Below are 121,896 nucleotides of genomic sequence, written 5' to 3' on the forward strand. Positions count from 1 at the left end.
TACAATAAGTAACAGTACTTATGGCAGAATTTATAAACACTAGTTAAGAATTATTAAACATTGCATTATTATTTAACTAATGCATCAATTCATTATTATTCACAAAATTACTGATCTTTACTAATGTCAATTAATAATCAGTTGAGACATTACTGAATCATTTAACAATGTTTATTTCTGTTGTAAGTACTGTTATTTTTTACTTTTAGTGTAAAGTGTTCACGGAAAGCTAAGATCTCCCCTCTTTTTAAAAAGTTACTATTGCAGAGACAATGGAGATCTGATGTTAATCTCCTTCGCGTCTCCTAGCCATAGATAAGATATGTAAAAAATTAGTCTGATATTTTAGCTACTTTTTCCTATTCCTCCTATTAAGTTGACTTCTGATAATAAACTCATACATTAAAAATCCAACTTTATTAAAAACGTTAAGAGCTTGAATTTAAAGTTTTAGTTAAATAAATTTTACCTCAGGTTTGTCTCATGCAAAACGTGACAAATATTAGATCTAAAATCAAACTTAATCTCACTCACTTAATACAATAAATACATGCCTCACATCATCCAACAGTTTTGTCGGTATATCTAACATTTCTCATTCTCACATTGTTGGAAATTAAATATATTATTTTTATACATTTTCCATATTCTGTAAGCGAACAACATCTGCATCATGTCTTGGAACAAGAAAAAAATGACCCTGTAAATAATTTAAAACCAGTTAAATTCTCTGGAAATAAATTATAGTCTACTTTTCAACAATTTCTTTCGAGATAAGTTATATTCTGTCATAGGATCAATTTATATTATGATTAGATATGTCTAGATTTGATATATATTAATGGATACAATTTAAACTTAGACTGCACTTGACCTTTTTTGCAGAAACCCATGTGTGACACAGATCTCAAAAGCATACAAGCTTTTCAAGACCATGTAACTAATATATACACTTTAAAACATTTTACGCAGCACTAAACATCCATTGCTCATTAGCTTCTGTATATTATCCTCCTAGCTGTGCAACACTAAAGAACCATTACTCTGATTCACCACATTATGAGTAAGAATTATGATTTTACTTTTTTTATTTTTAAAAGCATATATGATATCTCCTGTGTCCTGTGGTTCAGCGGTCAGGCGCTGTATGCGCTGGTTAATTGGTCTTTTGGTGGACGACAGTGCAGCATATGCCATCACTCTGTAATGCGGGCTCAGGCAGCTCTAATGTGATTAAAGTTTGTTCACTCCAGCTGGCTAGGTGTGAGGAGAAGATGAATGAGGCCTAAAGCGAGGCTGGCCTGCCAGTGCGTATATCACACACTTGCTGTGCGTCCGTTTCCAGCCCACACCTTGTATGTTTGTCACTCTGATTACCCTCATAAACATCCCCCTGCCACCGCTGCAGCCATACCACCGCCATTTATTCAGAGCGAACAAGCCTGTGGGACATAAACGCTGTTGTCAACTACTCACATTTCAGCTTTAATCAGGGACAAACATTTGGACTGATCCCAAATATAGCTGGAGAACATTATGTCTGAATCCCTTCCAAACCACAGCATCAGGTTTATAATCCAGTTCTGAAAGCAGGCTGATGAAATTCTGTTTAAACATGAATTCTGCTGAAATTTGTTTGTAGCCCAACAAAGTGATGTTAAAATATATAAAAATAATAAAATATTTGTGGAAAAACAAACTGTCATTTAGCAAAGCTGTAGCACAATATCATTTCTATATGCTAGATGTATATTAGAGTGCTTCCTTTAACAATAAACATAACAATAAACTGTAACATTATAAACAGAAAAATCAAAATTAAATGGCAACTCAGATTTAATTAAAAAAAGACAAATGAACAGGCTAAAATTTAAAGCAATTAAATAAAGAAATAAATAATTTAAATATACAAAAAAAATTGAAATAGCTCAAAGTGTCACGTCTGGTGCTGTTAGCTCCTCTGTCCTTTCCACACTCAGCTCTAACGGAGGTTCTCAGGTTAACAACTACACTACCCAGAATGCACCACCCGCTGACATCACGCACTCACCTGGTCATGTGACAACTCACCTGCTTCCTCCAGGAAGTCCCGAATACTGATTACTGGCACTATAAAAGAGCACTCCACACACACCCCCACTCCGCGTATTGTAGGTTCTCCTCTTTACAAAGCGTTCTATATCTCTTGTCTCAGTTTATCTTGTGTATGACCTTGCTTTTGTTTTCTCGACGCCGATTATTGCCTTTGCCTCTGATACTGGATTGCTTGTGTATTACCTGGACTGTGTTTTCACTACTGCCTCTTGGATGAACTCTGGACTGTCTCTCGTTTATGGTATGGTTTTGTCTACATTGCTCTGGTTTCTGGTGATTACCCATTTTCTGTATCAACCACGTCTTACATCTGTTTATTTTTATAATAAACGTATTGTTTTATCAGTATCTGCACGTGTCTGCAATTCTGTGCTCACCATGACACAAAGATTATAAAGAAACAAAACAAAAGAAATGAAAACAAAAAGGTAAAACAGGAAATATAATAGATAAAAGAAAAATTTAAATAGAAAATTAACAGGCAGAACAATAGACAATAAAGCAACAGATCTAATGAAGGTAGTTTGAATTATTTGGAATAAATGGATTTTAAAGTAGCATGGCCAGTGTCACTTGGTCCTTTTCTAGCATACAATAAATACGTCAGCAAATATTGGTTTAAAATATCAGCCAAACCGACCAATGCCGATCATTTAAAAAAAAAGGAATTAACTGCAAATACAATATAATTTCTAATGAAAAGTGTTTTTTTCAGTTACATAGACCATAATAATTCCTTACAAGGTGACAATGACCAAACCTTCTGATTAATACTTTACAATAAGGTTCACAATATCAGCTGGCTAAATACACTTACCACTAACATTAATTTAACATCTGAAACTAATTCTAAGCATAACACTGTTGAGGGTCAACTAGATAAGATATGTACCACCAAATAGTCTGTTTACATTAATCTTCTTTAGATCATTTGTTGTGGGTCTAATCTGTGCGATTCAAATAAAATATAATTATTTATAAAACAGTATTAAGGGACATTTATTCAAATAAGAAAAGTTAATAAAGATAAAAGATAAGAAATGAAAGAAATGTGGACTAAGTGCAGTCAAAACTAATACTGAGGTAAGAGATGAGCATTGAGAAACTGACAAAAGAGAAAATGATGTTCAAATTTGACGTTCAAAACCGGTGTACAAATTCTCCAGAATAGCTACTGAAAGGAGCTCTTGAGTGACAAATCACCAGATGAAAAATGATTTCTCCTGGCCCTCATCTCCTCCTCTGCAATGAATTATTTACATCATATTGATTAGTGCATTATTGATGAGGGGGATCCAAGGAGAAAATGGGGCTGAACCAGTGTGTATTTTCTGAAAGGTCTTTGAAGAGCAGCGCTGAGTGGAGATGGAGATGAAACACTCATTCACAAATGGAACCTGAGTTCCTCTCACTGCGTGTTATTCACAGAAAGCCGTAAATAACTCTGCCCTCCTTCCTCACAACCATCTACTCTCACAGGCCCTGTTTCTCCATGCTTATTTATTAAAGCTATAATCAGCATTATGCTTAGATACAGGTGTGTTATTCTGTGACAGATATTCAGATCGCCATGGGCATGATGTGTTCTGTATTTCACTGTGAAATCAGTTTATATTTCATACATCAGTTTGAACATATCACTCATCAGGTCCTCTAGATTGCGTAAGCATTCAGAGCAAACAAAATGATAAAAAATGTGACAGTTAACTCAAATTAATTACAAATTAACTACAAATTAATATTAATTAACAAGCTAATTAATATTATTGTAGGGTATAAGATTTTATTTTTATTATTATTTTAACATTGACAGTACGTTTGTATTAAAACAAAATGTGAGGAGCTGCATCTATAAATGAATACGCTAAATTCAAAACATGCACACAAACATCCTTATACAGCTCTGTGAAAAAAATAAGAGACCACTTAAAAAGGATGAGTTTCTTTGATTTTACCAAATTAAAAACTGGATGGATCACAAAAATGGATGACCACAAGCCATCAAACCAGGCTGAACTGCTTGAATTTCTGCACCAGGAGCGACATAAAGTTATCCAAAAGCAGTGTGTAAGACTGGTGGAGGAGAACATGCCGAGAAGCATGAAAACTGTAATTAAAAACCAGGGATATTCCACTAAATATTGATTTCTGAACTCTTAAAACTTTATGAATATGAACGTGTTCTCTTTTTTTTTTGACATTTCTCATTTTCTGAAAATAAATACTCTAAATAACAATATTGGGAGAAATGTTGTCTGTAGTTTATAAAATAAAACAACAATTTGTTTTTGCTCAGACATATACCTATAAATAGCAAAATCAGAGAAACTGATTTAGGAACGGAAGTGGTCTCTTAATTTTGTCCAGAGCTGTCTGTCTCCTATTACATTTTTTTGGAGTGAAAAACCAATGCCAGTACAGTCTTACCCAGAGGAAGAGTTTGATTATGATGTTTTGGTGAAGTGAACTTGTTGGGTGTTTATGAGGCTGTCAGTAAGACATTTGCCCAGGGCTAGAGATATCTTTGCTGTTTGACAGTGAGATTATTTACCAAACTGGATGCTTTGTAAAAGTAACTTTTCACATACTTGTGAACTATGCTAAGTGTGTTGCTGGAGGCTTCCACTAGAGGACACATCATACAGATGCAAAAAATGGAGTGCCTGCTCTGCTGCCAATCTAAAACAAACAAAAAAAAACATTTTTGTAGCTTTCCCTTAGTTACAGAAATGGGTGTATCGAGCCATCTCTCAGTTGTGAGTCGATGAATCTCTACCAGGAGTGGCCTATAATGTTATAGTGCTATGCAGTGATATGAAAAAGTTTGGGCACCCCTGATAATTTTCATGATATCCCTTTATAAATCATTGGTTGTTCAGATCAGCAATTTCAGTTAAATATGTCATATCAGATGAACACAGTTATATTTGAAAAGTGAAATGAAGTTTATAGGATTTACAGAAAGTGTGCAATAATTCTATAAACAAAATTAGGCAGGTGCATAAATTTGGGAACCTCAAAAGAAAAATTGCATCAATATTTAGTAGATCCTCCTTTTGCAGAAATACCAGCCTCTAAAAAGCTTCCTACAGCTTCCAATGAGTCTGGCTTCTGGTTAAATTATTTTGAACCATTCTTCTTTACAAAACATCTCCAGTTCAGTCAGGTTTGATGGTTTCTGATCATGAACAGCCCACTTTAAATCACACCACAGATTTTCAATAATATTCAGGACTGGGGACTGAGATGATCATTCCAGGACGTTGCACTTGTTCCTCTGCATGAATGCTTTAGTAGATTTTGAGCAGTGTTAAGGGTCGTTGTCTTGTTGAAGTATCCAGCCCCGGTGCAACTTCAACTTTCTCAATGATTCTTAAACATTGTTCTCAAGAATCTGCTGATATTGACTGAAATCCATGCAACCCTCAACTTTAACAAGATTTCCAGTACCTGCACTGATCACACAGCATGATGGAACCACCAATTTCACTGTGGGGAGCAAGTGATTGTGTTCTTTTTCCCACATGCATACCTCCATCTAAGTAACTATTTAATTTAACTAATATTTTTAACTAATTTTAGTTTAATCAGAAAATCATGACAATTATCAGGGGTCCTCAAACTTTTTCATAATACTGTAGTGGCCAGGATGAATTTGTAAAGATTTATTTTTAGATACAGCTGCATTGATAGGCATTTTCAACTTTTCTAAAACAATTACACACATTAAATTAATCCTTTTTAAAGAAATGGTGGCTATACGTTTTATAAACCTGTTTTTTTTATTTACCATACTTTGCATACTGCATCAATGCTGTCTGCATGGCCATTGTCCCAAAGGGAAGCCGCTTCTGAAGCTGATACACAAAAAAGCCTACAAACGATTTGCTAAAGACAAGTAGTCCAAGAGCATAAAATACTGGTGGTGCTGGTGGAGGTAGCATCATGGTCTGGGGCTGCATGAGTGCTGCAGTCCCTGGGGAGCTGAATTCCAACATGTATATGACATTTTAAAGAATAACATGATCCCCTTCATTCGGAAAATGGGCTGCATTGCAGTTTTTCAACACAATAACGACTCGAATACACACCTTCAAGATGACAACTGCTGTGCTGAGAAGACTAAAGGTAAAGGTGATGGACTGGCCAAGAATGTCATTACACCTAAACCCAATTGAGCACCTGTGGGGCATCCTCAAACACAAGGTGGAGGAGCGCAAGGTGTCTAACATCCACCAGCTCGGTGATGTCATGATGGAGGAGAGGTGGAGGATTCCTAAAGCAACTTGTGCTGTTCTGGTGAATTGCAAGCCTACGAGGTTTAAGGCAGTACTGGAAAATAATGGTGGAACTCCATAATGGAGTTGGGAACCCCAGTGAACCCCAGTCAAGCCACTCATTCTCGCCGCACCTTTTTGGAAGGGGTGACCAGTAACAGAGGGCATAAAAAAGGAAAGAAAAGAAAAGAAAGCGGTACCACTTTAAAATAAGACTACCTTTATAAAGCATTGATAAATGGTTTACAATTAGTTTATTAATGGTTACTAATTAGGTTGTAAATGCCTTAAAATAATTAATAATCAGTTATAACTCATACGTTGAAATGGCAACAATATAGATGGCTGTGGGTTCACTATTTGGCAAACAACAGGTCATTGTTGCCCTTTCTACATATGTGTTATAACTGATTATGAATGATTTTAAGGCATTTACAACCCAATTAGTAACCATTAATAAACTAATTGTAAACCATTTATAAACCCTTTATAAAGGTAGTCTTATTTTAAAGTGGTACCAAGAAAGCCACAAAAAAAGAAAAGATCTCAAAAGAAGCAAAAGGCTCACAAAAAGAAGCAAAGAGATCTGAAAAAAGCCAGAGATATAAAAGATTTTAAAAGGAAGCAAAAGGTAGTTTGATTGTGTTTTAGTTTGGTTTATTTGAAGCTGAAAGCTGTCTTTTGTTAGTACATGCTATTTTGTGGCATTTCCTTTGTTCTGTTTCCCGCCTTTTTTGGTACATCTTCAGGGTTTTTTTTTCACCCATTTTCCAGTCTCCTCTGCGAAGGAGTTCCACAAGCACACTCTTTTCAATAGGAACATTATCAAAACATATTTATAAGTAATTAATCAAATATACAAATTATTATAAATATACCTGAGTAAACATATATAATTAAAAATAAATAAATATATAAATTATTAACAAAAATAAACAAATAAATACAAAAATAAACGTCCATTTTGCTCTGCACTTGGATCCAACACCTCCCTCCCCCTTAACACAGTATTGACACTTTAGGCACAGTTTGAACATTGAACATTGTTCACTGTGAGGTGTACTCACTTGTGTAAATCTAAACTGCTATATAGACTGTACATTGACAATTGTAATTACATATATCCATGTTTCATTCCTTTAGTGTTGTTCCATAAAAAGATATAATAAAATATTTGCAGAAATTTTCATAAGATTCATTTTTCATAGAGTTTTGATGCAACTGACTGCCTTTTATATAAAGCTGTCATCTTAATGTCTTTCAGAAGATCACAGTTGAAACAAGCTTCGGGACTTCATTGTGTTTTTATCTTTGAACATTAAAAATGTGGGGTGTCAAATAAGTCTATCTTACACCGAGATAAGAAACTGTCTGTTCCTTAACGTTCCTCTTTTTAACTTTTTAAAGGATGTGATGATGGCTGTCATTTTCCCGTCTCTAACTGTGTTAAAGGTGAATCTCTCACTATGTCTCTGCTGTGGAATATTCTTGGAAATTTGCTAGACATGGCAGTAGAGTGAAGAGGCAGGGAAGCGAGCCAGTTCATCCTTATATCATTACCTCTCTCCTCCTGTATGTTTGTCTTGTCCCCAGTGAGCTGCAGTGGGCTGGGCTGCGCATCACATTTGCAGGTTAGAATATCCTCTTGCACGATACACGTCTGGGCTTTCTGCCATGCTGGAATTACCTATTTATACACACCGATGGAGGTCATCAATTGTCTGCTTGTACGTATCCATCATTTCAGAGAGCTGTTTACGCTTTACTGAATGGAATGAGCAATAGAGCCAGTTCATCATTGGCTCTTGTGGTTGGAAGCTCTTGTACAGTTTGTTTGGCAGTGGGTTAATGCTGGCGAGATTATTTGTCAGGACTGAGCTGAAAATGAAAAAATAAACCTTAATATGTGTCTTTCCACTGTATGAAAACAGTGCATTCTTTGTTTTATATTGGCTTCCTTTGCCACTCGGTTAATTAATTAAACAGATAAGCTTTCAGTGGGAAAACTGGAGGCTAGATTCATTTTCTGGCCAAGTGACATCTATGTGGTAATTAAGAACATTAAAAAGGCCTACACTTACTTGTGTTACTTTTGGATTTTCCCTGAAGTCCGTTTAAGAGCAGTATAGCCTGAAACATATTAATTATATAAGTAAAAGTGGCCAACTCTATTGTAGGTGGGATTTTGATTTTCATATTTCAAAAAGAGAGTTGATATTTTTTACTAGTAAACTAACTAATAAAAAAAAAACATTTGCTCTGGCTAGCTGTATTGTATTGTATTTTGCCTCATTCCATAAGAGAGAAAAAATAGTCCTGAGACCTTTATTATGAGTGGGCGTGGCTAAACTGTGTTAAGAAGGGTGTGAAATATACAGTGATAGTTGGGGGTCAAGATTTTCTTCAAGGTGTTAAAAGAGAAACAAGTACAGTGCAGGTTTACTGTACTGAACAGTACACTACTAAAAGTGTTTTGCTTGCTTACTGTAATGTCTTCAGTACATAAATGATACATCCATTACACCAGCTAATGTGAAACATACCATTACTAGATCCTGCAAAAACACACTCTATGATATTGCTTACTACCATACACAACATAGGCCGGTACCAGATACATTAAAGGCATAGAGCACCCAATTTAAGGGGGAATGGTAAATTAATAGAATTTAAGTTTGAATTGTAAGTCAGCAGCATGTAAGGTGGAATGGCACATTTGAACAATCTAACTTTATTTAAGTGATTTACTGACGGCAGTAAAGTGTACTTAAGAAAGCTAAATAGCAGCTACTCACATAGTGCAATGGCTTGTGCTACTGTAACGAAGATGCAAGCAACGTGACTAATGATATGAGTGAGGCAAGCAGACAAGAGAAAAAAAGAATGAGGGACATTCCAGGATTTTGGTACATTTCCTGTCCCACCACTTAAATTTCAAATGTACGTATCCAAAATATCTAAATGATATTTTGATCTAAATGAATATTTTTTGTGAAAAATGTACTTGTTATAAGACAAACTGTAAAATATGGTGGAAAAATAAGCTCCTTAGATATTATTCAAAAGACCGAATACCTTTGGACCACCTCAAAAAATGGCCATTTTCTCTTGTGGCCTCCTTTGGCAAATTTAACAATTAAAATAAGCTCTAAATAAATGACTTCCTCTTGTATATTGTTGATATGCATCTCCTTTACTTATGAAAGCAACTTCTTTGGTCTACATTGTATTGCATGTTACAGTTTTTATGCTCTTAATTTGTGTCCCACAACATGTGCTCAACCCTGTTACCATAAGGAATTTTACCTGGCAGAGAAAGAGTTAAAAATATTTGTCTACTGGCACAAAGGAAGTTACATCACAAGGACATTTTCTGCCCACATGGCAAGACCAAGAGTAAGTGCTCTAACTATTTTCAAGTTTTTTTTTTCAAATATGTTTGTCCAAGTTGTGTGTGTCACTCAGTGAACGCAACCCTGTTACTCATATTGTAAGACTAATAATGAGTCAAAATTTACTTTATATACTTTTCATTTTACAGTTAGCATCTGTTCCTTAACCCAGATTTGCAACCCTGTTACTCGCAACCCTGTTACTGTAAGTTACCAAATATATTGCATGATCTAATTTTAAAAAACTGCTTTGATACCTGAGCTTGATGAATCAAACTTTTTGATAGTCTATTACCTGTATTTAATAAATATATGACTAAAATGATCAAATTGAAGATCAAATTTTCAGAAGTGACCACCCCTGAAATGTACCAAAATCCTGGATGTCATATTACAGGATTATTTCAGGCATAGATACTGTACATTTATCGTAATATTTAACATCACGCATAAATGTTTTGACCCCCCCCCCCCCCAAACTGTTGCTTTTACCCCTTTTTTTCTAGGTTCAACCTAGGTTCTAGGGTGGATGTTAATTCTTAATTAGGGGGGTCAGACACTAATTCTCCCCACCCATAATGCATGCCTTGGTGTTAATGCCGTTTAAACAGTGGCCTCAAAACAAAGTATTGAAGTATTTGTTGATGGTGAAGATAAAGTAATGCAAAGTAAGCTAACATCATTTTAAAGAGTCTACATTATTTATTATCTAATAAGCTTGGTTCATAGATCAGCTTCTCCTCATCCATCACCCACAAGAGAGTTTCTTGAAAGCAAAATGTGAGGTTGCACAGAGCTGTAGAGAAACAGCCCTATCCCTTGTTAAAAACCTTCTTTGAAATGATCACATTTCTTGCAGTTTTTGTGGAAATGTTTTAATATCAATGTAATGAAATAATAAAAATATTGAGTGCCATTCTGTTTTATATTATACGTTTTAGCAGCGTTACTTTCCACACTTATAAGGCCTACACATATTACCTATGGATATGTAAAGGGATTTTATATAAAAACAGAAAAGTCTAAAGTTATGTATACCTTTTAGAGCTCTTGCTTTATTAATATGAATATTATAGCATTATGGGAAAGTTTACTTGTAACTTGTTAAAACATATAATAATAATAAAACATATGATAACATAGAATTGCATGCATGGCACATCTGTGGTCTTGGGCATACGTAAATGATTTTTAAAATTATCACAAAATTAGTCAATTGAAAATAAATGAACTGTATTTGCTGCTCAGTTATAATATATGCACTGTATCAAATAGGAAGTGAACATGATTAATCAAATCTCTATGATATCTCTAACTCCTTTATTTAAAAAAAATAGAAGGGAAATGGTTTTTCCTGATTCTGGGCTTTAACGGCCCATTTTGAATGCAGGGAGCTGTATCATTTCCCTTCCCAACTGCTGGCCATTTCAGGGGCTTATATTAAATTACACTGTCGGTGGTCTGCAAAGGTGGTACTTACACTGCTCCCATATCAGGGGCTGAATTAGACTCAATTTATTCGGGCACCCTGCCCCAGTAAAGTGTGGCTGACCTCACTAAAACCACGGCGGTTAAACGTCAATTTAATCCTGGATTGCTGAGCAGTGGTACGACGTGCATGCAGAGATCTGCGAGTTGCAAAGTTTTCTGCCACCATTTGTAAATCATTTCACAAAGAAATCAAAGAAATGAAATTTTAGAGCTCAGTTATGCAGAGTTTTGCTCATAATCAGTCACTAATCAGTCATTTAACTTTACCTGTGCACCACACAACACAAGCAGACACACAGTTAATATCTAAATATAAGCTGTAATTAGTTAAAATTATCTAAGGACTATAAGGCCTTTGAGACCTTTGAGAGAACAAAAATTATAAATTTGTTGCCACAGTTCAAGCTAATGGTGTAATAAATGTCAAACGTCATGTAGAACGTTTGATAGTATTTGTTTATACCCATTGCAGAACTATTTTATTTATCCATTATTATTATTTAATAAATAATACATTTATCTTCATTAAATTCATTTTGAGCATCCTTTTTTGTGAATTGCGCTTCCTGCTAAATCTGTGAACTGCAAAGTAAAATGGTCGCAAATTGCTTTTGTGAAACAGGCCCCAGAGCAACAGGACACACAAATTTGTAGTGCAAATTCACTACATGTATTACATTTCCCAGGACACCACAGCATCTTTCCAAAGCTTGAGTAAAATGCTTTTAGTCAGGGCAGTTTTTTTGTGGAGTAATGCATGTTCATAAATACTTAAAGTCAGCTACTTAACAGACAAGGTAATGATGACTCATCTCTTTATGTTTTAAACCCTGTCTCATTTCAAACCCTGTGTTATATAAAATAACTAACTAGTATGAATTGATAATGCAAACACTAAATCTCAATGTCACATGCAGTTTTACGTCTCAAAGGAAATATTTCATGCAAAAAAAATAGTTGCAGCGTTGGTATACTTCAACACAAATAATTGAATTTTATTTAAACAATAATAAAAATGTTAGTGTTAATTTGGACTAAAAGATGTTCTTATAGTTAGGTACTGACCTATATTCCTTAATATGCCTTGAAGTGTTAAGGGGTAACTGTAGCTAATTTTTAAGACATTTGCCTCTTTGAATGTAGCCAACTGAGGCTCCTGTACTATTATTTGTAGGTGGGAGTTGTCAAATAATCTCAAACAGACTTGCGTATTCATTTACTCTACCTCAATTTTTAGAACAACCATATTCTTTAGTTGTGCAGTAGCAGTGCTGTATGGCCCAGGAAAGTTGTTTTTATTTTCTCATCTTAGCAATGACTTTTATTTCTGCACTTCACCTGTCAAACCTCTGATACTTCTTTTCACTGCTAAAACTGAGAGTCCAATATTAATATTAATATTGAGCTAAGGGCGTTGCCATGTGGTTCAGCTACACCTCTTCCTGTACCAGTTTTCAAGTTCCTTCAGTTGTTCACCAGCTGGCTGAAACTCCACCCTCTTTGACTAGGTCTGCCTAACAACAGAGCGATCTATATTCTGATTGGCTCAACGAGAGTACATTATAATATACAGCCGATGGATTGGCAAGCCTGAGAAATACCATGTGTGGCGTGTGAACTCGCTGAGGTGCGTGTGTCACACGCTCAAAGCGTGAGACTTGAGAACACTGATTATGGCTTACAGCTAATGAAAACACAATCAGTATCTCAGAAAATTTGAGTATATTTTAAGATGAATTGGTACTTTTGGCAGTGTGGGCAGTGTGCCAAGTCCTGCTGGAAAATGAAATCTGCATCTCCATAAAAGTTTTCAGCAGAGGGAAGCATGAAGTGCTGTAAGATTTTCTGGGAAAAACATTGCACTGACTTTGGACTTGATAATAAAACACAGTGGACCAACACCAGCAGATGACATCTCTCCAAACCATCACTGACCATCAGTAAATGTAGCCTTTAATTTGTTAATAAAGGGAGCAGAGTCTGGAGGAAGAGTAGACAGACACACAGTCCAAACTGCTCGAGGTCTAGTGTGAAGTTTCTACAATCAGTGATGGTTTTGAGATATTTGTACATATTTTTACATTTATAGAGTAAAACTAGTCTACCTTCAGGTTCACAGTAAATGAGAGGGAAAGGCTTTAGGCTGCTGACCTGCAGGTCTCAGCAGGAGGTGAAAATCAGGTCAGGGTGTGGTAGAAAGTTCTAGTATCTTCCAAACTCGTCCAGCTGTGTCTAATGCCTTCAGAAAGCCTTCAGTCCAGCCCTCACCTCAAACCCCCCCTCCTGCTCTCCTCCATTCAGACCTTCAGAGATGTCACTCATACGCCCAGTAATTGAATTCCATCAGAGGACGATGCCAAAGAGACACGAGTCAATCTGTGTCATTTCAGAAACTGGCACATCTCCTCTCTGAGTGTGTGTGTGCATGAGTGTGTGTGTGTCTGTCTGACAGAAAGAATGACAAGTGACTGAGATTTTCAGTGTTTACAGAGCCAAGTTTCACACACACTTCCTCTGAGGTACAGGTTTTGTGTATACTCCCCCTGGTGGCGGTTTTTATTAAAAACAGTTTAAAACCAAATCTTCCATCCTCATTAGTTAGTGAGGATTAGAGGTGAATAAGTCAGGTTGATAATTAGCTCAGCTGCATGTAGAATGACTTCATTATCTGGGTGGTACATAATAATCTCCTTTGCTGTTTCAGTGCATGTGCATTTATTGTAAGATTTAGGATATGCAATCCAACAGTATAGCCACTGTTTCTCTTTCTTGGCATTGAATTTACACTTTTTGCATTTAAATAAGTGCCATTAAAAGTGATTCGGATGTAGAGTAGCATTGTCCTATTTACTAATAGGTCCTAATTAACTATCACTGCTTGGTTCTTAACAGTACTGGACCAGTTCTAGATAAACAGCCAGCTGACATTACCAAGCAACAGTTAGCTATAGCCTACCATTATATTACCATGACCATAATGATATTTTAAACTTATATAATAGAATAAAAGATATCAAATGTCAAACGTTATATAAATAAATACTGAAGTCAAGTCACCCAGACAACAAAGGAACATATAAGGAATCATGTAGTAACTTTAAAGTGTTAAACTAAAATACTCTGTGAAGCATTTATGTGGCTCTTATCTGGGCTTCTGTTTACTTGTGGTGTCTGAGGCTGATAACTCTGAGGAACTTATCCTAGGCAATAAAGATCCTGATGAGAGCCAGTTTCATCATAATGTTTTTGATGGTCTTTGCAACTACATTTTGTGACTGAACAGCTGTTAACTGAAAGATATTCCAGGTGGCTACCTCATAAAGCTCAATTCAAAAGTCAAATTTACTTATTTTTCCTTCATTTCTTACTTTTGCTGTCCTTTATACATGCAAAAACATTTTCACATAAATTATTTTATATCATGCATAGCCATTATATTTAGTCTTTTAGTAGTTTGTAATATTTTATTTTATACAATGTGCATTTATTATGTTTGAGAAGATTACGTCTGGGTGGTCTGAACAAGCCAGTGAGCTAATATATGCTTGAATTATTTTTAGATTAAATCAAAATATACTATTTAATGACTTATACTCATCAAAATATAGAAGGCTAAACATTTTCATGGGATGGGGTTTTATTATCTCTTAAATGACTGTCTATGTGGCTTGTTAAAAGGAAGACAACTAATATGGATATATATTAGCAGAACTTGCACATGTTTTTGTCAGTTTTCAGTGTTACTTCAGATATGTATAGGTACACATATAGTTTTTGGTCTTGCCAAAACCTTATTTCTTGCCATAGTTTGTACCCTAGAATTACAGTATAGCTTTAATGCAGCATTTTATTTACCTGTAACATCACACGTCTGAGCTGGAATGACATGTTTCAGTAAAATCATTAGATATTTGTACACTATTACAAAACATTCTCAAATAACAGTTAACCTGTTTTACAGCTTTTTTTGGGCTGTACTGGATTTTTTTTGTTTGTTCGTTTTTTCCTTCTAATTTGCCCAACCGTGAAGACCATTACCCAGCCTCTGTTCAGCGCATTAGTCTGCTAGACCACTCAGAGCTCCTGTTTTGTTTTTTTCTAAGGTGTTTGAGTGTTTCATTTTATATCAGTTCAACATAGCAAACCTTTAGTATTAAACTAGGCCTAGATAAATACAGTTTGGCTTAAACTGCAATGGAATAAAGGTAGTTTAAAAAGGTCTACAGGGAGAGGACACACAGGTTGGTATTGTATATATTTTTTTTACTAGTTAATGAATGTAACAGTAATCACAGTACAAGCCATTATCCACACTGAGAGAGGGTGAAGTGGTCATTCATGTAATGGATTATCAATAAAGAATCTGTGTGATGGTCCAGTGGCATACTGACTGTGTTAGTCCCATTAGCCTCCTCCTTTGTCTCTCAGCTGTGCGTGTGCGTGTGTGTCTGTGTGTTTGTGTGTGTGTGTGTTTGTGTCATTAACACACACTCTTGTTCCATTACTGCTAACAAGCAGCATTTGTTTCAGTGGATCTGCTACACTTGGGCCTCAGACCGTGGCCCATCTTTCCGTCATGAACCAACACTTCTTTCCCTTTCTGGCTCACACACACTCACACACACACACATACAAACACTGTCAGGTTCAAATGCAATCGTAGGTCCACGTGTTACCATGGGAACAGCAGAAATAAATGGATGTAATTGTTATGGTATTTCTCTCCTTTTGCTCAGAGACAATAGGAGGGGGATGGGGGAAAGAGAGAGAGAGATAAAAATTGAAGAGGAGGAGGAGGAGAAGGAGGAGGAAGAGAAGCAGAGATGGAGAGGTAAAGACAGAAGGCCAAGGGTTGAGCATGGTCTCCTCCCCTGACAGTAAAAAAAAACACTGCATCTATGTCATGAACCTGCTGCTTGCTCTCTCTCTATTTCCACCTCTCTTTCTCTCTCTATTTCCATCTCTCTTTCTCTCTCTATTTTCATCTCTCTTTCTCTCTCTATTTCCATCTCTCTTTCTCTCTCTATTTCCATCTCTCTTTCTCTCTCTATTTTCATCTCTCTTTCTCTCTCTATTTCCATCTCTCTTCCTCTCTCTATTTCCATCTCTCTCTATTTCCACCTCTCTTTCTCTCTCTGTTTCCATCTCTCTTCCTCTCTCTATTTCCATCTCTCTTTCTCTCTCTATTTCCACCTCTCTTTCTCTCTCTATTTCCACCTCTCTTTCTCTCTCTATTTCCATCTCTCTTTCTCTCTCTGTTTCCATCTCTCTTTCTCTCTCTCTCTCGCTGTCCTTGCAGGCTGAGCAGGGTGCTGGCCGCTGGGCATTAAAACCCATTCCAAGTGCTGTCTCAGTCTAGCTCCTCAGCTCAACAGCCCACACACACCCATCAGGCGCGCACACACACACACACACACACACACACACACAGAGCACGGGTCTCTAAAATTGTAGCACACCAGATTTTTAAGCAAATCACCAGAATCACAAGAAAACTCATTTTCCTAACTTATGTTACATGTAACTGATAAAGTGAAATGTAGCTTCCACTGATATAATACCTCAGGACATATTTTGTCCGATTTGATTTGGAGATCTTCATCACTACACTGCCGTCTAACTGAGATAGTTTGGGAAGCAAGGCAGTAAGTCAGCATTTCTTAACTTTCTGACACACCAATAGAAGAAAAACTGCAAAAAAGCCTGTTTTGTGAACACATATAAAGCTCTAGAAAAAAAGAGACCACTTAAAATGATGAGATTTTACCAAATTGAAAACCCCTGGAATATAATCAAGAGCAAGATGGATGATCACAAGCCATCAAAACTTCTTGAATTTTTGCACCAGGAGTGGCATAAAGTTATCCAAAAGCAGTGTGTAAGACTGGTGAAGGAGAACATGCCAACTGTGATTAAAAAACAGGATTATTTCACAAAAAAATGATTTCTGAACTCTTAAAACTTGGTGAATATTAGCTTATTTTTATTTTTTATTTTTGCATTATTTGAAGTCTTTTTTTGTTATTTCATTTCTCATTTTCTGCAAATAAATGCTCTAAATGACAATATTTTTATTTGAAATTTGTGAGAAATGTCTGTAGTTTATAGAATAAAACAACAATGTTCATTTTACTCAAACATATACCAATAAATAGCAAAATCAGAGAAACTGATTCAGAAACTGAAGTGGTCTCTTATTTTCCAAAGCTGTATATAACTATATGTCTGTCTAATGTTTACAGTTGTTTTTTAAATATTTAACACAAATAAACTGAAGGAACAAATGAAAAAAGAACAAAAATAATATTATCCCAGTTTTCAACTGTAGTTTCAGCGTAGCCAATTCTTACATAATTGATTGGTATACCCATCTCTTAATGCTTTTGTTGCTGGTAGACCTTCCTCCAGATGTTATTCACCACTTCTTTTCGATCTGCCATTAATGATTAATCAGTACAACACCCCTTACATAATGTTCTGTTGTTTGCTGTAATGAAAAACTTAATGTGTTCATAATGCTGTGAGCATGTGAAGGGAAGTCAGAATTTTGCAGAGAGTCAGAATTCAGCACAGCACTGGTGCTGGCTGATGATGACAGCACTATGCACATGTGTGCAACAAAAAAGACAGATGAAGTCCCTTTTTTTAGTGCTCTGGTCTGAAGTGATATTGTTGAGTATTGACTCTGCAGACAGATTGTTGCAGAGTTACTGGTGTAGAAGATGCTGAGGAAACAAGTCAAGGTTGGGCTGTTGGGAAGGAACTGTTTCATTGTGACTATAATAAGCATCCAGACATAAAAAAATATATATTTTTATTTATATTGATCTGAGTATTTCAGTCAGAACATGTTGTTTCATACATTTCAGGTTAAACTGCTTTTAAACCCGATTCCTGAGGGATCAGCCAGTCAGAGTACAGAGGATAGCTGTCATATACAGTTGCAAGAAAAAGTATGTGAACCCTTTGGGATGACTTGGATTTCTGCATAAATTGGTCATTAAATGTGTTCTGATCTTCATCTAAGTCACAACAATAGACAAATACATTCTGCTTAAACTAATACCACACAAAAAATTATAGGTTTGCATATTTTTTTTAACACAACATGTTAACATTCACAGTTAGGGGGGAAAAAGTATATGAACCTGTGGGTTTAATAACTGGTTGATCCTCCTTTGGCAGCAAAAACCTCAACCAAACGTTTCCTGTAGTTGTAGATCAGACCTGATCAACAGTGAGGAAGAATTTTGGACTAAACTGTTTCAGTTCAGCAATATTCTTGGGATATCTGGTGTGAATCGCTCTCTTAAGGTCATGCCACAGCATCAAAACATCAGCTCTCTTTAGAAGGCGTATTTTCTTCTGTTGAAGCCATTTGGTTGTTGATTTACTTCTATGTTTTGGGTCGTTGTCCTGTTGCATTATCCCTCCTCTGTTGAGCTTCAGTTGGTGGACAGATTTTGCTCCTGCAAAATGTCTTTGTAAACTTGGGAATTCCTTGTTCCGTTGATGACGGCAATCTGTCCAGGCCCTAAGGCAGCAAAGCAGCCCCAAACCATGATTCCCCCTCCACCATATTTCACAGTTGGGATGAGGTATTGATGATGGTGTGCTGTGCGCTGTGCTCTTGCAGTCATCTTTACAGGATGACCATGCCTACAGAGAGTAGCAACAGTGCTAAACTTTATCCATTTGTAGACCGTCTGTCTTACCGTGGACACATGAACATCAAGACTTTTATAGATTCTTTTGTAACCCTTTCCAGCTTCATGTGAGTCGACAGTTCTTGGACATAGGTCTTCTGAGAGCTTCTTAAGAAAAGCAAACTCAAAACTCAACACACTGTGTGTTTTTTATAGGCAGGGCAGCTTTAACCAACACATCCAATCTCATCAACTCCTGGCTCCAATTAGCTCTTAGAAAAGTCATTAGCCCCCCCCCCTCTTCCCTCACTGTGAATGTTAACATGTAGTGTTTAATAAAACCATGCAAACATATATAATTGTTTGTGTGGTATTAGTTTAAGCAGACTGTGTTTGTCTATTGTTGTGATTTAGATGAAGATCAGAACACATATAATGACCAATTCATGTAGAAAACCAAGTCATCCCAAAGGGTTCACATACTTTTTCTTTCAACTGTATGTTTGGTGAAATAAGATTCATTTATGGCTGGTTTTGGTACATAAACTTGTGCTAAAGGTTGACTTCATGGACACATACATATGAGGTATTGAAGTGTACTTCAGATGCCCCTATTTGTTGCAAGGTTTTCTTTTAAATCTTCTCCTCCACATTTTCAGGAGCTTTTTTTGGCGGTGAACCTGCTATGCGTGTGCGAGCAGTTTGGAAATCTCATTCACACGCAGGCAGGAGTGTTGAGTCTGAAGTCTATTTTCAGCAGGCTGGTGCTATTTTTCATGCACCCCATTTCCTGCTGCGCTATATTAGGCTGACCTCATACATTCAACCTGATCGTTCACGTGCAGCAGATAAGGAAATCACACCGTGACACTGGCAGCACACACACACGCGCATGCAAGTCTCACGCACATGCAGAAACACCATGACACTTTTATGTGGAAAAAAAACAACAACCTGAAGACAGTTTTAATTCACAGCAGTTTGGTTTAGAAAGTGAAAAAAAAAACATTATTCACAACAAATTTTCTCATTGACACAAAAATAACTCAACAAAAAGAACTTTAAATGTATGAATGTAATAATGATTAGATTAAGATATTAGGTACAAAATTGCACAATTAAATAGAGGCTCTAGCACCCTGTTGGGTTGCTCTATCCTAGATAAAAGCTGAGATACAGTTAGGCATGTAGGCACATTTAACCACAGATGTTGCAGCTGGCCCTGTAGCTCCTGCACACTCATTGGTTGTTGATGCTAGCATTTATTTCATCAGCTGATCCCAATAAATGATCCACAGATGATAAATCTGGTGACTGGACTAAGGAAGTCTAAGGAAGTGTGCTTGAAGACCTACACCAATAAGATGTAGACCTTCCTGTGAAACCCTTAGTGTGTGTGGGCGAGCATTATCCTGCTGAAAAATGCCAGTTGGATGTCCTGCACATATCATAGGGCAGTTAGTGTCTCTTGTATTTCTACTAGGGGTGGCAGACTGTTAAATACGATAGCTCCCTGGATAATCCGCTGGATGATAAATTTCCATTCCATTTTCATTCCGTTTCTTATGCATGACGTCATTGCAAACCAAGGTGGTAATAGACAGCACAGATGGCAGCCAATCAAATTATTCTACTCAGTTTTCTACTCATCTTTCTTTTCTTAGTTTTATGTTGTGTCAACTGAGCAAAATGTCTTTGAATGTGATGTCTTTATAAAGGCATGTCTAGCAGTCAGCGATCTCTTAGGAAAAGCTAAACTACGCAAAGGTAGCCCTTGAGTGTATTTTCATAGGCCAGCAGGGGAGGCACTTTTACACCCTCTTGTGGCAAGACCCAGTGTCTAATCAGAGCACACCTGTGTATGTTTCTGCCTGAGGCATAACTGCACGCTCTGTTTTGCAGCAGTATGGGGTGTATTGTCTTTGTGTATTGTCAGTGGTTGTACTTAAAAACTACAGCTCTGAAAAAAAGTAAGAGACCACTTTCAAAATGATGAGTTTCTTTGATTTTGCCAAATTGAAAACCTCTGGAATATAATCAAGAGGAATATGGATGATTAGAAGCCATCAAACCAAGCTGAACTGCTTGAATGTTTGCACCAGGAGTGGCATAAAGTTATCCAAAAGCAGTGAGTAAGACTGGTGAAGGAGAATATGCCAAGATGCTTTAAAATTGATTTCTGAACTCTTAAAACATCTTTTTTTTGTTATTTCAGCCATTTCTCATTCAATAAATGCTCTAAATGACAATTTCTTTTTTGGGGGGAATTTGGGAGAAATGTTGTCTGTATTTTTTAACTAAGTATGTTACATCCTGTGAGCAAAGGTGAAGAACAAAGTGTAGTTCCAGATTTCTCCTGGATGCTCCTCAGCCAGCATGTGTATATGTTCAGTTCCATCAGCAGCTCACCTGATTTACCAAATTTACCAATTTACCAAAACAGGTGTTGATATGATGAGAATTAGAAATAACTCTATTAAACTCAGATAAAGAGAGATTAGAAGATGTTTTAAGGAAAACGATGCTGTAAAAGCTCCGCTTTTTGTAAAATTGCTGTTTGTATTTATTGTAACGCTAGTGTTTTACTGAGCTAATAAACACTTACTTCACAGATAACACTTTTTTTCTAAAAAGGCAACTCAAATTGCATTCAAATAAGACAAACAGGACAACATGATGAACAAGAATGTTTTACTATATTACAGTCAGTACACGCAAAAGATACAGTGCTTCCATACTTAAAGAATAACATTTTTTCAACAAATTTACATCACATTTAAAATTGCCTTGATTTTGGATTTCAAAAAAGGCTAAAAAATATCTCTTATTCTGATACTCAAACAATGCTATCCTAACCGCAATTGTACAAGCAGTAATGGACCCCATACAGACTTCCATTAGAGAAACGGGGGAGGTACTAAATTGTCATAGAAGTCATTTATTTAGAGTGATGTAAAGCGAGGAAGTGATGTCCCTCTCATTTACACTGTATTGTTGTGTTTTGAAAAATATAAAAACCAAACCAAATCTGGCTGCGGATCATTCGGGGTAAAAGCAAGTACCCGCAACTGTGGTTTGAGCCTTCTGAAAGCTGAAGGCCAGACAGCAACAAGAGAGCAAATGGTCAGTGGACTGACGCTCGCAGCGTGTGTTAGTGAGTTCAAGCTGTGAGGGTGTCTAATCAGTGTTCCAGTTGAAGAGGACCGCAGGCACGGCGGTCCGGGATGGGATGGGTGGGCAGTGTCAGTAAGTGCCGTCCCCGAGGTCGAATGAGGTGACCCGGGATGAGGCTTGAGGTTTGGACCATGTTCATGAAGTTCTCCAGTCTCCAGCACTACCACACCCGGCAGGACCCCGCCCCCCTGTTCATGATGGACGTCTCGGGGCAGCTGAAGGCTTTGCGGAACTCCTCGTAGTTACTCATCGCCCCAATAACCCTTTCACCATGGCAACAAGAGCAGAGTGAGTGACGGGCATGGTGCGGGTGGTGACAGTGATGAATAGAAGAAGAAGGAGGTGGATGCAAATGAGCTGTGTCTGTAGGAGACTCACCTGTACTTTGGAGGGCTGTGAGCCCCGTTCAGAACCTGGTCTCTGGCCGCCTCTGGTCTGTAGGAATTACAGCGCACCTGAAAAACATACACACGAGTACGATGCCTTTAATATAATATAAAATAAATATACACTGATCAAGCATAGCATTATGAACACCTCATTGTTTCTAAACCCATTATCCATGTTGAGGCTCCACAGGTAATTTGGGGGAGCACTTTGTAGTTCTATAATTACAGATTGTAGTTCTTTGCATTCTTCATTATCCTCATTTCACGCTGCTCTTCAATGTTTAGGACCAGGGCCAGTTCTATAAGGGGACTGAGGACCCCCAGGATCACCACAGTGCAGGTATATTTTGGGTTATGGGTCATTTTCAGCACTGCAGTGACACTGGTATGGTGATGGTATGCTAGTGTGTGCTCTTCTGGCACGATTACAACAGATACAGCAGTGCTGTCACAGTTTTTAAACATCTCAGTGTCACTGCGTGTGCTGTGCGCAGCATCCTTTGGATTCTATCCTGTGAGCACTGATGAAGGACTAGAGGATTACTAACAGTACAGCAACAGATGAACTTTTGTCTACATCTATAAGGTAGAGCAGCTTGGAAAGAGTCCCTACTAAAGTGGACAGTGAGTAAACACAGTGTTTAAAAACTCCAGCAGCACTGCTGTGTCTGATACACTTATGCCACACCTATATTGCAGTGGCGTGCAGTGAATATAGTGGGTATCCCTTCTGCAAATCAAATCCCCCCCCCCTGCACCCAGCACCACCTCCCCGGCTGCCCATCAAGCGACATGTAGATAAACAATACAATAACTACATATTCTCTGTCTTGACTGAGTTATATGAACTTAATACACATAAACAGCCCACATATACAGCTACAAACCACAAAATGTTGTAAAACAAAAAAATGACAACAGTACGCCAGAGCAGCCAAAACATTAAGTACACACAAAAACTCACCAGTCAGGCAGCCTATTATTGTGGATCAGTTTCACATTGAAGAACAGCCTCTAAAAAGGCTATTTAATATGATGTGACACCATATCTGTCTGATTTGCAGTCACAATTCCGTGATAGTTAGCTAACTACTGAAATAATCCAGCATGCACGCTGTTTTACGACTAATCAGCGCGAACCCCTGATTGGTTAGATTGTCATTTGACTCATTACTACACCCTTTCTCAAAATCAGGAGAAGGGTCCGCGCCATTTTAAAAAGCTTTGATTGGTCAGTACCGCTGTCAGTCATATAAGAGTCCTATAGCAACTGAAAAACACAGACTAATGCTTTGAATTAGTTGCAGTTTTTTTGTAGTTAATTTAAAAAAAGTCCATACACTTACAATAACTATAATATATATTTCCTGATTAAAAATTATGTAATTATTTACATGCACTTATTGTCACCCCTCTGAAGGGTTAGAAGGGCCTCACTGCACACCACTGCTATATTGGTGTGCCTCTGTGCATGCTGACTTGGCAGCAGCAGCGAATGCTAATGATAATAATATTAATGCACTGGACTGGGTTGCAAGGGTGAGCTGTGTATGTTTAAATAAATGCATGTGTGACGTAATGGCTAACATTAATTCTGCTATTTGATAATTGATTAAAGGTGGAATGAGCAGTGAGTGACTCACGTGAGCATAGCTAATGAAGAACAGTTGATTGTTGGTGAGACTGATTCCTGGCAATGATGGCTCCTCTACCCCCGACCTTTCCTTCTCAATCCACCTCCTGTAGGCCTGAGAATCATCCAGAACAGTTACATCTCAAACATCACTACTGTCCAAGTATTTCCTCAAAACAGTACAGAATAAATCAGTTGTTTGGACTCAGAAAGGTACCCTGAATGCTTCTCGCATGCCACCATTGTCAGCTATGTTCTCGGCCAAGGTCCTGTTCCCCCTGACCTGTGAATAAACATGGAGAGAACGTTTGAGAGGATGTTAACAGTATGAAGGCTGCAGCTACCCTGCTATTCCCACAGACCAGTGTTTCTCTACTAGTGAAAGTGGGTAGGTTAATAGGAGTGTTGTGGGCGGTGACAACTGTACGTTTAGTCCCGCCTCTTTCCAGTGGTAGTTGTTGTATTGATTAATCATGCACTGCGTCTTGTCAGTGAAGGAAGTGACTGATGCGTTGCTCCACCACTGGCCCAGATTCCCATCTTTGTCATATTTCCGGCCTGAGAAAGCACCCAAACAGCAGCGTGTCAATGGAGCTTTTTTTTTACATGGGACAACTTTTTACACATAGGACATTTAGCACAAGTTCAACGCAAAATTAACAAAACATGAACATGAATACTTAGAATACAGCCAGTCAGCTATTAATACACATTTTATTGATAACATTTCAGATTTCTAATGATCTGAAGTTTGCTATACTTTTAAATTAGAATGAGCTAAACTAGGCTAACAGTGCTAACAAACATAATGCCACTGAATCTGCTTAAAATAACTTACTTTAAAAAGTTATTTATAAAAAAGAAAACTTCTCCACAGAGATAAATTAGTAAGACTCTCATTTTAATTAAACATGGTATGATTACATGCTAATCTTCACTTATGTAGCTAGCACTTCAAATGTGGACTAGACTACAAAAAAGGATACTATATGTGAAAAAAAATCTTTTTTTTATGTTTAATTAAATATGAAAAAAAGCGTCTTTTCACATTAATTTAGGAATATTTTCTTGTGTTAACATTTTGAAGCATATAAAATAAGATATTGTCCTGAATTTGTCCAGTTGTTGTTAGCAATCTAAGCCTGGCCTCTCCTGTTGTGAACTGAAGAAGAAAACTGTTATTAAATGTGTTGCCTGATCATAAACTGAACCTGAATGCAAGCAAATAATAAACTAATTAATTTAAAAAATGTTAGATCCCATTTAATAAACTTATATAACTAGTCAAATATATACAAAACACATAATGTCTTACCATTGTTGTCAAAACCATGAGTGAGCTCATGTCCAACAATTACACCGATTGCCCCATAACTTAATGATCTGGGGTAGTCCAATCCCCAAAAGAATGGTTTCTGAAGCTCTCCTGCTGGAAATCCTGAAAAAACACAAACATATTTATTAAAATCATTCCCATTCTTGTTAGACATGTTAAAGCACTGGACACACAAGGTTGGTGTTTTAATCTGGTAATTAATATATAAACTGGTCATTTAGTGGAAGCATAAGGTAAGTGTTTTTTAATAAAGTGGCCAGTAAGGTGAAGTACACACTACAAAAAATATATTGAAAAAGAAATATATAAAAGTTGAGATGTATCGCTTATATTAAGAAAAAATTATTGTGAAAATGGGGAAGCAAACCTTTCATAGAAAGATGATTTTTAAATAAGCAATCTCAAAATGTAAAAATTCTTAAAATAAGACTTAAACAAGTTCAAATATATTTTTTATCTTACATTTTTGACAAAAGTGTTCAAACGACTTAAAATAAGATTTTAAGAGAGACTGATTAAGGTTGTTGTTTATAAAATACGTAAAATAAGCAACACAATCTTACATTGCTTAGTAAGACAAAACCTCATCAGAAAAAATATCATTTATTACCTTAAAATTAGGTAATTTCACTTGCTTAGATTTAGTTTTTTTCAGCAATGGTTAAGTTTTTTTCTAATAAAGTGGCCATTGAATGGAAAGTAAAGTAAAAGTTAGGTGTTTCCAGTATTTAACTTGCTCTTTAAGTTGTTTACTAAAACAAATACTGTATATTTATTGGAAAAATCACAAAGAGCAGCAATCCACACAAACAGAACAATAGAACAAATAGAACAACAAAAATATATATCAAAAAAAGGTCATAACATAACACAGTCACTCTTCATTTTTGAGCTGATCTTACTGATCTGATTGGTGGAGGAGCTGTAGAAGGCGTTGACAGTCGTGGGGCTGGTGAACCACCTGAATGAGAAGAAGAGAGAATTTAGCATTTTTGCCGACTCACTGTTTTTTCTCCCCATTATACTGGAATGATGTGTCACTGAACTCACTCTGTGCGAGGCACGCTCTTCCTGAGCCAGCCGATATCTGCCTGCGCCACAAACTGCAGCGTCTGCATCACATTCCCAAAGTAGTCTTTCTCTGAGAAGGACAGCTGTGCAGAAGAAACAGAGAAAGAGCCAAATATACAAATGTGGCAATAATAACAGAACATGATCTGCCAATGTGGCACATAAGAGGTAAATCAGAGAACATTAGTCTAGCATATGGAAGCTCGCATACCCGTTTAATGTCCTCATTAATGTAGGTATCGTTCAGAATGAATTCTGGGTAGCCCACTTTAGCCAGCACTGCATGAGCCTGGTTTAAAAAAAAGAAGGGTTATGCACAGATTGCAGGAAATTTCACACATAGGACTGGGTAATGTATTGTAAATATTAATATATCCAAGACTATTTTAAAGATAAAAAGATAAAAGATAAAGATTAAAATGACCGTAGTATATATACAGCTCTGGAAAAAAAATAAGAGACCACTTAAAATGATGAGTTTCTTTGATTTTACCAAATTGAAAACCTCTGGAATATAATCAAGAGGAAGATGGATGATCACAAGCCATCAAACTGAACTGCTTGGATTTTTGCACCAGGAGTGGCATATAGTTATTCAAAAGCAGTGTGTAAGACTGGTGGAGGAGAACATGTCAAGATGCATAAGAAATGTGATTAAAAACTAGAGTTACTCCACCAAATATTAATTTCTGAACCCAAAACTTTATGAATATGAGCTTGTTTTATTTGCATTATTTAAAGTCTGAAAGCTTTTGTTTGGAATCTATATTTGGAATTCGGGAGAAATGTTGTCTGTAGTTTATAGACTAAAACAATGTTCATTTTACTCAAACAAAAAATTAGCAAAATCAGAAAAACTGATTTAGAAACTGAAGTGGTCTCTTGTTTTTTCCAGAGCTTTAATTTGCACCCACTATGCAGGTTACCCTCTGTGTGTAATTTATGAAAAAAACAAACAAACACACAAATATAACATGCATGGGTTATTTATGTTGAAGGTATGTGGTTTCTGGAGGGATGATAATTGACAGAGATGTTGTATAAATATTATTATGAAAATGGCATGATACCCTTATTTCTGTCTGAAACACCATCCAGTGCAGTTTTCTTAGATGCACAGTTGAAAACTGGATATATTGATATAGTGTTTAAATATCCTGCATGCTGTTTCCAGTGTTATAAATAAAAAACAACACTTAAACATTGTTTTGTTTAGTTTCAATTTCTGAAATCAAAATCTACATTCACTCACCTTCTCTACTGCTTTTTTCTTAGTTTCTGCATCCATCCAGTCGTTCTCTTTCTCCAGCATGTCAATGAAGGCCCACCGAATGCCCTCCACCAGCTCCTCCATCTCCACAAGCACAAACAGACACAACAACATGAGCAAAGCATTTTTTCCTGAATTTCCTGAATTCCTTGAAGCATCCCAGCAAATGGTGATTTGTTAATTGAACAGTCTACTAGTTAAGATGATTTTGAAACTAAGATGCTTTTAAGAAGGCTAACACTTCTTACTGACTGTACTGATCTAACTGTACAAACGTCCTACTGTAATTCTGTATCTAATCCACAAGATGGAGACAGAAGAAGAAGTTGAAGCAGCGCTATAGAAAACATACGACAATGTAAACTTGAACTCATCTCATGTTTGACAGAGTGAGGAGATTGAGAACAGATAGATGAACTCTGATTAAATGATTTTATCAGGACCACTTCAACTGTAAATCATCCAGAGACATGTTATCCACCCACACTTGATACAATGGGATCTTTTTTCATAACTGATTTTCTTGGAAAGGAGTGATCACACGTTAGGTGTGAGCCATTTCTTCTTTGCATGTTATAATGTCTTTGCTTTGTTTAAAAAGTGTTTGAAAGAAAAGAAAATGATCTGAAACAAGTTAAACAATTTCAAAAGTAAGCATTCGAATGAGTGACTAAATGAATGAGTGTGAATAGGTGAGTATGAGTAGGGCAGTTTCTTGATAATCCATAATGTCCATTCTTACATCAGAGTCTCCAAATATTCAAAGCATTTCTGAGTGAGCAAGTGTGTATGCATGGGTGAGTATAAGCAAATAACAGAGTAAGATTGGTTAGTAATGAATTGGTAAGTATTTAATTAAGTAAGTGAGATAATGAATGAATTAGTAAGATTGTAATTGAGTGACTAAGTGAATAAATAAATGAATAAATGAGTATAAATCAGTGAGTAAATAGGGGAGTGTTTGTTATTGAGAGAGTTAGTGAATGAATAAGGGAGTATAAGTTATTGGGACAGTAAATGAATGAATGATCAGTATATATAAAGGGGGAATAATTAATGTGTGACTATGAGTTGCTGAGTGAGTGAATAAATAGGTGAGTATGATTATGTAAATGAATGAATGGGTGAGTATAAGTCATTAAGCAAGTAATTGAAGGAATGAATAAATTAAATACATAATATTAATTATAAATGATTGAGTGAGTTAAATTAACATGTAAGTATAAACAAGTGAGTAAATAAATGAATAGCTGAGTGAAAGTTATTGAGTGAATGGATTGGTGAATATGAGTAAGTAAATTAATGAATTAGGATGAGTTAGAGGGTAAATCAGTGAAAATGAGAGTATGAGTAACTGAATGAATGAATGAATGAGTGAATGTATTAATGAATGGGTGAGTACAAGCCATTAAGGAAGTGAATGAATGAACTAATGAATGAATGAACTGAGCATAAATAAGTAAGTGAGTGAATAACAAGTGAGTAAATGAATGAATAGCTGAGAGGAATTTATTGAGAGAGTGAATGAATCGATGAGTATGAGTAAGTTAATGATTCAATGTGAGTAAAAGAGTGAATCTGTGAATTTGAGAGTATGAGTAAGTGAATGAATGAATACATTAATGAATGGGTAAGTATAAGTCATTAAGCAAGTGAGTGAATGAATGAACGAATGGATGAATGAATGAACTGAGTAAAAATACGTGAGGGAGCAAATGAATAGCTGAGTGGACGTTTTTGAGAGAGTGAATGAATTGGTGAGAATGAGTAAGTGAATTAAGGGATTAGGATGAGTAATTTGAGAGTATTTGTAAGTCAGTAAGTGAATGGACGAGTGGGTGATTATAAGTCAGTGAATGAGTGAACAGATGAGTATAAGTAAATGATAGAGTAAATGAGTGGGTGAGTAAGTAAATCAGGACCAGCATGGTTTAATGTGTGAATGAGTGAATCAGTCAGTATGATTGTGTGAGTCAATCGTACAAGTGTGAGCTAGCTATGGCCTGGCTGACTGAACAAATGAATGAGTGAATGGCTAAAGCATTAGAGATGGTGTGAGTAAGGATTAGTGAGGGAGTGAGAAAGGACTACCATGTGTTTCTTGTCCTCCTGAAAGTGCTTATCAACAAACAGGCGTCCGGTGACGTACATAAGTGTTCCCTCCACGTAATTCACACACTTATCCCAGCGAGGCGTGAGGGAGGTGGTTCCTGTTGTGACCTGAAGGGAACAGCAGATCATCATTGCTTTGAGCTACAGTCAAAATCAGTGATTTTAGATCATCTGCAACACTACAGAAAACAGCGACTTCGAAGCTTCAATAATCCCCAATTTGTAAGGCGATACTCACTCTAGCAAAGTCCAGGTATCTGTAGAGGAAGCGTCTGCTAAGCGTGGTGACTCTAGACAGGACTGACCTCCACACCACATAGTTGGCCACTGTTCTGAAACCAGAAGGGCAGGAGGAGTGAAATTAGAGGATTAAATTATTATCTAAAACTAAATTAAATGAATGGTAACTATATTAGGCTGTGTTCTGGTTCAGAAAACAGGACAGTAATAAAAAATTACAAGACAGATGAGCTATATATCCAGTACAAGCACACACATGCACACACCAATAAAAGTGCATTAGCACACTAGGAGAGGTGGCTGGCTTTAATGTACTAATTGATGGGGTCTGTGTGTCTGGTTTGTGTCATTTCTGGCTCTGATGGTTACCTGCTGTCAGTGGCATTGAGGAGCTTAATGAGGTCCTTCATGTACTGAGGAGCACGCACTATAACGCTCTCCGAGGAAGAGATGGACAAATCTGGATACAGCTTAGAGTCGATCGTTGCTCTAACAAAACTCAGCCAGTTAAACTGCAGAGAGAAAGAGAGAAATAAAGGGAAATATAGGGAAAAGGAAGCAGAAAAGGAAATGAAAAGGAGACCGAAGGAAACCTGCTACTTTTAGGTTTACATTTGTTCATTTATACCTATTAATAATATGGTTTGGATACAATTTGGAGATAAATATTGTTCTAATTATACCTGACGACAATTACATTTTCATACTAGGTTGTGCATATTATGTCCTCCATCTAGTATATGAAAAATCTGGATTGTGAATTTCTAAATTGACTGCTTAAGTCCTCCCTTCTCTCCATCTCTATTGGTCTACATGTACCTGCAGCTACATCAACCATTGGTTCAACTGCTTCCCACCATAATCACATGACCACCACCTAAAAGGCCTAAATGCTTATATCACAGATGAAAAATGTGTTGAAAAGTGATGAAGTGATGAAAAATGCACCAAACATGCGGTAACACTTTACTCAGATCATCCACTGTTGATGCCTAATAGATGCTCAACTAACATAAAACGTACTGTAAATCAAATGCAACAGAACAGTGCATTTAAGTTAATTTAAGGGTTTTATCTATGTTTTAGGCTAATAGTAGGATTAAGATGAGGTTTTAGGGTTGATTCAGGGTTTAAGTTATGGATAGCATTAGGGTTCGGTTCTACTGAGAGTCATTTACATTCAGCTGAAAGTTAAGTTGAATTTAATAGATTTTCAGGTTGAATGTTAGTTGAGCATCTGTGGGGCATCCATAATGGACCATCTAAGTAAAGTGAGACCAAATATTTTGAAATATACTCCAAATATATTCTAATCAGTATCTATGCATATATACAGTTATGTAAAATGTGGTAAAATAAAACTCTTTTGAGTTAAACTAAAAGGAGATTATTTGGTCATAAATGGTATTAAGGCTTAATGAGTAATTATGTATGTATTCAAGTTCACTGATACAGTTTCATGGTTTTAGGGGTATTCTTCTCCCTCACAAATACAAAGACTGTCAGTGTCTTAAAACCTAATCATACTCGAATGTCCCCCAGCCACAATGTTCTAATCACTGTGAATACCCATGTGACCCCAGTGTCTCTTTTTTTTTTTAAATAGAAAAATACATTTGGTCAATCTTGTAAACAGAATACAGTTTGTGTGCTGAATTGAAAGTGAGGAAACTGGCATGGACCCTTCACCAACAGGATCTCAGGAATGTGCATACTTTATTTTTTTTTGTTATTAAATTATGTGTGTATATTAAAAATTACTGATATTAAAAGCCCTGTACATAAGAGGCTATTTTTGTGTTACTGATTTACTTTAGCTTACAGGCTTCTTCAATTAGGCTGTAGTGTCATTGTTTAAGCTAAAGGTACCATAAATAGAATAAAATCAAGCACTGGAAGTAAATGTAATACTGCTAAATTGGTGCAATCATAACATGACCTACACTTTTAAATAATTTTTAATAAATGGTTCTTTGTTTGATGCCATAGGATAAGCATGTTTGTAACCATGTTTCACAGGCAGTTGCTGTTGATTATGTGGCACTGCTCAAAGAATCTTTTGGAGCACCTTTATTTTTAAGAGTCTACTTAGAGGAGTAGAATTAGAATCAGAATCAGTCCCTCTTATTAAAAGTTACTAGTGTCATTGAGAAGATATATAAAGAGGTATAGTGCAAATGTGAAATAGTGCTTGTATGTAACCATATAAAAGTTGTTTAAAACCTTGGTACCACTTTAAAATATGACAACCTTTATAAAGGGTTTATAAATGGTTACTAATTAGGTTGTAAATGACTTAAAAATAATTAATAATCAGTTATAACACATACATAGAAAGGGCAACAATGACCTGTTGTTTGTTAAATAGTGAACCCACAGCCATCTATATTGTGGCCCTTTCGATGTATGTGTTATAATTGATTATTAATGATTTTAAGGCATTTACAACCTAATTAGTAACCATTAATAAACTAATTGTAAACCATTTATAAACCCTTTATAAAGGTACCAAAATATTTTCATTATCAGATCAAACCATACTTTATTTTCCTAAATAATACAAGTAATATCAGGCTTATAGCAGATTACAGACACTGTTGTTAGTTGTGTAAGGGTGTAGGGGTCTCACCTCTGGGATTGTGCGCTGCAGTTTAGACAGGCTGTATTTGTTATACATGTTTTCACTGGTCCGGTTCTCAAAGGGGATCATTATCTAAAGACAGGAAGAAGACACAGCCCTTCATTTGTAGTTGTTCATTTAACCAAAAAAGCACCTTAATGAGGTCTTAGACCTCAAAGCTGCTGATCCAACAAAACCCAGCCTCAGCACTTTCACTTCTATCATTAAGTGAAGTGCCCACAAAGTAAAAACAAGAGCTTTTCACCTTAGCAAGTTTCATCTCGAAGCTAAGCGCTGACTTCATCTGGGCTTCAGCAGTCTTTGCGTCGGCTCCCAGCATGACGGACACATCCACCATAAGCCTCAGAAGAGCCTCTCGGTTCTGCTCAGTGAGACACAGTGATACACCCTGTGGTTATCCTACTAAGAAGCTCTGCTAGAGCAGATCATGATGAGGTGGATGCATTAGACTCACAGCCTGCGCCTCAGTGGTGTTGGTGCTGTAATCCTCTCTGGACAAAACCAAGGACGCCTGATCAAACTAAGAACAGAGGAATACACAACAACAGAAATGATACAAAAGGACAATACAATACAACCTTATCCATTTTTTTAGATTCAGTTAAATCATTATAGTCCTTCTAAACCATTGTTTGGTTGAAGCAAACTACCAAATTACCAACAAAATACCACCATTTATATATAATAAAAAAAAAAATAAAAACTAAATAAACAATGCCTTAAGGCCTAATACCTCAAAAGATACTGTATCAGTGCAGAAAACATGATACACTCTGTTACACAGTCCCTGATAAACACTCAGTGGCACAATCTATTAGATAAAGAAGGAAACACACTTCTCTCATCTTTCCACACTTTAAACTACTCAGACAGAAACACAGACGCACTTTTTTTAAACAAGATGTGGATAACAATTTGTTAAAAAAAAAAAAAATGCACACCAAGTAAATGCTTTCTGAAACCTAAGAAGGTTATTCACGCCCATACATCCCTCTATAGATTCTATAGAATGTTTTATATGAAGACAAATGTGGTTTTAATGGGACTGATGATTTTTTTCCTTCCTCTGTTAAGGAGTCATACATAAATGACAATATTTTTTTTTGTCTGACAGTGATGATGTCTACAGTGTATCATTGCTGCTAGTACTATACAGCGCATCTCCAAAGACCTGATTTTGTTGTTCACAGCTTTTTTTCAGTGAACTTTAAAGTAATTTTCGGCCATTGATTATGAATTCTGAGGGCATATTGCTTTAAATTTTATTACAAATAAAAGTAATCCTGGAAATGAGTATATAACACATCCTTGCCTTTTACTATTGCTGTTTAGCTGGTGATGTAAATAATTCTGCAATATAAATAATTCTTTTTTTTTTCTTCAATTATTTGCTTTAATACATAGGGTTTGTGTGGCCAGCTGTTACCATTAGTGTTTATGTGCCTTCATCTCTGCCTAAGTAATGACCCAAAATATATACTGTACAGTTTATGTGCTTATCATCAGAAAATCTTTTCACAATGAAACAATGCCATGATCATTTACAAATTGTGCTACATCTTTCATGGCCTGCTTATAATACATATTTGGCCAAACATTCTTGTATTTAAGTTCCATGATCCTTGTCCTGGCTAGTCCTGGCCTAGTTTATTCTTTTCACTCAGCAACTAGGAGTAAAATAGATAAGAATTATTAATTATCCAATACAGTAATCTTGATTGTTTTTGTATACTATTTTTAAATTAAATCTACAAAAAATCCTACTGGTTGAAAAAAACACACACAACACTGCAGATTCAGTATTTCTATCTGCCTAAGCCCCACCTTAATGATGTATCGCTGTGAGTTCTTGTCGTCCGGAGACACATACAGACGGATCAGGACGGATTTGCTGTGCTGGGTGCGGATCTGGGCCAGTGTCTCCAACAGGTTGAACTTTTCTGCGACCCATCGCACATCAAAGCCCAGTGCATTTTCCAGAACTGGCCAGCGGAACTCAGGCTTCTTCAGCTCTTTCAGCAGCGGCTTAGCGTCCAGCAGCTCCAGAGCAGCTGAAAGGAAGTGAGAAAGAACATCTTGAGGCCACGTTCTGAACTCACTGTATAACTTTAAATGAGACGTGCACTTGCAGTTGCAGACTGTTCCTCAAAACAAAACTTACACAAAACATACTATAGAAATGGCTAGATTGTGCAATGTTGCATTAAACAAATACATGTTACACCTGGCACTGAAGGTGCCCAACTCTGGACTCCATTGCCCTGTAACTCCCCAAAGCACCTGAATATTGATTTCACCTGCTCTGTCCTCTTAAAAAAGACTTGCCCACGAAATTGTTTTCTCTGTTTATGACTATTTTTGTATTTTGGAACAGATTTGACCTTGCTCTCATATACTACCCTGCCATGTTATTGAACTGGAATGTCTCACCATTCTTGGTATGTTTACCAACTTTTGTATTGGCCTTCGTGTACTGATCTTGCTTGATGTTGTCCACGAATTTGGATTACTCTATTTTAATAAAGGCTTTTTATTGTATCTGTGCTTGTCTCATCTCTGCAAGGGCTTGACAATCACTTTGTGTTTAAATGTGCACATTTATTAATAATATATAATATTATTATTAAATATTTTATTGTTGCTGTGTTTGCTGCACTTACTTTCGTTCATGCAGGAACGGTAGAGCACCTTGGCCTTCTTCACAGCCTCTAGGTCTGCTTCTGTAGTCGGCTGTTCCAGCAGCTCTGAGACACACAAAACATAAATTTTCAGTATGTAATCTAGAAATATACAGAATTTCACATAAATTGATAAATATGCATTTAGAATATCAACAAAATAAATAGTAATATACAGTATTTATATAATATTTTACCTAAAACTTTATTATCTGTCTTATGGCCCAGCAGGGGGGTGCACTTATTTTTCCCTAATGCTTTCTTATGTAGCTGTCGTAAAATTTATTTTAATGCATGCATGTAGGGCATTACAATGTCCAATATTACACTGAATACAATGTACTGTATACTACTTTACACTGTCCAAGTGCACTGCTTAATACTGTTTTGTATTAAACTATTTTTCCTGCCTTACAATGTTCAGTGTTACATCCCATACACTCTTTTATATGGTCCAGTGTTACACTATGTGTTCCTTTTTATACTTTTCAATATCAGCCTATGTTTGCTGCCCTGACACTGTCAAGTATTATATATTATATAAATAATATGTTCTACTGTCCAGTATTTCACTATTAGGCAGTGTTACATTTTGTGTGCTGCCTTACACTGACCAGTGTTACACTATTTCTGTAGTGTTACAATGTGTGTAGTACTGTACATTGTCCTGTATTACACTATATGTGGACTGCTTTAGACTGCCAAGTATTACACAATTAGACATATGGGAAATTTAGCCTAGTTGAACTATATAGCATTTTGAATGTCTATGACAGTCTACGACTAGGCTTAATGCCTGTCCAGGAAACTGATCCTACGCATACTACTTTACACTGTCCAATATTACACTATTGTGCATATCGATGCTGTTCAATGAAAAATTTTTAGTTTTACACGTAACTTGAACACACAAATTATTTTATTGTTCTACATATTAAATTCACCTTTTAGCTTGAGGTCCACATTCTGTCTGAGCCAGGGATAGATCCCGTAACTGGAGAAATCTTCTGGAATGGGGTTCTCCTTCAGCCAGCCTCCACATGCATACTGGTAGAAGTCATCACAGGGTTGGGCAGTGATGTCCATCTTCTTGAGGATGGATCCAGCTACAGAAACAACCATATTACAAAAGATTTGGTGTCTGATACAGTGGACTGCAAAGATAAAATCACTACAAACTTAAAAAAAAAAAAAAATTAGACCACTGTGGCTGGGTAGACTGTTTGAAAAGCGATTTTATATGTTTTTTTTTTTTTATTACTGTTACCTAATACTGTAAACCAGGGGTGTCCAGTCCTGGCCCCGCAGATCTCTCACCATGGAAAGTTCCAATCCAACACACCTGTGTGTAATTTTCAATTTTCAACATCCCTAAAGGCCTTCTTTAACTAACTCTGATAGCAAATCTCCAGGACCAAAATTGGGAATCCCTGTAATAAACCTTTTCCTCATTCCTGTTGTCACTGCTGGGCTGGATCTTCTTATGGTTTGTCCTTATGATGTTACCAAATTCTCTACTGCAGAAGATTCCTATGCATTCCTATCTATCTATCTATCTATCTATCTATCTATCTATCTATCTATCTATCTATCTATCTATCTATCTATCTATCTATCTATCTATCTATCTATGTTCTGTGGCTGAATGCAACTAGTGCATCATGAAGACAGTGTTCTGACAGGTGGTGTCACCATTCTCAGATAAGTTAAATCTATTACTGAACATAGGGAAGGAAATTAATAGTTAATGCAGCTGATCAGCTAAGACATGTTAATGCTAGAAGCTAGTGTAGCATTGCTAACAACCACTGGACTCTATAAAAAACACAGATAAACCTCTCTGCATTGCTGAATGGTGAGACAGACAGTCTGAGTTCATGGAACCACTTTTTTCTTCAGCATAATAGCATCATTCCTCTACACAGTACACACCGTACCAGTGTTAAATCAACACTGCCAGTGTTAACACTCAGACCTGAAACATACTTCACGCAAGGATGCAAACGTAGACACTTCAGGCTGTGCAGACTGGGTTTGTGCGTAGTTCAGAAATGTGTTACAGCGTATTTCATAACTCAGTGCAAACACTTACTACATTTTCCAGTCAGCTGTCATGGCGGCAATCCTACCATTTTTACAGACACTGTGATTTGTCCTGTATTGCCCACCGTGAGTCTTGGGTGTTTTACCAAAACAGGAACATAAGAACAAACACTGAAATTGTACTGCAGGACTACGTGTTTGCAGAGCGTTGGCTGGGGATTGACATTTGCGTTTGTGACTTGTATTAAGTATATAACTGGACCAATAGTGCTGATTTAATTACATTACATTACATTTGGCAGACGCTTTTGTCCAAAGCGACTTACAATAGTCAAGTACAATGTAAAATAAGTTTAAAGGTAAAACATCTTTGGATAGGGATAATACCAGCATTAGGGATAATACCAGCATTACTATCTGTAATATACTTTCAGCTTTACCCTAAATATTTAAATATGTTTTTAAACTGCTCCAGTTTTGGGACATTCCACCGATTCGTATGCTTAGTGTGTCCAACAAAGACATTTTACATGTTATGGCATTTAGCTGTTGATCTTATTGAAAGAGGTGGGCAAGTGTAGTGTTAGGAGTCTTGCCCAAGGATTATTAGTGCATTAGTGTAGCACAGCATAATCACCTAGAGTGGGAATTGAACCCCAGTATCCCACATGATGTGGTTCCTCACTGGCAGGATGGGGTGTTATCCACTGCGCCACACAATTTAAGTAAAAATTTAAGTAAAACCTTTGGCTTAAACAATGTTTGTTTTTTATGCAAGTTTTTTATTCATTTTGAAAGGAAAAACCATTACAAAACTACACTTGTAGTTTGTATGTATTGAATATGTATTGACATTTTTTACATTGCAGCTTGTTTTTATTTGATCGCATTAAAAAAACATAAATTATTTACTCCTTTCCCATATTAGTTACAGCCCAAAACAATTTGGTTTCCAAACACTTGGGGCATACTTTCATAAATTACATAAAGCTACACTAAAGAAGCTCATGCCAGATTTCAAATCTGGTTTGGATGACAAGTGACAAGTAATTATGCAATTAACTCTGATTATTTTTTACCAGAGGTGTCAAGTTACTAAGTGCAAATACTTCATTACCTTAATTAAGTATAAATGTACTGGAGTAATTATTATTTAGATTATTTTTTACTTTTACTCTTTACATTTTCACACAAGTATCTGCACTTTCTACTCCTTGAATTTTAAAAATAGCCTTGCTAATTCAAATTTTTCAGCTTGTTTTCATTTCAGCATTTCATTCTTCAAAGAAAAATAATTCTGTCCAGAGTGAATATACCATTCCGAATCCCTATTAGTTTAAATACAATCCATCACACATGCACACGTGTGCAGAGAATCATTAGAACTCGAGCCATATTAACACATTAACATTTTAATATAACATTTTAGTCATTATGACTTTAAGAAAAAGTTTTTAAATATGGGACTCTGTGTTGCAGCCTAAGCTTTTGATCCTAACTGCATTTTTCTTTCTCCTTACATTACTTTTACTTTTATGCTTTTAGTGTAAAAGTTTTAAATCCAATACTTTTACACTTTTACTGGAGTAATAAGCTTGAGTTGATACCTCAACGTCTACAGAAGTATTTTAAACATTAGTATCTATATTTCTACCTGAGTACTTTAGACACCTTTGTTTGAGTGCCATATATTTACCCATATAGAACATACATGAGAGCAGATATATATATATATATGTGTGTGTATGAAGGTAAATCTGAAAGTGACCACAGGCTGAAGGAGTGTACCTGCTTCAATGCACTCTGGTGTCAGGCAGAATTCTTCATTGCTTGATTTCTGTGAGACTAGAGGAGAAGAGAAAAAAATATGTCAAACTGTCAGAACACAGCACATCCAAGCCCTGAACCAAGCCAAGGCCTTACACACACACACACACACACACACACACACACACACACACACACACAAACACACAGTTTGCACACAGACTGCAACTCCCACCATGCCATGTTCTAGTCAGCTGTCCGGGGTGTGGATGTCACTGACAGTGCTGACCTAATGCTACACTGCACACATACTAAAAAGGCCAGTGAAACCAAACACACCTACACACATGTACATATAAAATCATTTAAAAATATGTTATTTTGCACAGACATTTTGTCCAGTATTGCTTGGCATTTGCTTCTAATGCATGCATATCTTAGTATTTGATTAAATAAACTGTTGCAGCCTGGCTAATGCACTGTTTACAGTCCACTCCACAACTGGACAGCAGATGACCACAGCATGAACCAGAACACCACTCGTTTACAGAGCCTTATCCCAGCATGAACAAGCCTAATTACGCTCAGCCTCGCAAAGCTGTGGCACAGTGTGTGTGTGTGTGTGTATGTTTGAGACAACATTATATGTGCAGACAGAAATGTTTGTAATTACACAGCAATTTCCCCACAAATATGTTAACCTTGAAAAACAAGAAACAATAGGAACAATAACCTCACATTTAACAGCACTGCGCATTCCACCCTTACCAAAATACCCTACATACACACACACACACACAGAGTCACATACACACTTTCAACTTTATTTTCCTCTCCTGAGCGTCTCAAGCCAAGAGATATAGTGTATGGTGAAGGCTAAGAAAGATATTGTTTGCTAAAAGCATACACTTTACTTCACTGCACTGCTCTGGCCTGCTGTAATTACAGCCCTCAAAGAGAAACTGTGTGTGTAACTTTATATGCTTCTAAAATAATCTCTCACACACACGAGCACACATCTGAAGCTAGTGTGGCCAGCGGGACTCTACGCACTTTTCCCATGAAGCTTGGTTCCACGTGTGTGTGTGAGAGACTGGTGTGTGTATCTCTGCATTTCTAAAAATGACTCCAGAGTTGTAAGTGGACAGCGGACAAACTCTGGTTATATGGTTGGAGCTGAAGTGTGTGAACTGTGTGGGCTTGTTTTTATACTTATTTTCAGGCACATTACTATATGAATAAGAAAACTAGGGTAAAATAGCAGATTCTATCTACATTAAAACATATGGGACATTTCTTTCTGTATACATATACTGGACTTGCACTATCATTCCCTCTTTAATCCCTCCCAATCACTATTGCACTATTGTCTTGTGTATCTTGTCTCACATATGTCTGTATCTGTGACCTTGTTGTTTTGTACATTTAGTGTCTCTTATTATTCTTTTTATATTTATATTTTTATTTTGCTGTACTTGCTGTAACTTTTGGGAAGGAGAATAACATAATTTCTTCTGAAATTAAATGAATTAAAAGAAAGTATGTGTTAATAGGTTCATAATTACCTGCTCTGGAGAGTATTATTCTCAGTACTGGGTTCAACTTAAAGCAGCTAAATGCATTTATTAGTAGCGTCCACAAACATTTGGACATAGTGTATAAAGTGTCAATGTGCAATAAAAAAAATATATGTATCTCCAAACAGCATCTTTCCAGGAGATAGATACAGTAAAACCTTTTTAAAATTAAAGAAAAGTCAATGTAAAAAGATTTTAAGTAATTTTAGAATTTGGAATGTCTATCGGGACATCCATCATCAAATATTGATACAGTGTAAGGAACAATTTATGTATTTAAAATAATGTAGTAATCTAAAAATTCATAAAAACAACAGCAACAATATGTGCATATGTACACATGTATGCACTGTATTTAATTCATATGGGAAACATATCATTATTACATATAGGTATTTACATATCATACGTATGGGACATCACTACACACAGGTACTAATTCTTACTACATTATATACTTACGGTATATGTACTGTATATTCTTATGTGAGACAGCCTTTTTACACACACAGTACACACACCTACTTACACCACTCATGCATATATGGGTCAGTAGTACTATACATAGACAGACAGAGGTATGTGTGTACACGTGTATATTTATATTTTTAATGATATATATATATATATATATATATATATATATATATATGTCACATTTTTATTATTACTACATCATTATGACAATGTATGCTGTATATAATGTATCTGTCACACAATAACTTGTATTTACATGTAATTTCAATGTCAATCCAGCTTTTCAGCATAAATATATGTAGAAGCCCATGTCCTAATATGATATAAATACAAATTTATGTGTGTGTGTGTGTGTTTCTATATGTGTATGGGTGTGTGTATTGCACTTACCTGCAATGACAGTGATCAGCAGAGCTAGACAGAGACACACAGACGCCGTGAGGGCCGCTTTCATGAGGGTCGTGGGGGCCGCACTCTGCTTGGTGCCCCTTCCGCTTAGTATCTCCATCTCCATACTGCTGGACTTGCTCAGCAGCACCTCGACTGGCTCTCTCTTAACCCTCTCTCACTTTCTTTTCCTCTCTACAGCCCCCCGTCCCTCTATTTATCTCTCCCTCTATCTCCTGCTGGCCGTGGCCCGGTTTCACCTCTGCTGGCACCCGGAGATGACTGATAACAAGCCCTGGTCCCGGATCAGTGGAAGAAGACTCAGCCAGCTGAGTTTGGGGGGCTGAGTGCTGGAAGGGGGGTTGTCAGGCTGGACGGACGGACGGGCGGATGTCCCCGGGTCTGTTGAGGTCACTTCTTGGTCTTGGTTCTTGGAGATGTCAGGTTAGTCGTGTAGTTTTACTCTGGCTCATGGAGTTCAGCTGGTCAGGCCAAAAGGGAAGAGCACCTCTCTCTCTCTCCACATGTCAGGAGTGTTCCAGAGCCACTGGCTGAGAAAAGGAGCAAAGGGAGGGAAAGTAATAGAAGGGGAGGGGAGGAGGAAGGAAGGGGGTGAGAGAGATAGAGAGAGCGAGGGAGAAAAAGAGAGAGAGAGAGACTGAAAGACCAGCAGTAGGAAGAACTCCTCTTCATACACTATATGGAATGACTAGAGCTCCTAACGACCAGGCCTAATTATACACTGCCGAGTTGCATGGGAGGGATGATTGTGAGTGTGTGTGTGTGCTGAATGTGGTCTGTGTGTGTTTATGCTGCAGGTCTGTGTCTGATCTCTATGCCCGTGCACCTGCCCACTCAGCACTAACTACATAATGATGAGTTAACCCTCAGGCTAAATCAAGTACCTTCCCTTTTTTCCCGCATGTCTGGAACAAGGAACAGAATGTATATGTCATAAGTGCCGTACAAAGAAGCAGAACTTCTGTAAGGTACACCATTGTGAGCTCTCCTACTCTCAGTAGTAGGAGCTCTGGCCCTGAGAAGTTTGAGTGCTTACAATAACAAAACATAGTACATAATCTAGTCAAATGTTTTGAATCTTTAGGGGATTCAACTTTTGTTTTTTTATCCTATGCAAGGCCAGGCCAGACAAGGCAAGACAACACAAGGCAAAGCAAAGCAAGGCACCGCATGACATGAAAAGACAAGACAAGGCTAGACAACAAGGTAAGACAAGACAAGGCAAGACAACAAGGCACGCCAAAGCAAGGCAAGTGAAGGCTAGGCTAGACATCAAGGCAAGACAAGAAAAGACTAATTAAAAGATTAATTAACAAACTTTGTGTTGTTTGGACACAGATAAAGGTCTGCATCTGCATTTAACCCATCCATCAGTAAACAAGGCCTTGAACAAGGGCCCAACAGTGACAACTTGCTAAACCCTGGTAAAAAACACAACCCTGTAAAAGTTTGGGTGCTTACAATAACAAAAGGTAGACAATATTACTGTCAAAAGTTTTAAATCTTTAGTGAATTCAACATTTATGTTTTTATCTTATTCAAGGCAAGGTAAGACAAGGCAAGGTAAAGCATGGTAAGGCATGGAAAGACAAAACAAGGCAAGGCAAAGCAAGGCAAGGCAGGGCAAGTCTAGGCAAGGCAAGGCAAGAAAAGACAAGACAAGACAAGGCTAGGCAACAAGGCAAGGCAATGCAAGGCTTGATATCAAGGCAAGACAGGACTAGGCTAGGCAAGGCAAGGCAAAAAAAGACAGGACAAGGCAAAGCAACACAAAGCTAGACAACAAGACAAGGCAACAGATTAATTAACAAACTCTGTGTTTTTTCAGATACAGATGAAAGATAGCATCTGCATTTAACCCATCCATCAGTAAACAAGACCTAGATCAAGGACCCAACAGTGGCAGCTTGCTAAACCCTGGTATCAAGACCAAGACCCTGTCAAAGTATAGGTACTTACAATAACAAAAGAAAGTAAATAATCCTAATAAAAGCTTTTAATCTTCAATATGTGTTTTTATCATATTCAAGGCAATCCAGACAAGGCAAGGCAAAGCTAGACATCAAGGCAAGGCTAGACAATAAGTCAAGGCAAGGCAAGGCAAGACAAGACAAGGCAAGACAAGACATGAACAGATAAGGCAAGACAAGGCAAGGCTAGACAATAAGACAAGGCAAGGCAATGCAAGGCTAGACTATAAGGCAAGGTAAGGCAAGACAAAACAAGGCAAGGCTAGACAATAAGACAAGACAAGGCAAGGTTAGACAAGACAAGGCAAGACAAGACATGAACAGATAAGGAAAGACAAGGCAAGGCAAGGCTAGACGATAAGACAAGACAAGACAAGACAAGACAAGGCAAGGCAAGGCAAGGCTAGACTACAAGGCAAGGTAAGGCGAGACAAAACAAGGCAAGGCTAGACAATAAGACAAGATAAGGCAAGGCAAGGCAAGGGTAGACAATAAGACAAGGCAAGAAAGACAAGACAAAGCAAGGCACACCAAGCCAAGACAAGACAAGGCAAGACAACAGATTATTAAACAAACTTTGTGTTTTTGACACAGATGGAACTTGGCGTCTGCTTTTAACCGCGCCATCAATAAACAAGGCCTTGATCAAGACAGTACCACCCCGATATCAAAACCACAACCCTATCATAAATAGCAGTGCCAACATTGTGCATTGTTACATTTTTCCACAGAACCACTGAACACACTTCACTTCTTCTTACTTCACTACTACACTGACATGCCAAACAGAAAAGGATGGGAGTTTATATAAATAGCCAGTGTCTGGCAAAAAATGCAAACAGAAAAGTGACCTTGGCAGAAATCCACACACACATCCTGTAGATCAGTCCAACATTACTTTCCCTTCCATGGCACATGGCAAAATTAATGGAAAATGGCATACATGTAGTCCCATGTCTCCTGATATCTGGCACGTCCGTGTAGACTGTGCCATGGATGTGTCCGTTTAAAATGTTTTATTATTACATGTGCTTTTTGAAATATCATGAATGACTCTTGCTGTTGTTTCAAATGTTAAAAATGTAAAAAATCTTAACAGAGCAGTGCACTTCCTCCACAGCTGTTCTGTGCAGTGTCAGATGCTTGTGAACGTGGTAACGTATGTCGTCATCATGTTATCTTACCAGAAGAGTTTGCTTTCAACCTCTTATTTACTGAAGAAAGATAAGCACTTTGCCCAGAGATAATGGCTCTTGTGTATAATCTAGCTCATCCAGCAGAAAAGCAGAGATCCTGCTGAGCACATGGTCAGTGAGAGAGGTCAATAGGTCATTTAACAGCCTTTGGCAGATTTTCACAAACTCTATAATTGATATGCACGTTGATAAACTTTGATCGGTACTGTGATAAGCACTTTGTCCAGAGATAATGGCTCTCATGTAGAATTTGGCTCATCCAGTAGAGAAACAGAGGTCCTACATAGCACATGGCCAGTGAGAGAGGTCAATAGGTCATTTAACAGCCTTTGGCAGATTTTCACAAACTCTTTTAATGCATTAACATTGGATCATGTAGTTTTTCACATGATCTCTTTAAAACTGCTCTTAAATGCTCATCTAAACTCCATATGTTCTGTTATATTGATCAACTATTATTGCCTTGTCTTTTTACCGACACAACTAGATACCAGACCAGCAAAAAAACGTTAACTAACAGGCCTTGGCCCGTATACATGTAAATGTAAATGTATATTGTAAATGTAGGTGATACAAAACCCCCTTTCTCTGTAGTAAAATAACTTATTTACTTTCTGAAAGCTTTGGGGGCTTTAGAGGCTCACCGGAGAGGACACCTTGAAACGCTAATTACATATCAGTAACAGGAAGCAAACCAAAATTCTGCCTGTTTGAAAATAGACACAAAAACTAGACAACCATAACGAGACCTGTGATCTGAACATGTGTTCTCAGTGCAGGCGCCGTGTCTGGGTCTCTGGTCACTCTCACTCTGATCTTATCACACGTGGAGGCTGAACAGAGAACGCAAAGGACACCATGATGCAGGTCTAATCTGACTTATTAGGTAAAACTGTGTGTGTGTGTGTGTGTGTGTGTGTGTGTGTGTGTGTGTGTGGGGGGTGTGTGTGGGGGGGGGGTGGTGCTTTGTAGACATATACAGTGCTGTGGGCAACATCTATTTATAAAGGCACTGAAATGTTGATTTAGTAAAAACAATTATTAAGGAAAATTATTCATTTTTCATTAATTGTTTCTGGGAAGATTATTCTAAACCCTAATGTTTAAATTGACCCATTTCACAGTTTTAAAATACAGAGAAACTATTTTTATATCTCTTCTGGAGCCTGAAGTCTAACCTAAATTTTAAATCTGCCCCTTTCTCATAGGACTGAACTTTAAAGGTGTAGTTAAATCTTATTGCAGGTTAATTATATGGCATTTTACTTTGAGAATCATATTGATGCTCTTTTATGGTTGTATGGTTGCTAATCTGGATTCAGTACTCTGCTGACAGTACAGTGTGCATTGTATCTCTGGTAAAATGAGTGAGCAGGACAGTACTCACAAGAACTGCATAAAACTGCATAAAGCATATTCAGCCAAATCTGTGCCATTTCTGTCCCCGGGAAATCGTATAATGAATAATGTATACATGTGCACACAAAAGAACATTAAAAACATGTTATTATTAAGCATAGTGTCTTGTACATTAACCTAATTGCAAAATTAAGATATGCAATTTGTATATAAAACTACTTAGAACACTTTACCATGAAATATAATTATTAACATACTTCAGAGCTGTAATATTTTTTTTGCATTGTTGTGTGACTCCAAATTCCATCTATGGTTAATGTCCCTGTCCCAGTGTCCCCAAATTAAGTTCCCTCATTTGTTTTTCTGTATATTTGATCTTATTGTAACTATGACTGAGGTGGTCAATATCAACCCTCATTCCTGTTATCTAAACTAATTCTTATATCTTATTTGTTTATTTTTAAAATACACATTTTTGGAAAATCGCTAGAATTTGCTCTGTGTCCTAAAAAAAAAATAAAGTTTAAATTGAAAGAGCAAACAAGCAAATGGCACCCATTCAGTGGAATGGCCCATAACTTATTAGTCTTTTTTCATAAAATGCTATACTACTACTCGAACATTTCATTCCAAATACTTTTTAGTGATAGACTATTTCTCATCTTAACACATTTAGAATCTTTAATGCAGTGACCTACACATGATCAAAAAATAAATAGATTTTTAGATTATGCAACTTAATAATATAACTTCATATTTGTGCCTCTGTAAAGTGCTTTAAAAAAAAGGAACACAACAAGAAAAAAGACACAAAGGTAAATATTTCCAGATCACAATAGACTCAATGTGCACATAATGCAGAAGCAAGTCCTATAACGGTTTATTTATTTCCAGTTAGTTAAATAAGCATACATTTCCCCATTGGACATGATGTGCACTATTTACAGTAATTGTAAATAAAACTACTTTTGTAATCTGTTCCGTGTGCTTTCTAGGATGAAGGGAGCAATTTTGCCCTTGATATCCAAACGCAGGAGCATGAAGTTAGCTAGTTTATATTTTAATGATACAGAGCAGAGTGGTAGAGAACAGTGTTCTCTAGGAAAAACTTGTGCTGATATTTTTGTTTAATTATCAATAAACTCCTCACACACGCTGTTACAAAAAATAGGAAGTAAACCAGTAGGAATAAATACAGGTGTCCAGAGTCTATTTTTACCCTCATATATTTAATTAAGAAATCAGCATAAACATACATAAAATATCCTTCAAAATGATCACAGAACCAGAAGTGCTCTAAAACATTGGCATAAACATTTGATTGTAGGAGTTTGTGGCAGAGGTTGTGTTTACTTCCGTTCTCTTTAAAATATGTAATTTGGCCAGGGGTGCCCAAACGTTTAAATACAACTATAGCTGTAATGACTAAATGAGGTTGGCAAGGGGCCCACAGGGGCCTCTCTCTTTCTCTCTTTCACCCTCCCTCGCTCTTCCTCTTCATTTTTTACATTCCAATCCCTCTCTTATGTGGCATCTTGTATTTATACACAACGCAATTTTGGGTTTTGTGCAGATGCAGAGCTGCTTTTTATACAGCTTACGTTCTCCTCAGGGCATGACGCTTCTACTGATGAATTAATGGATGGATGGAGGGAATGAGGGATGTAGAGATTAAATGGAAGAATAAATATATGGATTGATAGGTGGATTGATTGATGGATGAATGGAATGAGAGATGAATGGGTTAAATTAATTGAATGGATAGATGGATGGATGGAAGGAAGAATTAATAAAATGAGAGATAAATGGATTGAATTAATTGAATAAATTGAATGGATGAATAAATATATGGATGGATAGGAGGATTGATTGATGGATGAATGGAATGAGGGATGAATTAATTTAATTCATTGAATGGATGAATAAATATATGGATGGATAGGTGGATTGATTGATGGGTGAATGGAATTACAGATGAATGGATCGAATTAATTGAATAAATGGATAGATATTTGGATGATAGGTGGATGGATGCATGGATGGATGAATGGAATAAGGGACGAATGGATGGATAGATATATGGATGGATAGGTGGATGGATGGAGAGAATGAAGGATGGAGGGATTGTATAAACACAAGGGTATATGGATGGATAGATGGATGGATGGAAAAGGGATTAAATGATTGAATGGATGGAATCATATGTATGTTTGGGTGGATGGATAGATGGATGGATGAATTGATAGATATATTGAGAAATTCATGAACAGATAAATAAATGGATAAGTGGGTGGATAAATACCCTTTTTCATTTCTAGAGGAAAGGTTTGGTTCTACAGTGCTAAAAGAACATGATACATGCTGCACATTATATGCTTAATATATGGGTGACATGTATACAAAATACACAATGTGTGCAAAAAATGACAGTTTATTTTTTGCAAGGAAACTCTATGTCCATTTTTTCCTTCTGAGAGGCTGGATTGGGGATGATTCATCATATCCGAGCAGCCTGGCTGGAAAGAGGAAGTGTCTGTTTGTGTTTCTAAAGCTGGAGGGACAGGTAGACGGGTGGGAGGTTAAAATACAGTTCCACATATACCACAGAGAGAGAGAGAGAGAGAGAGAGAGAGAGAGAGAGAGAGAGAGAGAGATGTCCTCTCTCTCCATTCAGGCAATAATGCATCCAGCTAGTTCTAGCCTGTATTTCTAGTTTATGTATTGTTCCTATTTTAAGTATTTCCACTGTAAAGCATTCTTATTCATTTTAGTGGTTTTAATTAATGAGCTGACTTGTGGTTCTTGCTTTGTTTAACATGTTGTTGTCATTGTGTGGTGCATTTATTAAATTTTGCATTTATTTGTTATGTTATGTGGTTTGGGTTAACAACTGTCATATAATAAAGCATTTTTATGTATAAAGACATTGTTATATAATATGTGCTTACTCAAGAACCCCCAACTTGCAAAGATGGAGAATGAGATAAGAATGAGAATTAGACAAGAGTGAGAATGAGAGAGGAATAACATTTAGACAAGAATGAGAGTTAGACAAGACTGAAAATAGACAAGAATGAAAATGAAACAAAAGTAAGAATTAGACAAGGCTGAGAACGAGAAAAGAATGAGAATAAGACAAGTTAGACATTTAGACAAGACTGAGAATGAGACAAGTGTGATAATGAAACAAAAGTAAGAACAAGACAAGACTGAGAATAGGATAAGACTGAGAATGAGACAAAACAATAAAATTAGATAAGATTGAAAATGAGACAAGAGTGATAAAAGACTGGGAATAAGACAAGATTGGGAATTGAACAAGAATAAGAATGACACAAGAGTGAGAATGAGACAAGAATGAAAATGAGGCAAAAGTGAGAATGAGACAAGAATAATAATAAGGCAAGATTGAAATTGAGAATAAGACAAGACTGAGAGTAAGACAAGACTGAGAATAAGACAAGACTGAGAATAAGACAAGAATAGGAATAAGGCTAAAGTGAGAATAAGACAAGACTTAGAGTAAGACAAGACTGAGAAAAAGACAAGACTGAGAGTAAGACAAGACTGAGAATAAAACACAGGTAAGTATGAGACAAGAGTGAAAATGAGTAAAGATAGGAATAAGACAAGACTGAGAATGAGACAGGACTGAGAATAAGACAAGACTGAGAATAAGGCAAGACTGAGAGTAAGACAAGACTGAGAATAAGACAAGACTGAGAAAAAGACAAGACTGAGAGTAAGACAAGACTGAGAAAAAGACAAGACTGAGAATAAGACAAGACTGAGAATAAGACAAGACTGAGAATAAGACAAGACTGAGAATAAGACAAGACTGAGAATAAGGCAAGACTGAGAGTAAGACAAGACTGAGAATAAGACAAGACTGAGAAAAAGACAAGACTGAGAGTAAGACAAGACTGAGAAAAAGACAAGACTGAGAATAAGACAAGACTGAGAATAAGACAAGACTAAGGATAAGACAAGAATAGAAATAAGGCAAGAGTGAGAATAAGACAAAAGTGAGAATAAGACGAGAATAAGAATAAGGCAAGAGAATGAGTAAAGACTGAGACTCAGTCAGAACTCAAAATAAGACCAAGAATAGAAACTTAGGCAAGACTAAATATGAGAGTTTTAGCAAATGAACCCAATGGAGCAGCAGTTGGTAAGGAAAGTGACTTGGTTCATTATAAATAAAATGTAGTGTGAACTTAAACAATGCACGACTACTGCAGGTTTAAAAAATATCTAAATACAACACAAAATTACATAACCCACCCTAACACAAGCACACACTGGCCTTTACTGTGCTCAGATCATTTTTAACTACTGTATTTTTAGTAAGTGCTGTTGAGCAATCATGAAACTGGGACCTCCACAGTTTTCTCAACAGTTTTTCCTTAAAAAAACAAAAAAACACTGGGAACACTGAGTCATCTGCCGTGGTTTGGATGTTGTGGCTGAGGGGCTGGAAGTAGGCCGGAGCTGTAGGACTGTGGCAGTGTGAGGGTTGGAGAGTGTTAAATACCTTAGCTATATTATTAAATAAGAATACGTAAACATTTACTCATTTACCAACACAGTAACAAATAGCCTTCATAGTCTGCACGGCTGAATTATCTCCTTACAGCCTCAATTCCAAAATAGTTGATACACTGTGCAAAATGAAAATAATAATAATTTTAATTCATGAAAAAAATACAACTAAAAGGTGGAAAAAGTGGCACTTATATAATACAGCTGCACATGGCTGAGTATGAAAACAGCATTTTAGACAGGCTGAGTCTCACAGAAGCAAATATGCGCAGAGGTATACAAAAATGAAAATGAGACAAGAGTAAGAATAAGACAAGACTGAGAATAAGACAACAAAAAAGAAATAGAAAAAAAATGATCACGAGAAAAGAGTGAGAATAAGACAAGAATGAGAATGAGACAAACATGAGAATTAGACAAGACTGAGAATGAGACATAAGGAGAATGATTTAGGACTGAGAATGAGACAAGAATAATAATAAGACAAGATTTAGAACGAGACAAAAGTGACAATAAGAAAAGACTGAGAATGAGACAAAAGTAAAAATGATTTAAAACTGAGAATGAGACAAGAGTGAGAATAAGACACAGCTAAGTATGAGACAAGACTAAGAATGATTCATTAATTCATTCATTCCTCACTGTAAAATTCAGAAGACTTTGGATATCCCACCACCTAAAGTACATGTTATCATGTACATGTACGTGCAAAGGACAAGACTGACAGTTAATATTGGATTCTATTAAAAACAGGCATGATTCTGTACTGGAAATCACTGCATGGGCTCAGAAACACGTTGGAATCTCTGGAAACAGTTCAAAATGCAATCAAAAAAGCTACTTGTAAACACCACATGTAGAAGCCACATGTAAACACTATACAGAAACACTGCACGGCTTAAAACTCACAAAAGGCATTTGCTAATTAATTGATTAATTAATCATGGGTGTGTTTTGGAGTGTAACGTGCAATAAACTAATCAGTGTGACACTAATCATTCCCTCTAAGAGCCAGGTGTGCTCTGACTTTGGCGTATTGCTATTTCAGGGGTGCAGCTACCTAGACTTTTCATCAGAGAAAACTGACCTGCTTGTTTATGCTCGTTCATTCTGTTTATTGTTGATGTAAAAGGTTGCAGAGCTGCCAACAGACATACACTATGGGTTTGTGCACTGATGGGGGTGTACAAGATAGCAATGATTGTCTGACTGCTGACACCTGTTTAGGTTGTTTTTTTAGTTAGTGCATCACCTGTATTTTCCATTGCAGAGATAGCAATATGCCAGCAATTGACCTGAACACATCGCATTTCGAGACCACCACGGACATTATCAGATATATTTACAAACACTGTTGCTGTTAAAACGATGCAGATGCAAGACATGGAAATGGACTGTTGGCAGCATGTAAAAGCGTAATATTGGGAAGCATTATCATACTACTGCTGTAATTAAATAAATGATATCACAGAATAAATAAATGAGTCACACAGAAAAACTGATGTATGCATATAGTGAGAAAAGCTGACAGGGACAGATCTCTCTGACTCATTTCTCAACTCAACATTGCACTGCGGCTGCTCTGTTTACAGCAGCACCGGGAACAACAGCCTGACATTGTCATTACACTGAGGCCAGTTTGGCCTAGACCAACATGATCCAGCATAAACACACACACACACACACACACACACACACACCTGCACACACATAGGAAAAACCATTCATTGTTTAACTCCAGCAGGGATCAGAACTACCTCAGATATCCATTGTTAATTCAACTACAACCAACCAATTCCAATGAAGTTGGAACGTTGTGTAAATGACCTGTTTATTCCATCAATGGATTTTTTCTTCCCTGATGGCATGGCCATATTCCAAGATGACAATGTCAGGATTCATGCGGCTGGAATTGTGAAAGAGTGATTCAGGGAGCATGAGATCATCATTTTCACGCATGGATTGTTCACCACAGAGTCCAGATCTTAACCACACTGAGAATATTTGGGATGTGCTGGAGAAGACTTTGTGCAGTGGTCAGACTCTACCATCATTAATGCTGAAAGATCTTGGTGAAAAATTGATGCAACACTGGATAAAAAAAAAATCTTGTGACATTGCAGAAGCTTATCTAAACAATGCCACAGTGAATGCATGAAATAATCAATGATAAAGGCGGTCCAACATAATATTAGAGTGAGTGATTTTTTTGGGGTTAGGCAATGTATATACATTTAAATACACTACAAAGTTAAAATATTCATTTTATTTAAGTGGATAAACTTTATTGTTTTTTTGCAAACATTGACTCATTTTGAATTTGATGCCAGCATCATATTCTAAAGTACCTGCACTCTTTTACTAAGTTTTACGCTGTTGTAAAAATTGCAGAATGTGGCTCGGCATTGTCTTGCTGAAATCAGCAAAGCTGTCCCTGAAAAAGACATTGCTTGGATAGCAGCATATGTTGCTCCAAAACCTGTATGTACCTTTCAGTGCTTCACAGATGTGCAAGTTACCCATACCATGGGCACAAACACACCCTTATACCATCAGAGTTGCTGTCTTTTATAATGTGCACAGCACAGTGCTTTCCTGTTTGCCCCCAAGGACACAATGTCCATGATTTCCAAATTAACAGGTGTTTTTTGAGCATTACTCAACTTTTCCCAGTCTTCTTTTTTGCCAAATGTTTTTGGAACATGTTGCAAGCATCAAATTCAAAATGAATGAGTGAACAATTGCCAAAAAAACATAATGTTTTTCTGTTTAAACATTAAATACATTAGTACTGTAGTTAATTAAATATAGGTTGCAAATGATTTGCAAATCATCATGTCCTGTTTTTATTTACACACAGCCTATGTCTGTCTTGTGTTCTGTTTTAAGCACATGGTCTTGTTTTGTTATTGTCCTGTCTCCGCCCTAGCCCCAACCTAGCCATTAGTGTTGTCACCTTGTGTCTTGTTTGTAGCCCCGCCCCCTCATTTCCTTGCCCAGGTGTTTCTCACCCTCCTTGTGTATTTGTGAGTCATTGGTGTTCCTCACATGCTGTAAATTGGATTGTATGCTTTGTGTTTGTTTAGTCAGGTTTGTGTGTTTTGTGTGCTCAGTCTGATCTCTTCTTTTCTTTTCTGTTCTTTTGTTTCTTGTTTTCTTAGTTTTGTTATACTATTCTGTTATAGTATTTTGTTATCTTTCATCTTGTCAGTTAAGTTTGATTAGTTCATTTGATACAGTCCAATCTTCATTGGAATTGGTGCTATACATGGAATCAATTCATCAGGCCATCAGACCCCGTTATAGTGTGAGCTCCACCTCTCGTGTGCTCTCTTGCTGCACTGTCAGCAGTTTTGAGGTGAAATGTTGTGAGTGTAATATGTAATGACGTGGGTGTTTACCTCACCTCCTCTCTCTTTAATGATGATTCTACCCTGCAGCTCTGTCTCACACAGCAGACTTCAAACAACTGGGGCTTAAAGCAGAGAGCAGACTGCACGCAGGCTGTACTCAGACTATACTCAATGAGTGGATACACCAACCTTAACCACACACAAACACTAGGAGTTAATGAATGTTGATGGCCATGAATGAACGTCTACCTGACATCAGGAAAGAAAAGCAAGTCGAGAAAATCACCAGGGAAGTGTGGAATTGCAGTGCAATTCGAAAGGAAGATAAAAGTTACCAGGAACAATCAATGATTAAAAGTTTAGACTGATATGCGCAATATTTATTGAGCAACATATACAGAATTAACGTATATGATACATGTACTGTATTTTTCGCACTTTGAAGTTCACTGGATTATAAGGCGCACTATTAATGAATGTCTATTTTCTGGTCTGGTTTCATACATAAGGCGTACCTGATTATAAGGAGCATTTTATGCAACACTAGTAGCTAGTAGTAGGAACAAAGGTGTCACCATGTTTTCTTTCTAAATTTAGCAGGTGGCGCGACCTGTAAAGCTAAGCTAAGCTAAGTAAACAAAACTGTAATTTTAGACAGGTCAGACAAGTCAAACCAGCACTGGATGTAAAAAAACTTTTTATTTAGGTGAGTAATGTATTCACATTTATTTACAGTAAGCTTAGATTTACAGATTTCCACAAGCGGTTAGCTGCTAATGCCGCCTGACAGCGCTACACTAAGTAACCCTGAGTGTTCCGGTAATCCAGGGCGATACCAGCAGGGCTATCCAATTATACTCACCTCTGGATGGGCAAAGAGCTAGCAGGTAATGCTAATGCTGCTCCAGCAGTGCTATCCAGGGTTAGCAGCAGGCTGCAGGCCAATAATACTCACCTCTGGACAGCTAAAGCTAAAGCTAGTGCTTAGAGCGGTTAGCACCTAATGCTAATACTGCTCCAGTCTTGAGTCTCAGTGCTGGAGAACTAAACTGAAACTCCTGTATAACACTGTACTTCAGTGGAGTGGCTTAACTGCTCCTTACATCCTGACTGGTAAAATTCATATATTTTTTTTGGAGACTTTTATTTTGTTGGAGACTTTAATATCCACTTTGAAAAGGACCAGGATCCACTAAAAATTGCATTTAAATCAGTTTTAGATGCTCTAGGCTTTAAACAAAATGTAATTGGCCCCACTCACCGATGTAGTCATACATTAGACTTAGTTTTGACACTTTGACACTGGGTATTGAGGCTGAGAATATAGTTACTCTTTCTCAACATGACTCAATATCCGATCATTATCTAATTATGTTTGAAATAGTTTTTAATCAAAATATCCTCCTCCCGCCCCGCTATATCAGCAAGCGTAAAATAACAACCGCAATTGCTAATGAATTTGTAAATAAACTCCTCGACTTAACCATCTCCCTTCCATCCTATGAGCATGATCTCGAGCACAAAACAGAAAATCTACAAACTGTGCTCCGCTCTAACCTTGACCGCGTAGCGCTGACAAAAATAAAACAAATCAGGGATAAAAAGCTAGCACCGTGGTATAATGACCACACACGTACATTAAAACAAACCGCTCGTAACTTTGAACGTAAATGGCGACACACAAAACTAGAATGTTTCCGGCTAGCATGGCAGCATAGTCTCACAGACTACAAAAAAGCCCTAATTAAAACAAAATCCCAGTATATTTCATCGCTTATTGAGAAAAATAGAGACAATCCTAGATTCCTTTTCACTACTGTGGCTAAACTCACCGGCAGTCAAAAACAAACTAGCTCCGTTATCCCTGTCGACATTAATAGTAATGATTTCATGAAGTTCTTTGATGATAAAATTAATAGCATTAGACAAAAAATTCAGTATCACCCCCAAAATTTACTTATAGATATCGATGAATGCTGCTCCAGCTCTGAGGCACACCTAGAGTGTTTCAGCCCGGTTACAGAAAAAGATTTACTTAGTGTAATTAACTCATCAAAATCAACATCATGTATATTAGATCCAGTACCCACACAATTATTGAAACAGGCACTGCCAAAGGTGGGAAAATCATTACTAGAAATAGTAAATTCATCCCTTAGCATGGGCTACGTACCCAATTCTCTTAAATTGGCGGTCATTAAGCCCATTATCAAAAAGCCAAATCTGGACCCCCGCGAGCTTGCTAATTATAGACCAATTTCTAATCTTTCCTTTATAGCCAAAATCCTAGAAAAAATTGTGTTTAACCAGCTGCGCTTGTATCTACAAAGTAATAGTAAGCATGAGGTTTTTCAATCTGGATTTAGACAAAACCATAGTACTGAAACAGCTCTACTTAGAGTAACTAATGATTTACTTTCAGCTCTTGATAGGGGCAGTAATGCCATCCTTGTACTGCTAGATCTAAGTGCTGCCTTTGACACCATAGATCACGCTATTCTACTTGATAGGTTAGAAAATCTTATAGGACTTAAAGGATCAGCCCTCACCTGGTTCAGATCTTATCTGAGAGATCGATTCCAGTGTGTTTACTTAAATAACGAATGCTCTTATCAGTCTAGAGTAAAATATGGTGTCCCTCAAGGATCAATACTGGGTCCATTACTCTTTACTCTTTATATGCTACCACTGGGTAAAATTATCCGTAGGCATGGTATTAACTTTCACTGCTATGCTGATGACACGCAACTTTACATATCTGCTAAACCCAACGAGGAGCTCTGTACAAATCAAATAACAGACTGTATTAAAGACATTAAAAATTGGATGACACACAACTTTCTCTTACTTAATTCTGATAAAACTGAGGTCCTTCTATTAGGTCCTAATATTGATAAAAACATAAATGTTAATACTGTAGACATAGACGGTCACTTAATTATACCTGGTAAAACTGTGAGAAACCTTGGGGTCATCTTTGACCCAATTCTTTCGTTTGATGCTCACATATGTAGCATAGTCAAAATTGCATTCTTCCACTTAAGAAATATAGCTAAAATCCGCAGTATACTCTCTCTCGAAGATGCTGAGAAGCTGGTACATGCATTCATAACCTCCAGGCTGGACTACTGCAACGCGTTGTTGGCTGGAAGTCCACATAAATTACTCCATAAACTCCAGCTAGTTCAGAATGCAGCCGCAAGAGTGCTTACCAGAGCTAGAAAGTTCGATCACATTACACCTATTCTTTCATCCCTACATTGGCTACCTGTTAGATTTCGTATAGATTATAAAATACTTCTCCTGACGTATAAATCCCTTAATGGTCTGGCCCCGCAATATCTACAGGAACTCCTTACTCCTTACAATCCGCCGCGTTCACTCCGCTCCCAAGACGCTGGCCTGTTATTAGTCCCGCGCATTAGAAAAAACTATGCAGGAGGAACAGCGTTCTTTTATAAAGCTCCCCAACTTTGGAATAGCCTCCCTATTGATATACGGGACTCAGACACACTCTCAATCTTTAAATCTAGACTCAAAACATTTCTATTTGCTCATGCTTTTGAGTAATGTCTCATTACAATTTTCTTCCTCTTACAGCTTATCCAGCAAATATAAACCCTGTCCTAATCATCTGCTTTCTCTTTCTCTCCCCATGTCCTGAGCTGCTGCTACCAGTGCCCATCCCACTCCAGCAGAGTTTTATAAAACCATTCTAACCCCTTTTTCTTCCCTCCCCTCTCTGTTCTCTCTCTCTGTCTTTCTCACATGTGCTGAGACGCCTGGCCGGCCGGTCTTCCTGGATGTGTCCGTCTATGGTTCCAACTTTCAGGAATCAGCCCTGTCCTTCTATTCATCAGAGTTATTACACAGCCCTTCTAACTCCTGCTTTTTTTTTCTCTTCCTTTCCTTTCTGTTTTCTCTATCTATCTCTTTTACATGTATGGAGATGCCCTGTTCCTGATGTTCCCAGCCTGGCTCTCCACTGCCCGCTGTGTTGTTCTCCGGCTCTGCAACCCTGCACTGATTACCATTAACACACTCAGTATCTGTTTCTGTATTAGCCATAGCTCTATAGTTTGTGCCCATCACATTCTTATATTCATAAATTAGTACCTGTTATATTAGCCATAGTTCACATTAATTCTCTGTACTGTTTTGTTCTGTTATTTGTTTGTTGTTTGTTTGTACTGAGCGGGTCAACCTGAGTAGGATGGGTTCCTCGGACTGAGTCTTGGTTCCTTCCAAGGTTTCTTCCTCTTAAAGGGAGTTTTTCCTTGCCACTGTGTCACCATAAAATTGGCATCTCTGTGGTGCTGCTCATAAGAGGCGTGGACCTGTTTTTCCTGTAAAGCGGCTTTGTGACAACCTTTGTTGTAAAAAGCGCTATATAAATAAAATTGAATTGAATTGAATTGAATATATAAGGCGCTCCGAATTAAATGGAAAATTCACTGATTCACTTCAGTTTTTTCAAGAACTTTTAAACCCCTTTGGACTTATAAAATTAAAATAGTCATCGGCTACATTGAGTAAATGTATGTTGAGAAGAAAAGAGTGCAGGATTTTGTCAAATGAGCACCTCTCTGGCCTAAACTGACACAAATAGCAAGTGTTGTAATTGCTGTGTGTCTCCTGAAGTTAGGTTTGAATGACAAATGCATTTTCTAAGTTAAAACAATTCAAACTTCTGGCAAATGTGCACTCATTCTATTTTCTGGCTCAGTGTGGGTTAAAAACAGGGTGCTATAGGATGCAATTTGCTTTGGCAAGAGACTAGTTCATGATCGACTAGACATAAATATCCAGACTGCCACACCAAAAGAAGCAGACTGTAAGAGACGTTTGGCCGAGTTGCATTTAGCTGGACAGATTTGGGGCTTATTGTACTGTCCATTTAGCTTCAATTGTCAGAATGATTGAATATTCAGTGTTTGATTGAAACAACAGGTAACTAAAGCAATTACACATATAGGAAATACATGCAGTAACACATGATTTCTAGAAATATGGGGTACATGTGCAAATATTGTACGTAAAGATACACCCATAGATGAACACACAATTAGACCATTTTTTTTTACTGTGGCTCTCTCCTATGACACAAACCATGTTACAGATTTCTGCTAAATTTAGACGTGATGAAAGCGTGTAGGGTGCTCTGCAGAAGATGAGTGGAACATTTTTTGTCCAATGGGATTAGATTAGCTTCTAAATAGATGCTGAACTGATAGCAGGGCTTTTTTTCATTAAATCAGTAATAAAAGACAATACAATGTTGATGAGTGACACTTTGTTAAGAATTAAATCTGGCCCATAGTTTATGGCTAGTGACACAATGTTTGTATATCGGCTCTATTCATGACTAAAATGGATATAAAATGAAGCGATACATATTTAATTGAAGGGTAGACTGTCATCCTTAATTTTGGGATTCATCATAAACATTATATTAACTGATTAGTGATTAACTGATTACAGCCATATATATATATATATAGTCCATTTGTACCAAAGTAATTGGGAAATGTACTGATAATTAGTTGCATATCCATGTGTATCCAACCTTGAATCTAGTCTTTCACCAGAAAACAACTTTCCAAGCTCAGAAACAAGATTACATCTTTTGTCAAACATGGTGGAGGCAGTGCCAAAACATCAAATATTAAGAGAAGAAACTTAACATATGTTGATGATCTTTTATTAACCTTAAAGGATTTGCATCCAAGTGTAAAAAATACATTTGTTTTTATGTTAGTTTGTACAATTACTTTTGAGCCTGTTAAAATGGTTTGAGTTCCTAAGCAGTTAATGAATTTATGTTAAACCCCTTAATTCAAATCTGAAAGGCTACATTTTAATCACATCTTGATCCACTGACGTGTTACACATGCAAAATTACAAAACTTATAATATGACTTTCATGACTGATGTAAATAGCGGGTGCAGTGCTGCAAATCTTGTGAAAGAGATCTCTGTAGTTCTGAAAGCACTTGCAGTTCTTCTTTAAATGTCACATTTTTCATTTATTTCTGTCTCGAGGGGAGTGGAAAGCAGGATTAATTCCTCTAGACTAGTACACATTCCTTAGTGCAATGATCAGCCAGTGCTTCCTGTTGTAAACAGTTCCAGAAGTTTATTGTTCGATCTCTATATTGGAAAATTATACCATTTAAAATAAGATTAAAAGAAAATCTACATGCAAAGTGAGAAGAAAAATTGTATTGACATACTGTATATCCATTCATATGGATATCCTTTTAGATTATATTTATCATAAAAAAAATAGTAGGAAGACCCAGAAGAAAGTGTGGAATTGCAGTGCTATTCGCAAGGAAGATAAAAAAGGTTACTTGGGAAGAAAAATTATAAAAGATTTAGACTGATATGCCCAATATTATTGAGTTGTAGAGGTTCCTAATAATGTCCTGCAATAAACTATGCACTTTATTTACTCTGAGTCCATGTTTAAACAGAAGCGAGGCTGGAGGGTACAATCCAAAACCGGCAGCGAGGGAGCCGGCAGAATATTTCCCAATTTGTGTGGACAACTAACCTCACACACCTCCCTAAATTAATGGTAAAAGCAGTCAAAAAATGGGCAGAAAATAAGTGCAAGATTCCCCGGGCTGTTTTACTAGAAGTCTACAGCAACTGGATTTAGGGTACCATTGTGCACAATGTTGAAGGTAGCTAGGTAATTGCCTCTATTTGCTGTATTGAAAACGTGTGCGTTAGCTAGCTTTCTAGCTAGTAAGTTACCGGTATTAACTAACTTAGTGACTGTAGAAAAATACCCTGTGATTAGGCTAACTACAGTCCTCCTTACAGGCTTCACTGACTATATCTGTACAGGCAATTAATGTGGGCACAGCATCCTTCTTCAGCTTTCACATTTTGACCAGTGTTATAAAGTGTTCTGAACATACTTTTGTGTCCACGTTAATCTGTAATATCAAATCAGATTAAAATTAATAATAACATGACCGTTAAATGCCAAATACAGTCCAGCTAAGCAAACAAGTCTACATTCTTGTAAGACCAGGCTACCCACGGTAGGACATGAACTAGCTAGCTAGCTAATCAGGCTACTCTACAGAGCTATGGCTTGACTAATGTTACCTCCCACTTGTTTTGACGTTAAAGCGAGAAAATAACCAGTTCAGGGTTAATCAGTCATAGCCGGAGAACCAGGTTCAGTTAGCTTGCTGTCTCTCTGCTAACATTCATCTGGCTAAATTGGCTGGCTGGGTAATATTAATATGGCTAGCCTTAGCTAGCTAGCACAGTAACATACATCTTAAACTGAAATGGTGATCTCTACTGATTTCGTGAATCCATTCACAGTGAAGTACAGGATCTTTGGTGAAACTATGGAAGTTTTAACCTTTATAAGATTTCTTTCTTTTTGAAATGTGCATTTGGGAGAACAGCAGTGAGACGGCTTTGCTAGCACCCAGCGGTACAATGCTACTTCCCTTCCCCACACCCTCGTTTTGGTAGACGATGGTGATGTAGGTGAATAATGCGTATTCAATGCAGCTAAATTATTCCTAAATTTGTTTTGAGTAGGGGTAGAGTGTTGATTAAACTAACAATGCCAATAAAGTACCATTCATTGTCAAACAAGGATGGTTCTGGCTATGCGACTGGACATGACACAGCATCTTTATCCTCAAATCAAGCTCTTGAGAGAATAGCAGTATGTGGACAATCATTGTCCTGTTGAAACAGTGCACTAGGAAATGCGTTCAGAAAAGGTGTGGACACTTTTTGCAGAACCTTATTACTGTAATGTTACACTGTCAAAGTAGCGGAAGACCAAAAGTGACAACCAACTGTTCATCTTCGTGCTATTTTTGCTTTTGTTGCCATTTCACCCTTTGATAGTCCTTTTGAAGTCCTTTAATAGGTACGATAATAAGGACTACACTTTCTTTTGGGCGCAACTATATTTTTGATGTTTACAATGTACAGTTCTATTGGTACATTTGTTAAGTAAACTTACTGATTGATTCAGTTTTCTTGCTTCAAATACTGAAAAAGAGCTTAAAGTAAAGGGACCATTGTTATTTTAGCAGGATGATACAGGTGTGGTAAAAAAAAAACAGTTAACAACACAGGATAGGTCAACCAATCATCATGACTGCATGCTCAGAACTAACCATCAATTTAACTACTGATAACAGATCATTAGTGTAACCAGGGCTGAGTATCATTACAGTGTGTTTTCGATTGCGGTGTTATCTACACACACATATACTCATCCTAGGGACAAAACAACAAAGACAGTCTTAAAGAGTGCTTTATGTGTAATAGTGCATAGATAAGCATCAACACAATGCTATAGGAAAGATACCATATATAGAGATTGTAGAAATTCCTTGGACATGCTAGACAGAAAAAAAGGAGACACAGGAGAGAGAAAGAAAGAGAGAGAGAGAGAGAGAGAAAGAGGGACAGACAGAGAGAGCGACAGAGAAAGAGAATGTGTGCAAGGTGTAGGCGGTGTGCGTCCGTCCAGCCCAGTTACAGTATGTACTGTATTTAGGTTTGTTTCTATTCCTGAGATGAAATGATAGAGCTGATGATAAAATAGCACTCAGGGAATGTACAACAATACACACCCAGTGGACATGTGGACAAAGCCACAGGGAACACACACACAGGCTAACATTTAAAGATGATGATGATGATGAAAATTATTTTTATTCTTTTACTATCAATAAGACTACAGCTAGAAAAGAAAATTTAATCTTTGCAAATTTCAACACCTAGTTTATCTCATCAGTCCTGCTGAGAGCATGTTGATCCTCTACTGACATGTAAAGTGGAGAAAGATGTATATATAGTTGCTATACTGGGACTCAACACACTGCTAACTGCGGGAAGGATAATGCCAAGGAGAACTGGATAAAGCTGTGTAACTTGAGAGATGTTTGTCTAAACTTTTATATTAATACTCTGCCTCCTAAGTTCATGTCAGCCTGATGTGATAGAAGTAAAGTGCTACATTTCAGCAACCTAGCTGCTGGTTAAATAGTTACATTTAAGGCATCACATGTCTTCAAAACAGAGGTAGATGGTGCAGAAATTAATTTTAATTATTATGGCCCAACGTTTAATTCGTGTTATGGGGCTAAAATTAGCTTTAAATATCTTTTATTTTATATTATTTTATTTTTCCATTCCACCTTAAATGGATGGATGGACAGATGGAAAGATAATTACATGAAAAAATCATATAAAAATAAAATACAAATAACCACACTAATGACAGAAATAAACATTGTTAAATGGTTAACTTATGACTCAGCTAATTATTATAGCTTTATTAATATTAAAACAAGGATTTTTATCTTTGTTATTATGCAGTTAGATCACATAGAAATTGTGCTAAAGCAGTGGTTTTTAAATAGATCATTGATATATCAACAGAGACGTCCAAGCTTCCAAAAAGTGGTCTGATTTTTTTTTTTTTTTTACCTCAAAAATATATATACATATATGCTATAGAAGGTCTAAGAGTTGACATTAAATTTGACATTTAACAAAATAATGTGATCCTTCCCTAATGTTTGTTAGTATTAGTATTATATAAGTAATGCACACTATTAGTTTAATTATTTATTTTTCATTATTAAGCTGTCCCATCTTATCCCCAAATTTTACATGTAGACAGTAAGACTCTGTAAGACTCTATGATGTGGGAAAGCAGTGTTGCTCTAATCAGACTAGTGTGACAGTTGGCAATTTCTGCAGCTGTGACAGGAAGTAGGGTAAAAACTTTCTGAGATATACATCCACAGATTCTGAGAGTGTGTATCAGACAGTCCTAATGAACTATGAAGAGGAAGGTCTAGTGCGTGTCAAGTTCACTAAACAGCTATACTTTCTGTTTATCCTGGAAGACCCCCCACCCTCCACCTCCAGTAAAGGCTAACTTACTAAACACGTCATTTCATTTTGGACAGTGTGGCCTTCAGGATGGTTACTGCAAACAGGAAACTCAGCAAGAGAATAAACTAAGTACACAGCACAGCTTCTCCCAGTGCCTGGCTGGATTGGGGCAGACCCAGTGAATGAAAATAAACATGTACGGAGCTTGGGAATTAGCACGTGGGAATCTCACTGAGTGATACCTCCCCAGACACAGTCACAGTGTGCATGAATTAAAACCTGCAATTGGCCCGACTTCCTAACCATGCACTTGCACAAACCCACACAAATGCACACACAGGTTGACAGCAATATGGGAGTAGTCTGGCTGCTCCATGCAGAGCTTCATATGTGTATAATTACGTCTTTCTGAAATAACACTGTTGTCTTGGGGCCTGGGGGCGTGGGCAGAGGGCGCAGTCTGCCTGGGAGGAAGTGGCTCAGAAAAAACCCACCAGGGGAGGGGCTCAACTGGCACTGTTTACTGGTTTTGATTCATTCAGATGGGGCGACCGCAGTGCTGGGACGTGGACCTCCAGGGGCCAGAGCAGTAGAGTGGTGAGCCAGCGGCAGCCTGAGCGTGGGATGAACAAACATTTACACCCTGCAGAATGAATCACACCCAGCTTCCCTCACTTATCTCACATCTACCAGTTGATAACCATACAGTTCAAATGTAAGTGTAAAGTCAGTGAGTCATTTTTTAAGAAGTGTACAACATGTACTGAAGACCACCACAGTGCCGATAAATGCTCTTCCATTAGGTATTTGCTGATATTCTATGTTGGCTGTAATGTTGTAAGTACTGTCACTGAATTAAGTTAAAGATTTCACAAGCTGTATTTTGATCTTATGATCACACAGCTGTTTGAATGTATTGCTGGTTGCAGTAAAGTTTCCATGCGCTATTAAAACATCACAGCACTAAGATTTTCTTCACTACATTTTCCATAATCCCTCACACTCTGATATCATGGTCCATGGACCATTACACAACCCACCAATCAGAAACTGTTCTTTTGTTCATCCTCTCCTGAGTACTAATCATTGTCACCTGAGGTAAAGTTGGTATGCAGTGAATAGCTTATTTGAGTAATGTTCTAATTCATATTTTGGCAAGAACTACTTAAAAAAAAAAAAAAAAAAGTTAACAGCACCATAACCCCCCAAATGCTTTCAGAGTATTTTGGTATATCACAACTAAATTTACTACATGATTCCTTTTGTATTTCTTCATAGTGTGGATGACTTTGTTATTAATTTCCATTGCAGAAAAGACAAACATTAAATGAGAAGTTTTGTCCAAACATTTGACTGGTACTGTACACATAATGTAAATGAGAAAATAGCGATAAAGATAATGATAGGCGATAATGATGAGATTGTGACAATGTTGTGACAAATTTTGCTGTGACATAGCTAGCATTATGAACTTGTTTTTATTTGTAATATTTTTAAAACATTTTTTTAAACAATTCTCACCAATTTAGCAAAGCCATTTAACTCACCTGTTCACTAGGCCTCCCGTTAGCACTTGCATTGCTCTCAACACCAGGAGAGTCCGGTCAAGTAGCTGCATGCCTCCTCTGATATATGTGAAGTCAGTCTACTTTGAACAGCCTCTACTGCCACTGTACACCAGTACATGCCATTAGTACATTCAATACATTCTGAGGAAAGCACCAGATCCCCAGCTCTGCATCTCATAACCATCATCAAACAAGAAGGGATGAGTGAGAGAACACTATCTACCCACCAAGAGAGAGCAAGGCAAATTATTGCCAATTTGCATAGATAGCAGTGTGTCAAACTGTATCAGAAACTGCATAATCAGTGTATTTAAGATTTCTTAACAATGTAATGCAGCTTGAGGCAAGTGTGATCGTTTAATCTTGTGGTTTGCATCAAGTCTGTATGCACTTTCATCGGCAGTTTATTTTTTTATGCTTTGCAACTGGATAGATGACGCTGCATTACAGTTGTTGTTTTTTGTGGTAAAGGTTTTTGGTCAGCTTAAGAAAATGCAGAAAGGCTGTCTAAAAAGTCAAAATTCTGTGTAAAAGCTTGTTGGTGTAAGAAAACCGCATGCGTGGTTGTATGTTTATCGTGTAAGCACAATAGAAGCCTCTAAGGATGCTGAACCTTCCAAGTTTGTGCAAGTTTGATCTCCCTGCCTCGTGCACTAACAGATCGGAATCTTTCCAAGAACCAATTATAAAGCAAGGTTCCTCGGAACAGCACTTGCGGGAAACGTTCTGTAAAGTTATGTCCGGCAACGTTATTACACAGTGGGAAATGCGGAACGCTTAGATTCAAACGGGGAAGTACGTTCACACACGGTCACCGCATGCACAGAGCTTTCCACAGACAAGTGCAAATGTATTGAAATGCTAACTGTCCCCAGCGCTGCTGTCCCGCTCCTGTACTTGTGTGGTGAGGTGGGTAGAGAAACATGTGGAAGCCATTAGCACACTGACTTCCACTGGGACTTCTGAGTGCTACACTGATGTTCTGGGCTGTGGGACCGAAGCTTCACATGCTCTTATCTTCAGTCTTGAGCACGTAACATGCTGGATTCCCTTTATCTGTGAAGGTACTGCAAATGCTTGGATGTGTGCAGATCTATGTTTGGGCTTTTGAACTGAAAAGATGCCAACCTCTGTACCAACACAACCTCTGTAGAACACTATTAACCAAAAGACTCTATGATGACTTCTGTATCAAAGGTCCTTTAAAAGCTGTTAAAAGTTTTCCTTTATTTACGCCTGCTCTCCCCCATGAAAACGTATGGGTTTCCCTGCAATTCATCATTGTCTCCTCATCTTTTACATAATCTTTTCTGTGGTAATATGGAAACGAGAGACCTGGTTTTAGCCATCTACATTACTCTACTCCAAGCTACATATAAACCACTAGGAATTCAGACAGTCTGGGAAAAAGAACTTTCCTACGACCAAATTGATTGACAAACACTCCTCTAAAAATCCAAACCATCAGTTATGCAAAAGCATTATTTTTATGCACCTTATTCCCTCTCCTTTATGTACTTTTTGTTCTCATGGTGCATATGGTACCTTTTTGCACATGTTCTGAGAGTGCCTCAGAGTGTACAGATTTTGGTCTAAAATCTCTAATGCTCTGTCAGAAATTCAGGAGAATGGTGGGATTTCAAGACTTCCTTTTTTGTCTTTTTATAATTATAATGTATATATTATTGCTTATAATGTGGATAATAATGAAAATAAATAAATTATTCATCACAAAAAAGCTGAAAACAGATTCAATTACGACAATTTGCTTGACAAGAACAATAATGTATCTGCATAACTGCTTTTTATTATACTTTCTATATACTATATATAATGTATTATATCACAGTTAGTTCCAATTCTGCAATGTCATTGCAGATTCTGCAATTGGCTGAGAGGTGTTTTATGAGTGCCGTTATCAGCCGGTAACGCACTGTAACCGAAGCAATGATGCAGCACTTACAAGCCAAACAGCTCAGCTACAAACTGAGCAGCAATGGAACTATTTTAACCCACAGAGTGTTTTTAACCAAACAGATCATATTTTCTTGTCCTCTTTAACTCAAGATCTACTTAAAGTACTATGGCATTTGTCCTGCGGCCTCGTGTCTACGACCACAGCTCGGCAGTGCCAATATTACACGTTATAGCACTCCCTCTCATACCTTACCTTTAAGTTCAAGTATTGGAACACTGAGGCTAATCTCTTCATTTCAGCTGTAGACTGAAAACATTTGGGTTTGACATTAAAATGTGAAAATGAGACACAAGATCAACATTTCCATTTTATTTCCAGATATTTACAACTGGATCTGATACACAGTTCAAAAGATAGCACCTTCTATCTCAATCCTTATAAGCAAAATATTAGAACAGAAACTTAAAATACACTTAATAATTTGACTGACATCACTCAACTTTCACAGTAATCTTTTTATATAATATTCCTTTTGTCTCATATTGATCTTTTAATGTCAAAACCCAAATGTTTCAGGATTTCCACCTCTTTACTTCTTCACTTACACGCCTGCTAATGAAGTGTATCAGGAGTGTCAGAACAGGAAGACTGTGCTGGGTTTGGGCTTCTGCTATAAGCTAACAAGTATTTCAGGCAGACAGAGGCAAGGGTGAAAAAGGAGGACAGAGAAGAAAGAAAGAGACAAGTATATTACTGAAGATCAAAATGTGTTAACACCATTCCCTCAGGCCTTCCCTGCAGCATCCAGAACTGCCTGAGGGCCCCGTAAAACCTGCCACTCCAACACCTGCACTGCTGCCAGACAGGTGCTCAAATCCAACAACACTTCAGAGCATGCGGATGTCCCATAAGCCGCTCGTGTCCTTGGGCTAACGCTGCACGCGGACAGACAAAAGGCTTAGAGAGAAGTGTTATAGATAAGATATGGCTTTCTGCAGAATCTAACGCAATGACACTTTAAAGATAGATTAGGCTTCTTGATAGTAATTGTATTGTGTAATGTTTTTGAATATTACTTTTAATAGACTTACAGAAGAAAAAACATTTCTTCTTCAGAAGCAGGCTGTTTTTTCCCACTTGGGTGCCAGACTGGTTGGTTCACACGCTCAAAAGATCCTCATTAAATAAGCACATACATTGTCCAATCAGGGCTGGTTAATTCATCAATGTTAGCAGGACCAGACCTTATAATGTGGATCTTATGCCTATTACTATTTCTCCTTGTTAACATGTGTTTGCTCTAAATGCACAAGGATTACTCTGCCCATTTACTGTTGAGCTTGATATGTCCTGGTCTTGGTCTTAACTTCAACACTATTGATTCCATTGACATATCCTTAACCATAGAACACTAACGTTAAAATTAGTAACACCGTCACTGATGTTGGGTATACACCGTATGACAAGTTTTGGATCCCTTTAATTTTACAACATACAACATCACATAAAATAAAAAAGGTAGAAAAAGTCCCATACAACTCAGACAGCAGCAGCACAAAGAAAATCACATGAAAAAAATGTTTGGGTAAACAATGTTTCAAAGTTCTACAGACTAGAATCCAACTAAGAACTTCTGGAACTAGGAACTTATGTATCCGTGCATCCAATGATGCCACCAAGTCATGCCATAGACTGTCCAGGATCTCACTGATGCCCTGATTTAAGTCTGGAAGGACATCCCCCAGGACACTGTCATCTGCTGTCTCATCAGGACGTGCCCAGATGTAACTGGGAGTACATACAGGCACGTAGGGACCATATACACTACTCAACAACTTTATTAGTTCCTTAATGAAATAAAATTTCATTGACTTGATTTAATTTTGTTCGTACCTAATTACAGAATTTATATCAGTAAAGATTTTTTGCTTGATTTTTTTTTTATTTAAAACAGTGCAGTCACTGTTAATAGCAGTTTGCAAACATTGTTTTAAACTGTAATCTATGTTCATTTAACTTGATATACAACAATGTAAGTTACTATTTTGCTTTGCATCTGCCATTCTTCTTGTTACTCTGACAACAAAGTATTGTGATAGTCATCGCTACCATCAGAACATTCCTTATTGCCATCATCTATATTTTTTATCTTCCATCCACCTCCAGGAAGGTTAGTTACAGTGCTATGATGTTGTACTCAGTCGGCTGAGGAACATAAAGATTTTCAAAGATGAACCTGGACCCTAGATTGTTCTTACTTCTACACAGTTTTGGTTCTCACCTTCTCTGACTTTTTTTTTCTCCATTTAAACTGATACAATTTTATACTGCCTTTTATATTTATATTTTCATCTACATTTCTATATTGCCGGTATCTGATATTGATTGATGTGTATAAACAGGTCTTTATTTTACACAGACAATTGAACCAAATGGTTTTGTAAACAAGTGTGAGTAATGGTGCCATTGCTGAAAAAACTGTTATTACACAGGGCATAAGGACCTCTGGTGGCCATGTTTTGGAATAGCATATTACAGTTATTGGACACAAATACAAATTAAAGTTTCATATGATTAAAGGCTACTTATTTCATTGGTCTGTATCAATAACGTGTTAGCATAGTTGTCTATAATCCACACAAACACTGTGTAGAGTTACACATTATTACAAATATACAATAATGTTAACCTTCACTTTACTTACCTTTTTACATTTTATACAGTTTCCTTAGATGTTTTGCTGTCTGCAAATTTTTAAAGACTTTTTTTGAAACATTTATTTTATTTTATTTTTATTAAACATGTCAGAGAATTCCCGGTCCAGGTTCACCTTGTCATCTGGAGAAAACTTCATATTTAAAAAAAAAAAATAACCATTGATGTCAGTGACATCACCACCTTCACACTGTTCAATACTCAAGATACTAAAAACCCTTTCTGCATGTTTAATGTTTATTAATATTAATTTTACTAATTCATTTATTAAATTGTATTAATTTCCAATGTTGTCTTCATACTTGAAGCTTAAAGGTACATTCTATAGGAAGTTAGGAACTGAGATTAAGTGTGTGAAATAGCTACAGCAGTCCAATTTCAAAACACCACAGAGAGTAGTCTGCTCCGCCCACCCCTCCCCAGCCACGAAGTTTATTTTGGGTTGCCAAATTTAGCATGCTGAATCTACATAATCTACACAAAGTTTAGACTAGGTGGAGAGGCAGAAAACGTAAAGTACGAGCGAGAGGAGAGGAGAAATACAGCAATTCTAAACTCCTCTAAAACCCGAGTTATATTGACTGTATGTTACACATGAGAGACCTAGAGTACCACTATGTGCCCGACCGCCTGAGACACAGCTACACCCTGCTTACCTAACTATCTCTCTCAGGTACTCTCTGCCTTTTTATAGCAGCTGCACACAGATCACTGATATGAATGCTAACACTGAATTTTTTTATTAATTTAAACACCAGTCCCTAGTAAGCACATCTAGTGGTGGTGATAAATTAACGTTACCAGACTAAATTAGCTATAGCCAGTTAGCTTACCTGTTGAGGAGAAAAGTAGCAGCTCTGAGTCGGTCTTGTGTCTTTTTGAGCTCTAAGTCTCCACCATTCAAACTCACTGCCAATATTCACTCTTATTATATTCCTTCTTTGGTCACTGAGCTTTCTTAAGACATGTTGAGGCTTTTTAAGCTATGTAGCAGCTGAGGTTTAACTGAACCAGCCCTGCTAGCTCCTTTGCTGTGCTGCGCGTTCGCTAGAAATGCTTGCAACCTCGGGGGTGGAGCTCACGTGCTGGCAACCTCGGGGAAGGAGCAGCAGGCGGAGACAGAGGACAAAACAAACACAAAATCCAGGACGGAGTGAACACGTAAAATAGGAACATACTGCCTGAAGCCCTGCTGACCAGAGCTTCCAGTACTTCAACTCAACATGTTACCTTAATATCTGATGATACATCCTGATCATTTTATCATTTACTACTGAAAATTTGTTACATATTGGTCCTTTAAATAAAGCTTAAGCTGTCCACCCTGTCATGGAAAAACACCAGGGTAATAAATTCTAAATATTTTTAGAATATTAAAATGTATCTTTGAAACAGAACAAGGTCACTATAAACTATTTAACATGTTTGTAAAATTACATCAACCATGCTTTCATCAAATGAAATGGTGTTTGTTACAGAAACGTTGAAAACTGCAGGAACTGAATAGCTTTAGAAATATCCTGCAGAGGCTGGATGTGGGTAAAACAGTCTGTATATGTTTTCAATGATGTATTGGGATGATTGATCATTTAATCATGTTGTCTGTATTGTGGAACTTTTTTTAAGCAGTGCGCATTAGGTTAGTACAAGGATGCAATACACAAACTGTTCATTCTAGCTGCTCATGATGAAGTTAAATCATAAACAGTCATAAGAAAATAAATATAGCAATGAAAACAGAAATAGAATTTAAAACATCGAAAATTAACAGGGTTATTATGGTAACAATAGAATACATAATAAATTATTAAGTTTCAAATATATAATAAATTATTATTTACTGAACATACCTTTGTTGTAAGGTATAGCATGTTTATGGATCTGGTCCATTGTCTTCTCTCTGTTTATCTCTGTCAAACCGTCAAACTCAAATCTTCTTCTCCTCCTAATGTTATTTCATGATCCGTTGTTGACCAGAGGAGGATGGGTTCTCTCTTCTGAGCCAGGTTCCTCTCAAGGTTTCTGTAAACTTAGCTCAGTTTTTCCTGTAATTAGTGGGAGATTTGGTGGTTATAAATGCCTTAAAAACAAACAAACAAACAAAAAAAAACTTTGTTCTCGACTTGTTTGTAGTTTGCATTGTGAATTTCTGCGTTATAAATTAAATGTCTTTCCTATTTAAAACGTAAAAGTTCATACCCACACTGCCCTATAAATGGCTCTCAGAGGCCACTATCTTTTGGGCAGTGTATGTCTTGGTTGCTAGACCTGAAACTACGAAGTATTCAAAAACATTTTGCCCATTTTAAGCCAATTTCTGTTTTTGTGCTGATACTTTTTAATTAGTAATTTATTAAAACTCGAAGTGACATACAGTATTTTAGTAATTTGAGATTCTGTTTTTTTTTTTAAAGAGCTATAACGAGTCATACAGCTTAAAAAAAGTCTAAGAAAGTCAGATATGTCATGAATATAAAATAAAAGTACATTCATAGTAATTTGTAATAGTACTTTATTTAGTAATAGTAATTTGTTTAAAAGATTATGAATTAATCTTTTCACAATATTAATTTGTTTTTGATGTGCTAGTATTAGGAAGCAGCTGAATAGAGGGTATGGGTGCTGGACAGGCCTAACATGCCCACAACAGAGAATGTGAACAAACTTTTGGTGACAACAATCTTATGCTGCTGGACATTAAGATGTGTTTTCAGCAAGAACACGACAAAATAACACCTGCAATATTTAATCCGTTTCCTCCGTGCCAAAATGTCTTAAGTGTGAGAGGGAATGGCAAAATAACAAACTGGTAAATCCATTACTACCCTAACCTGTTTTAAAATGTGTAGCAGGCCTGAATTGCAGGTTCAAGTGCCAAATTACAACAGACAATATATTTAATTTTATTTAATTGCTTTTCCTGAATTCACATGAATCTGTGCTCAATTAATTTCCCTACAAAAGGGAGGGGGCTCCCGGCAAGGGGAATTGTGTAACCAGTATGTGGAGCAACAATTTTTAGGTTTAGGCCAAACCCTCACCCTACAAAAGTAAACATTTTATTTAATATTTTAGACCATCAAGAATTCCTATAGGTTAAAAACCAAATATCACCAATAATCAAACAATCGTACATATACAGATACGCACACAACATTTTGAATTGAGGTTTGTGTAAATGTATTTACAAAGGGATTGCTTAGAAAGGTAACAAAAATCAACATAATAAATTATCATCATAATCTGTACATTTCATATAGTCCAGTCAATTTCAGGCCAGAGATTAAATCTTCAGACAAGAAGCTTCAGGCTTTTAGATCATAATTAACGCTGCATGAAAATGTGTAATTAACCATAAACATGATAAGTTGAAAATGGGGAAAAGAGTGACAAACATACACAAGGCTCTGAGACTTAACAAAACTCAAAATTAACAAACTAAATAAAACTCTACAGAAAAACAAACCAAATGTGTGATTTATGGGTATACAGCGGGACAAAGCTGAGGAAGTGTGTTAACAGGGGTCCTCTTCACAGGCACTGGGTTAGAGGTCATGGTGTGTAGTGCACTAATACATCTCTAAACTTTTCTCATACATGTGAACATATCCAGTGTGTTTCCAATCACAACTCAACCACAACTGCTCCTTCACTGCATCTTTCCTTCCACCAGGTTTACTTTACTGCTGTTGCATGCTGGGAGTTGCAGTCTTGCCAATCTGGCAACTCACGCTTCTCTCCTTTGAGAACGTGAATTCTAAAATGACTAAACGAAACCCCCTCCTCCATTAAGAGGAGGCAACTGTCTGTTATCGTGCTGTGACCATCCATAAGCCTAAAGCCACGTTTGCAGCTAGTAAAGTGCTGCCCCCTAGCAGGATGAAGAAGCCCAGTAGTTCACGATTACTCTTTTCTGGGATCAGTGAGCACAGTGTGGCCTCCAGGAAGGCGGTCAGCATCCACTGTCCATCCAGAGCAAAACAGGGCACTGCGTTCACCACTGCCAGAGCACCAGACAATGACACAAGGTACCTTGAAGAGCAGGAGTTAAGGGCAAAAGTACACAGAACAGGTTCAAAGAGCTGCATCTGGGCCTATTAAACAAATATTTTAAAGTGCTTTCTTATAAGAAGTGAAAGAAAAGTTGAAAATGTCTCAAAAGCACAAGTAATAACCAGGCGGAATTTTTTTAAAATAGCAATAGAAAATAGCAAAGGGTAAAACTTGAAGGAGCTAAAGTAAATGCATTTATTAGAAGGGTTGACCATAAACTGATATCCAGATATAATAATAGGATAGCATTGTGTAACTTGAAAATGTACTTGAATGATCTCCACTCAGGGTGGCTTAGGAAGGACCATACCTGTATCAGTTGTAAGGTGCTATCTTGTGAGTGATGTTAAACACTGGTGCATATGGGAATTGAATTTTTAAAGCTGTGCCAGCATTTAACATTTCTAAATGCCCAGTGCAATGCGTGTACCCAGAACGTGTATAGAAGGCATTACCACCCACAGTGGACAGCGGAATTGGTACCATCTGGCTTGAAATGTCCATCCAAATCACATATTCATTAGATTCAGTGCATAAGGCCCCTCATGCACATCACAAAGGCTAGTGCAGTGTTCTTTACCTCCCTTTGGACATGGCAAACAGATTTATGGCATGACACTGTTGTGTATGTAATAAACAGGCTTCAATCCAAGCTACAGGCATGGCAATCTATATTAATAAGGTGGGATAAAGGATACTTGCTCAGGGTCTCCAGCATCACAGGCAGATCCAGGTGAAGAAAGCCCAGGCGAGGTACAAAGTTGGTCAGGCTTACTAAAGAGAAAAAAAATGCAAATGGATATGTTAAACACATGAGGTTATTGGATTACTGACTAAATATTAATCACCTTATTATAACTCCATTATTCTGCATAGTTGTTTATGAGGTAAGTCTTAGCATAAACATAAAAATTATAAAATAGTATATAAAGAACAGTATATAACACAGTATATAAAGAATCAATCTTCTAGATCTATTGTTTAATTATTCAGTAGCTACAACAAACTATTTGGTATCATCTGTTAAACTAATGTGAGTTTAAAGGGTTTAACCTGAGAATTGGAGGTGTGAGGGATAGCCCACAAACAGCATGTCTGCCTGAGGAGGATGCTTAACCCGTATCAGCCGCGTCTGGTTCTCCAGTGAGGGGATTACGCACAGACTGGGGCTGAAGTCCACCTGGCAGTCTGCGTTGGTTCGACATGTGCGACTCGCTTCGATGGTCTTTCTAGCCGGGAGGCAGGCAAACTGGACAGAGATAGAGGTGGATGAGCAAAACATGACATATAACCCAATTTTGTCTGAGTGTGTTTGTGAGTACTCACTCACCAGCCTGCTCTCCAGATTATTGCTGTAAGCAAAGCAAAGATCAGTCATACTGCTATTGCTGCAACACTCCATCGTCCCGTCAAGACGCTTATACGCTGCAAAAGGAAGAGATCCAAATTAAGCCTTGTAGGAATAGAGAACAATGTTGAAAAGAATATATACTTGTAGTAAGTATATTCTGATATTTATGCAAATATACATGTTTGTTAACAAATTGTTTGGATAGTGTATAAACCAATCTGACTTTAATTTTAGGTCATTTTAAACCATTTGTATGTGACAATTGTGTGTAAATTGTGTGATGTGCAAAGAACAGCTGGAAATGCAAAATACATGACAGCAGTTGATCTTTACCCATTTAAACTAAGTGTTTTAATGGGTGGAGTTTTAGGAGGCGGTACATACCTGAAGCACCTCCTCTTTCCAATCCAATATACTATAAATACTGTGCACTTTACGTGTCATGATGAGTCTTCCAAATCCACCAGTGCTCCATTTCCTCCCTTTAACTCTGTTATGTCTCCTTCCTAATTCTACTTATAGGAGAGGGGTCCTCGTTTTTTATGAGAAGCAGAAGCTGCCTGAACTCCAGCCCAAAGTTCTTACCCTGATGGCATGTTTCAAACTAGCAAAATGGAACTCGGCCATATTGTATCTGATAAGTATTATCTTAATGCGTGTACCTCTGCCAGCTGCCCGGCTGAGCTGCAGGGTTGCAGTTGGGACACAGTAGCCACTCTGAGGCTGGTGGGAGAGCTGTTGGATGCAGGAGTGCCAATCTTCCACTCCCTTTACACTGCAGTCCTCCATCCGAGTGACCAAATCCCCCACAAACAGCCCACGCGGACCACTCGATGGAGAGCCCTACAGCAAGACAAGGGAAACAATAAAGAAAAAAAAAAAAAGAAACAAACACACATTGATGTTTGAAAGAACAAGATGATGAGTTGGATGTACATGCTCACACTGACCTCCACAACTTCTGTAATCAGTGCTCCTGCTCCGGTGTAGTAGAATGGGAAGAGCAGGAAGGGTAGCAGCAAGAGGAAGCACACAGCAGCCACACACAGCATGAAATTGTGCCATACACCTGCACACAGGACAATTTAATGTGATACTTAGCTTCCAAAGACATGTCCAGGCTTGCTCTTTTTATATACAGAAAGAATAACTTAATTTGAATTGCTTTTCATATAGTTTTTCAGAAAAAAGTCTTAAAATGCATATCTGGGCTTTTCACAATGTTCACATCAAACCTGTCAGCTAAGGATTTTTACAGTCTCTTGAGTAAAGATGGGCAATATGACAATATTGTATTGTTTATCACAAAAACAATATGTTTTTCTGAGCATATTATACATATTGTCAGTTCTTAAATGGACACTAGGTTGGATTTTTTTAATTATTCATTATTTGAATTAAAGTTACAAATTCAACATCATGGCACCGCTCCAAATATATACATTTTTGTAGGGGGCTGGTAAAAGCTTCGAATTGTTACTGATTCAGTGTTTTTGCTTTACTATACACGTGAGCTTATATATATTTTAAAGACCAGTTACAGTTGGCTGTGTATGGCTACATCTTGTGGCCATGCTGTGGAATACCTGAAGTGAATATGAGACCATTGTTAAACAGGCTAAAACAGTGAGTTTGTGTAAACATGCATCTGCACATTCTTACCAGCACAAAATATGCGCAACTGCTGCACAGGAGAGATGAGGTTCAGGTGGGTAGTGAAAAGGTCCACAAAGGCACCAGGGTAGATTACAAACATGAACATGCCAAAGCCGTTAAGCCTCACCTGCTCCCTTTGGACAGCAAAAACAAGTACTGAATTAAATAGCTGGGTATTTCAGTCACATAGCTTTTCTGCTTTAACTGGTATGTTTTTATTGCATTCAGTATTCGGTGTTAGTAAGGTTAGGATGCTGCACAGTTTCCTTTTAAATGTACCTTTTAACAATTTTATCACCTGATAAGCAGCATATGAGTAAATCCCCATTTAAATTACAAAACTATACAGTGTATATAGGCCAATAAGGCCAATATTAGAAAACCTTCTTAAACGCATCTCATAGCTGATTATGCCTTTTTGTGGATTACCTATCCAGTACAGTCTTACCTCAGGGCTGCCACACCATGGCCAAACTCATGTATGAGCCCACTGACCAGAATAGCAATGAAGAAATAGGCCAGCTGGCTGACAGGCAGATTCACACCGGGCACCTGACCATCAACAGAAATCACAGTCAAGATATGACTCAGATGTGAGAGATTAACAAAGAACTCTTCGACTAACAGCACACAGCACGTAAAAGGCTGATTAATGCTAAATTAAACAGAGGTAGCCTTTGCTTTTTTTTCCTGCAAACAGAGAAAGTATAGAGGGTAAGCTCCTTTAGATAGTTGTGTATCACCTTACCACAACCTGCAGAACCTGCTCATGGGTTCCCTCAGGAGTCTCAGCCATCATATGAGCCAGAGTCTGCATCAGAGTTCGGCCCAGTAGCACTACAGAACCAAACATGGCCACGATCCCAAACACCATCCCAGCACTGAACCTGCAACACACATAATCATACAAGCCTCTAATATCATGTAACAAACAAATTGCTTATTCATTGCTTTATAATTACTGCTTATTTATGCTTTATGCTGACAACATTACCATAACACATTGTCAAAGGTCTATTAAAGACAGGAAGAAAAACACTGAAACATACCATACATAAAGAAAGCATGGGTTGAAATGGGAACATCTGGCGAAAAGGCGGTTGAAGAGACTGGTGTGCCATCGAATGTGAAAAGGGGACAGTGAGAGGCCATTTGAGGTCAGCCATGATTCATAGGAGCTCTTCATAGACGTGGACGACTGCAGACAGTAAAGGATTAAAAAAGAAAAATAGTAAGTCATTCATGTTTAACTACAATTGTTTTTAATAAAGTTTAATAAAAGAAATGGCAAATAATGTGTTCCGATTTACCTAAAGTTGTAACGTTATAACTTTGTAGAGTTGTGCATTAGTTATGCAGCTGATAGCTGACATCATGTTTTAATATATACATATACACATACACACATATAAATATATATATATATATATATATATATATATATATATATATATATATATATATATATATATATATATATATATATATATATATATATATACACTGCTCAAAAAAATAAAGGGAACACTCAAATAACACATCCTAGATCTGAATGAATGAAATATTCTCATTGAATACTTTGTTCTGTACAAAGTTGAATGTGCTGACAACAAAATCACACAAAAATCATCAATGGAAATCAAATTTATTAACCAATGGAGGCCTGGATTTGGAGCCACACACAAAATTAAAGTGAAAAAACACACTACAGGCTGATCCAACTTTAATGTAATGTCCTTAAAACAAGTCAAAATGAGGCTCAGTATTGTGTGTGGCCTCCACGTGCCTGTATGACCTCCCTACAACGCCTGGGCATGCTCCTGATGAGGTGGCGGATGGTCTCCTGAGGGATCTCCTCCCAGACCTGGACTAAAGCATCCACCAACTCCTGGACAGTCTGTGGTGCAACGTGACGTTGGTGGATGGAGCGAGACATGATGTCCCAGATGTGCTCAATCGGATTCAGGTCTGGGGAACGGGCGGGCCAGTCCATAGCTTCAATGCCTTCATCTTGCAGGAACTGCTGACACACTCCAGCCACATGAGGTCTAGCATTGTCCTGCATTAGGAGGAACCCAGGGCCAACCGCACCAGCATATGGTCTCACAAGGGGTCTGAGGATCTCATCTCGGTACCTAATGGCAGTCAGGCTACCTCTGGTGAGCACATGGAGGGCTGTGCGGCCCTCCAAAGAAATGCCACCCCACACCATTACTGACCCACTGCCAAACCGGTCATGCTGAAGGATGTTGCAGGCAGCAGACCGCTCTCCACGGCGTCTCCAGACTCTGTCACATCTGTCATGTGCTCAGTATGAACCTGCTTTCATCTGTGAAGAGCACAAGGCGCCAGTGGCGAATTTGCCAATCCTGGTGTTCTCTGGCAAATGCCAAGCGTCCTGCACGGTGTTGGGCTGTGAGCACAACCCCCATCTGTGGACGTCGGGCCCTCATACCATCCTCATGGAGTCGGTTTCTAACCGTTTGTGCAGACACATGCACATTTGTGGCCTGCTGGAGGTCATTTTGCAGGGCTCTGGCAGTGCTCCTCCTGTTCCTTCTTGCACAAAGGCGGAGGTAGCGGTCCTGCTGCTCGGTTGTTGCCCTCCTACGGCCTCCTCCACGTCTCCTGGTGTACTGGCCTGTCTCCTGGTAGCGCCTCCAGCCTCTAGACACTACGCTGACAGACACAGCAAACCTTCTTGCCACAGCTCGCATTGATGTGCCATCCTGGATGAGCTGCACTACCTGAGCCACTTGTGTGGGTTGTAGAGTCCGTCTCATGCTACCACGAGTGTGAAAGCACCACCAACATTCAAAACTGACCAAAACATCAGCCAGACAGCATAGGTTCTGAGACGTGGTCTGTGGTCCCCACCTGCAGAACCACTCCTTTATTGAGTGTGTCTTGCTAATTGCCAATAATTTCCACCTGTTGTCTATTCTATTTGCACAACAGCAGGTGAAATTGATTGTCAATCAGTGTTGCTTCCTAAGTGGACAGTTTAATTTCACAGAAGTTTGATTTACTTGGAGTTATATTGTGTTATTTGAGTGTTCCCTTTATTTTTTTGAGCAGTGTATATATATATATATATATATATATATATATTTTTTTTTTTTTTTTTTTTAGACCAATAGGGAATCAAAGAGGGAAATAAAATTTCAACCTAAGGCTTAAAAATCTCAGCTCCTGTGATACAAATGCTTGAAGCACATAAGCAGTTTCTTTATCTAATACTTTTAGTCAAATTGTTTTTTGGAAAGCTTTTTTTCCCCTTTACTTCTTTAACTCAGTATTCCGCATATATAGGTGTTTCAGCTAATATGCTCTGTTCACTGTAGCTAATATATTGTTTTCCCTCGTTAGCCATTAGTTAGTTATCTAGGTTAACAAATTAGGCAAAAAATTGTACGGATAAACTTCCTAGCTAAAGCTAGCTAACAACCAATTCTAGGTCATGTTATACAAATTTTGTTTTCTGAGTTATTGAAGTATATAAGCCACATGTTATTTTTCCATTAGTATATTCAATGCCTCAGTATTTCTAGCTAGATAGTTAACGTGAACTGGATAACTAAGCTAAGTTAGCTAAGCTAACTAGCTTTTCTCAAATAACATTCTAGCTATGTTTTAACGCTGCGTCCAAAGTGCAGAGGAGACATGACTCTAAATTCGCAACGTCAGCGACCAACATCATTATTAATATTATGGGGTACTATTAATAACTAGAAAAGGCAAAGTTCGTGAACGAACTTTAAGTTGGCTTGGAAAAGAACGCTAATAACGTTAAAAAGTTAAAATGGTTGCTAAGCTGTTTCTGTCTGAAGAGTGTGAAGAGTCGTGGATATGCTGTTAACTTTTGGCTAAACGCTAAATGCCAAAAACGCCGAAATCTAAAAATGTTTGGTTAAACGCTGAAATCTAAAAACGTTTGGTTAAACGCTGAAATCTAAAAACGTTTGGTTAAACGCTGAAATCTAAAAACGTTTGGTTAAACGCTGAAATCTAAAGACGTTTAGTTAAACGCTGAAATCTAAAAACGTTTGTTTAAATGCTGAAATCGTAAAACTTTTGGTTAATCTTTTGATTGCCAATTTGATGCTAGGCAGTTGCTATCATTTCAGAAGTGGTTGCTAAGCTGTTGCTAGGCAGTTGCTAATGTTTTCCAGGTGGTTGCTAAGCTGTTGCTAACTGGTTGCTAGGCAGTTGCTAACATATTACAGGTGGTTGCTAAGGTGTTGCTAGGTGGTTGCTAGGTTGTTGCTATGGTATGCGGGGTGGTTGCTAAGATGTTGCTAGGTGGTTGCTAGGTGGTTGATAACTTGTTGCTAGGTGGTTGCTAAGGTGTTGCTATGGTATCCGGGGTGGTTGCTAAGGTGTTGCTAGGTGGTTGCTAGGCAGTTGCTATCATTTCTAAAGTGGTTGCTAAGTGGTTGCTAGGCAGTTGCTAACGTTTTCCTAGTGGTTGTTAAGGTGTTGCTGAGTGGTTGCTAGGCAGTTGCTAACGTTTCCCAGGTGGTTGCTAAGTGGTTGCTATGCAGTTGCTAACGTTTTCCAGGTGGTTGCTAGGCAGTTGCTAAGTGGTTGCTAGGCAGTTGCTAACGTTTTCCAAGTGGTTGCTAGGCAGTTGCTAAGTGGTTGCTAGGCAGTTGCTAACGTTTTCCAGGTGGTTGCTAAGTGGTTGCTAGGCAGTTGCTAACGTTTTCCAGGTGGTTGCTAGGCAGTTGCTAAGTTGTTGCTAGGCAGTTGCTAACGTTTTCCAGGTGGTTGCTAAGTGGTTGCTAGGCAGTTGCTAACGTATTCCAGGTGGTTGCTAGGCAGTTGCTAAGTGGTTGCTAGGCAGTTGCTAACGTTTTCCAGGTGGTTGCTCAGTGGTTGCTAGGCAGTTGCTAACGTTTTCCAGGTGGTTGCTAAGTGGTTGCTAGGCAATTGCTAACGTATTCCAGGTGGTTGCTAGGCAGTTGCTAAGTGGTTGCTAGGCAGTTGCTAACGTTTTCCAAGTGGTTGCTTGGCAGTTGCTAAGTGGTTGCTAGGCAGTTGCTAACGTTTTCCAGGTGGTTGCTAAGTGGTTGCTAGGCAGTTGCTAATGTTTTCCAAGTGGTTGCTAGGCAGTTGCTAAGTGGTTGCTAGGCAGTTGCTAACGTTTTCCAGGTGGTTGCTAAGTGGTTGCTAGGCAGTTGCTAACATTTTCCAGGTGGTTGCTAGGCAGTTGCTAAGTTGTTGCTAGGCAGTTGCTAACGTTTTCCAGGTGGTTGCTAAGTGGTTGCTAGGCAGTTGCTAACGTATTCCAGGTGGTTGCTAGGCAGTTGCTAAGTGGTTGCTAGGCAGTTGCTAACGTTTTCCAGGTGGTTGCTCAGTGGTTGCTAGGCAGTTGCTACGTTTTCCAGGTGGTTGCTAAGTGGTTGCTAGGCAGTTGCTAACGTATTCCAGGTGGTTGCTAGGCAGTTGCTAAGTGGTTGCTAGGCAGTTGCTAACGTTTTCCAAGTGGTTGCTAGGCAGTTGCTAAGTGGTTGCTAGGCAGTTGCTAACGTTTTCCAGGTGGTTGCTAAGTGGTTGCTAGGCAGTTGCTAACGTTTTCCAGGTGGTTGCTAGGCAGTTGCTAAGTGGTTGCTAGGCAGTTGCTAACGTTTTCCAAGTGGTTGCTAGGCAGTTGCTAAGTGGTTGCTAGGCAGTTGCTAACGTTTTCCAAGTGGTTGCTAAGTGGTTGCTAGGCAGTTGCTAACGTTTTCCAGGTGGTTGCTAGGCAGTTGCTAAGTGGTTGCTAGGCAGTTGCTAATGTTTTCCAGGTGGTTGCTCAGTGGTTGCTAGGCAGTTGCTAACGTTTTCCAGGTGGTTGCTAAGTGGTTGCTAGGCAGTTGCTAACGTTTTCCAGGTGGTTGCTAGGCAGTTGCTAAGTGGTTGCTAGGCAGTTGCTAACGTTTTCCAAGTGGTTGCTAGGCAGTTGCTAAGTGGTTGCTAGGCAGTTGCTAACGTTTTCCAGGTGGTTGCTCAGTGGTTGCTAGGCAGTTGCTAACGTTTTCCAGGTGGTTGCTAAGTGGTTGCTAGGCAGTTGCTAACGTTTTCCAGGTGGTTGCTAGGCAGTTGCTAAGTGGTTGCTAGGCAGTTGCTAACGTTTTCCAAGTGGTTGCTAGGCAGTTGCTAAGTGGTTGCTAGGCAGTTGCTAACGTTTTCCCGGTGGTTGCTAAGTGGTTGCTAGGCAGTTGCTAACGTTTTCCAGGTGGTTGCTAGGCAGTTGCTAAGTGGTTGCTAGGCAGTTGCTAACGTTTTCCAAGTGGTTGCTAGGCAGTTGCTAAGTGGTTGCTAGGCAGTTGCTAACGTTTTCCAGGTGGTTGCTAAGGTGTTGCTAAGTGGTTGCTAGGCAGTTGCTAAGGTTTTCCAGGTGGTTGCTAAGGTGGTTGCTAAGCAGTTATTAGGTGGTTGCTAAGCCCTGGCTGGGGTGCCGGGGTGTCCAAACTTTTGACTGATAACTGCTCCATACAGCAGCTCCTCCATACACTCACAGTACTGGAGGAGCAGGGGAGAGAAGGGGTTCCGTGCGCAGAGCTGCTCGTGTGTGAGATGGAACTCTGGGCCCCCCATTCATTTCAATGGGAAAACTTCGTACGACATTTGTACGAAAACCGTACGACGTATCGTCGAAACGTTAAAATTTTCGGAAAGAACGCGGTAAGTTCTATAGACCGTCCGATTTTTGTCTTTGTATGTCAAAAATTGTTACCTACACAAACGTTCAAAGTTGTCCCCCATTCATTTCCTATGGGAAAAAAAAGCGTACGTTTACGAAGTTTTTACGAAAACCGTACGATGTATCGCTTAAAAAAGCACAAGCAACCTATTCGGGTATAGGTCCTACGATACTGCAAAATTTCGTGATTCTACGTCAAAAGCCCTAGGAGGAGATGCGTATAGAAATTTGAGCGCGGAATAATAATAATAATAATAATAAGAAGATTACGAAGAACAGTAAGTTGGCTTTTCCAAGCCAACTTAATAACGAGTCAGTCGCTGCACATGTTAATTCAGTTAGCAAAATTAAATGTAGGTTACTGAAGTTTCTCAGGTCAACAGCAGTAGCCAGCTAACTTGCTACGTTAGCTAACTAACAGCTAACTAGTTAGCTAGTTGGTTAACTTGGCTAGCTCCACAGAAAGTAAAAGGTATGTTTAACTGACGTTTATTTTTTCTGTGTGTAATGCACTAAAACAACGTTGATTTGCGACGTCTGAATGTATTTATTAGTGCACATCAATTTTGCGTTGTTTCAGCATTGATACAACATTACGTTTAATGTGTATTGTTTGTATAAAACTTTTTTACTTAGCTAACCTAACTAAGCTAGCTAGCTAACTTACATTGAATATGTAGCTAGGTTATATATTGTTTGCATTCTTTTAATTTTGCTTGTAAGTTACTGTGTTTTTGTAGTGTGTAAAGCGATGTTTAAATAATTCAGATATTATTATTAGTAGTATTGAAGATTTCACCTTAAATAACTGTGGATTTAGAAGACTTCCTGCCATTCGAAACCTTTAAATGAACGTTGATTTAATGTCAACACTATTTAAACACTAACTGGTTAACTGAGTGTTATTTAAATGTTGTTTTTGTATCTTCAAAGACGCAGCTAATGCAACCTAAATTTAATATGTATTTAATGATCTTTGCTATCAGATTAAATGAATATCAAGAGAGCCCAAACATTCAGTTGGATAGATATGTTCCCTGGAGGCTGAATCTCTTATCATTATTAGTATGTGTTTATAAATGTAGGTTATGTATCTGTGTATTACAGAGAGTGAGATGAGTGGGTAAACTGTTAGATAAGAGGTTACTGTGTGTTTTACCCTGAGCGCTGTGTCCAGCAGGTACACAGTGCACCAGCCCCCCATCACACACACCACCACCGGGATGGGGATCATCACTGCAGCCGCTCCAGCTCCACACTACCTTCAGAGATCAGCGGCTCATTCTGACCGCCAGCGATCACCCGAACAGATAAGAAAAACACACTATAAACACACAGCATCCATACACACCATGCACACTATACACACATTCACACACGCACACCTCCGCTCTCTACAGCCACTTCCGTATTTACACTGGACGCAGGACGGAGAGTCGAGTCAGACATGCTGGGAAAGATCAGTGCACCGAGTGGATCACCGAAAAATCCATGCATGCTCTACATTCAGCTCTGCGAAAAAATAAGAGACCACTTAAAAATTATACGTTTTTTATATTACCAAATTGAAAACCTCTGGAATATGAACTGCTTACATTTTTGCACCAGTAGTGAAATAAAGTTATTCAAAAGCAGTGTGTAAGACTGGTGCAGGAGAACATGCCATGATGCATGAAAACAGTTTTTTGCATTATTTGAGGGCTGAAAGCTTTGCATCCTTTTTGTCATTTCAGCCATTTCTTATTTTCTGCAAATAAATGACAATATTTGGATGTTCAGTGTTCATTTTACTCAAACATATACCTATAAATAGCTAAATCAAAGTAAGTGGTTCAGAAACTAAAGTGGTCTCTTAATTTCTTTTGTATATATACATATACATTTTGAAGAGTATTTTTACTGTTTTAGTTAGTGCTGCAACGGTTAGTCGGCCTTATCGGCAACGTAGACTATAAAAAATTGTTGACGCGGAATTTCATTGAAAATGCGTCGTTTAGTGTGTGATGGAGCAAGGTAGAGAGTGCACAGGAGAGAGAAAAAAGGGCGAGAGAGGAAGACACACATGCAAGATGTTTCTGAATCTGCGTTCTTGTCTGTACTTGTGTTTTTGTGGACTTGGGAAATGTCATCAGTCACAGTACTGATCCATTTAAAAGTTTACAATTAGCCAAATATACTCAAATACCTGGATGAGTTTTTACTCCTCTCTCGTTATCGAGGATGCACGGAAGATGACTTGTGAATTTCTTACAGTCCGATATTCCAGAATACACATCGCAGCAGTATCGGTTAAGGAGAAAGTATACGTTAAGTATGTTTTAGGCTTTTTAAAATAGTACTACTGTGTGATAAAATAAAGTTTGAAGTTGTTTTTAGGCGAGAACATAGTAGTTTAGATGTGTGGTTTATATGTTAAGGAAGCAGCTATGTGAAAATGTACTCCAACGTTTTTGGAACAACGTTTTCCGCTGTTCTGAGAGGGTCAAGTATACAACTTCCAATTACAGAATAACCGTCCCCTGTCTTCAGGGGTGTGCACTCGTGAGTCGAACTTCAAGAATGCAAGTCCATACTGGCCAACTGCTGGAGTTCAAACTTCATACTTCGTATTGAGAAACAGCCATAGTGAGAGAGTGACAAATCCTGAGTGGGACTTGCAGCACCTGAGAGAGCAGGAGAGAGAGCGAGAGAGCAGTAGAGACATAATTACTGAAGTAATAACAGCGCCATTAACACATTTTACTCCACAATATTTACAGTCAGTCTTTGCTTGTTCTGTTCGCTGCATTTTTTAAATACTGACTTCTATATTACCTGTGGTGAGTTAAATTACCGCAGAGAGCTGCGGGGGTGAGTTTAAACAGGCTTCACTCCTTCATTAACATCCTTTCTCTTCCATTAGTTATCCTAATGTTAGCTGGCTAAGTGTTGTGTAGATACTACTCAGTCCACTCAATTAAAATTAAGTGATATGTACTTTAATAAAGACGTTTATTTTCTTAGACAATCAATTATTTCAGGGAGGTATCTTTTTGTAAAAAAAGTAAGAGTAAAAAGTATCCTAGAATCTCCTGAAAATAACATCCAGCCTGTGTGAATGTTTTCTGTAATATACTTTGTAATGTTTCATTTTCATTTAAACATATAATAAAATAATTTGCTAGTTTGTACTTTTTAATTGCCTGTTAAACTTTTAAAAAGTCACACCGTTACAGGCACAGACAAAAACACATACAAATTCAAGGGTAGAGGAGGGTTCAGATGACAACTAGCTAGAGGACTTAGACATTCAAGGTAACATCAGTCTTACAAATGCATCTGTATCTATTGAGTCCAGACCTTAACATACGAGTTTAAAAAGCAGTGCAGTGTATCTCTGTTAAATGGTGACATCTAGTGTATGTGTGAAGCACTTTTCTGTCAGTTGTTTGTGTATTGAGTTCGTTCTTTGCTTACATATGGAAATATTCACGGGGAATTACAAGCACACAGACTTTTTAACATCAACCAACATCTAAGCAAATGAAGGCATGAGTAGCTGCAAATGTCAGGAAAGGTCAGAGGGTCAGGAGTGGGTTTCTGCTATTAAGGAAGCCAAGCTGCCACAGCTTTGAAGGCAGACTGTTCTCGTAAGCTCTCGTAATTCTGGTGATGATGAGTGTTAAATGTTGATATATAAATGCCATGATAAGAGCTGTCAGATCTTCACTTACAGGAACCTATCGTGTCTGTTTGGAACCGTTGTGAGTTAGGATGAAAAGGGGATTATGATTACCCTTTAGGCAACTGGAGTGACCATTATGAAAAGAGTCATTATCTGAGATAGGTGTTCCAGATTGCAGACTGCAATTATGGTGATAGGAGAGGAGGCTGGTGTCTTATGTAAGGTCACTCCAAGCCGGTGAGTCTGTGAAGGCCTGCAGTTAGGCCTCCTCTGCTGCAGCACACCCAGTCCTTTGTTGTTTTAGTGTGAGCCACACCAAGCCGTCCTTTTTTTGACTGCAGTCTGTGCTTTTAGCTGGCCGACTCGTGCCAGACATGTTGACTGGCGACATCATAACAGACAGACAGCTGAAGCTCTCTGTGTGTGGGTGCTGTGGAGTGTCAAGGAGGAAGCATGATGTTCCAGTTAAGGGTGGAGCTCTGAGGTGTTTGATTTGCATAGACCTGCTGTCTGCATGGGGAGCTTACTCTAACTGCTCAGTCACCTGCGAAACTCACCAGGGGAGAAGAACCCAAAACAGGAACAGCAGTCAACAGGCTGGCTTCCTTCAGGTAGGGTTCTTCTACAGGTTCCTACACCGCACAGTACGGTACAGGTTAGAGATACAGTAATCGTATCGTAAGTTCTTGTATATCTATTTTTAAAGCATGATATAGCATCAGAGCTTAGAGGACACGCATCGTATAAATGATCGTTGGTATGGTATGAATACTGTGCATGAAGGAGTATTTAAATAGCAGTTTTTAGGAATCTGCACTGCTGATGCATTTTGTTCATGTCAAAATATTGCATCAAATATTGTGTATCATAAAAATGTCTTTCTATATCGAAATCCAATATTTTAACCAAATCGTCCAGCTCTAGTACAGGTAGATTAATATAATTTCTGTGTACCCTTATGTTGGGATTTCATGCTGCATTTTTTTTCCCAAAATGTATTTTTATTGAAATCTGTACAAATAATTCCAAGAAAAAAAATGATTTATTATAATGTTACTTAGTGCAGATATATATAGTCTTTTGAATGCTGAATTTCACAAATTTCCCAAAATTTTGAAATAAGTCAGGTGATGAAAAAAAAGTTTTTACATAGAATAGTATGTAACGTGAGTATAGACATTTTATTTATTACCCACAACAAAAAAAAAACTAAACACATCTTGTGAGGTTTAATATAGTGTTAACTGTGGCACAAACACTATTCCTCAGCAACCATCATCCCAAAAGTAAAGCATGGGGGTGGTAGTATCAGGTTCTAGGGAGATATTTTTTTCATAAATACATTTTAAAAATGCTTATTTAGCTTTTATAAAATCTTGTTGTAGATATCAGGAATACCTTTCAGTGATTATACATTTTAAAGGTGTTTATATATTTGGATAAGCTAATCATACTTTATAATACATAACCTATGATAGTAGGTTAATTAGAAATTGTTTTCTGTGACATAACAGAAACAATGAAATTAAAATGGGCAACTTAGTGTAAATTAGTGTCAATATATAGACTGAATGTGGTGGATATTAATATTTTTTAAACTTAGAAGTTTGCTCTCATTCAAACACACAAAGCCCATTAGCCATATAGGCCATATAAATGAATGTTGCCCAGTAGGTAATTTAAACTATATGCATTTAGACAGTACTTGGGATAACGTTTTTATCTACAGATCTGGTGAATTTTGATTCTAAACCAAAAGTTAAGTGTCTGCCAAGTCTCAGAAATGTGCTTCTCAACAGCCTTTAGCTCTTCTTCTATTGGACAGGCTTGAGTTTAGACTTCTGGTGATTCTGTTGTCCAACCTTTGTTGTCAAACTTTCAACCTGACTTTAGGTTAAGGCTCACAGGCTTAGATTTGCCTCAGAAATCTGGCTTTGACATATCTGCCTGAACTGGCAGTGTTATTTCTAGGGTCACATGAAACCAGTCCACGTATGGCCCTGAAAACATTGTAGACTGGCATCACTGGTGCCACTGGGAATGAGTTCTTCTCATATGAACCAATCAGGGAGCTCCCTGGGCAATTGAAGCTCCGCATGCCGGAGTGTAAATTGGGTCAGGATCTTATTAAGGAGCGAGCCTTAGTGAGCTTCACTGAGAGAGACACAGGAGCAGGAGAGGACCTGAAGGAGGCCAGACGGGACGTGGTGTTTTGTCTTCCCACAGTGAGTAACATAGTGCAGACCTTGCTTTGACATCACAACAGGTAAACTTTAGGAAGGTATGCCTATTGTTATTTCTTTGATAGAGAATAACCAGAAGTTTTGTTCAGTCATTGCAATCTATGTTCAGTTCATATCTTTATGTTTACTCAAAGCATTGACAGATTAGCAAGTAGAGTTTGAATAGAGTTTGTTGGAGTTTGTTGGAGTTGATAAATTGCTCCACTTTATTTATCACATCTGCCTTGCTGCAAGGGGAGTGCATGGAGGAATTTTTGATCTGGGTTATAGGAGGCTAAATATACTCATAAACACTGAACCAGCACTGTTGTAGATTTTAATCTGTCTTCATTTAAAAATAGTAAGCAAAACTGAAACAGCTGTGTTTTCATTGAAATACAGCAAGTTGTCACACTACTGAAAGTGTTTGTTTGGTCAGTGCAAGCTCATTGGCTGCTGGTATATCAAATTTGCATATAGTCTCACTTGTTTTGTGTACTTGTGTTGTCTTTTCCCTTAGCCGTCCTCCTTTTGTGTGTGCATCCCTTGTTCCATGCTTAGCCTTGTTGTTGTTGTTGGCTGTTAGAGAGTTTCCATTTCCCCTGTCGCTGCAGCTGCAGCTGGTGCTAGTTAAGAACTACACCTTAATTAAATTACATAGATCTGGTTTATACCTGTAACTTGTGTCATGTGATCACAATCATATTAGGCTGAATGTTGGAGTAATGCTAAATAATAGGCAAGCCATGGAAAATCAGATTTGCTTGTTAATTCAGATTTTTTGTATGTTTAGAATGCAAGTTGCAAATGACTGAATCTGGGCCCAATTTTCCAAAAGCATTTTAGTGTTAAAGTCAACTTTGGCTAAATTGGGTTTTCAACCTGTGTGATGCAGAATTACTGCTAGTGTGTCAATTTTTTTTGCATTGTTTTTCTATTTTAAAATGTGAAAGTAAAACACCTTCCAATATATAAAGATAATTCAGCATACATTTTTCTGTGACATACAGAAATTATATGCAAAAGAGTTTATTGTTTGGTCTGGCATTGTACAGTCAAATGGATGACAGGATAGCTGGTTAACAATTAGTGAAAGAAACTATAACTCAAATCTGCCTTCATTTTTTATGTACTGTAGTATGCAAACATAGCTAAAGTTTCACAACATACTGTTCACTCCATAGTATATGCCAAGTAAATATGTAAACTAAACTGTAAACCTGTTTGTATATCACTGTTATCGTGATGTCACAAAAAACCTAATCATTTGCATAAATGTGTCTATTCAGCTCACAGCTGTTTAGCTCTGCCCAATATTTCTTACAATGTAAAGAATACTTCTGCCTAGACCCCTTTTTATTAACAAAACATGGGAGTCAGTCTGAGCACAGCTTATTTAAATATGTCAGTCTTAAATGCACAGTAACAAAAACTGTCTATCTAAAATTTACTTAATTTAATTGACTTAATTAATTTGATTGCAGACAGTATGAACCTGAGATGTTTCATTTTCATTTTGTCTGCTCAACTTAATTTCATTTATCTGGAAACATCCATTCCTGCAGCTTAGGCCTTAAACACATTCCAAAAAAAGTTGTGACAGTGCAACAAGGGGCTGAAAACGTAAGTGGGAAAATAAAAAAATAAAAATCTGCAATAGAAGCAATTTGCAATCAACTTACATGTCTGGGCATAAAATAGCATTTTAGGGAGACAAAGTCTCTCAAACAAAATAAATAAATAAAGGAGGAGGCAATTTCCAGCCCAGAATCATTTCTATTTTAAATGCTGTGTAAAATCTTAGCACCTGAAGATCACCAACATCAAGTTTAGTCCCCTGTGCACAGGGATTTCTCTAGATTTTTTTATATTTGTTTTATTATATTATGTGCTGTAGATGGTGGGATATTCAACGTCTTTACAGTTTTACATTAAGCAATGTTTTTGGAAATTATTCCATAATCTTAGATGCAGTTTTTTGCAGATTTATTGAATCTTTTTTATCTTTGCTTCTGAGAAACTCTCTAAAATGCTCAATCATGTCCAAGTTTAAGTTGCAAATACTCCTTTTGCAGTTGTTTTTATTAGTACCACTTACTTTCCAGCCTTTTGTTGCCCTGTCTCATCTTTTTTGGAATGTTTTTAGAGCTGAAATGTGGGAATGAATGTATGTTAATAAATATGTCAGAAATGTATGAGGTTCATACTGTCTGCAATTAAATAAAAGTGAAACTAAACATTAGAAACGCTGCACTTTTATTTTATTTGTATTTTCCATACACTCCCAACCTTTTCTGATTTGGGGTTGTAACCACAAAAATGATAAGGACCTTAATCTAGATGTATTTATCTTTTTGTAAACAATTTAGTTTTTATTTTGATCAGTGTTTTATTAATTAAACATATATGGACAGTGTAACCAGAACAAGTAAGTGAACAACACACACAAAAAAGGGTGAATACAGTCATTTCATAAGCTTACATGTTACCTAGAAATTTTAAACTGTAAGCCAGTGGATTTGCATGATATTGTGAGATAGTAGTGAATCTATGAATATGGATACAGAAACTGTAGTGGTATTGTTTTTTGTTGTTAGAGTTTTTAATTTGCATCATCTGGCCTTTCCCAACAATGACTATGAGCATGACAGAAACCCAACAAGCCAGTTTAGGTCTGAGATCTTGGTAAAAGTTTTCTGATGGATTAGATCTCTGGTGTTTAAACACTGAACAACACTGAATTAAGATTATATAGACAAGGCAAGTTGTAACAAATGTGCTGTGTCAACACAATAATGACCAAACTGAGGACATTAGAAACACAGAATTTTGTTGACATTCAGTACCTTTTTATGTATATACAGAGGGTTTCTGCCATACAGACAGATACAAGGTCAAGAGGTCAATAGGCTTTTATTGTCATTATATCTGAGTGCAGGTATACAGTGCAATGGAATTACGGTGCAACATGAACAACAAACAATAGAGAAACATGAAATGCAAACATATAACAATAGTGCATTATAAAACTATAACACTACAATAAATACAGCAGACGAGACAGTTTAACAGACAGCACAGTGCATACACTATTCTCATAGTGAGATACAGTTGCTCTCTGCAGGAAATCTGACATGCTTAAATCACATATGCAGAAACCAATGATTTTCTAAAGCACTATTGGACATTTTGAATAAATTCAGCATTTCAGTTTTTAGTGCAGTGTAGGTCATATTCAGGTCTCAGCTGAAGAATATGATTGTCAGATCAATTTAATATTAGCCTAATTTGTGTATTTCATACTGTATTTAAAAAAAAATGTTGTGTAACGCTGGAAACATGACTCTCAGATTTGGATTGTTGTGTTAAAAGCTTTAGTGCATTCAGTCAGATACCCATAGTACTTTTGATGAGAGAATATGAAAGAACTTGAGAGAAAACTGAAATGTGTAATAGAAGCAAGTGTACATGTGTGTGACTGTTTTATATATCTGCAATACACTACTGGTCAAAAGTTTTCGAACATCCTTATTTTTTTTCCATATACGCTACTCAAGTCTAGTAAACAACCTGAAATGGGACAAGAACCATGTAACTTAAATGGTACAAAAGATAGCAGTAAACTGCCAGGATGTTTAACTAAACATAATTGTATATTGTACAAAAAAAAAAAAAAAAACATTGATTAACATCTTACAGACACAGAAACACTGATAACTCTGTTTGTATTAAACTATAAGTCTTTTCTTTAGAAAAACTACAGATGAATCTAGATAGCATGATTCATGTTTTCTACACCTTTAAATGTCTCTTAGAATCTGGAAAAGACTGGTACATAAAGAGTCAAGTCTGGCTGACCCACATGGCAACACATTTAGCTCAGCTTAACACTAGAAAAAGTCTCATTTTTAGCAGTGAGGAGAAGAATTAGAGGTCTGACAGGTGAAGTGCAGCAATTAAGTCATTGCTAAGATGAGACAATATAATATATATTTCTGGGTCATGCAGCACTGCTACTGAACACTACTAAACACTAGGGGTGTTCTAAAACATTTAACCGGTAGTGTATATCTATGAATATATACATATACGTATATTACATTTTCCAAAAAGTATTTCACATGTTTTTGAGACAACAGACCTGTGTATTTTAGATCTTAACTTCATGTGTAAGTGTGTGTGTGTGAGGGAGTGTATAAAGAAGTGACTGTGTGGGGTGTGTGGTCAGAGTGGATAGAAAGCAGTGTGTATCACACGGCTATTTATAGAGAGAACAAATCCCAGATATGAGAGGAATCCCTTTGCCACTCTTCAACCTAGAGAGAGAGAGAGGGAGAGAGACACAGAGCGAGAGGAAGAAGGAGAGAGAGTCCATTGAAGAGCAGCGCCAGACCGCACGGGACCAGGCCGGCCCATTAAGGACAGAGCGTGAAGGCGGCGAGGAAGAGGAGCGCACGTACCTGGCCTGGCCTGGACACAGAGGAGAACAGCGTGGGACAGTTCCAGCAGTAGGTGAGTATGAGAGAGGACAATTGGACAGTTGTGATCTTGTGTGGGACAGTGTGTGGTGTGTGTGTGTGTTTGTGTGTGAGTGTTGAAAGATTTCGGGTGTCTGCTGTGTCACACTTGCTTTTATATAGTATAGTGTATCACAGTCTTTGGGAGTCTCCAGGGTCAGTGGGTTAGGTGCCAAATATTAATAGTAATAAATTTGGCCCAAGTTTCTCCTTACTATAAAAAACAAAGAAAAAAATATTAAAAGTCAGAGCAACAACAAAACCTTATGTACTAGAAACAATTGATAATTAACTGTTTATTTATAATAAGGAGAAGATTGGTCCACATTTATGCTTATTTGTAGCTAAGTTCTACTGTTCTTACATTGTTGTCACAGAATATTGTTACAAACTTTTGATACGGCAGCTATTATAAACACATTTAAATGACTATTTACATAGTTTCAGTTTTTAATTATACATTTGTAACCAAATGTATCCTTATTAATTAACACTACTTAATACAAAATGTGGTTACAAGATGGATAAAAGGTTTTGGAACAGTTTTATATTTTGAACAAATAATGCTACAAAATGTAACATTTGTAACAGATGTAACTACTTTGTAACAGTGTTGTAACATCACTTTGTAATACTGTTTTGTAGCAATAATTATTATGCATTTAAAGAGGCATAAATTTGACGGTTCCTTAAAATAAAATATAAATATATAAATATTAAAATATAAATATTAAAATATAAATATAACTTTAGTCCAAACCTTTGTAACAACATTTTGTAACATTCCTTACATTCTGTAACAGCATTGTAACAACAATTGTATAATTAAAATATACCTGTGGCAAAGGATACTCCTTACTACATAATAATAAAACATAATAATTAAATATGTATTAAAAATATGTAGCATTATTTGTTTAAAATATAAAACTGTTCCAAAATCTTTTATGCAACTTGTATCAGTAGTGTCAATAAATAGGCATGCATTTGGTTACAAATGTATAATTAAAAACTGAAACTATAAAAATAGTCATTTAAATGTGTTATATGTATAAAAGCTACCATATCAAAACTTTCTAACAATGTTGCAACAATATTCTGTAACAACAATGTAAGAGCAATAGTACTTAGCTATAAACAAGCATAAATATGGACCAATCTTCTCCTTATTAGAAATAAATGACTTAATTATCAGTTGTTTTTAGTTGCCACCTAGTTGTCAAAACCTCATATCTCAAAAAGGTAACATCCTCCAAAACAGTATCTGTTTTAACTTTTAACATACGTCAGTGTAGATCGATTTTATTTTACAAGTGGACTAAATTGAACGAATGTATTTTTATAGATGCACCAATGTTGTAGATGTTTAAAGTGCAACCCTGCCTAAAACAACAATGCTAAAAAAACACTGAAGGACAGACATCTCTAATTATATGTAGTAGTTATATTTGGCTTTTGACACTTAAAGCACATTTGTCCCACTTTACCTGAACTCAGTATTTCTCCTGTATTAACTCCTGTTATACTGAACTTAATTAAAAAACAAAGTGATGCATTTGAAAACAAATAAATTGCTTCATTCAAATCTACATATCATTTACACACTAACAGAATGCCATTTTACACTTTTGACAAAGGCACAGCCAGCCAGGGTGGATTTGTTGGCCCAATCCCCATAATATAGGAGTGTCCACAAAAGTGACATATACAGCTCTGAAAAAAAATAAGATACCACTTTAAAATGATGAGTTTCTTTGATTTTACCAAATTGAAAACCTCTAGAATGTAATCAAGAGGAAGATTGATGATTACAAGCCATCAAACCAAACTGAACTGCTTAGATTTTTGCACCAGAAGGTGCATGAAGTTATCCAAAAGCAGTGTGTAAGACTGGTGGAGGAGAACATGCCAATATGCATGAAAACTGTGATTAAAAAACAGGGTTATTCCACCAAATATGGATTTCTGAACTCTTAAAACTTTATGAATATGAGCTTGTTTTCTTTGCATTATTTGAGGTCTGAAAGCTCTGCATTTATTTTTTGTTATTTCAGCCATTTCTCATTTTCTGCAAATAAATGCTTTAAATGACGATATTTCTATTTGTAACTTGGGAGAAATGTTCTCTGTAGTTTACCAAATAAAACAACAATGTTAATTTTTCTCAAACATATAGCTATAAATAGCAAAATCATAGAAACTGATTCAGAATTCAAATGCTAAAATTAGAATAAAAAACACCCCAGTAGCTTCAGTACAGAACAGGTGGCTAACCAAATATATATTGAAACAGGCTTTTGATGAGTTAGGCTCTGTTAGTGTCAAAATTGTGAGTGTATTAAAAATGAAAAATGAAATGAATACACTGATTATATGATCACTGTGGATTATTGTTTGCTTTCATAAAATTAAAATCTATTAAAGTATAGAACAGTATAGCATTGTATTGCTTTGTTTTTAGATGCCATTCAAATCTTATGAAGGCATTCCAGCCCACCCTCTACATACTTCTTACCAACCCCACCCTACCCCATCCACCATATCTACATATCTTCACCACAGCTGATATGGTTGATAATCTATATATATATTTAGAGTGTTAAATTGTTAAACTATTTGAAACAGACCTTTACAAGCAAAAATACACTTTATACGCTGTTAAAATAATCTCATGCACTAACCCAGCCTGCCTACCTTTAGTAAATGAGGGTACATGATTAACACATTCAAAATCTGCCCTATGATGCATCCACGATGTTCAGTAAATGCCACTTAGGGACTTCCTGAGTTAAAGTGAAGGGCAGAGGGCTGTAAATAAATTTTCAAAGCTTTTAAAGGGTCCGTGACACACAGTATGAGGTAAAGGTTTGACACACCTTCTCATTCAGTGTTTTTTTATTTATTTATATGAACAGTAATGAGGAACACATAAGGAATCGTGTGGTAAACTTAAATATGACAAACAAATTTAAATACTCTTAGCTGGGCTCTTATCTGGTGTGCTGTTTCTGAGGCTGGTAACTCTGATGAACTTATCTGTTCCTGAGGCGGCCCTGATGAGAGCCAGTTTCATCAAAACAATTTTGATGTTCTTAGCGACTGCATTTGAGAATACTTTTTTAAAGTTCTTGACATTTTTGGGACTGACTATTCTTTTTTTCCTGAAGTCATTTTTTCTTTACTTAGTTAAGTAGTTCTTGCCATAATGTGGATTAGAACATTATTTAAATACAGCTATTTACTGTAAACTAACTCTTTCTCTGATATCTAAGCAAGAGGTCACTACTTTGAAGAATCTAAAATATAAAACATATTCTGTTTGGTTTAACACTTTTTTGTTTACTGAATAATTTTCATATGTTTTGCTTCATAGTTTGGATGACTTTAGTGTTATTCTACAATGCAGAACCAACATTGCAAAGGCTACCGTTTTTTGTTTTTTATCTCAGGTAAGGCCAGGGGTTTGGGGTCATAGTGGCGCTTACAGAGAACCACTGGTTTAAAGGGCATCACATTTGTCCTACTGAACTCCAGTGCAATGTTTTCACAGTGCTAGTGCTGCAGGACTGCTTTGCATAAAAAAAACATGTGCTTATGTACAGACTGGCTCTTTAGTAATATAACTGACATTCATGCTCCTATTGTTAGAAAGCAACAGGTGCTCATAGGAAGGCTCAAGTTGATGTTTAGTTTGAATAACGGAGTGTGGTGGTGACACAGGTGAGATAATACTGATAGGAAAGAGCAGCAAAGATAAGAGCAAGGAAACTGTGAAGGTTATATAGCCAATAAAATAAGGAGAAAATGATTTACTGTATACTTACTTACCTAAAACACTAAAAACAGTTTTGCACTGAATTTGTGCATCATTTTCACTTTTGGTATTTTTGATAAAAAAAAAAGGATATTTAATTAATTATTAGCACTATTAAGACTAGGATGTTAAAGACTGACACATGCCTCCTTTCGACACTCTAACTCTGACTCTTTTCAAACTGCTGCTAATGCAGCATTACTGGGTTACTAGAACGCTCTGAGGAAAGGGTAGCAACCCAGCTCTGATACATCAGCCAACAGACACCTGTGCTGACCGACATCACCTTAAGAGCACCATCTACCCACCCAGAGAGAACACGGCTCTCAGACTATGGCTGCTGATGGCAGGCAGCATGATCCATGATTTAAACCAGCAGGCCTTGAATCATATTGACAGGGCCTTAGTCTGCTGAACCACTCAGAGTTATTAATTCAATCCTTTTTAAAGTTATTTTATTCCATTTTACCTTTTGTTTGAAACTTTTGGAGTCTCTTTTCATATTAATACTGGCTTGTGAATTTATTTTTCTAATTTATAGTAAACACATCCTCTCCACTTAATTAAAACTAAAACACATGATATATTGTATTTTTTTTAGCCATGCCTAATTCACACTTACTCTGTATTAATGACTGTAAATCAGCAATTAGGAACTGGCAACTAAAAAAATCTACAAAAAATAGCTCCTCTAAGCAACCAAGCAAACTATGCTAAGTTTAAAAATATAAAAACAAAAAATAACAACAAGGGACATGTAGGCTGTGAAAAAAAAATTAATGTCTTACTATGGAAAGCAGGTCAGGAAAACTGTGGTGGTTGAGATGAATCAAGGAAGCTTCGAAAAACTGCTTGTATACTGACAGAACAGGCAAATCAAAACCTCCATATAGCAGTAAGGGAATTTGAATGAAAGTCTAAATTAACATTGAATAAGATGCTATCACATGTAAAACAACAAAAATGAGTTCATAAATTAATCCAAAAGAGCTAAGACCACGAAAAAAGAAATAACATATAATAATATACAACTATTTCAAATAAACTTTAATATCAGACAAAGATAACCATGGCAGTTTTGATAATCATGAATTATTAGTAATTAACTAAATCTTTTGGAAAGCTGAGTTCAATTTCACTAGCAACAATTAGGCCTGATTACTGCCAAATCTGTAGAAAAAAGAAATCACTTAAATATGACGTGTCTGACACCATGAAACAGAATCAAAATCTCAAAAATAAACACATTATGCCTCTATCACAAACTCACAAATGGAGAAACCAAGGAACAGTGGTGAACTTTCCCAGGAGTGACTGGTCTAAAGAAATTGCTCCAAAAGGGCATGGACAACTCATCCAGGAGGTCACAAAAGAATCCTCTCATTTGTTAAGAATGTGAGTATCTGTAGAATATCAAGAAATCGTTAAAATAAAATATGACCAATGCTTTCAGTGAAGAGTCCCAGCTATTGAATGGGAGTAACAGGTTGTGGGGGTGCAGTACAGTTTTATTGGGAGTGTGTGATGCGAGGATGAGTGTGTGTGGGGCAGCTGCTCTCTCTCTCTCTGTAGAGATAAATATAGCGGTGCTCAGAGCCTGAGCTGCACACCACTTTAAGTCCCGGAGCCCCAATGTTAATGTAAACAACAACCCAGTTACAGTCGTTAAGGCCCACAGCAATCTGCTGGTGTATATCCCTCACTGCAAGATCAGCTCGGCCCTCGCAGATCCGTCTGCGTATAACAGAACAGAGTGAACAGTTATTCAGTGCTGGACCCCTTTACCATGTATGTAGAAGATGTGATATCATAATATTTCTGGGTATTTTTCCAATAATATACTACTGCACCAAAACAAATATGATAATAATAAGTTTTAACAGTTTCATACATTCAGTAGATACAAAAAACATATATACAGCCTATATACACTTCAGTTTCTAAACCAGTTTCCATGATTTAGCTATTTATAGGTATATGTTTGCGTTAAATTAACTTTGATGTTTTATTCTATAAATTACGGACAAAATTCTTATTAAAAACATTGTAATTTAGAGCGTTTGTTTGCAGAAAATGAGAAAGGCTGAAATAACAAAAAAGATGCAGAGCTTTGAGACCTCAAATAATGCAAAGAAAACAAGTTCATATTCATAATGTTTTAATAGTTCAGAAATCAATATTTGGTGGAATAACCCTTTTTTATTTACAGTTGTCATGCATCTTGGCATGTTCTCCTCCACCAGTCTTACACACTGCTTTTGGATAACTTTATGCCTCTCCTGGTGCAAAAATTCAAGCAGTTCAGCTTGGTATGATGGCTTGTGACCATCCATCTTCCTCTTGATTTTATTCGTGAGTTTTTTTATTTGGAAAAATCAAATAAACATCATTTTTAAGTGGCCTCTTATTTTAGTTGACTTATGCCTGGTTTTGCTGGTCATTCTGGTTGATCATCTTGTTCATACCGGTTATGCTGGTTGACCAACTTGGCTAGGCTTGGACACGCCAGGTCACTCTAGATGACCAGAGGGTCATACTAGTAATGCTAATCCACTTGTGTGGTTATGCTTGTCAGTGAGCTTGGTGATGCTGGTCATACTGGTCAAGTTTAGCATGTTTGAAGACCAGCTTAACCAACTCAAAAACATTCACAGTGCTGGTCAAAAGCTTGGCTGGTCAACCGGCTTAACCAGCTTGACTGTCGTAAGTTATCCAGGTTATTTAAAAGGCATTTAAAAATATATCTCAATGATTCTTTAGTTAAGACAATGGTTCTTAAGCAGAAAATAACTAAAAGAAAAAATAATTAAAGAATTAATTCGTCATCAATAATGCTAAATCCATTCCGGGTGATAGGGGAGCCAGAGCCAATCCCAGCAGTCATCAGGTAGAAGGCAGGATACAACATGGACAGGCCGCTAATAGAGAACCTGCAGGAAACCCACATAGACTGAGAGAGAAAGTACAAACTCCACATAGAAACCCTGGTCACCCCTGTTGGTACTTAAACCCAGGCTGTGAGGTGACAGTGCTACCCACAGTGTCATCTACAATAATTTAAATGCATTTATAATAACAAATAAATAAATAAGTGTTCTCCATGATGAACAACTTGCACAACAAATATATGCCCAAAAAATAAAGAACGCAAAGAACCATTTTCAGTATTGTGTAGATGCCTTAAGGCTTAGAGTGTAGCTACAGCCAAACAGCTGAAAGTACCTGTGCATCCACACACAGTTGGTCTACATTCCTTGACCTCTGCTACATAACATTGACGTAACCTTGCTATAAACATGTCATAGCAGGTGTCAAATGTATGCTGTCTTAAATGAATTGTACAGTAAGTCATGTCCTGTAATATAACAGCAGTAACAACAGTATACCTTTTACCTGTAACAGAAGCTGCAATGTTATGACTTTAGATTAGCATGCTACACACACACAGGAAATTTGGCAGTGTTAAATCAACACAACACTGTTAGTGTTGAATCAACACTTATTAGTATTAAACTTTACACTCTCAGTGTTAATTTAACACTAATAGTGTTGATTTAACACTGCCAAATTTCCTGTGCAGTAAACTGACCCAAAACCTAACAGTGTAGGAAAAAACAGCTACGGGTAAAGTTATCTGTTCATGAGATTATAGACCCTGTTATAGTGATCTACAGGTGAGCCACAGCTTAGGAATATTCACAAGCACTGTTGCTATTTAAATGACACAAGGTGGGAAAATAGACTGTTGTAGATGGGGTGTAAGATAGCAATGAGTATCGTAATGTGCCTTGTGCAGGGTGTAAGGATAAGGCCTATTATCAGTGATTTAACATATATGTTTTTATGAATTTTAGAATTAAATCCTCCAGTTTAGAGTGTTTTGGTCTAGTCTTATTAATAGAGATTGGAGCCTGGTCTTGTATGAATGGAAATAACCACCATGCAGTTTAGCAAATATGGCTGCAAAGTGTACAGACTTAGTATTAAAGGATAAGCACCAGCTAATGTGAAATTATTAAACACATACATACAGCCTAAACTGTACAGCAGTTCCTAACTTGTGATTATCGATGGTTAGAAAACGTTTTTTCCCACAAATTCAAGGAATACAGCTTAAAAGACTTTTATTTGGCAACACCCGCTGTCACACACGTCATATGTGACGTAGATGCTGGAAAACAACTCAAGAAGTCGAACCAGATGAAGTGAAGATGATGTAAAATGACAAAAAGGTGTGTTTTTGTGGCTGCAGTAATTCGATGTACAGTGGGATACCCGTACGCAAATGTCCCAAAGGCCCCAAAATATCCAAAAAAGTGGAAAAAATGTGTAAACTTTAAAAGGGCACACTGGAAAGGACTGTCCGCACACTCCGTTATCTGTTGTACCGAATTCAGCACCCCCATCAGGAAAAGCACAACCTCCCCCGGTTATTAATTAGTGAAATGAGACAAAATTTGGACAAAATAGGCGAACTAATATCAGCTTTCAATTTAAGTGACATAATGCGCGCTGCGGAAGAGGTGCTTTTTCTGGCCGGGTTGCTGAATTCGGCACAACACTGAACTCACACTATGAGTGGATCTTAAAACTGCTGCTTTTTTTTCAACAATATATGCATGTAAAGAGGTTAATGAGAGGTGTTCAAGATCCTCTGTGATTATGGAAGTAAACAGGGTAAGGGCTATTACTTTTCCCATTTTCCCTGCATTAGTAAGCCTTGCTACTTAGTGTTAATAACATATAGCTAATTATATAAAATATAGTAATTCTAGGCTACAAATAGTTCAGGGTGTTGGATTATGGAAACTATACTAGCTCTAATTATACTTTTCTAATCTTTGTTATTTACTAAGTTAGCATCAGTTAGCTAACCCAGGTTAGCTAGTCTAGGATAGCTAACTAGATGCCTGACTATCTCACCTAGATATGTGATACATTTATGTTCTGCTTTTTTGCACGTGGTTTGACTAAAATGTCAGAAATGTAATGTAAAATAATGTGAAATCTTCAGAGAGGTCCTTTAGGTGTTCTTCACAGTGAACAACTGTCAAATTGAGGCAAATAAAAATAAATAAAAGCAAAGTATAAAGAGATGAAGTGTGAATACAACATGCTAACACAGTCAGTGGGGTTCATTTTGGCAGTTATAACATGTTCTTTCATGCATAGCTGTCCCAAGGTCATCAGGGGGTGATGTCATAGGCTCTGTGCTCTGGGGACTGCTGCGCCTATAGCTTATAATAGTGTATGCTGCCCATATACCAGCAATCAACATGCCAGCAAATGTGGTGCTAAAGTGCCTGAGGGCTTTCTGCAGCTTCATTTACATGCACAAGCACACACACAGACACAGACACACACACACACTCACACACAGACACACACACACACACAGACGGAGTAAAACAGGTGTATTTCCGTGTGCATCTGCAGTTGCCTTTAATCATCATATCTCATCTTTCTATGAAGGCAGACATTATTATACATTAATATGGATCTTATAAGTTATTATGTTATTACTTGTCTCTCATCCTACTAGTTTCAAACGAACTGCAGACTGCCAAGTTTTTTTGTGCACATTAAATGATAGATTTAGATGCAGAATCGTGTATAAAATCACTCTATATGACGCTAATGCAAATCTTATCACATCATATGATGATATTAAATAACAGATTCATATCTTTTAACTGCAAATGTAGCAGAACTGGTTCTGCTTGGTCTAAAATGATGAAGTTTTGCATAGCTGTTCCCTGAATGCAACTGTAACAGTGCATATTTTTTACTCACAATTTTAATACTTTCATCAATTGTGGATTTATATTATTTTGTTAGAATTGGTGGTCCCTTATTATCATTATCAAAAGGCTTTATTTAATACTATAGACCAGGGTTACCCTAATATGTATTTTACAGATCTTATGCAATTTTCACTGGACTGAAGGTCCGTAGAGGATACTTTATGGACAAAAGTATTGGGACACCTGCTCATCTGTTTGCATTCATTGTTTCTTCAAAAACCTGTTCGACAGTTACAAAAGAGCTGATCCTACTTCTGTTGGAATTACTGTCTCTACTGTCCAGAAAAGGCTTTTAACTGCACTGTTGCAGCATTGCTGAGAAGATTTGTTTGCATGTAACATGAGTCTTCTCCACATCATCCCCAACTCCCAGATCATTTTGCATCTGTTATATAGTATTTAAATCTGGAAACTGCAGGCAGGAGGCCAGAAGGAGTCACTGTTGTATCTCTTCTAACATGTGTGAGAGTTCTGCAGTGCTACTGTGCTATGTTACAGTAATTGTCTGGCTCTTACCTCTATGCACGCTCTGTAGTTTTGTTCAAAATTTGCACGTTTGTGTCTCACGTAACCGCTCATTACAATAGCTACTGATTCATTACAAATAAGAACACTGAAAAAAACACCTATATTTCTCATTTCACTCCTTTTAGTAAATAAATAATATATAAATAATAAATAATAACACAATGCTGAGTAGATTGTAAAGATTAATCAGAATACAAAGAGGTTTTACACCCCCTCAACAGTCTATTTTTACACCTTGTGCCCCTCCGTTTAAATAGCGTAAGAGTTTAGAATTATAAATCTGCACTGATGGGAGTGGTGGTCTGTAATTAAGGTTTGTTCAGGTACATTTCTGCTGTGTTTCTATCGTGGCGACAGGAAATACAGTCAACAGTCAGCCGCACAATCCTATCTTAGCTAGGAGCTCACTCAGCACCCATACACCCCAGCGCACACAAACACAAATAAATGCGCTGAAGTGCAAATCGAGCTTAAATAAACAATGAACAGAATAAAGAATAAAATAACATTGCTGTTCCTTTAAATGAGCTGCTGGCGTTCCTTCACATTGTGAATGTGCAGGTCAGTTTCCTTTGCTGAGACGCACAAAAGTAGCAAAGTGTTAAGATGAAAGAAAAACAAGTGAAAAGTGAAAGAAAAACACAAATATTGCAAAGGATAGAGTGATCGGATTTTTAAACTTACAATTATGTATCAAGCAGGAAGCCTTTACATAAATGTAGATAGATGTGGATGGAAATATTACTTATTTTATTTCTAGCAAACTTTCACAATTGTGCATAACATCTTTAAAATGGTAGAATGGAAACCCAGCTTCAGTCAGAACTGACCTGCAGAACCCACTTTAGCATTTAATGATACACTACGGTGGCTTTAGCTTTTAAATATGTACACATATTTTTTTATTTTTTGCAATTTAGTATAAATGAAATTATGTTCAGAATAAAATGTTCTACTACCTACGTAACTTACATAAACTTAAATTTTACCCCTATATATACACACACTATATAATCCATCTACACTATATACATTCTAATTGAATACAGTTAAAATATTTTTTATCTGCAAGTAAGAAACTAAATTGTGGCTGCACATAGAACTTTAGCACATAGAGAGTAAGCGGTTGATACATGTGCAGGTGCATGTGTGTGTGTGAGTGTATGTGCATGTGTGTGTGTAGCTCATGGCTCATGACCTGAACCCCATTCAGTGTGTGTATGAATGATTCAGGTGGTCCAGTCCCTCCCTGCCTCTTCACTTCAGGTGTCGCTTAGCAACGGAAAGACTATCCCCCAGCACCTGAAAGCCACAAGCGGACAATGGTCTAACTTTTACACGCTTACACACGCACACACACACACCAGTGTTTATTCTCACACACACATACACACACATACGGCCAGGCGCAGACAGCGGGTCACACGCCTGCACTGGGACCACTCAATGCTCACTTTCTGTTTTGTTGTCTGCAGCAACATCGTGGACGTCACTCTGCACAATGTCTAAACAGCCATCAACAAACGTCAAAGCCCTGCAGGTGAGCCCTGGAGCAGTGTGTTATTGTGTGAGCTCGTTGGTTTGGTCATGTTTATGTGTGTGTGTATAATTGTGTCCTCCTAATTTTGTACCATCATTAACATTAAAAGTTTAATAAGCATCAGTAATAGTAAGTGAAGAACAGTTTATTTTATTATTTAACATTGTATTGCTATTGCAACTCTCACATTAATTTATAAGCAACTTTTTATATAATTATTTTAATATAATTTTCTTGGATTATTCAAGTAATCATTGCTAAAGCTTTGCACTGAGGTCTTCCTCATACCTTACCATCTGAAAAACTAAAATATGGAGGATGCTGAGTGGTGCTCTTTATCTTAGTAAATTGTGTACATCGTTAATATTTAATGAACACTGGACATTTCATTACAAAGAGCATCATTTGTTATGTTTAGTGAGATAAAAGGCAGAGTATATTGAGTTAAAAAGAATGTAGTATTAAGTATGAAAGTGTGCTATGGATAGCACCTGTACTGGTGCATTTTTTCTATATGTCAAAATATTGCCCACACCCTAGGTTTTATGATATAACATAACTGGGATTAGTGTTCTCCTGCAAGCATGTTCAGCCATCCTAGAATGTTATTGTAGCAGCAGTATTCAAAAGAAGCTTAGATGAAGCACATGCAAACTATCATCCTGCCAACCCTGGTGCTTCATGTAATGGGTTAGATTTAGCCATTAGCCAGTGGGAAAAAAGACAGACATGTGAAGGTTTTAATAATTTAATCAGCAAAAGAAAGTTCCATTCTGAACATTGAGTTATTACTGTAAAAACACATTTTAAATGCACACGGCATTACAGTAGTGTTCCACAATTCACATCAAGCCCAATGATGTACAGAAAATACATACAGAATGGTGCCCATGCTTCTGAATCTGATTATTATATTTATATCATCTAACTGGAAATCTGTCCACCTCAAACACTCTGATAAACACACTGCATATAAAAATAGACACTCACACACACTGCAGCTAAAGCTCCTCCGGCCAGATAGAGAGAGAGAGAAAACAGAAAGAGGGGGGGAAGCCTTAAAAAGACAGAGAGAGGCAGAAAGAAAAAGGAAAGTGGGGTAAAAACTGGGTAAAGAAGGTTAGAGAGAAGGAGAAATTGAATAAATTAAAGAAATATGAAGAAAATGAGAAGATATGAAGGGGTAGGCTATGGAAGAAGGAAAAGAGGATGGAGAGAGAATATAGTGACAAAGGAAAACAAAAAACAGACAGAGAAGAAAGAGAGAGATTGAGGGAGAGAAGAGGAAACAGAAGGGCAGCAACAGGTTGAAAGATGTGAAAGATTTACTGCCTATGCAGAGAGAGAGAGAGAGAGAGAGAGAAGAAAGACAAAAACAGTAAGAGAGAAAGAAAGAGAGAGGAAAAAAGCGAGGGAGTAAAGAAGATTGTGTTCTTTAACGTTCCTCCGCAGCACAGAGAGAAAGAACAGCTCACATACAAACATTATGTTTAACACCGCAGCCAAAAATAGACGCCTTTCTCTTTCCATAAAAACTCTCCATATACAGAATAATCTATAAAAAGCCCAACACACGTTTAACACTGGAGATATGGTCCCATTACTGGACACGGACAGAGACGGCCATGCATGCAGAGAGGGATACGGGCCTGTGGTCACTAAAGTGCAGCCAGGCAGAGAGAAAGAGCGAGAGAACTGCGATCTGTGACCTTTTCCACCTGACCAGACCTCCTGACCCAATTGCAGTTTATCTCTTCTGATTGGTGAAGTTTATCAGCTGGGGTTTGAAAAGCCAGACCTGATGAAACACAACTGCAACAAGCTGGGAGTGGAACAAGGCAATTATGAGGGATGTAGAGATGGGTTAGGATAACAGGTTATTACACAGGGTGAGTAAAAAAAGAAACAGGATAGCCTTTTAGTTTAGAAACAATATAATATGTGTTTATTTTGATGGGTGCCAGGTTCCAGATGTAGCTTAAAAGATTGGCCCCCAGGACTCGGAGTGGCCCAGTGGACTAATATGCTGCTACTATGATCACAAGATCACCACTGGTTTGAATCGTGGTTACACTGCATGTTTAGCTGCTTGATCAGAAGATAGAATCTGTTCTCATACAGAGTTCCCCAATGGTGGAACAAACTACCTTCCACTACCAGATCAGGAGAATCTCTCGCTATCTTTAAGAAACTCCTGAAGACAGAGCTCTTCAAAGAGCACTTACTCTCCTAACACCTCTAACACACTAACTACTCTAACCTCATTTCCTTCTTCCCCTCCTTCACTCCTCTATCCCATTATTTCCCTTTGACCTTCTTTAGGCCCTATCTAAATATGTTTTTACCTTTAACTTCTACTACTTTTGTACTTGACTATTGTAAGTTGCTTTGGACAAAAGCGTCTGCCAAATGTAATGTAATGTAATGTAATGTAGAATCTCGATCATGCTGCTTAACATCAGCAGCCGGAGTCCGAGAGAGCACAACTGTCCTTGCTGTCTCTAGGGGGGTAGATGATGCTCTTTTCCCACATTACTCACAATGTGATGTCGGTCAGCACAGGTGTCTCTTAGCTGATGTTTTAGAGCTGGGTTGCTGCGCTTTCCTCTAAGCATGCTGGCTACTCTGTAATGAAACATCAGCAGCATGGCTACTTTTCTCCTGAACAGGTAAGCTAACTGGCTAGTTAATTTAGAAAGATAGAGGCAGAGTTTAGCTAAGTGGGTGGGTTAATCGGTTTAGCTAAATTGGGGAGAAATAAAATAAAAGATAGTCCCCCCTTATGTCTTGTAGGTATTCAGATATGTAATTTTCCTTTTTGCTTTGTTTTCCTTTTATTCCCAAAAAAATAAAAAGGTGTCCTCTGACTTTTGACTCACCCTGTACAAAGAGGAGCCAAAACACACGTTTTATTATCTTATAATAAATGGTACACAACATGGTCTGCTTGGTGATGGAGAAACAGGCAGCCTAAAGACCAGAGCCACTTTGGCAGAGCCACATCATTAAGGCCACATGACTGGATCAGAGCATCTTCAAGACAGCTCAAGCTCATAGTGTGCTCCTGGTCAGCAGTTGTGAGTTAAATGAGTGAAAACTAGTGAAAACTTTAGGCTTATTTATGTGCGTCAAAGAGCAACCATGTTTTTTTTTCTCATTGGTATTTAACAACATGAACTAAATGTAAATTCTGAGATTATCATTAAAATACAGAAAATCAATGTCAAATAAGATACAACAGATATAAAGGTTATTGTTACTGTCACAAGAAACTCAATATATAACTCAATAGTTTCTTATTAGGGCTGTTGCAGAACTGCTGACATTAAAAAAAGAGATGTTTTCTATTGTGCGTAAAACTGTTTTATTGCAATTTTTTTTTTTTATAATAATAAGGACCCATGTCTTGTCTGTTCACACGGACAAAAACTACCAGTCATGGTCATTACCACCCTCTTTGCTGTCGAGTGTGGGTGGTAATGACTTCTATGATGTATAACAGCTTGTCTTGTGTCATGGGCTAGAGGGGTATAAAGCCTCCGAGAGCTGATATGTGGAGCAGTGGAACTGTGTTCTCTGGAATGATGGTGCTCCATCAGGTGCTTCTGCAAAGAATTTAGGGATGATGGAGTGGGGTTGTGATCATTCAACATTATGCCCTCACTAAACGCTTTTGTTGCTAAATGCAGTTGCTGTATTTTTTGCACTAAAAGGCACACTTAAAGAGTATTATTGGCCTGTAGACTGCTGCTAACCCTGGCTAGAACTGCTGGAGCAGTATTATTTTTAACGTTATTACCGTTAGCGGTTAGCCACTTATGCTAATGCTCCAGCCTTAGTGGAAATCTAGAAATCTAAACTTACTGCAAATACACGGAAGCGCTTAACTCACAAATGAACAGTTTTCAGGAGAGAAATCTGTGTAGATTAACACCCAGCCCTCGTTTGACTTTAAAATGATTTTTAAATTTTAAAAATTAAAAAAGGATTTATTTTAATAAGAATTACAGTTTTGTTTACTTAGCTTAGCTTTAAAGGATTTTTTTAAAAATAAGAATTACAGTTCTGTTTACTTAGCTTAGCTTAGCTTTACAGGATTTTTTATAAGAATTAAAGTTTTGTTTTCTTAGCTTAGCTTAGCTTTACATGATTTTTTTAATAAGAATTACAGTTCTGTTTACTTAGCTTAGCTTAGCTTTACATGATTTTTTTAATAAGAATTACAGTTTTGTTTACTTAGCTTAGCTTAGCTTTACAGGATTATTTTAAAATAGGAAATACAGTTTTGTTTACTTAGCTAAGCTAAGCTTTACAGGATTTGTTTATAAGAATTACAGTTTTGTTTGCTTAGCTTAGCTTTACAGGATTTTTTTTATAAGAATTAAAGTTTTGTTTACTTAGCTTAGCTTAGCTTTACAGGATTATTTTAAAATAGGAAATACAGTTTTGTTTACTTAGCTTAGCTAAGCTTTACATGATTTGTTTATAAGAATTACAGTTTTGTTTGCTTAGCTTAGCTTTACAGGATTTTTTTTATAAGAATTACAGTTTTGTTTACTTAGCTTAACTTAGCTTTACAGGATTTTTAAAATAAGAATTACAGTTATGTTTACTTAGCATGTATAAAAATAGACCAGAAAATAGACATTTATTGATTGTGTGCCCTAAAATCCAGTGTGCCTTATAATGCGAAAAATATGGTAATTCCTCAAAAAAAAATTTCAATATCTAGTTGAAAGCCTTCTCCTGTAGAAAGCCCCTCCTCCTCTTCTAAATGCAGGATAAACTCTTTTTTATAAGTAAAAAATTAAATAAAAAAAAAAGAGTAAATGAGCAAGTGTCTTAAACTTTTGCCATGTACTGCATATTTTAATCATTTTCTATAGGTAGGAAAAAATTGTGTTAAGAATGTTGTTCACAGACTCTTATTAGTGTAGAGGTGTGCCTTACTGACTGGGGAATCGAATACTATTGTTCCATAGGGAGAATGGTGTAATCCACTACACTACACCACAATTTGGCAACTAATCAAGACAGCCCTTTTAAATGTACAGTAATATATATTGTTACTTTTTTTGCCTTTCTTATAAAGTTACGCTATTCAGGTTTTCTTATGACAGCAACAATGTCAAAAACAATTGGACAGATTGTTGAGTAACAGAGCTGGAAATGAGGAGATCTAGTTGTGTTTATATTGTTCAGATTGAGTGCCATCGCCATGCCTTTTACATACTGTATATCTGCAGTAGAGTTCGACTGCCGTATGTTTGCTGTACAATACAAGGAAGGCTTAGACGAGTGTCCTGTTTCAGACCCCCCACCAGGAGATAAAACGCTTCTCTCCCCCCAGTGTTCTGTGCATCCGACAGCTCACTTTCACACAAGCACTCTGCTCTTTATAGAAGGTACTCCAGCAGGAAGGAAAAGGCAAGTGTGCGGAACTGAGGGGTTTATCCAAAGTCTCACAATGAGCAGGTCCTGCAGGCAGCCGTTCAGACGACCGCAAACAGGCTGCAGACTACTCTTCTTCTGCGCTCTCTGCTTGACCTTCTAGACGTAGAGTCAGTTGGAGGTGGTGCTGCAGATTTCACGTGTTTAAGCTTGATCCAGGTGTGAAGGTGCTGTAGCAGTTAGGAGTGTCTCATTGGCTCATTTCCATGTCTGTCTTAAAGGCCAACCTCAATATTCCGATGGGAGCTTTGCGTCCGGGGGCGGGGCATCCTGTGAAGAGGAGAGAGGAGACAGTGGAAGCAGAGGAGGTTAGTGTGTCCAAATATAGCCAGATTCAGTACACTCATAAACAATAACCATACTTGCACTGTCTAATTAAAAACAGCAACTTGACTGGAGAGAGATAAAAACGTTTTGACTTTGAATGGAAGTCACAGTAAAAAGAGTTTATCAATCAAAATATTTTGACACAGAATAAGGGACAGTTTGTGTGTTCAAATTATGCAGTAAATTAAAACTAAACAAAAATAGAGATGCTTGTTTTTCATTGGACAGCAACAATATATTAACCATTTCTAAATTGTGGTATATATATATATATATATATATATATATATATATATATATATATATATATATTTAATCATTATTTTTTTGTACTTGAAAAAAGTTATTTAGCTATATATGTCACTTAAAAAATACAAAAAAACCTGATTCACTCCAAATAAGAGACATTGTTGATATATGACTATTTGTTATTTGTTGGAAAGGCCCAAATATACCCTAGAAAGGACAGAATGATGTCAAATTCAGAATGATTCTTGCAGAAAATTGCTTGAAAAAAATGCAATTTTTTAAAACTTACATTTTAAATTAGTATACTGTATTTGTTGCCCAACAACAAATAATAATATTTTTTTACTATCATTATAAATATGGATGCAGTTCAAATTTCAACATTTTAAAATAAATGGTTATGATATTAGCAGATCTGAACACGAAAAATATCTGATACTGGCTTTCTTAAAAAACAGTTCATATTAGGGTAAAATGTTTTAACCAACAATTTACATCATATTGCTGCATCCCTATACACTGAAAATAATTATTAATATTCATAGGATTTTATATAGTCAATAATGAAAATGAATAGTGGCACCAGGCATGAGCTAGAGGGGTAAAAATATTAAATATTAAGAATATGTTAAATATGTGTTAATTGTCTGATTAAAGGATTCCTATGATTGGTAGAAAACCTTCTTACCAGCTGAATCTCCTGAAAATGGAACTAGAGTATGTAGTATCAAAATGGTTCCACTATAGCAAAAATACAAAGAACCTCATTTGTAAATACAATTTCATACAATCATTATTGCTTTGGATGAAGTGAATTGTGTATATAGCACAAATATCACAATACTATTAAAGCCATTTTAACAATAAATTACATAAACAGTTGGGTATAATCCTGAATGTAAACAACAGGGGGCTTCAGAATTCTGCTTGATTTTTAGATAAACAGTATTTGAGACACTGAAAATAGTTAAAGCTTATTTTATCACAATATTTATATTTATTTCCTTTGAGTTAAATTAGTTACAGTGCACAACAAGTTATTAAATTATGAGAACAAAGCTTTTTTTCACATACTGCTCAGCACTTCAGGGCATTGACACGATTCAGACTGTCCTGACCGATGGGGCAAGAGGGTGTAACCTTAGAAAGCTACACCACTTGGAAGGCTCTTCTTAACCCCTTTTTAATAAAATATTCAGCTAATCAGTGGGAGTCGTGACGAGCTCCACAAAAAAAGCTTAGCCTATTGTAATTCACAGTGACAAATATCTGACTATATCTTATTGACTACATACAGTTTCATATAACTTATAGTGATTATTCATGAGTTTTAAAAATTCATAGACATTTTTAACATATAAATAGATTAGAATCAGAGTGATGAAAAGGAAGCAGAAAAGTGGGATGATCTTGAGGCAAATATGATGACAAATTTTAAATAGAAACATAATAATATATTATTTCTCATCTAGTAACATCTTGTTGTTCTTCTTGTTTCTCAAAATGAAAATTTAATAAAAACATGCAAGATATATGTTGTGATCTACGTTATAATATATTCATCAACGATATGTACTGTATAAAGTCTTGTCAAATTAAATAACATCCATTATTATTATTGACAAGTGATTCCAAGCGTACACTGACTTACATTTAGTATATATTCACTGCATAAACTCACTGCTATCCTGGACTATCCAGTCTACAGGACACCGAGCTGTGCTGCAGTGTAGAACAGTACAGGAGGCTATTTCTAAGAAACACTGATCACACTGTAGGACTCATCTCCACTCTGTTGGGACATCATTAATTACTGAGTTGATTGAGATACTTGGCACAGTGCTCTGATTGCTGATGTTTGACTTTGTGACCCTCAGCCCCCGGCAGTGACCCCGGAGGAGAAGAAGCAGCTGCCGGGTGCTGTGAAACTGCCCGGCCCAGCCGTCAACCTCTCCGAGATCCAAAATGTCAAGAGTGAGCTCAGATGGGTCACCAAGGATTAAACACACACAAACACACACACACACCCAGGTACAATCTGTTCATCTCACACTTCTTCACACACACAGAGTATGAATAGTACACACTTTTGCACACATATATACTAAAGCGACTTTACAACTAAAAAACTTTTAGGGGTAATAAAATGCGCATAGCTGTTATACAATTTTATTACAATCAGTATCAGACACTGGCTGTTAGTATTTAGTTAATTAGACTATTTAGGTTTTAGGAATGGCAACAATTTTAATATATATATAATTAATCCTGAATCATGGTTAGGATATAATGATAAATATAATTCGTACTTTAGATACTTTAGTAATTTTTACTATTTTTATTATGACATTTTTTTTAGGAATTTTAAGTCTGGGAGATATTGTAAAAAAATAATCTTGATATTCTTCAAATATAAAAGTGATTCTTGATTACGATTTAGATTTTAAAACAACTTCAGTTTTTTTTTTTTCTAAAATATCAGCAACATTTATGTGATGAGCACACGTTTGTTTCCTTTAAATGTCATTTTTATTTTTTACATAGCGTTTTATTATATTTTAAAATTCACATTAAAACAGTAATTTCATTTATCACATTCATTTAATTAACCTCCCAGCCCTAATGTTAGGCAATCATAATCGTGACAAATGCTGTATTTAAGGACATTTTACTTCTTACTACTAAACTATGCAATAATTGAGCTACATTATCATGATTTATGTTTATCGTGTATTATTATTATTATTATTATTTTTTTATTATTATTACTATTCAAATTGATCATTAGCCTGAGAGCTTTATAAATGATTGCATTTTTTACTTTATTATAATACTAATTTATGAAAATATTAATTTATTCATTCATTACTCTGCAGTTTAAACACAGCTCTGTTTAAACACTATACAGTATGTACACACACACATACACACACACACACACACACACACGTGAGCACAGAGCAAGGTTATAATAAAGGACGCCCCATTTTAAAAGTGTGTCATCCCACTAAACTCACTGCATGCTGTGTCCACAGGGTGTCAGTAGCAGTAACGGTTCAATAACAGGGGTTTATATGAAAGGGTCTGTGTGCTAAAGGGGTGAGGTGTGAATCAGAGTCTATTAATATCAGTGACAGGGCCGGATTTGAAGGGGCATCTAGAGTCTGTCTATAGTGTGACCGCTCACGCATGACTTCTTACTGCCTGCCAACCCTCAAAACACACACACACTCACATTTACACACTCTCACATTTACACACACGTGACCTGAGACCACACTGTGCATCTGGAGTATGGGTCAGTGTGTCTGTGCAAAAGTTGTTTTTGAATAATTTAACTACACATCAGTTATAATGTTTACACGATGGATAAACAAGGGTATAAATAAGGGTAACAGGAGGTATGGGATCAGAGGAAGGCAGCTATAGTAAAATATGATATTTGGCTAAGTATTTATTATGAACCTCGTTATAGCTATCATCTTTCTTGGAACTAATGCTTCCTAAAGATCTCATTAAGATGAATTTCTCCTAACCTTAGCCCTGACCCTAATCTTAACTATAACCTTTACTATCTATCACCTTTGTTACTAATCTGAACATCAATACAAAATGACACATTATTATACCATAGAGAACTGACGTGTATTCAGATAAAGTCAAACATGTCTTAACATGTACATGTTATTAACTGGTTACCAGAATAAGCTGAACACTGTGTTCTGTTCACCTTGATAATCAGATGTGGAAGCTGGGAATGACACCATACGCGAGTTGACAGCATTCCAGTAAAAGCTAGCATTCTCCAAAAATCAATAAACTAGTTTAACACAACTGATTTGACCAACATTTGCTGGTGTTGTGTGGCAAATTTAACCAAATTATGCCCCACAATTTTATGTACAGTGTCATTATTGTTAGCATCGCCTAAGGTTAGCATTGCTAGCATTGTCCCAGGTTAGCATTGAACACATATCCAGAGATAAAAGTTAGACAGTACTTTTTGTACAACTGATTTAATGAGACGCAAATAGATAGACATACTAATAAACATTAATCTGGTCGTCAAAGGTATCAAACCTATTGACATTCGTTACTCAGGTAGAAGTATAGATGATAGGGTTAAAATACTTCTGTAGAATTTGAAGCATCAACTCAAGCTTTTTACTCAAGTAAAAGTGCAAAGGTACAGGTTTCCAAACTTTTATTTATTTATAAAAGTAAATGAATGTAAGGAGAAAAAATTTAATTAGAGACAAAAGATTACGTCACAACACAGAAACCTACAGTGCAGCATAGATTTATCTGGATAGGTTTTTTTGAATGATGGAAAGCTAGAATGAAAAAAGCTAAAATGAAATTTAGATCAGTGTGTAAAATGTAAGGAGTACAAGTAGAAAGTTGTCCAAAAAAATAATTACTCAAGTAAAGTAGCGGAATGGTACTGATACATGATGTTACATGGTAACAGTACATGTTACAAAACAAGTAGTTAATTATAATTGGCCTGAAAATCAGTATAAAAAATATGGCTGACAATTTTAAATATTTATCCTCTTCTTTAAGACCCTACAGCACCCTCTACTGGCTGCTCTGTATTTACCTGTAATGGTGAACGGTCGACTTTTTTGTCATAAACTGTACTTTAGTTAGTTGTTATGTATGTTCAATTATTGTTTAAAGTATTTCCAATTGTGTTACTAGCTGTGAATGGCCTCTTATTGCTATTATAACTGTTAATTCCACACAGCAGCAGCTATATACTTTAGTACCTGCACTATTTAAGGTGCAATGTAAAATCTGGGTATGATACTAGCAAATTAGAAATAAACTCCTGCTTTATTGAAACGAAAGTGTCAAATCTGTAAACATGCAGGGGCCTGGAGAAGCTCTTCTACTGTACAGCCTTTAACTGCATATCAATAAATAAAAAAAATATATATATATTTTATTAATTATCTAATGATGGTCTTGGGTTGGTTAATTGATGATGATACTGTTAGCTGTTGTCAGTGCCTGAGTTATTAATTATGATAATGAAGAATAGGCCAGAATAAGGTGTTAATTATCTGTGAATGGGTAAATCTAAAGGCTGGGAGAATTCCCGGTGGTCCCGTCACATTGTGGACTGATTACTATGAACTAACAATACCGCATTTAGGAAAGGGCCTTACTATGCTGACCCTCATTGTCTTTTGTTCAAATATGCACACAAACAAGTCTATTTTTGTAACAGTTTATGGGGATAAATCAGCATTCCCCTTCTGTTCAAGTGTAAGCAGGCAGCTAATGAGTCTCCAGTGGGTAGAGATGATCAATTTCAGCACTGGCTCAGTGGTATGAATGGCTCTGCCTAGATTAATCATAGCTGTACTACAAACTTCGGAAGTTGTCTCTGACGCTATTCTTATTCTTATAGGATTCTTGTATATAGGAGTTCCTGTTCACCTAGTTTTACATCTAAACCACAGTATGTAGGCTATGGCCTACTTATGTTGGTTCCCTTTACTTGTCAGACCAAGTAAAACCCCTGTGAGATTGTAAACAAATTTATTCAGAGTGGTTTGATGGGAAATGCTATGTTTCTAGAGGAATTTAGCAAACTGCTCAACAGTGATAAATGGATGCAGATCCCTGAAAGTTTACACCCAAATTAAAGGGAGTTGGATAACAAAGAAGTCCCCATAGATAAAGCATTTTTTCATATTTATCTGTTTTACCATCATTAATATTTCATACAGTCAAAAAGTCAAAAGAACTGTTCTTCAATGGCCAGGACCCCCCAGATCACCACAGAGAAGGTATTATTTGGTCAGTGGGTCATTCTTCTTAGCACTGCAGTTACATGGACACGGTAGTAGTGTGTTAGTGTGTGTTGCACTGGTTTTTAAACACTAGCTGCTTCACTTTATGGATGTAAAGAAGCTCATCTGTTGCTGCACAGTTTGTGTTGGTCTTGTGTCTTTTATATTAGTGGATACAGGACATTTCTTACAGGAAGCTGTCCAGAGGACGCTCTTGGCTGGATATATCTCAGGAGTTGGTGACACTGATGTGTTTAAAAACACAAACACCCACCCCTATGTCAGTGTCACTGCAGTGCTGAGAATGACCCACCACCCAAATAATGCCTGCTCTGTAGTGGTCTAATGGAGCTTGTGATAAAGGAGTTGATAATAAAGTATGCAGAAAAAAAACAAAAAGACTACAGCTCTTATAAGCTCAATGGAGTATGACCAAGGAGGTGGTCATAATATTGTGACTTCACAAATATCACTAGTGTCATTGTGGCCCTTTTTAACAGGTGAATCTTCTTTCTCCACAAACAGGAAGGATCCAGCTCTTCCATTCAGTCTCCAATTCTCTACAACGATCTCCATCAACTAAGGTTCGAGAACTGCAAACCTTGACTCCTGCACAACTTCAAATCCAAAATTCCAAATACTTCCAAATACGGCAAGCCAGAAGCCCACCAGACAATCAGTCCAGAAAAAAACTGTCCGAATGGCTCAAGCTTTTATGGTGAAAATCCACCAAAACTACACGGTGGACCTGAAGCTAACAAAGGCTTGCAACTGTACACAGACTGATGGCGAGTGAGCCGTTCTGGGCCTTAGACCTGGGTTTGATCTCTGATGTTTGATGTAGGTCATCTCTTGAGCTGCCTAATGACTTCTGTAACCTATTCTCCATTCTGTGTCCCATTTGAGTGTATTAAGTGTGTGTATTCTAGCAGGGATTTTATATTCATAGCTAAAATCTGAGTCTCATTGCTGTCACATATTTCAATTTCCTTTTATAGACGCTGAATCACATCTGTTTATGCAAGCATGATGAATTCTACAGTAGCAGTGATGATGGGTCTGTGCTGTCCCTGGCTGTAGTGACAAAATGTTGTCTCACCACATTCGCCCTGAACAAATGTGAGACACAGAAAAACATGAGTTTGATTTTGTTCTTTAAAGCAGTTCTTTCTGCAGCCTTTCCTTTCCGCCAGTTCCCCGGCTGTTCTGTGTGCTGTATAGAGAGAGTGAGTGTAGGCTGAGGCGAAATAAAGCGCTTCTCGTGCTCAGTGTAGGAGGCTGAAGCGAACGTGTGCTGTCTCTGAACAAACAGAACTGGATTTCAATCACTTTTCCACCATAACTGCTTTTAAATATGAAATTTGCAAAAACAAACTGTTGAAGGAATTCATAGCCCTCTTATTACACAGCAAAGGCAGTGATGATCCCCAGCATGTGTGTCCTCATCAGTCAAAGTGTCCTTATTCCAGATTTCTTTAACCACAGTTTAAGTCAGTCTATATTAAGGGCTAAAGATAAGAGACACTATGTATGAAGGGTAGTTTAAACCTCAGTCACAAATAAAATAAAATATTATGCCACACTCTTATGTTTATGACTTATGATTTATGAAACTTTTCATTCCTCCACAGGTAGCTACAGTTGGGTACATGGTGTGTGCACAAATTGTAATTTTGCATTTGCATAATAAAGCAGTCAAGGTGTTATTAAAGTGCTAACATAATGAAATATTGCTATATTGCAACTGTTTTGTAATTACAGCTATGTTTTGCACAGTCCCTCCATTTTTACAGGCAAGATAATAAAAAAAAAATAGTTATATAATTACAGATTATTATTTATATTTGGATGCAAGTTTATTGCTTATTGCAAGTCTGGAAAACATGGGGGCCACTATAAAAAGTTTTCTCTTTTTAATTATTTTGCCAGGCCTTCACTACAATAGGCCTCAAATGGCTGACTTGGCTATTTAAGATCATTTAATTTATTTCCCATAGATATCCCATGTATGTTTTTGGTCATTATTCATCTGTACTGTGAAGCACTGTCCTATCAACTTTGCAGCATTTGAATCTGGACAGAAAGTAAAGCTCTATACACTTCAGAATTCATCTTCAGCTTCTTGTATCAGCAGTCGCGTCATCAATAAACACCAGTGACCCAATTCCACTGTCAATCATAACACTGCCTCCATCATGTTTGACAGACGACATAAAATGCTTCAAAGCAAGAACTCCCAATTAATTATAGGTTTTTATCTGTTAAGAGACGTTCTTGTTCCAGAACTGATCAAGCATTTCCATGTGTTTTTTGTTTAGCAATCTAATCAGGGCTTGTGTTCTTGGGGTTCTTGAGTGTTTCCCATTGGTTTGCATTTTGAAGTAAATCTTTGTCATAAACCTGGTTAATTACTTACGAGGCTGTAAAAATGAAAGGGACTAAAACATCTAAATGGCTGTAAATCCAAAACAGTTTTTATGTTGAAATTCTTGAATTAAAGCGGGAAATCTTTAATGCAAACACATCTTGGTGAAGGGTGATAAAGGTGATGAAGAGTGTCAAAATTACAAAAACAAAAACACTTATGATACTTATGAACCTGACTGTACTTTGGTACTACTGTGATTTTTAATAATGTGTTGTGTTGCCTTTCATATATACAACTCTGGAAAAATCAGGAGACCACTTCAGTTTCTGAATTCGTTTCTCTGATTTTGCTGTTTATAGGTTTATGTTTGAGTAAAATGAACATTGTTGTTTTTTTCTATAAACTATGGATAACATTTCTCCCAAATTCCAAATACAAATATTGTAATTTAGAGCATTTATTTGCAGAAAAAGAGAAATGGCTGAAATAACAAGAAAAAAAGATGCAGAGCTTTCAGACCTTAAATAATGCAAAGAAAACAAGTTCATATTTCTAAAGTTTTACGAGTTCAGAAATCAATATTTGGTTAAATAACCCTGGTTTTCAATCACCATGCAGTTTCCATGCATCTTGGCATGCTTTCCTCCACCAGTCTTACACACTGCTTTTGGATAACTTTATTCCACTCCTGGCCCAAAATTAAAGCAGCTCAGCTTAGTTTGATGGCTTGTGATCATCCATCTTCCTCTTGATTATATTCCAGAGGTTTTCCATTTGGTAAAATCAAAGGAACTCATTATTTTTAAGGGGTCTCATTTTTTTTCTAGAGCGGTATATTTTACATATACAGTACAGTCTAGGAAACATGGCCTCTGATGGCTAAAAAGGGTATAATCCAATATTTGTACTATCCTTATGAACATTTAACTTATCTTTCATAACATTTAAAAACATAAGGTTTGGGCACCTGAAACATTACAAAGACTTTAACAATTTAATTGTATGTTTTAAAGGTCTCAGTCCTTGATTAACAGCAAATCAGACCTGAGGAAATCATTGTAATTAAGAATAGTCATCAAATCAAATTTCTAAGATGTCCACAGACAATAATACATCTTTTCATTATAGTTATGATGTATTTGAGTTAAATTAATGCTGGGTTCAGAAAGACTATTTTGGAACTGGATTCTCTGTAAGATGGTAACTAAAAAGGACAGGGGGAGTTAATGTGAGTGGTGTGTGGAACATGTCCTAAAATCTGTCAATCCAGCGGGATTTAAAGAGGAATGTTGCATTCACCAGAAGACTAGATAGGAATGTGTACAGATTAGAGACTCTGACAAAAGTCCCCAACCAGAGAGCAAGGGCAGCTGGCACAGATCATCACCAACAAAGCCTTCATAAGACTCTCAGTACAGTCAGTGCAGTGCAGAAGCAAATAGCCTGATATAGCTGCTATTCCTCTGCAAATCTATAGAGTCCTACAGCCTCTTCAAAGACCATCCTCTGCATCCAGCAATCGCTAGATACTTCTTGCTCTACAATAAAATAAAAGTGTAACTGGCCATTAGCCGGAGAGAACCTTTTTTTCTACAAGGTTACAGTCTTTAGAGTGTATCAGCA

General features: G+C 37.2%; 3 protein-coding genes across 3 annotated transcripts; 1 reads left to right on the plus strand and 2 right to left on the minus strand.

Moving 5' to 3' along the window:
- Window positions 1-21,577: 21,577 nt before the first annotated feature.
- Window positions 21,578-71,290, minus strand: phex (phosphate regulating endopeptidase homolog, X-linked). Its single transcript, XM_022681606.2, has 22 exons — window positions 71,071-71,290; window positions 41,699-42,246; window positions 39,276-39,332; window positions 36,389-36,550; window positions 35,427-35,510; window positions 34,591-34,817; window positions 33,221-33,286; window positions 33,011-33,127; window positions 32,755-32,838; window positions 30,495-30,637; window positions 30,124-30,217; window positions 29,865-29,993; window positions 27,756-27,857; window positions 26,715-26,792; window positions 26,483-26,586; window positions 26,335-26,393; window positions 25,412-25,534; window positions 24,524-24,654; window positions 24,314-24,379; window positions 24,107-24,211; window positions 22,453-22,529; window positions 21,578-22,337 (listed from the first exon to the last, which is right to left on the minus strand). The coding sequence occupies exons 2-22, from the start codon at window positions 41,820-41,822 to the stop codon at window positions 22,235-22,237; spliced, it is 2,235 nt and encodes a 744-aa protein (XP_022537327.1). The 5' UTR covers window positions 41,823-42,246; window positions 71,071-71,290; the 3' UTR covers window positions 21,578-22,234.
- A 1,442-nt stretch (window positions 71,291-72,732) lies between these two features.
- Window positions 72,733-85,400, minus strand: mbtps2 (membrane-bound transcription factor peptidase, site 2). Its single transcript, XM_007252315.4, has 11 exons — window positions 85,145-85,400; window positions 78,347-78,495; window positions 78,046-78,184; window positions 77,746-77,849; window positions 77,304-77,431; window positions 76,592-76,710; window positions 76,304-76,484; window positions 75,621-75,715; window positions 75,344-75,539; window positions 74,989-75,064; window positions 72,733-74,269 (listed from the first exon to the last, which is right to left on the minus strand). The coding sequence occupies exons 1-11, from the start codon at window positions 85,217-85,219 to the stop codon at window positions 74,047-74,049; spliced, it is 1,485 nt and encodes a 494-aa protein (XP_007252377.2). The 5' UTR covers window positions 85,220-85,400; the 3' UTR covers window positions 72,733-74,046.
- An 8,607-nt stretch (window positions 85,401-94,007) lies between these two features.
- On the plus strand, window positions 94,008-119,487 carry smpx (small muscle protein X-linked). The gene is made up of 5 exons (XM_049462791.1): window positions 94,008-94,383; window positions 106,010-106,074; window positions 111,747-111,833; window positions 113,979-114,132; window positions 118,431-119,487. The coding sequence occupies exons 1-4, from the start codon at window positions 94,158-94,160 to the stop codon at window positions 114,102-114,104; spliced, it is 504 nt and encodes a 167-aa protein (XP_049318748.1). The 5' UTR covers window positions 94,008-94,157; the 3' UTR covers window positions 114,105-114,132; window positions 118,431-119,487.
- Window positions 119,488-121,896: the final 2,409 nt, after the last annotated feature.

This window comes from Astyanax mexicanus, chromosome 1 (assembly GCF_023375975.1).
Source record: "Astyanax mexicanus isolate ESR-SI-001 chromosome 1, AstMex3_surface, whole genome shotgun sequence".
Lineage (NCBI taxonomy): Eukaryota > Metazoa > Chordata > Actinopteri > Characiformes > Acestrorhamphidae > Astyanax > Astyanax mexicanus.

Coding starts and splice junctions, on each gene's coding strand:
- mbtps2 (XM_007252315.4), bottom strand. CDS start 85,219: ATGATCCCCATCCCGGTGGTGGTGTGTGTGATGGGGGGCTGGTGCACT. Junction 76,711..77,303: donor GTTGCGCATATTTTGTGCTG/GTAAGAATGTGC, acceptor TCCTGTGTGCAG/GTGTATGGCACAATTTCATG. Junction 75,065..75,343: donor CTCACACCTCCAATTCTCAG/GTTAAACCCTTT, acceptor TTTTCTCTTTAG/TAAGCCTGACCAACTTTGTA.
- smpx (XM_049462791.1), top strand. CDS start 94,158: ATGAGAGGAATCCCTTTGCCACTCTTCAACCTAGAGAGAGAGAGAGGG. Junction 94,384..106,009: donor TGGGACAGTTCCAGCAGTAG/GTGAGTATGAGA, acceptor TGTTGTCTGCAG/CAACATCGTGGACGTCACTC. Junction 106,075..111,746: donor CAAACGTCAAAGCCCTGCAG/GTGAGCCCTGGA, acceptor TCTGTCTTAAAG/GCCAACCTCAATATTCCGAT.
- phex (XM_022681606.2), bottom strand. CDS start 41,822: ATGGAGATGGAGATACTAAGCGGAAGGGGCACCAAGCAGAGTGCGGCC. Junction 39,333..41,698: donor GCTGATCACTGTCATTGCAG/GTAAGTGCAATA, acceptor CTTCTCCTCTAG/TCTCACAGAAATCAAGCAAT. Junction 35,511..36,388: donor TGTGGACCTCAAGCTAAAAG/GTGAATTTAATA, acceptor TGTGTGTCTCAG/AGCTGCTGGAACAGCCGACT.